Source organism: Mirounga leonina, unplaced genomic scaffold (genome assembly GCF_011800145.1).
Source record: "Mirounga leonina isolate KUSES-001 unplaced genomic scaffold, KU_Mleo_1.0 Mir_125, whole genome shotgun sequence".
Classification (NCBI taxonomy): domain Eukaryota; kingdom Metazoa; phylum Chordata; class Mammalia; order Carnivora; family Phocidae; genus Mirounga; species Mirounga leonina.
Window position 1 is genome coordinate 23,170,890 of NW_023270305.1, and position 144,179 is coordinate 23,315,068.

The 144,179-nt window shown below is 40.4% G+C and overlaps 2 protein-coding genes across 7 annotated transcripts in view; one reads left to right on the forward strand and one right to left on the reverse strand.

The window, feature by feature from the left end:
• Window positions 1–31,392: 31,392 nt before the first annotated feature.
• Window positions 31,393–111,077, forward strand: RMDN2 (regulator of microtubule dynamics 2). Of its 6 annotated transcripts, XM_035000937.1 has the most exons (12): window positions 31,658–32,244; window positions 33,187–33,304; window positions 38,726–39,193; window positions 65,021–65,195; window positions 66,236–66,338; window positions 74,628–74,688; window positions 82,141–82,216; window positions 83,092–83,169; window positions 88,155–88,253; window positions 97,415–97,468; window positions 97,999–98,079; window positions 108,139–111,077. In XM_035000937.1, the coding sequence occupies exons 2-12, from the start codon at window positions 33,276–33,278 to the stop codon at window positions 108,190–108,192; spliced, it is 1,278 nt and encodes a 425-aa protein (XP_034856828.1). In that variant the 5' UTR covers window positions 31,658–32,244; window positions 33,187–33,275; the 3' UTR covers window positions 108,193–111,077. The 6 variants fall into 6 exon arrangements, with proteins under 6 accessions (XP_034856825.1, XP_034856826.1, XP_034856828.1 ...); XM_035000934.1 differs by lacking the exons at window positions 31,658–32,244; window positions 33,187–33,304 and adding an exon at window positions 31,393–31,569; XM_035000935.1 differs by lacking the exons at window positions 31,658–32,244; window positions 33,187–33,304; window positions 108,139–111,077 and adding exons at window positions 31,393–31,569; window positions 102,838–103,257.
• Window positions 111,078–139,165: 28,088 nt separating this feature from the next.
• LOC118007783 (cytochrome P450 1B1) overlaps window positions 139,166–144,179 on the reverse strand; it is an 8,471-nt gene continuing 3,457 nt past the window's right edge. The window contains exon 3 of the mRNA XM_035000940.1: window positions 139,166–142,922. Within this exon, the coding sequence (XP_034856831.1) occupies window positions 142,334–142,922 (589 nt within the window). The 3' untranslated portion in view covers window positions 139,166–142,333. The remainder of the gene's footprint in view (window positions 142,923–144,179) is intronic.

The window sequence follows — 144,179 nt, forward strand, 5'->3', positions numbered from 1 at the left end:
ATAGGAATGTTTTTCCCTTTATTCTTAGAAAGCATTCCTTCCGGGTTGCTTTGTTTCAGTCCTGAGCAGGCAGCTACGCTTCCCCAGAACAGAGGGAATCTTCATGAGCAGGTGTTGCAATCAAATAAAATTTACAACAAAAGACACTCTGGCGGATAGTCACAATATAGATACTTGCCTGCACAGTGATTAGCTAGAAATGCTAAGCGGCGATTCTCATAAATGACTGTAATTAGTAATCCTTTAACACAGCTAAACCAGCTCGAACTGTCTCTTCTTAGCAGGTCTCTAGAATCTATAAATAGAATATAGGAAGCGTTCCTTCGACATTATGTGCAGCCTGATTCTCCCTCAGAGAGCTCCCTTCCTTTCCTCTTTCTCACCCACCCCCACCCCGCAACTCCCTTTCTCCCTCCTCCCTCAACCCATCCCTCTCCTGCGGACAGTCCAGCCCAGAAACGACTTTCACTATCATTTTCTCTCTTTCTCTTTAAAAGAGAAAACATTTGCATCTCACCCTCCTCCCCACCACCAAATGCTGGAGTTCCATATGTCTCCGGTGTCCTTTGTCAGGGAAAAAGCTGTTTTCCTCCTTCTGTGTAGGGGGAAAAACCCAGTTCTACCTACTAATGTTTCTTCCTTGTGTGTCTCCTTGACTTTAACACAGAGAACATTTCTGGTCACCAAATGTGTGAAGGTTTTTCCCCCACACCAAACAATTTGTGACATCAGCTGAGTGTCGTCCTACAATGTAACTCAGTTCTGATACTCTCTACCTACAAATGTGGTTTCTAGCCATATCAGGCTAGACTGGCTTGCTTTTGCTTTTGGAGCTAGGGGAGGAGGAACAGGCCAGAAGAGGGGGCCAGGAGCATCTCCCACCAAAAGGAGGAATGGTAACAACTAGACTGTTTAATCGTTAGGATTGCCAACACTTTCAATATAGTATCTGATACTCAGTTAACGCATGTTAATGGAAGGCCACCTCTCTGCAGTCACTGTTCCGGACTCGGGGGCTGTAGAGAGGAAAGGGCAAAGTCCCTGACCTAGTGAGGCTTCTATTCTAGCAGAAGAGATAGGCAATAGACAAATAAACATAGAGTAGAAAGCCAACTAATGCAAGAGATATCTGTCATCCTTTTTTGGCCACCTAGAATCTGAAACTCCATCTTATATCGGGACATACTGTACTTTGTGGAATCCTGGGATGCAGAGCCCATGGCCCACTACATAGAAAGAGAAATCTCCAGATGGTAGTTTGACCAGCCTCCCTTGTAGAATGAGCCAAGACCCATGGTCAAGGCTTGGCCAATCAGACATACCAGCCCATACCTTGGGTCAGGAGCCAGGGATTCAAGGACACAGGGCCTGCAGAAAATCCTTGCGGCTGGTGGCCAGCGTCTGCAGTAGGAGGAAGGTTGTAGTGGGTACAGCAGAGCTGGGGTCTGGGACAGTGGCCTTGGTGACATGCCCTTTGGCAGCAGGGCAATAGGGTTCTCACCAAGCGGTGTGATTTACGCATTGCTCTTGGCTATGAACCACTCAGCCTTCCTATCCGTTCCTTGATCTTCTGTCTGTTAACAAATGCCTCTTCTCCTTCAACTAGCTTTCACCTAAGGACAGGTAACTCCTAACGCAGGGAGTCATAAGTACAGTGACAAAAAACAAAGGCAGATGAGGGCCTGGAGAGTGATGGGAAGCTATTTTACTTAGGGGTCAAATGAGCCTCTCTCTGCACTTTTTTTTGAAAGATTTTATTTATTTATTTATTTATTTGACAGAGACACAGCAAGAGAGGGAACACAAGCAGGGAGAGTGGGAGAGGGAGAAGCAGGCCTCCTGCCGAGCAGGGAGCCCGATGCATGTGGGGCAGGGAGCCCAATGCATGCGGCGCAGGGACCCCGATGCAGGGCTCGATCCCAGGACCCTGGGATCGTGACCTGAGCCGAAGGCAGACGCTTAACGACTGAGCCACCCAGGCACCCCACCTCTCTCTGCACTTTTAAGACAAAGCCATGCGAAGAACTGGGGAAAGAGAACCCCAGACAGAGAACAACAGTGCAAAGTTTAGGCAGTAACAAGGCTGTGAGTCTGAGGAATACCAAGAAGGTCAGCGTGGCTAGAACAGAGATATGAGCTGAAGTCAGAAGGCCACACGGGGGCCAGAGCTGGTGAAGCTGGCTACGCCATGCACGGAGTTTAAATTTTATTCCATGTGTGAGGGAGCCCCTGATAGTTGCGAGCAAGGGGTGACATGTTCTGGTGGTTAAAAAGATCAGTCTGTCTGCCCTACAGAGAATTGTCTATAGGAGGACAAGAATGGAAGCAGAAAGACAGAGACTGTTGAGGTGGTCCAGGAGCGAGGTGGTGTGGCTCGGTCTCCTTCAAGCCTAGGGTGTTCGAGGGTGGTGGGACAAGGTCAGAAAAGGGAGACATTTTGAAGGTGGAGGTGACAGGCCTGTGGATTAGATACAGACTATGAAGGAAAGAGAGGAGTCAAGGATGACTGCAAGGTTTTGGGACTGAGCCACTTACTGAGGTGGGGAAGATTATGAGAAAGGCCAGCTGGAGCACAGGGAGGGTGGGAACAAGAGTTCAGCTTTGTGTTCTGTAATGTCATGTGTAATGCTGCGTGGTCTCTTTAATTCTGGATGAACTATAGTTCCATTTCACGAGTCCCCTGTTGTTCATCATTTGGGTTGTTTCCAGAATTTTCCCCATATCAAAATTCGGTTCTAGCAAAGCTTTTTATAATGAGTATGATTATACTTCTAGAAGTGAAATTTCTGGGTCAAAGGATGGCTTAAGGTTTTTGATACATACTATCAAATTGTCCTCAGGAAAATCACAGCTAGTTACATTCTACCAGCCACATATAAGTATGCCCGTTCCTTCACATCTTATCAATGCTGACAATATTTTAGAAAAAGGTTATAATTTGACAAGGCATAAATCACATTTTACTGTTTTAATTTGTACTTCTTTGATGGCTAATGAGGCCAAACATTTTTAATAGACTTATTGATTACTTCTTCTTTTATGAATCATTTGCCCTTTGCCATCTTTAATTGGAATTCTACTTTTTTTCTTTTTTTGTAAGAGCTGTTTATATATTAGAGATAGGAAAATTTGATTTGTCATTTACTTGGAAACTGTTTTCCTGATTTGTCATTTGCTTTTAAATGTAGTTTATGTTTAATTTTCAAAATGTACATGTCACATCTCTTTGAGAAGTTGATTCTGAGGTATTTTATATTTGAAATGAATTATGCCATATATGGCATCTTTGTCATTATATTTTGAATTTTTAAAACTAGTGCAAGGTATTAATATATGCATATTTATTTTCTGACTGCCTCTTACCTGATAGCTCTTTCATATTATTTTCTTTTAGATTCTCTTTGGTTTGCAGTATTGACAATCATATCACCTACAAATAATAATTTTCATCCTCTTTCCTTCTAGCCTCTCCCCTCATTTTATTTAATTGGCTAGAACCTCCTCATCATTGTCAAAATAGCATCAAGATGGCTGCCTCCTTCCATTCTTTCCGACCTTTAACACGAAGGCCCCTGTTTTTTCACTATTGTACATGGTGTCAACTATTGGGTCTACATTAAGGTTCTGTTTCTCATTACAGGTAGTCTTCTAAAAAAGAGAGGGCTCAGCTTTAGATCCAGTTAGTGCGGAACACCTAGTAGGCACCCTGGTGGGACGCAGAGTCAGCAGTTAGCTGTAAGACTCTGGATTCCTCAGGACACAGAAAGAACTGATGGCCAGGAAACTCAGTGTGCTAATCCCAAGGTGAGTGCGGCTGTCGCCCTCAGGACAGGTCTGGGGGACCCGCAGGGAAGAGATGACAAAGAGGAAGTGGGTCCAGCAAGGGGACTTCGAGAAAACAGGAAGAAAACCCAGACTGCGGGATCCCAGAAGCCGAGAAAAGAAAAAGATTCACAACGACGCTAGGGGATTTCGAGGGATGCTCGTAACCAGCCCATAAAGGGGCCGAGGCTCAGAGAGCCTGGGCCACTCTGTTTCGGGGCTCGTTTCAGAGGCCCTGACTCCGGAACATGCTTCCGTCTGCACGGGGCAGGCAGCAGGGCGGCCACACACCATGCCCGCCCCCTTTCTCTCTGAAAAGAGCCTTTGTAACTTCTTTAAGAAGGAAACACCTCCGTCAGGGGAGGAACATTATTTGCTTCCTGTTAGAGCAGACTCTTACATAGGATCAAGTTCCATGCCAGCCCCATGCCCACAGGGAGCAATGAAGGAAAGAGGGGGAAGGGGCCCTCTGGGGGGTGGGTGGTTTAGCAGGAAAGGTTCTGGAAAGATCAGAGCATAGGGGGCTGGAGGCCCCCAAACCCAGCCTCTCTCAACCAGAAATTCTCCCCTTTCCCCCCACCAGTCCGAACTCTTGAAAAGCCTGAGAAGTGTCATAAACGCTTAGTGGGCGCTTAGTGGGTGGGTTCGTTTGACCCTTAGATGCCTGCCAGCCCTTTCCAGGGAAGTCAAAGCCGATCAGTCTTTCACACCTTCGGCAGCTCTTCACTGAGCACCTACTTTGTGCTGGGCCCTGTGCCAGGCATGAGGACACAGCAGGACAAAAGACAGACTCATGTCACATCCCCCAGGGACCTTCGGGTCTAGTGGGAGGAAATAACCACAGAAACAGCTCTCTAATCACAAATTCTGGAAGGCTCTAGGGAATATTCCCTGGGGTGGGGAGTAAGATGGAGACCAGGCAGGGAGTCCTGTCTGAGGAAGTGATAGAATCTGTAAGAGCAAGAAGAATCTGCCCCCTGTGCTTTTAGAAGCCAGCCAGACACTGTTTGGCCTTGGCCAGGACGCTTTATGTCCCCAAAGCCCAGATCAAATAGTGGGGGATGGAGATGGGGCACTTGCTCCTGGCAGGAATTGAGAAGCTGAATCTAGCTGCCTGGAGTCCCTGGTGTGGAGGATGTTTCTTTCTAGGGAAAGCAGCTTGAGGCCCAGGAACCAGTGCCAGGAGACACGCAGGGCTCCTGAAGCAGAAATGATAATACCTACCATCATCCACAGATATTTGTGAACCTTTTGTTAAAAGAAGAACAGAGGGGGAGCACCTGGGTGGCTCAGTCGGTTAAGCATCTGACTCTCGATTTCGGCTCAGGTTGTGATCTCAGCGTCACTGAGATGGAGGCCCCCATCATGCTCTCTTGTGCGCTCTCGCAAATAAATAAAAAAATCTTAAAAAAAAAAAAAAGGAACAAAGGGTACTATGGTAATTTTATTTTTAATGTTTTGAGGAACCTCCATACTATTTTCCATAACGGCTGCACTAATTTACATCCCTCCCAGCTGTGCACATGGGGTCTCTTTTCTCCACATCCTTGCCAACACTTGCTATCTTTTCTCTTTTTGATAATAGCTACGCTGACAGGTGTGACATGATATCTTCTTGTGGTTTTTATTTGCATTTCTCTGATGATTAAAGACGCCGAGAACCTGTTAGTGATTTGAATTTCTTCTTTCGAGAAGTGTCTATTTTTTTTATATGTCAAAGATGTTTCAATAAGCTATTAAAAAAAAAAAGGAGAAGAGCAGAGGGAATGTCTACACGTCTTGTGAAAGTCAAGGGAGAAATCCCACATAGGCTTCTGTAGGGCTATGATCTTTTCTGCAGCTGAAGTAGACCCCGGCTTAGCCTGTATCCCACAAACGTGCATCCCAGGGACACACACACCTGCAGATGGGAAAGACAGTGAAAATGGGGAGGAAAGTAGGCTACACCAATGAACTGATATCCTTTGGATTCAGAGTTCTTTTATTTAATTTTCTGGATAGCTGAATATTAACCTAAACATTCCATTTACGGTTGAAAATACCTTAGTCCCTCATCTTCCATGAATCTAATACACTGAAGGTTACTAAATTGTTCATGGACCAATAAGGAAATTGAAGACTCAAGTCTTATTCTGAATTTCGGTGTCACTGTGTGAAGGTTGTGCCTGTAGGAGGTTGGGTTGAATGCATGGAAAATATCAATGAAGGCTTATTTGGATATTGGACATGATCATTCTTAAGGCGTTTACTGGCTTCTATCCAGGCAACTGTCCTGTGAATTAAGTAAGAAATATTTCAGTTTTCAAGATGAGGAAATTTATGTCCCAAAACGTTAACGTGCCTGAGGGTCATATAATTAAATTGTCTTGTTTTGTTTTTCATCTTGACCACTGTATTCCTCTGTACTGTCTTCAGCACTCTGGAAGTCATATAAATATATATACATTTATATATATATATATTTTAACTGCATTCATAGTTATCTTAATATTCATGTCTCCCTAAAATTATGGTGCAGAAAATAAAATCTGACAAGTAACTCCAAGTTTATTGTTTGTCTGGATAATTAAATTTTACTATATTCTGTTTTAATCCTGTTAATGAAATTTTGCAAGTAGCCGAGATTTCCCCTAGAGTTCCAAATTAAACACACATGGATCACATATACATCTAGCTCAGTTACATGGCAGTTCCAAATTCTTAATTTCAACCTTGCGTTGGAATGAAAATCTTCCTTTTTTTTTTATATATGTCTTTCAGGTTTTGTTTGTTGTTTGTTTTGTTTTAATGGCTAAGGGGGTTGGTGTATGGCCACTTCTTGGTCTCGTTTGACAATCATCAGCGCCATCTACTGTCAAGAAATAAAATCACAAAGCATTGCAACAACTTGTCCACAAAAATTAGGGGTTCCGTAGTACGGGAAAGACAATTTTGTACCCCTGGCGACTTAACTAATATAAATTCTGGTACACACATTTTTATTTCAGATCATGAATTCCTTAAGCAACTTACAGAAAGAACCAGATGAAATTGAAATATAATTACTTGTGTAATGCTTAAGAGGACTAACTTTGGAAGAGGAAAAAATGGGCTCTCAGCTAAACCACTTAGTAGATATATGGCTACCTTTACCCTCAGATTTTCTTTTTCTTTTCTTTTTTTTATTTTATTTTTTTAATTTATTTATTTGAGAGAGAGAGAATGAGAGAGAGCACATGAGAGGGGGGAGGGTCAGAGGGAGAAGCAGACTCCCCGCCGAGCAGGGAGCCCGATGCGGGACTCGATCCCGGGACTCCAGGATCATGACCTGAGCTGAAGGCAGTCGCTTAACCAACTGAGCCACCCAGGAGCCCCAACCCTCAGATTTTCATCTATAAAATATGAATAATTATAAGGCCCTTCTGTTGATTAAATGATGTATGTAAAACTTACCCCAGAGCTAGCGGAAGAAGGTAGCTTTGTTCTGACATTTACTGAACACACGCTAAGTATCAGATTGTGCGAGGAATTCTCAGCAATTCCATGAGAGGGAGAGCTTCTGAGATAGCAGACACCATACCCAGGATTATACAGCTAAGTGAGAACCAGGTTTAAACCCAATTTTTCATCTGGTTCCGAAGCTGTTCTCATACATGTCAACTCACAAAACATGGCTCTGAATTCCCTTCTGATATATTTCTGTGGAGGTTCACTCTAGGGGCCATCATGTATTGATACGGGCCCCATGCTTTGGGGTCTGACGCATGTATCTCGTCGCATAGATGTGCCAAGTTCACCTGACCGTGCTATACATACGTATATTTAAGAAAGTAATTTCAGGGGGTGCCTGGGTGGCTCAGATGGTTAATCAACGGCCTAAGGCTCAGGGTCATGATCCCGGGGTCCTCAGATCGAGCCCCACATCCGGTTCCCTGCTCAGTGGGGAGTCTGCTTCTCCCTCTCCCTGGGCCTCTCCCCTTGCTTGTGCTCTCTTTGCCTCTCTCTCTCTCTCTCTCTCTCTCAAATGAATAAATAAAATCTTTTTAAAAAGAAAGAAATTTCAGGAAGACTCTTAGAGAGTCTGACATGTAACCCTGACCATAACGAAGGATGAAAAGGATGATAAGCATGCAGGTGTACGTGTCCTTGTAGCATTTTACACAGACCTCTCTGTTACTATTATCTTACTGTGTCATCAAAGTTTTTTTTTACAGAACTTCCTTCTTCCTGGGATAGAATTCCTCAAGGGCAGAACTCACACGGATAGAATTCCTCAAGGGCAGAACTCACGCTCGTTAAATGAATGAATGGATGGATGAAAAATGGTAACATATTATTTCTCCCAGGACAAAGAGATGATGCCTCCACAAGGTCTTTGAGGACAAAGCCCTTACGTTCTACCCCCTCCAGCAACAGCGATCGTTCAGTTTATCGGCTTGAACTGAGTTGTCCTTACTGACAAACCCCAGTAAAGTGCCATTCCCCCTTTTTGATAACGAAGTCCAGAGAGACTTTCTTTTCATTCAAATGTCTTCTGTAGGGAAAGTGAGAGGATTTTACTGAGATTCAAACATACCAACAATTAGAAACTGATAAAATGCATATATGAATCACAAAACGGTGTTGCTAAAGTTGTTTTTAAACCTAAGGGTGTTCTGCCACTCGTGTGTTAAAAAAGAAGTAACCTACCACCCGGAACCGCTTTGAGGACTGAGTGAGCTGACACGCACAGAGCACCTGGGACAGTGCTTACTCGCTTGGTCCTTTCACCTACAACAAGTACATTTCCTGAGCTCCTCCTATGTGCCTGATAGACAGCCGTTTTGGGCACTGCTGGTAGAAAGTAAACAAAACAGATAAAGTCCTCCCCTCATGAAGCTGACATGTGAGTTGGGGAGAAGGGGGCAGGGGGCAGGGAGGATGGCAAGCAGGGATTCTGACTAATAAGCAAATGAATAGCGCTATGGAACAAAGCCAAGGGGACAGGAAAGCGGCGTGCTGGGAAGGTTTGGTTCAGGTAGAAGAGCCACTGAGGGCCTCTCGGAGCTGTGACACTTGAGCCAAGAGCTGATGAAGTGAGAGAGCGCAGCACGACGATATCTGGGGAAAAGCATTTCAGAGAGGACAGGAAGATGAAGGCTCCCCTGGGATGGCAGTATGCCAGGCTCAGTAAACGCCAGGAGGCGTTCCTTCACACCTTTGCTTCCACACCTGAGCCCTTTGGTTTTCCTGATGTGGCTCCCGTGATCCCATTGATTTAAGGTGCGTAAGTATTGGCCATGTCTGTGTAGGGACACCATCGACACAGACCTGGCCCTCGTGGTGTAGCCTCCAAGGCTATAGAGAAAAGTGGCCAAGGTGAAGTTCTCTGTGGCAAGACCCTTCCTGCTTCGTGATTATGTGATGTTGTAAAGGATGACTGGGCTTCCAGGCTAGACCTCAGGACCCTACTTAACGTCTAAGGTGGGTGAAATGTGGGGCGTTTGTAATAGAATCCAGTGGAAAACAACTCTGTTAGCAGTGCATAACACAAGGTTCTAAATTCCATTTCAGCTCTGATGGTCTATAATTCTATGATATATAAAAGGAGCAAAGGGAAAATTCATTACCTGTACTGAGGGTTGGGTGAGTCTTTGTGGGTTGACCTGGAGACCCACAAACACTTACAACATTCTCTCTACAGAAAAAGGAGTTCTGGGTTTCAAATGCTAGGCTCACAGACATTCCACACACAGACCATTCATGAATCGGAGACTCCCCCCGGGGTGGGTGAGAGCGTCCCTGGTGGCAATGGGCAGGAAGAGGTTCAAGAACAAAGCCCAGAACCACGGCAGCTGCAGCATTAGGGGGAAACACTCCTTACGACAGAGACCCCAGATATAAAGTCCTCGGAAGGCAGCCAGCCACAGCGTGACGTGGTCACTGGTGTCACCACGGAAGGCCAGCAAAACGGGGTCTGCAGAGTACACGGCAAAAACTCTGGCCAACTGACGGGGCTCTGTACAGAAGTCTGAAAATGATGCTGTGCTTCTCTCTCTACGTTTTGGGGGTACGTGTCCTTTTTCCCTGGACAGCCTGAGGTAGCATCTGTCTCTAGGATTAAGATTGTTACAGCAGAAACACAAAGTGGGGAAAAATCTGATATTTTGAATAATAGCTTTTGTTACTCAAAATAGGATTTTATAGCAACACACTAAGCTTAAAACCCAGGCTTAATTCAGAGAGAGAGAGAAAGTTGTTCCACATTCTTTTATCTCCTTCTTTGACATGTGAAAACCCGTATAGACCATAAAAGTCCACATAGGAAATAAAAAAGAGGTGAAAGTCTTTGCCTGTAGACCCAGGCACCGGTAGGAAAGGGAAAGAAGCTGATCGATTAGGTTAGACAAGCTTCTTCATACTCGCTTGGTACCAAGAAGCTTGCACCAGTGACGGTGAATCAGTTCACTGCTTTATTCATCAGGATAATCTTCAAAATCCTTAAAAATTTGGCTGAACTACGCAACGTGCTTACTGATACAGTAAAAACGGAATGACATTGAGGCCAGTATGTTCAGTCCAAATCATTCTCTTTCTTATGTGTTTATATGGAGGCTGGTCCATACCAAAAACAACTGTTTCTTGATGAGGTATGATGGTGGTCGAGGGGAAAAACTCTATCGACTCCGGAATGTTTGAAATGTGACAGGAGCTCATAATGTTTCTGCAAGGTAAGAAACCACATTAGTTAGTCCCAGCTTTTGTAGATGTGAACTGGACAGCCAACTTGCTTATTTGTTTGACGTCCTCAGTATTTTTAACAATCGTAGCACTTCCATGCAAAGAAGGAAGACAGCAAGTTCTTCAATGTTAGATAAGATCGAAGGGCACATGCACAAGTTAGGAGCTTTGGATCACAGTTTCTTCGTACTGTGGTGACAATAATTATAAGTGAGGTAGATGATGATCCTGATATGGCCCGCCAAAGAAAAGCTAACACACTTTATGTGTTCGGTAGAATGTTTTGAATTTTTCCACCGAGAAGAGGTTCATACATAGGAAATCCATGGATATGGACTCCATTTCTGTCATCAAAGAGCTTTTAATTATTCCACAGTTATGAAGAAAGAAAATACTAGAATTTTTTCATTTTTAATTAAATGTATTCTTATTTAATATTCAAAATATCAGTTGAAGGTACATATAATTCATAAATAAATATACATATACTGGGGATATGCGCTCCAACAGTTTTTGCTGATTGGGCTGTACATTCCATAACGTTTGGAGTCCACTGGATTACAAGATAAAAATATCAGGATATTTTAGCTTGATGCAATTAAAGATTTGATTTCTTTACTTCCCCCTTGTACTGATTCCTTGTGGTTATATCCTGCCACAGATGTGTATCTATATAGAAAGAGAATGCTGAAGATACAGACCAAATATTTCTAGACCAGTGAGTGACCATGATTTCTTACACTGAGGTAGTAAAGTGCTTTCTGATTATGATTTAGTTTGCCATGTAGCTTAACGACAGGGACAATAGGTAAAGAGTCCAGTCCATTGAAAACCCAGTTGCTGACATTTTGCTGTTTACTCCAGTCTCCTGACGCCAGTCTCCAACCTGTGTTAATCTCTCAGAGCTGGAGGAATCAAGCCTTCCTTGCGGGGATCCTGGAATGAGGTGACCTGTCCATGAGCGATGCATGATCTGCCAGCCCCTAAAGGCCTTCTTTTAAATGAGTGGTTTCCAAACTGTGCTCCCACGGCCCTGCCCTCCCCCGATATTCTCCATCCTACCCCCCCCCCCCCACACACAGACAGTTCTGCCTTAATCTATTGCATATTTTCAGCTTTGGCATAAGGTTTGCTCCTAAGAAAAGTTGGAAAACTACTGCCTTACCCACCTGCTATATCATTTGTATCTGCTCTCAGTGCTGAGTTCCCTGGTTTCACCTAATTCCACCTGTGAATCTACAGACACATCTTTTCTTCAAGGAGCATGTCTTTGCCAGGCTCCATTTGTTTGTCTTCATTTCAGACTGGGGCTCCCTGCTGTGGGTGCTCCTGACCGAATGCTCCTCCCCTCTCCAGGCTCAGCTCCTTAGGAATTCCTGGACGCCCTCAGACAACACCACTGTCTACTCCCACCTGTAGCCTCCCTAAAGCCAGAGGCTCTCTGGTCCTCTGAAGCTCCTGTAGAATCTAGCCCACTCTACCCAGTAGCTGCTTCCCGAAGTTGTGTTGATGTGAATTACTGATGAAGGAACAAGAGGAAGTGTCAGGAAATCAAATCAAAGGCACCAGTAACAAGACTTTAATTGATTAAAGGGTTGTCCCAGCATAGCATCTGTTTTCTGGTTGCCACAGAAACCAGGCGCTCTGCAGTCCTCCATGTTTTGAAGTCCAGAAGATTGAGGACAATTGGCTGGAGAGAATGTAGCAAAAAGACCATTGCTGGGAAAGTGACCTGGCCTAGTTACTCAATTTGCTCATGGGTGAAGCCAAGGGGACGGACTAGATGATATCTCAATCCCTGGACTGGTATTCAGCCTGTGTGTCCCTGCAAGAGTATTCCAGGCCTTAACTGAAATACTTTCCTACTGGTGGGTAGATGGCTGCTCGCATACTTCCCTGAAGGGCTCCCCTGCCACCTCACTGTCCAGACCCTTCTGTCCTTTCTCATTCCTCCTGGATCTCCCAGATATGGCAACAAAGGGGACTGACTCAGCAGGGGACTGCCAGACCCAACCCAGCCCTGTAGACTTGGTAAGTCCCTGCCATGCCCACCCTGCTCAGGCCCCTGCCGTAATCAGCAATCCAACCTCCTTGAGTCCACAGTGGAATATGGAGGTGACCCTCCTCGGAGGGTTTGGCTGGTTGCGAAGATAAAGACTTGCTGAGGCCTGAAATTTCCCAGCTGGCTGCCCAGACTGTGTCTCCATCTCTGCACCGGTATGCTGCTCAGGCAAGGCCTGGGAAAGCAGGAAAAGGCACGAGCCACAGGGACAGGCTTGCAGTCTGCAGCCGAGGAGAGGCGAACACATCTGAGCTGGACAATCCATGGCTCAGTGGGGTGTTCCTCTCTGAGGGCTGAGTTTAAGCTGCTTGCTCACAGTTGACCCAGGCCGTGGCCAATGCATTGCAAACTCAAGGCTACGACTGGAGATAAAGGAAAGGTTTGTATCAAAATTCAAGCTGCAGGAAGGGATTTGAAGCTCAAGTCCACAGAAATGTACCTGAAGACTCAGAGAATTAACTGGATCCACTTTTCCTTCCTTTTACATCCTCTTTGGTACTTGTACTGATGGCTGAACCCTGGCTTGATATCTTAGTGTTGTACAGTGCTTAGCAGTCTGCACGGGACTCTCAGGGGCACAACTGTATTCACTTCTCACAACAACCACACACTGGGCAGTAATGATTATTACTCACTTTACAAACAAGGAAACCAAAGAATCTCAGAGAGTTGCAATTACCTGCCCGCACTCCCTCTGAAGTCAGACCCTCAGACTTTAAATCCAATGTTTCCTATTATATTATGTTGTTTCTTAAAGTCCTTTGAACAAAGACAGGGCCCTCTTTTGTTTGACTTAGTGGGAAGCAGCCCTGTGAAGCTTAGTGATGTCTGTTCATTTCTTTCTTTTTTTTTAAGATTTTTATTTATTTATTTGTCAGAGAGAGAGAGAACAAGCACAAGCAGGGGAAGTAGCCAGCAGAGGGAGAAGCAGACTCCCTGCTGAGCAGGGAGCCTGGTGTGGGACTCGAACCCAGGACCCTAGGATCATGACCTAAGCCGAGAGCAGATGCTTAATGCACTGGGCCACCCAGGCGTCCCTGTCTGTTCCTTTCTGAGACAGCTAGATGAGGTGGAGTTTGCAAGGAAATGTAAGACAGAGTCTCAGGCGCTTGCTGTCTTGTCAGTAAAATGATACATAGACGCGTGAAACGCCTAATAAAACATACAGGAACCCATCCTTCTTTTGTTGTAAGAACTTACTGATTTCTCAACAGGTAAGTACAGTTCATTGCAATGTTGCCTTTTCAACAGCAAGTGAAATAAACACAAAACCCAGCAGTAGAAAATTCACTCGTTGGATGTATACCCATAAGCAAGGAGAAAGAATAGGATGACAGATTTAGTTCACGGGGAAGATTTCCCAGGAGTTGGAAAGAATGCAGAAGAACAGCGCACTCTGATGGAAGCCCGCTGGGAGAGGCGACAAATTCGGGCGATGCAAGTTTGCTCAGCCTGCTAAGGGAAGGAATTAGGAAAAGCCTTCAGGCATTCTCACATTTGTCCTCACTTGTCTGGGTTTTCTGTGTGGATTTTCCTCTGTGGAAGAAGAGACTGAGTAACTTTTCATGTAGTTTCCTGGTTTTATGACTGCTTTGCCTGCCATATGTGTCAGGAGGTGAAGACATTTCTGTTCTTTCCGCGGCTGGCAGGTGAATTCCTCTTCTCGGGAGGCCCATCCTCGTTGGGGAAATACTCAATGGGGCCACTCAGAGCAGATCAGTCTGGGGCGGGTTTGGGGGGGGACTGGTGCTGAGGCCACGAGGCCACTGGGGATGGGCGGGCAGTGCAAGGAGAAGGGGTTGTCTGCTCCCCATGGAGGGAGGGAGGTAGAGTTAGGAAGTGGGGGTGGAGAAGGAGAAGAGAAGATATAGGAGATGTCAGGGTGTGGGGTGTGGCATCCGATGACCCCTTTGACTCCTCCCAGACACTATTAACTTCTAGAGATAATTGAATAGAAGGACTAGTTACAGAAGTCTCCAAGGGTCTGAGTTTCCACGTTGAGGGGGAGACAAAACAGAGCACCATTTGTGAATGTAGGAGCTCAGCCTAAATCCCCAAGGCACAGCTGGTCCTAGCTGACAGCTGGGTTCCATAGTTCATCCCTTTAAGACATTTTTTTTTTTAAATATCTAAACCAGTACCCATTGTGTGCCTTGCTTGTGTTCAAATTTGGGCTGAGCCAGTACCAGGTATCTTTTTGGTTCTCCTCAACTCAAGGCACCATGATTCTTTTTATGCTCTAAATTGTAGTTTCTGAAACTCTGGTCTTTGAAGGCCCTCCAGGTGGTCTGTGGTTGCCCAAATGCAATGAGTAGGTTTTGCTCGAAGAGTATTTTCTGCTAGAGATTTGGACTCTCCATAAAAAGGGTACAGAAATAGTTATTTGATGATTATAACCACAAAGACGGTCACATGCTAAGCAGACACTTCAAATGGCGTGGTTGTGGTGGGGGCGGTGTGTGTGTGTGTGTGTGTGTGTGTGTGTGTTCCGTGGTTGCAAGCAGAAGTTTCGAGGTGGGTGGTCCAAGGGATTCTTACAATGTGGTTCATAGTCTAAAATCTCACTTGGGATGAAGTGAAGCCAGACACTTATAAGACACCAAGAAATCAAACCACTTTGTTTGAGAATCTTTAAAATCGGTATTTGAAACTGATACTTCAATTGAAAAAATATCTTGACCCTAGACCTTTGTGATTTCATTTCTGACCATAATGGAGGGATCTCTTGGCCACATAACCCTCATATCCAATTTTATTTCTAGTAGTATAAGTAGCTATTCAGCTCTGAAGTTTAGTGCTGAGCCGTATTTTAGGGGATGGTTTGGGAAGATAGTGGCTAGAAATCCATCCTTAGAAAAGGTCTTTTCAAAACCTTCATTAATCTTTATCATCATACCTATCTTCTAACTTCATTAAAAAAAAATAGTATTCTACCCAGGGGTTCAAAACCATGGCACGAATGCAGACCATTCCGAGAGCAAGAATTGGTGGCAGTAGAATTTTATTTAATCCCCAGATCATAAAAAGCAGACGTAGCTACAAGGATGACGAAAGAAAAAATGTGGAGGACACCTTCAACAAAACGAGGTGAAAAGGAAGTCCCAGGATTCCATACATTCAGGATATGGCTGGGTGTGCCAAAATGTGAGACAGCAGCAGGGCTTGAGAGAGGAAAGAAACATGGGACAGATCTATGAGCCAGAGGATCTATAAATTACCAGACTAACACAGCCCTGAAAGAAGACAGCCATGCTAGGAGAACCTCGGTGAGCAAATTGAAAATCATCCAGTAAAAAAGGCTCCAGTCGGTAAGATGGCGGCTGGGCTGTGCGGCCGTGGTGGTCTGGATCACAACCCCGCAGACACACCCATGTTCTAGTTCCTGGAACCTGCGAATGTGTTTCCTTACATGGCGAGAGGGACTTAGTAAATGTAATTAAGCTAAGGGTCTTGAGATGGGGAGGTTATCCCAGGGTATCCAGGTGGGCACAATATAATCACAAGGGTCCTTATAGGAGGAAGGCAGGAGGATCACAGAAAGGAGATAAGACAACAGAAACAGAGGTTGGAGTGACACATTTTGAAGATGGAGGAAGGGACCACAAGCCAAGAATGCAGGTCACCTCTGGAGGCTAGAAAAGGTAAGGAAGTAGACTCTCCCTTAGAGTCTCCAGAGGGAGTGGGGCACCACCAATACCTTGATTTTAACCATGTGGAACATATTTTGGATTTCTGACCTCAAGAATTGCAAGCTACTAAGCTTGCATTGTTAGCCACCAAGTTTAGCAGTAATAGAAAACTAATACAGTAGAAACCACATCTCCCAGAATCCCCTTTCCTGTGTGTCCTGGTTAGAGCTGGCCAAAAGACAAACTTGGACAAGATGTGGGAAGTGGGAGTAAGCAAAGCAAGAGCCATTTCTCTCTGACAGTCTTTTTGATAAGGTGCCCTGTAGGGTCCATCCAGGTAGGCCTCTCTCCCCTGCACTAGGTGTCTAGCTCTTCCAGACGACAGGAAGAGCCATCGCAGCCCCAGGCCCCCCATCATATGCTCGGCTGCGAACCCACAGAGGCCATAGCTACATGGAGGCGAGAGCTTCCTAGAGATCCCCCCTACGAGTTTCCCTTCATGGCCCTACTTCAGCATGTACATCTGGCTTTTCAGATTCCATTGCATTCTCCTACCTATCCCGTAAGGCCAGAGCCTTGAGAGGACTAGTTCAATAATGCTGGTGTTTCTCTAAGTGATTCTACCATTTCTTCTGCAATGAATGGGTTTTTCTATTGTCCCACAACCTCAACAACACTTAATACAGGCTGATTCATTTTGAACAATCCATAAGCTATGTGCTGATATCTCCTTGTGGCGTTACTTTGCATTTCTCTGATAACTAATGAGGTTGGGCATCTTTCCGTATTTTTAGCGGCCTTCTGGATCCCCTTGTTTCTGAAGCACGTCTGACTTTTGCCCATTTTTCTACCAGGTTGTCTCCCCTTTCCTTACTGATTCATGATTCTTTGTATACTCTGGATATTAGCTTTATCAGTACTCTGTATTACAAACATCTTATCCCAGGATGTGGCTTGCCTTTTCACTATCTTTAAAGATTTATCAGTCTTTTTTTATTTTTTATGGTTAGTGCTTATTATGCATACTAAAACCCAGCAATTCTACTTCTGGATGTATGCCCTAGAAAAACTCTTGCACAATTCTCCAGGTACAGGAATATTCACAGAAATGTAGAGGGAGAAACGTAGAAGCTCTGTAAGTGTCCATCAAGAGAGGAGTTGGGGGGTGCCTGGCTGGCTGTCAGTAGAGCATGTGACTCTTGATCTGGGGGTCGTGAGTTTGAGCCCCACACTAGGGGTAGGGTTTACTTGAACAAAAACAAGAAACAGAGAGGCAATGAATCCAGGTGGGCATGTCCCTACATAGCAATGAACTACAAACCCATGTGTCCATATGGATTTGTCTCAAAAAACTACAGTTAACTGAAAAAAAAAAATGATTTTATTAAAAATTCAAAATCAGCCCATTATTATTTGGGGATTAAAAAGAATACCAGAAACCCAGAGGTGTCAAGCTCTAAAGAGAAGGAAGGGGACGATTCCTACAAACCTCAGGATCATGGTTACCTCTGGAGGGAGGGGATGCGAGGTGAGACCTGCACGCAGGGGCTTCTAAGGGGCTGGCGACACTCTACGTTTCAACCTAGCAGGTGTGGGCACAGCTCTTCCCTTTATTCTTCTTCGTTGAAATGAACATATGTTTTAGATAGTCATTGTTACGTGATCTATTTTCTCAATAAAACATTTGAACAGGTACGATGCTCCGACAATCATATTTGTCGTCCTGGGTTAAGGTCGCTGAAGATGAGAAGATTCAGAATAGTTGTGGAGCTGTCTCATCAGCTGTGGAGCTGTCTCATCAGAGTCAGGCGGGCCGGGGGTTAAAACTACAGTCTGCCAGCCTACCCCCCACCTCCCTACCCCCCTGCTACTGAATCAGAATGTCCCGCGGAGGTTTGGGAGCACCCAGTCCCCCGCCTTACTCAGCCTCAGGAGTGGCTCCCTACTGCCCTCTCGTGGCCAGTTTTCCCAACCAAACTGAGCAGAGTAAACCAGCCCAGATGGGCAAGAGTGCAGACTTGTCTTGGGATCAGTGGTCTGTCCAGGCTTGGTGGCAGCTCTAAGGACTTGTACAATTGAACTAGATGCCAAAACACAGTATCTAGGGCCCACCAGATTGTCTAGTATTTCTATCTGAAGTCCTAGTGCTCTAGCCCGGCTTACTTGCCTATAACGTAATCCATGCTCCTCCTGACAGAGATGATCTCATGGACCCAAAGACCCCACCTACCTGCTCCAGACCCTCTTGCAGCTTGGTTCTCCCTGCCCGTGGAGATGCCCGACTCTGTATCCTGCCTCCCCACCTGGTCTCACCATCTGCACACACCTGCCCAAATTACTGGGTCTCCTTTTCTGCCTGAACAAACATCTGGTCTAACTAGACCCCTCCCTGATCCTGGGCTCTCCTGCACCATTCTCTCCTGCCCTTTGGCTTCCACAAGGCCAGAGCTATTAAGAGGGTAAGAATCAAAAGCTGCAGAGAAATGCAGCCCTGAGGCAGATGAATGCTCTGAGGCTGCTTAAACACCCTCAGTGTCTTGCTACTTCGCCTTCCCCCATCCTTCTCTTCCTCAGTCGGTCAGAGTTTCTGATTCCTGATGTAAAGCTTGGAACAGGCAGGTTCATTCAGAAACATCACAGAATTGGTGTCACTCAAAGGAAGAGCCTGGACCAGACCCCAGGGGCAGAATCCAAGTATGTAGGGTCCCCGCTCACTTTGCCCCATCTCTGTCCCCAGATTAGACCCCGTTAGGATCCTGAGTTTGCTGTACATGGTCATCGACCCCTCTTGAGTGAATAAGTTCTTGCTTCACCCCCAGGAGCCAATAGCCTGCCCAATGGAAGGTGGTATAATATAATAATTAAAAACGAATTTAGAATAGGAATTGGATTATAATCTCTGCCTGCTTATATGCTTGGTAGTCTTAGGACATTGTTTTAACATTTCTAAACCTCAATTTCCTCCCCTGTTTAATGAGGATTATATTTAACTCGAGTTTGTTGTGATTATCGAATGAGAGCATGAAAAAAATGCTTATCACATTTCGTACACATGGAAGTACGTAAAAAATATATTTGTTATTATTTATTATGAAGTCCAGGGCCTGTTAGGACTCAATGGGCTGTATCTTAGGGGCAGAGTCGTTTGGAGTCCTCGGAAGCATCCATTGCCCAAAGACTCCTCTTGCAACGGCCTGGAAAAGGGTCCAGTGTGACTCCATCCCTCCTGTTTTCTCCAAACCCCGTCAGGGCCCTGGCCCAGCAGCTGGATTCGAACCCTCAGCCCAGGGATCACCCACCCTTCCTGTCCGTCAGTCAGGTAGGCCACAGACCTGCTCCATCAGGAGAGGGAGCCCTCCTTCTGTGTGCTCTCCCTCTGGCCTGCTCCCTCCCCTTCTGGCCTTTGCCTCACCAACACTTTGACCAGATACAGTTTTCCCCACATCCATCTGTTGTCACTCAGAGTCTGGGGACTGAGGCTTCCCGGTCTAGAGAACACTGTGCTTCCTAATCCGGTGTCGCATCGTTACAAGCTTCAGATGCAACAGTTGACTCCCTCAAAGCAGCTCTTCAAAGCACCCCAGGGGAACAAAACGGACAAAGAAGCAAAAAACATGTGATGTGCTTGATAACGCTCAGCTGTGAAGCCCTCTGCGTGCGCCCACGTCTGCACGCCCAGCCGACCTCGGCTCCGACCCTCCACCCCGCCTTGCTCACTCAGTGCTCTCTTCCTCCTGCCCTCCCAGCCAAATCTCTGGCGTGAGGAGCACGGAGCCTCCTTGGGCTGCTCCTACTTGAAGGTGGCAGTCCAGGCCTGTGAGATGGCCCGTTCCTAGGGATGGCGGAATTGACCAGAACGCACACCCGAAGCAGCCTCCGCCTGGCTCACTGGGGATATTTCCTTAAGTCATCCCTCTGTTCTCTAGGACACAGAGCCTGGCATGTTACTGAGAACACCGTGAGCACACTCGCCTTGCTTCTAACCACAAAATAGACTCCCTGTTCGTTGTTAGACCTAGAGGACACCGGAACCCTCCTGGCAACTATGTGACCTGAGTTATGGGCCCAGCTCTGCACTTACCGGCTAGGTGACCCTGCTAAGTTACTTTCCCCTCTCTGGGTTCATCTGACAGATGAAGGGGGTGGGCTGGATGATCTCAGCGGCCTCTTCCAGCTCTGATGGGTCACCAGCAGGTTCACCAAGGCACAAGGTAGTCCCACCTGCTCTTTCTGGAGCACCGTCCTTCTGCGACGCTCCAGGCATCCGGACGGAGGGGTCTGTCTGCTTTGGTGCTCCATACGACGTCAAGGCTAGGGCCTTGACTCACCGATGACATCGATCCTTTAGGTGACTTGCTTAAAGCCACAAAGTAAGTCGATGTCAGAGCAGAACAGCCTCTCAGCTCTCCCTCCCACCCTTATTCCACCAAGCCGGCCCAAGATGATGGACACCACTGCCACTACCACCCCCAGAAAACTTCCTCCTAGCTCTACATCCATGCAAAAACTCCTTTCTAACTTAAATTTTAACCTTCAGGATGGTGTGTTATTTAACATAGATGATCACCATGCAAAACTCTTCCTTTAACCTGCATGAAAGAACATTTAGAAAGTGTGAAACTATAGGGCGCCTGGGTGGCTCAGTCGTTGGGCGTCTGCCTTCGGCTCAGGTCATGATCCCAGGGTCCTGGGATCGAGCCCCGCATCGGGCTCCCTGCTCCGCAGGGAAGCCTGCTTCTCCCTCTCCCACTCGCCCTGCTTGTGTTCCTGCTCTCGCTGTCTCTCTCTCTGTCAAATAAATAAAAAAAAAAAAAAAAAAGAAATTGTGAAACTATATCCATCAGCTTTTTCTTTCCATGCTTTGTCTTTTAAAACACAAAAACTTCAGTTTCAATACACAGCCCCCACGCCACTCGGGGCCTGGCGGGTGCTGATTCGTGGGGAGACTCGGTATTTGTTTCAGAAGCTGAATGCTTTATAGGCACAGCTCCCTGGCACAAAACCCCACCCTGACTCAGCGGAGGATTGAATCCCCACAGACCAGTCAGGCTCCCGGGAGGAAAACCACTGAAAGCAAACATTTTTTTTTCCCCAAGGCAACATTATCTTATCTCTGACTTTGTTCCCTTATCTAAGAAGAGAGGATCGAATTCTTCCTGCTTTCCCAGGGCAGTGCTTGCGCTGTTGGAAGCAAGGCTGATTTCTAATTTCCCTCTATGATAATCACAACTGGCACGCAACTGTATTAAGAGAAAGCAGCGATTTGGAAAATCTCATGGTCAGGAAGTCTCTCTTTAGATATCTGTGCTTTATTGTGTCACCATTATTTTTATGAATAGGCTGGCTTGTCCCAGAAAGTTCTGCGACCCCACCCAGGTAGGAGAGTGGGCAAGAGTTTCTGAAACCCCTAGGGATGGAGGTGGGGAGCAGAGTGCTGGGAGGGCCAGAGAGCAGAAAAAGCTTATGGTTGGGACCCAAAAGAAACAAAATGCTAGACCTTGAAACCAAAGGCCAGGGACACCAGCAGCTGAAGGCAGAGCCTAAACCCAAGGACGGAGTGGAGGTAGGGGTTGGGGCTGGGGGGGGGGGGGGGGGGGGGCAGAAACAAGCTCCCTGGCATGAGAAGCGAATGGCCACACTGGCAAGGTGCCAGGATGATACATGAGCCTCCCCAAGAGCTTAGCGCACCCTCAGGGAGAAGGAGAGAAGGTGCATCATGGTGGAAGATTCCCAGACTTAAAATCTAGAAGTAGCTGAGTTACCTTGAGTAGGTGGTTTTGATCTCTTCCATTGCAATGCTAGCCAGGATGGAAAGATCCTCCACTGAGTTCAATTACAGATTAGTAGAGCAAGTGACATTTCTGCATGTTTGAATCTTACAACTGAAAGTCTTATCTGCTCTATAGCAATATTTTGTTTTACTAAAGGATGTCATCTGTATAAGAATGCACTGACTCCCTAACTCCCACACAGTTTGTGAAGGTAAAAGCCAGAATCTTTTTTCTCTTTTTTTAAAGTGCCATTAGACATGGAGCACCTCAAATGTTTCATGTCCAACAGGAAATTTGTTTATATGGGTACAGAGGAAAAACAGCAAAAGCTGGTTTTGTATGAATACAGATGTGATTTATACAAAACACAGCTCCTTCTTGACCTGCTATATTTTTAGACCTCTGTTAATTATGTTTTTGGCAACATAATATGTTGGAACACATTCTCCTTTTCCATACAGGCATTGCTCCTTCAAGTGCGAAAGCACGTTAGCAGGAGAGCAGGCTCATGATCAGGCGCCCTGTTCCCTAAAGAGAGTTAATTGGCCAGCATTACTCTCAGGAGAGAGGAAATATCTGGGCCTGAGCTATTCTAATACGAAGCCAGGTTTAGAAATCTGACTCACTTGTATTGAAACATCTAAAGAGAGACACCAGATCTGTTCATGAAGCAATTTTGTTTGCTCACCCACAAGTCTCTTTGCACAATAGCCTCCCTATTCTGGCTGTTTGACAGAGTCTACCTGCTACAGCAGAGGCGCAAATGACAGTTACTTGTTTTTTTAAAACAGCTCCCTTTCACGATGGCATGGGTATGAGCAGCTATGGCCATGGAGACGTAAGGAATATCTGGGGGAAATTTTCCTTAATCATAAAAAGAAAGAGATGCAGGAGGATAGTCTCCTTCTTCCCTCCTGCCTTTAGAAGCACTTGTGAGAGGGTATGATTCCTGGAGCTGTGGCAGCCATCTTGCTACATGAGGATGCAGGCCTAGGATGAATGTCAATATGCTGTGGGTTGCAGCCTGGAAATATGGGAAGTGTCTGGCTCCTAATGATACTGTTGAGATGCTGACTCAATCAGGCCTCCAGACTTTTTGAGATGTGAGATAAGAAAAACCTTACATGTTTAAGACACGTCAAGTTGGTTTTCTATTACTTGCAGCCAAGCAGTAATTAAAAGTCATAGGAAAGAGAACTAATTTCCATAAGCTGTGAAAATAGAATAAAAATATTTTAGTTTGTGCTCTAATTTTCCTGCTGTGATTCTCTGGATTTAGTGTTAGAGTCCTCTTCCCTTTCCCCTCCATCCCATTCTCCAGAGGTAAATGCTTCATTCTCTCTGGGGGTCCACAAGCCTGACTCCCAGCTCCCCTGTCCTCTCAGTACCAACCCCCTCAGTGCCTTGCGTCCCATTCTGGATCTGTTCCTGGTAGAGGTTTCTCCAGAGCTCTGTTTGCAGTGCTTTTAGATGGCTCTTGCATAGTACCATGACAGACCAAATAAATGACTTCCTTCTTATCCTGGATATTTGGATATTGTAAACACACATGAGCACAGAGTGGAGAGCTTCTCTACTATTTTTTGTGACCCCGTCACCACGTAGATTTTCATTCTTTGTTTTCTTCTTCCTTCCACAACTCTTAAAGATATTCCCTGTGTATTCCCTTTAATGATCTAATTGATGATCTCAAAAAGTAGTCTAATAAGTGCCTTAAACCATACTGTACAGGATAAACAAAAAGTACCAAGAGGCATAGTCCCTTCGAGTTGGAATCTTGAGAATGGTAACAAATGTGGGCCATTTTTTTTATCCTTTCTTATCTTTGTGCTCCCTCTCTCTTTCTCTTTTTCTCACTCACAGGAGAAATTGCGAGAAGAACCTCTAATGAAGCACTCGATTTCCCAAATCTGAATTTCATTTGGTTTCTTTTGCATAAAATACCAAAAATAAATAAAGAACAGATTTAACAGTGGTTCCTCCAGTATAAGGTTGCCTGACCTCATTTTTACTTTAGAAATTCAGCAGATCACCATCCCTACTGCTACAAGCAAAGTTTCTCAAAGTGTGGTCCGTGCGACATCAAGTCAGAATAATATTGTGAAATGCAAATTTCTGGGCCCCATCTCAGAGCTAAGAATCTGAAGTCTTTGTGGTCAGAGAATCTATAAAATAAGCAAGCAACCCAGATGATGTATATGCACATAAATATCCCAATCTTTCAGTTTACCATTTTAATTATAAATGCTACCTAAAAGATTTAGTGGGCTTTGCAAAGCAGAAACCAGTGACAGTAAACCTTATTGAAGTATATGCATATTTAGAAAGAATTACAAACACTGGGTAGTATAATTCTGATGAGAAAAGTAGTTTGATAAACAGAGTGAGCTTTAGGCAAAATTTAGGTCTCTGAGGTGAGGTCAAAAAATTCCATTTAATTTTGGAAACTTGAGTTCTCCTTTCTCAGCTTCCCTCCAATTCCATATTCCATGACCAAATGGGCCTTTCTCTTCTGTAACCTACCTTACCTGGCATTAACCAATTAAAAAAAATTTTTTTAAACAGTCACGTAGGCTGGTTACGTATGTGTAAACTTGTCAAAACTTCAGGTTGAAAAGTAAAGAATTCAGATGCCAAGGCATTTTAACTTATCCATCGATCTATTTATTCATTCAAGATATGTATTAGTGAATGTCAAGTATTGAGGATAGAAAACAAATAAGACATGGCCCATGCTTTTAAGAAAAATTATCTAAACTTAGAAATTAAGAACTCATATCACATTCGTTTGATGTTTGGGCATTGCTTAACAAGCCTGCCCGCGGAGTATTTAATTCTTTAGAAAAATGTACGTGTGTTTGACTGGCTACTCACTGTTAATTAAGGGCTTAGATTCCATGATGTGACATGTAACTTCTAGATCTACCAGCACCTGGTGGGGGCGGGGGCCGGGGGGGAGGGAAGCCATGAATATGTTAAACATCCTACAACAAATAATTCTCTAGTGCCAAAAGTCAAAGTCGACAGGACTGAAGTTGGAAAACCCTGTTCCAAAGAGCTTCAAAGGCGATAATTTGGGAAATCAGGAGACCTTTGTCCCCTTCGTGAGAGCAGTTTGAGTGGTTTCTGCCCTGGGCTGATAAATGGTTGGGGAAGCAGGAAGCGAAGTCTTTCAGTGGGAAATTTTCTCTTACAGTTTCTGGTAGTGTCTGGTGTGAGATAAGGGAGAAACACCAGAGGGGAGGCAGGGTTAAGAAGTTTTTTTAGGAAGGATAATTGGTGGTAGTATTTAAAAATATTTGGATCAATTGAAATTTTCATTTTCCTTTAGACATTTGATGCCTTTGAAGCCCTAACCTAAGCCACGGTGGCAATGATGCCATGTTGTTGAAAGATCTTTACAGTTTTTACACATTAAAAAGGGGAGAAAATAATGCTACTTATTTTTGGTCATGTCTTCACAATCGCAAATATTTAGCAAAGGAAAAGAAGTGCCTTTATGTTGAAAGTTGGATTCTCATAATTAATTATTTTTTTTGAAATTACTGTCGCCCTATAAAGTTGTATTGCATTTTTCTATGTGAATATCTACAGGATTAAAATTAGTTTAACAGTCTTTCATTTATTAAATACAGACACCCCTTGAGTTATACTTCTTACACCATGAGTGACTAGCCAGTCATTACATCTAGAAGAAAAGTTCCTCCCAGTGTCCTTCTGTTTGAGAAATGGGAGTTTGCCATTACAGAGAGAGAGAGAGAAAGAGAGAGTAAATGTCATTACTATTGGAATTGTCTTTTATTATTATTATTATCATTATTTTTAAGGAGCATGGAACAGTTGTTTTGCCTCAGTTGAGAAATCAAAGAGCCCCGTGGCTGAACGGATAGTTCTTTCCTTGCTAGAAAACTCAGCAGAGGCTGTGGTTGGAGGTAGGATGAATTTTTTTTTTTTTTAATTAGTTGGTAATCAGATACCATAGCTGGAAGATGGGGTCTCTCTTTTCATTGGACAGCTATTAGCTGCTGCAACCAGCTGGGATAAGTCCACTTTTTTTTTTCCCTAAGTGGAAACGGCTAAGGCCAAAGCTATATAGATAGGTGATATCCTGAAATCAACAGTTCTGAGTGAGAATTCAGCTGAAACATATAGTATGTTTTCGTATAGATTATGAAGGATTTTATGGGGTTACCTAGAAAACAAATCACAATTTATAGCATGATTTTCATAAGATATATTCCAAGTTCCAAACAAACTATAATTATTTTGGATCCTAATACCTCTGGGTTAGTCACTTGCTTTATGAGGCAAGCTTTCTTCTAAAATCATTACAGTGGTGAGTTTCAATTTTCTTCTTTTTCTAGATTCACTTTTCTATGTGTCTTAAGTGTAATGATGGGAGTCTAAAGTTTATAAAATGGAAAAAGTTGTAACAATGGTTGGTGAATTAATGTGTCTCTGTTGGGGCACAAGAGGGGATTCTTCCTATAGATTTATTTGCATACAAGAGGCTGTCTCTACTGAACAATTTTTTGAAAGAGATCTGCTCCGAAGGAGAAAATAACTTGTCTTTATGTAGTCTGAGGATAGTGGGTCTGGGAAACTGCTAACCTAAATTTTCCCCAGCAGAACCTTTTACAAAATTGAGTTACTACCCAAGTTCAAAATGAAATCTTTTGTTCTACTTATGTATAATTGAAACTATCCTGGTATTTTACCTAATTTGTACATACATGTATTGTAACAATATTTTGCCTAACTGATGAACATTTGACTTTATTTTGAACTGCCACAAGGAAACTGACCTTGGCTTGTGAAGTTGACATACAAATCATCAAGAATGTCCCTGAACATTTTCTCTCAAGATGAAGAAAACATGCAGAAGGGAGGGGCAAGATTCCTCTTTACTCTGAATCTGTTGAGTTCCATTTTCAAGTTTATCCAAGGCTGTGCTTTGAACAGGCTGTCTACAGGAAACCAGAGTAAGAATGTGACTTAAAAAGCCTTCTGCAATTACTGAAGAAATTTCATTCCTATCTTCAAGTGTCCCAGAAAAACTGCTGATCATCAAGCAAGGTTGGTATCAATCAGGCAAAGTATATGCCTTTCTGAAAATGACTGTTTCTTCACTGAACAAAAACTTAATTTTTCTAGCCAAACAGGAAGTTTCTAATAAGAATTCCATATTTCAATGATGTCATCATATTTTTAATAAATGGTTTCAACATTGGATTGCTAAGTAGTATTACATAAATATTGTTGCTAATTTTTCTTTCCTATGTATTTTTCTAAAACACCATTTAAGTTTTATTCAGCACAGGAATACTGGATCAACTATTGTATTGTATTTAAGTGATTAATAGCTTATTCACTAATTACTTACTCTTGTGGAAACAGTTAATAAACTTACTCTTATGCCTTTTCCAAAGAAAGCATTTTTCCCTCGGAAGGTCCAATTTAGTCATAGTAATCTCAGAGTAATTTCATAATTTGGGGGGGTAATTTTCTTATGTTCTGGGGGTCCCCTAAAAGTAAAAATGCCCCCCAAACACCGCACTTGCATTAGACACAGTATTACTTTTCCTCTTTTCCCCAAGTCTATTCCTAGCCTAACCTGAACATGCTAGATCCACCATAATTCTGTATGTACCCTGTGGCTTAAAGATAATGGTTAACCCCTCGAGAGACGCTCCCCATGGGGTAGAGTACTCTGATCTGGATATTCAGGCCCTCTTGTAAGAGGAGCAGTCAAGGCTGAACCCCATTATTAACTGACTTGGGAGATGCAGACAGGACAATATCACCTGCAGACTTCTGGGATGTGCTTATGAGAGGTGTTCTGATGAGCCTCCTTCGAATGTTCTATCACGCATCAGGATGGCCGGCCTCACAGGGTGTGGTTGAGAGGAAAAGCTCGCAGACAAAGCTAGGTTTGATTATTGCCTCTAAAACTGACTATGTGACTGGGGCCAAGTTTCTTCACCTCGGCAAGCGTCCGCTTCCCTACCCGAAACATTACTTGTCTCGCTGGACTGCTGGGACAATGGAATAAGAGGATTCACATCTGAAGAAGGAAGCAGGAATGGAGTGTAAGACGCAATCAGTACTTTTGCTGTGGCCGTTGTTGCTGTTGGCTCTCCTCTGGTCTCCAGGTCTGATTTGGGAAACTTGGAGCTTCAGTTGTGCTGACTGGCTCCTCCATGTTGCTCTTTGTGCAGCCAGCCATGGACCCCTCTCTCTCTTCATGGTGGGTGTGTTCTTAATTTTAAAATAATGTCTTCAGTTATTTAGCAACAAAATACTTCCTTGACTCCGGCCTGGAGAAGAAGGTAGGTGTTGCTGTTTTGAGGTAGGAGTTGGTGGTGACATGGTGGCACTTACTATATTTACAGCTCAACCTACAGTTCACAGAAATTCAGGTTGTAAATTAGAACACTCCAAGAGCAAAAATATAATAGATTGGAATGTAAATGGCAATATCTGACCATCACCAATTCCTGAGCCTTAAAGTAAAATCCAGATGAAATTTCTAGAACAAAATAAGAGTATAGCTTCTCAAGGAAATGGAGACAAAACCCTTGATTGCCTTCTAACTAAACAGTTTCTTTGCCTTTAATGGTCTGTTCCCTGAGTAAGTTGATAGGTGATAAAAAGATTTGGAAATAATTATACAAGGAAATATAAGAATAGTTAACTATAGAGTAGATTGATAACTGTTACAGGGCTAAAACCAACTTGGTCATTCAGTTGCTTCCTGGAAACAAAACCACTTAGATAAAACCCAAGAAATGAAAAAATAAAACAAAACAAAACAAAAAAAACCCTGATAAACCCATAACACATGCTTTACCACAGGAAGGACTACAAAGTTCTTAATGCTTTTCTCTTGACTATACATATTACTTTCAAAACATTTTTTTTCAAAATATTTATTTAACATTGAGTATGTGCACTGTGCCACGCACTGAGGATACCAAGCTAGATACATCCTTGCCTTGAAGAGGGTCCCAATCTCAAAGACCCGATAGTCACTGACCAAGCAGTAATAACACAATGTACAAGAGAGAGGCGTCTGCAAGGCAGCAGGGAGGGGTTTTGTGTTTGTTTAATCATTATCTTTCCACAAAAGTTTTGATGGGGGCATGGATGGATACATCTTTTGGGGAGGAGAGTACAGAGTAGCTTCTCAAGGGAAGCAGATGAAACTGGATGAATTGGTTTTTGACAAGCGGTAAACAGTAGGGCATTCTAGGCACAGAGAGCAGCCTGAAGAGCTTATGGCTTATGGAAAGATGATAAGGCAGTTTGGCTATAGCTGAAGTATAGGATGATGCCTAGTAGGGAAAAGCGGGAGAAGCAGGTGAGGACAAATTGTGAAGGGCCAGATCATTGTAGCACTGTGCTAGTTGTGTTGGAGAAAAGTGTCTTAATCAGTTCCAGCTGCCATAACAAATTCCCATAGGCTGGGGGGCTTAAATGACACTTATTTCTCACAGCCCTGGAGGCTGGAAATCCAAGATCGTGGTGCCAGGGTAGTTGGGTTCTGGTAAGAGTCCTTCTCCAGGTTGCAGACAGCTGGCTTCTCACTGTATCCTCACATGGTAGAAAAAGACAGCTCTGGCCTCTTAGTCTTCTTATAAGAGCAATAATCCTATTCCCAGGGCTCCAACCTTGTAACCAAATTATCTGCTAAAGGCCCTGCCTCCAAATTGCATCACTTTGGGGATTAGGGTTTAAGTATATGAACTTTGGAGGAACACAAACATTTGTCTATGGCAAACAGAAACTTTGAAACTCCTAATGGTTGTTTTCCACGCCCCCCCTTTAGTAGTTCCTTTGATGCTACACTCGAGCAAGGGTGGGGGAGTCATTTCTTCTTTTTTAGGTTAGCCCTACAACAGTACCTGGCAAGGGTTGCTCCTCTCTGGGCTGTTTAGTTTTAACTTTACCAAACGTCAATGGCTACCACTATCTCAGTTTCTACCTCTCAGATAATTTTTACTGAGCAAGGAACAGAATCAACAATACTGGCAGCAGGGAGAGGGACCGATGTTATGTAGGCGTACAGGAGTCCAGCTATCTTACCCTACTTCCTGGACTTGAAGAACAAGTCAGTACCAGCTGCCATCTTCCTTTTGGAGCAAAGAGTTGGTAAGGCCTTGTTCTTAGCTCACACTCCCTATTTTTATTGAGGATCTCTTCTGTGCTGTGCACTGAGGACATAGCAGTGAACAACTCAGTGGGCTGCTTCTGGAAAAGCTTTAATCGCAAGGTGCTTTAAGCTTTTTAAGCATTATAGAAGAGACAGTATCCAAATCATATTTGTATCCAAATCTTATTTAAAAAAACAAAAACAAAAAACCCTATGATCACCCTGCATAACACGTTTACAGTAGATTGTATCCTGGTCAAACAAAACAAATATTAGCATTATATTGTAATATCCTTGCAAACCGTAAAATAAGAGTCAAAGTGGTTTTTGGAATGGGGTGCTCTTCTAGCTAGTTTCAAATCTTAGAAGTGTTAGCCTGCTGTCTTCCAAAATATAACTTTGTTTTAATAAAATGACTGTCGCTATGGCTAGGCTTAATTCTTTAATGCAGCTTGCTTAAAACTCAAAAAACACCTTATAGTCTCAAGGATCCTATAGAATCCCCATCAGCAAATAGCATTGTATAGATGATAAAATAAGCTTTTTAATTTTTCGTAGAGCAAGATTTTTTTTTTTTTTTTTGATAAATAGGAGTGATCCGTTTTTAATCCCATTCAGTACATTGGTGGGGAATTCAGTAATCAAGACTAAGTTCTCTGCAAGCCTAAATGTAAAGCTCAAAGTGGGGGCAATACAGAAAGAGTGTTTTTGTTTGGCAGAGTTTGTTTTCATCGTACAACCCACAGAAAAGTGAAGTTGGGTGAAATCTCTTATGTTAGGGATCTGAGAAGCCTGTGGTTTTCAGCTAAAAGCAACTCAGAATGGTGGGGGTATGAAGAGGTTGGGGATTTTAGTCATTAAGATGGAACCTGAGTTGAAGTTAAGAAACGTGGTTTCGGACACGATTACTTATTAGTGTAAGACGTCTGCGCTACCCTGTAATGCAGATCAAACTTCAAGGTTGTGCCTAGGAGGGCAAACAAAGAAGGGTATACAGGGCGAGGGGTGAGTTTGGACGCGGGAGCGAGCCAGGGGCAGGCGGGTTTGGGGAGCTGCAGTGATGGGACGAACGCGCTGGGCCGGGCGCCCGGGGGAGACGGGCTTGGAGGGACGGCGGCAGCCCGGCAACAATATGCGGTGCGGGCCGAAGCGCCGGCGGAGCGCGTTCTCCTTCTGGAAAAGGTGCGCCGGGCGCCGGCCCGGGTCTGTCGAACCCCCGCGGGAAGAGGCGGGAGCCGTAGGGCGAGCGGCCGCGGGCTCCTCCCCCGGCGCCTCCGCTCTCTGGGTCAGGACGCGGCGGGCCGCGGGGCCGAAGGTGGGGACCCGCGGGCTCCGGGCTGCTGTCCGCCGTCCGCCGCTCCGCTCCCGGCCGCCCGGCCGCAGGTCCCGGGTCCCCGTCCTCCGACCGCGGAGAGGCCCGCGCGGCGAACTCAGGTGCGTGCGGAGGTGGGCACTGGGCGGCTCGGCGGGCAGAGGCCCGACGCGCCCGGGGTGCGGAGGGCTGAGGCGGCACTTCCGGCGGCCGCCGCGGCACTTCCGGGTCCCGCGGGCGTTCCCGCCGCCAACTCCCTGCGAGGCGTCCTTCCGCCGGCCGGCGCCGCGTCGCGCCCTCGCGGTGGCAGAGTCGGCTGGCGGGGGCTTTCCCCTCCCAGGGCAGCCCTGTCGAGCCGGCATCTGGAAGCTTCAGTCCTGGAGCTCGCAGGTGTTCCCACGCAGGCCGCCCGCCGTGGGTGCTTGGGGAGCTGGCGGTGTGCTGCCGGCCCGGCGGCTCCCTGCAGACCCGAGGAGTTGCAGCCGGAGACACTGGGTCGCCTCATAGCCTCCGCTCCTGGGTCTTACCTTTCAGCCTCCGGCGAACATTTCCGTTGTGTTGTGTTTTGCTCTGACTCCGATCCTCTACCTATTTTACTACAAAAGGAAGGCCAAATTTTCAGTGCCACAAATATTTGCAAATAAGGCAAACACCAGCGAGCCCTGGGTTTAAAAGAAATTATTAAACAGGGAAAATAGTGAGAACCTGATGAAATAGGAGTATTAGAATTCACTTAGAAAGTACTAGGCTATCCAGGTCGCCGTGAGGAATCTGATTGCCAGTTCAAGGTCTCAGAGGTAATCCTTTGGGAAACAAACCGCAGGCCTGCGTGTAACCCATGATGTTCCTTTCCCCTTCTTGCAAAATTTTTCATACATCTTCCAAGTACCGGAGTTACATTTTTATGTGCTTCCCCCTAGGATTCTGCCGATGAGTTAAATGAATATATATATGCTAGATATTGCTGAAAACATTGTAATTTGATAAAGCACAATTTCCATTTCTAAAAATTAATTTTAACGTAGAAATTTCTTTAGCGTTAACATTTTGGTGATTTATTACTTCAGTAGGATTCTTGGTTCTCATCTGCAAGTAATTATGTATTACCCATTAATTTTAGATGCCAATATTTTTTATTAAAATAATGTCTCATTTTCTATCATTACTAGCATCTTACAAACCAAACTTGTAAGGGGAATAATACTTAACATTTGATTATCTAGTCAATATATTTTTTAATTACCGTTTTTATATTAAAGTAGAGTGTACACTAATTCGATAATTAAACATATAAAAGTTACATAGAAAATGTAATATAACCTTTGAAATTATACTGCAGGTAAGCAAGTATTCTGATTTATTACTTTGCTAGCTACTTTTTTTTTTTTTTTAAGATTTATGTATTTTTAGAGAGAGTGAGTGCAGGGGACAGGGGCAGAGGGGAAAGGGAGAGGGAGAGTCTTAAGGCTCCAAGGTAAGTCTGAGGAGGGGCTCGATCTCACTACCCTGAGCTCATGACCTGAGCAGAAACCAAGAGTCTGGCACCTAACCAACTGCGCCACCCAGGTGCCCCTGCTAGTTACTATTTTTAATGAGTGGCATTTTTCAGATTGGTGGCTTAGAAGCAGGTGTATTTTATACTGATATAAAATTGAAACATAGCTTGCTCTATTAGTCTCTAATTGTGGTTATTCAAAAGCAATACCTGCTCCACTGATTGATTGTTGTTTTTCCCCCAGTTGATTTTTATAGTTCTGAAATCCTGAACATCTCTGCCCAGTTCAGCATCCTCCTTCGTATCCTTATGGATGCTTTCTGAATCTTCCTCATGCAGCAGTACATCCAGGAGTTATCAGGGTAACAGTTTTCTTGTCCTAGTCAGATGGCCCCTTGACAGCTGTATGCCTCAGTTTGCTTACCTGCAATAGAGATAATAACAGGACCTGCCTCCAAGAGATAATTTGGAATCGGTATAATTCCTAAAGAAAAGGTCAAACAAAAATTCATGCTCCTGGCCACCTATTTATACCTGGGACAGTCTCAGGGATAAGATCACCTTCCTAGGTAGATTTTGACTTCAATTTATTTACTTGATTAAATGAAAATAATTTCAAACTAGGCTATGTTTTTTCATGTAAAGTTCAAGGAAGGCCCAGCAGGAATGAGCCAAGAAAGCAATCAGAATAGGAAGATTTCTTTTAATAGACCTCCGGATCAGCATATGAACATTCTGCATTAATCTTTTTATTGACAAAAAGCCAAGAAGATCAAGTTTGATGCATGGTTATTAGATGTAATGCAAATGGAAGTCATGGGCACGTAATGACTTTTCTTAATATCTGTTGCCTTTTTGCAATAATCTTTCAAAATAATTTAGTTTGGTGATAAATTTTTTGTGCGTGGAAATAAGTATACAGCTAATAATAATTACCCACAACTTCAGCTGCACTGATCCCAATCTACTGCTGGCCTGTCTCCTGTTTGGGATAGGCGAGGACAAATGGTTAGACTTACAGTTCCGTTCTACCAATTAGGTAAAAATGCTTTTTGCTTAAAAAAAATTAATTCCAGGCAAACTTCCCTGAGGTCAGGCAGGCCAGATTAAGCGCACAGCCTTTCTCCTAGAATCTTTGGCTTTAGAAGAAGGGATTCTTAATTCTCTTGGATATAATATTCACCAACATCTGAGGTAATTTCTGGAAAGTTACTATTTTAAAATCATTAGTCCTCTTTTACACTGAGACCTGTAATGAAATGGAGCATCCAAATAGGATCCTCCCTGCATTCAATGCATATCCTCTATTATATTACTTAAGGAATCTGAGAAGACATTCTCTTAGGCAGACTTCTTGGAAATAGTCTTCTTATTCACTCTCCCATGTGGCACCATTTGAAACACCACATTTAGTTGCTCATTTAGAGTATAAGAAACAATGACTTGCTCAAGTATGTGAGATCATGGGATAGAGACCATAGGAAGGTACGTTTCAGGTATGCAACTGAATTCAGAATTCGCATCTTTCCAGTGCTCCTTCCCCTGTTCTCAAGCTCAGCTGTTTATTTTGTTTCCTAGTTCACTTGGAACAATGAAGCACCCACAGAGAACTTTCATAAGCTCCCACTGTCACATCTACCCACCTTCCTGAATCTGCTCATATAATCTGCCTTTTCTTTCATTCCTATGAATGAACGGTTTGTGTTTCCATCAAAGGTCAACGTCTGTGCCTGGGTACTGCAGACCATCCGTCCCTCTGCCTTCTCAAGGTTACTGCTGCAGTGATTCTCTGATCTTTTACTTCATCATTTTATCTTCCTTTTAAAAAAAAAATTGGATCTTGTCCATGCCCAAATAGAAATGCTATTATTTCTCCATCTTTTTGGCACCATTTTCCAATATAGTCATGACATTTCTTCTCTCCTTACTTGCTGTTTGCCCGTTTGTTCTTTTTTCTCCCTCTTCTGACTTCTTTTGGACTAATTGAGTATCTTTACTATTACATTTTTATCTCCACTCTTGGCTTATTATTTATACCTTTATGGAGTTTTTTAAACTGTTCTTGTTTGTTTAGTGTTTGCCCTTGGATTTACAATTGTACATCTTTAACTTACTATTATGACACTGCATTATAATCCAAGACCCTTAAAACAGTATGTCCTATTTTATCCCCTCCCATACTTTGGGCTATTGTTGGCCTCATTTTTTACTTCTACATATGTTATAAGCCCCATAGTTGGTTAATATCATTTTTGCTATAATAAGCGAATGTTTTATAAAGAAATCTTAAAGTGAGGAAAATGACTTTTCATATTCACCCTCGTATTTGCCACTACTGATGTAATTCATCTTCTCTGTAGATTCAGGTTTCTATCTGTTATCATTTTCCTTCTGCCTGAAGAACCTCTGTTAGCATTTCTTGTAATGTGTGTCTGATGGCAATGAATTCTCTCAACTTTTCTTTGTCTAAAAAAGTCTTTGTTTGGGATGCCTGGGTGGCTCAGTCATTAAGTGTCTGCCTTGGACTCAGGTCATGATCCCAGGGTCCTGGGATCGAGTCCGGCATTGGGCTCCTTGCTCAGCCAGGAGTCTGCTTCTCCCTCCGCCTGCTTGTGAGCTCTCTCTCTCTCTGACAAATAAATAAATAAAATCTTTAAAAAAAAATAACCACTTTAAAAAGTTTTTGTTTTACCCTCATTTTTGGAAACTATTTCACTGGGTATAGAAATGTAAGTTGACAGTTTCTTCCAGTACTTTAAAGATGACACTCCATTGTTTTTTTTGCCTGAATAGTTTCTAAGGTGATTTGCTGAAACAATGTGCGCTGTAATCTTACCCTTTTTTCTCTGTACACATGATGTCATTTTTCCCCACTGACTACTTTTAAGATTCCTTCTTTATCACTGGTTTTCAGTGTTTTTGTCTAATTTGGAAATTTTTTGGCCATTTTTCTTTCAAATACTTTGTATACCCCTTTTTCGTCCCTATAACTTGAACTATATATGTTTTAGACTGCTCGATATTGCCATAGGCTGTGCTGGTTTTTCATTTTTTTGTTTCTTAGTCTTAATATGTGTGTGTGGTGTATGTATATACACATATTTTTTAATTTAAAAAAAATTTTTTAAATTTAAAATTTAAAAAATTTTTTCATTTCTGTGTTTCATTTTATATGGTGTCTTAGTCCATTGGAGCTGCTGTAACAAAATACCATAGACCGGGTGGCAACAGAAGATTTATTACAGAACAACAGAAATTTATATATCACAGTTCTAAAGCTGGGAAATCCAAGATCAAGGCACTGACAGATTCGTTGTCTTATGAAGGCCAATTGGTTCATAGACGGCACCCTCTCCTTATAACTTTACAGAGTGGAAGGATGGAGGGGTATCTGGGGGTTCTGTTTTATGAGTGCCCTCATCTCATTTATGAAGACTCTGCCTCCTGAAGGCCCCACCTCCTAATACTATTACCATGGGAATTAAGATTTCAACATATGGATCTAGAGGAGACACAAACATTTAGTCTGTAGTAGATGGTTTCTGTTGCTTTGTCTTTGGGTTTGCTGACTTTTTTCTCCAGAATGCTTTTTCTTCTATTAATCTCATTCAATAAAATTTTATTTCAGATATTTTATTTTTCATCTCCAAAAGTTCTATTTGGTTCTGCTTAATACCTTCTATTTCTCTCCTCATCATGTTGATGTTTTTCTTTAACATATTTTTAATATTTATATTAAATAGTGAACATATTTGTAATAGTTGTTTTAACATCCTGTCTGCTAATTACATCATCTCTGTCATTTTCCTGCTTCTTTATGTATTGAGTAATTTTTGATTGGATGATCAACATTGCGATTTTATGTCATTGCATTCTGAATGTTTTCAGTTCCTTTAAAGAGTTTTGGACTTTCTCTTGGATGCAGTTAAATTATTTGTGAATTAGTTTGATCCTTTGGAGGCTCGTTTTTAATCTGTTTTAGAGCAAGTCTAAATAAATCTTAACTCTAGGATTAATTAGGCCTCATTTCCAAGGCATCACCCTTCTGACATCCCTACTGAAAGTCTCAGATATTTGGTAAACACTCTCTAGTCTGGCTGGTGGGAATTTGTGTAATCTTTAGGAATAGTTAGGTTTATAGCTTCCTGGAAATTGTTCATTTGCCTGGCCTGATGGGGTTTGACTGGTATTCAGTTAAAGATTTAAGGAGACTCCTATGCATATTTCTAGAGCTCTTTCTCTACATACTTTCCACATCTTCAGTACTGTGCCACACGAATTCTAGGTCCTTCAGTTTCTCTGAACTCTGTTCTCTGTTCAGCTCAATAGACTACCAGGCTTTGTTTGGTTTTCCCCTTCCCGTGCCATAGTCCAGAAATGCCTCCAATTAAAAACCCAGGGAGATCATAGGACTTCCTTCATTTGTTTCCTTTTTCTTGGGGATCATGGGGAGCAGTGCTATATCAGTCTGCTCCTTGAGAAAGTGTCAAGAAAAACAAACCAGAAATTTCATGAATTTAAATTCCTATAACAGACAGTTTACCATTATTTGTAACATTTCTCTCAAATTGCTAACAAAATTTAATAAGGGTGTTTGCAAACTACTGGATATTGATGGTAAGATAATTTGGGGAACTTCAAAGTCTGTAAAGAAGCCTCACTATATTTTATTCTAAACACAGATGTTTATTATAGTACTAACATACTTATTGCCATTTTAAAATTTTGGAAGGAAAAGGACTTTATATTATTATAAATATTATATTTATATTATTATATTTTATATACTTATTTATATATTTAATATTATATATTTGTATATAATATTATATATGTTTATTTAATAATATATTATGAATTATACTATTGTTTTCCATTAATGGTCTTCTGATTTTAAGAACAGAGATAAACAATAAAACTTGTGAAGATGGGATATACCAAAGAAAAATTATGGTGCATTTAGTCAGAGTAGCTGAGTTTATGTGGAATTAGGCAGGCTAACGCTTGAGCCTTGAATGTAAAACAGTGAAAGTTCAGATGGAGAGAAGAGTCAAAGAAAGGACATTTTTGCTACTTTAAAAAAGAGGAAAATTTGAAAGAAAATAAAAACATTAAGACCTCAGACAGAAATAGAAATGTAAAGAGCAGAGGCATTCTGGGTCAAAAGGAGAAAGGAGATGAAGCCTGCATGTGTTAGCATTTTTGCTCTGCGTGCTGAAAAAAAAAAGAGATGAGGTGGGTTATAAACTTGCCAGAGCTCTCTGATATATTTTATATTCCAAATCCTTGGGCTTTTAAAATGTTTATTACTCTAAGTATATGTGTGAACTGGGTACTAAGAAAAAGCTCCTTGGACTTAAAGATTGGATAAGACTCAGAAATCAGCATACTAATTTTATACAGATAAAGGGTGCAAACACAGTTAAGCACAATTTGAATTCTCAAATAGCTTTTTTTTTTCAGAAATGTATAATGATGCTTTTACCAATATACATCATACTCTTTAAAAATTCAGAACAGTCATGTAGAATACAAATTCTGAATTAAAATTGAAACTTTACACTGGACTTCAGTGATATCCTTAAAGTAAATCTTTCGATGGGGCCACATACATTTTAGGGGTAAATATATTATACTTATTTATAAATTTTAGTTTATGATTTATCGTGTGTGTGTGTGTCTATGATGTAGACTTGACTTCTCTTGATTGAGAAAGCTTTAATATTTTTGTCTTGGGCGAAGACAGAAACAACATTCATTTACATTTATGCTTTCAATTTTAGAAACAAAACCCAAGAAATGCCTCATTCTACAAACAAAGAACTGATACTTGGTATCATGGTGGGAACTACTGGAATCAGCTTGCTTCTTTTGTGGTACCACAAGGTTCGTAAATCAAGGACAACATTGAATTTACCTAACTTTCTTTCTCTGGGTAATAAGTTTGATTCTGTGACTTTTCAAGATGAAATGTGTAATGGTCAAGGAACAGCTGCAATCTTTCAAGGAAGGCAGCTTCAGATATTGGAGAAGTTAAACGAATTACTGACAAATATGGAAGAACTCAAAGAGGAAATCAGAGTTCTTAAAGAAACGATTCCAAAGCTGGAGGAATATATACAAGGTGAACTTGGAGGGAGGATAACTGTTCATAAGATAAGTCCTCAGCACAGAGCTAGAAAAAGAAGGCTTGCCACAGTTCAAAGTTCTGGAACAAGCAATAGTTCAGAGGAAGCAGAAAGTGAAGGAGGGTAAGTTTCTTGATGATGTTCCCATGCTGAATTGATTATTTATCTCATTATTGCTATTATTTAGATACCTTCATTATACATTTCCAGTTATGAATTTTGCTGCGAATAAGATTAAAAAAAGAAATGATTTTTTGGCTTACATCATAATTAAAACTATATTCAATAGTGGTCTGTATTTAAGATAGTTTAGACTGCAATGACAAAAAGAATATAAGTGACTTACTAGCACCAGGTGCCATCATGTGAGTAATAAAAAAGTCATTAATTGTTTGCCAAAATGTGTAACCTATTTTTATATGTGGCCATGGTGTCACCCCTTATATAAGAACTGTACAAGAAGTGCTCTCAGCTAGAACTTTCTGTGATGAAGGAAAAGGTCTAAATCTATGCTGCCAGTACGGTAGCCATTAGCCACCTTAGCCATTAAGCACCTGAAATGTAGCTAGTGCAAATGAGAAACTGAATTCTTAATCTTATTTAATTGTAATTAATTGTAATTAATTTAAATAGACATGGGACTAGTGGCTTACGGAATTGGGCAGTGAAGACCTAAAAAGATTTGAGAAGGTACAAGTGATTCAGTTTCATCCTCACCATCCTCAGTGGTAAACCTTTGGATTCTAAAACCAAGAACATAAAAAATATTCTTTTAGAAGAAAAGCAAATGATTTATGAGTTTAAAAAAACCTGTGCCCAGCTAGTGTTTCTGAGGTGTAAAATAGGCAAGTAAATAAAGAATCACTAGAGGTTCTTTAGGGCAGGGACACTATGTTTATTTTGTTATATTCTTAACACCTTGCTCTTGTACCTAGCACAGAGTAGATGCCAATAAATATTTCATGAATGAATGAGTGTTCTGCTAAATCACCATGGAATTGGGAGAAGAGAGGGGAAGGGAGAAGAGAGGAAACAAAGGGTAGGGATAAAAGTGTGATTTCATAGATAAAGAAATGTAAATGGTGGAGCAAGTCTTTGATATCATGCTAGGACTGGAATTACTTAGCATTTTTATATATGAACTGGAGACATAACCCTATGAAAAATCTTTCAGATAGGGAAGAGCCACAAGTGGTAGATCTAGATAACAGGAAGATTTTAAACATTTGTGTTCCTGAACAGTGACAAGTTGTAGACTGATTTTAAAATTGGCAGTGGAGTCTTTAAAAGGAATTGAAAAGAGTTCTAAATATTCCAGAACTGTAAATCTGAAAAGGCCCTGTAAATTATTAAGGGTATAGGGAACAACAGCTTTGTACTCTAATGAGGACAAAGATCCCAACACAACATTGGACATCGATGAGTTATTGAAGACCAGCAATGGTTATCATACCTTTATGTAAATCTAGGGCATTTCCTCATGAGGAATCCTGTGTGCAACTTTGGCAAGCACATCTTCAAAAGGACATAATGGATCTTAAGGACTAGCCAGAGAAGATCCCCTAGACTGGGAGGAGAGACGGCAGTCCCGGTAAAGGAGTGGAGGCCAAAAGGCTGAATATGCCCTTCATCTAAAAAGACCCAGGTTAGATTGAGCACAGGCTTGTTCAAGAACTTCTAAAATTCTAGGAAGAGAGGCAACCTTTCATAAGTTTAAGATAAGTTTGGGACAATCAGAGAAAGACAATTATCATATGGTTTCACTCATATGTGGAATACAAGAAATAGCGCAAAGGACAATCAGGGAAGGGAGGGAAAACTGAATGGGAAGAAATCAGAGAGGGAACCAAACCATGAGAGACTCTTAACCACAGGAAACAAAACTGAGGGTTGCTGGAGGGGAGGCGGGTAGAGGGATGGGGTAACCGGGTGATGGGCATTAAGGAGACCCCGTGATGTGATGAGCACTGGGTGTTATATGCAACTGATGAATTATTGAATACTACATCTGAAACTAATGATGTACTATATGTTGGCTAATTGAAATTAAAATTTAAAAAAAGGTAAGTTTGGACAAATGAAAACAAGGTAACTGTGGGACTTAATTAACTTCAAGTAATGGTATAGGTATTCACTGTTTATGTGAGTTCAAGAAGGATTTGTGAAATTTCTAAGTAAGAGTCACAGATGGCTAATAAAAACTTTAAGACTGATGTCAGGTAAGACATTCCCTCTTCTTGCTCGATCCTGGGTGCTTTTGTTAGCAGTAGAATACTAGGATAGAGGCAAGGGAGCCCTAATGACTTGGACTAGATTACAGTGAATGGCCCTTAACACAGCAGAGGGAAACTTTTTCCTGTTTAGCTATACTTCAATAAAATAAACAAAACAAGCAAACAGACACTTAATGTGGATTTTTTTTGAGAGAGGAATAAGATACAGAAAGATTTAATACCTCTTTCTAAATAAAAAACCTAGAGACAAAGTTTTTAAATAAATAATGTACTTTTTAAAAACAAGGTCTCGGGGCACCTGGGTGGCTCAGTTGGTTAAGCGTCTGCCTTCGGCTCAGGTCATGATCCTGGAGTCCCGGGATCGAGTCCCGCATCGGGCTCCCTGCTCGGCGGGGAGTCTGCTTCTCCCTCTGACCCTCCCCCTTCTCATGCTCTCTCTATCTCATTCTCTCTCTCAAATAAATAAATAAAATCTTTTTAAAAAAAATAAATAAAAACAAGGTCTCTATAAAGTATATTTGTGTAAATTTTAGATTGCCTGTCCTGATGAACCTCCCAGGGGACAGAAATGACTGGTCATGGTAAGATACAGTCCTAGCCCCATTAACATATTTAAGTTGAGATGTATACATCTTAGTGTCCTTGACAGCAAAATTAAAACATCAAATGATAATTGTGTGTTCCATATGTAAAGTTTATCTTTTACCAAAGGTTCCTGGAGCTTTTGACTTCTTTTAGTAAAAAAGGTGCCAGTCACAATTTGCTGACACTGTTCTTTTTACACAAAAAGAGGGAAGAAATGAATTATATCCTTAGATGGTATCCAAACCTTGAGTGGGTCGATCAGTAGAACGCGTTTTCTGCCAACAGTATGTTCTGCATGCCTGTCTTCATACACAGCATCATTGTGGACATAGGGATTTATGCCTTTTTTGGACTTAGCTAATTTCATCTACTTCATGGTGGAGGTGATGGTGCCAGAGGCTCAAATTCTCATAATGTGGCCATCAGAGGGCCTGTCAAGTTTTTCCTTTTCCTTCTTAGCACTAGCGAGAACATCTTGGAAGGCATCTGTGCTTCTTGGTAATATTATGTTTTGACGGATTTTGTTTTTGTCCCTGCTCCAAGACTTGGAGTCAGCCACTGCCTTGGCAGCGCTGGTTCCTTTCAGGGACAAATAGTACTAGACAGTAGCAGCTGGGTGTGCAGACACATACTGTCTGTGGGCAGGATGATACCAGAGCTTGTTTGGGCCCATTTAGGGTCAGGGTAAAGAAAAATAGTTTTAAATATTTTCCACATCATGAGTTCACATTGGTGTTTTCAGCTTAAACAGAAGTCCTTCCTTATTTCTGAAAACTTTTTAGCTTGTTTTCCTTTTCAAGCTGCTCACTGCTCTTTTTTCTGCCAACTTTTATCTCTATTGCTCTATCGAACCATGGGTTTAAAAAGTTATTTAAATCACAATGTTATGTGGAGGTGCCTCAAAAAATTAAAAATAGAGCTACCCTATGACCCAGCAATTGCACTCCTGGGTATTTACCCCAAAGACACAGATGTAGTGAAAAGAAGGGCCATATGCACCCCAATGTTCATAGCAGCAACGTCCGCAATAGCCAAACTGTGGAAAGAGCCGAGATGCCCTTCCACAGATGAATGGATAAAGAAGATGTGGTCCATATATACAATGGAATATTACTCAGCCATCAGAAAGGATGAATACCCAACTTTGACATCAACATGGATGGGACTGGAGGAGATTATGCTAAGTGAAATAAGTCAAGCAGAGAAAGTCAATTATCATATGGTTTCACTTATTTGTGGAACATAAGGAATAGCATGAAGGGACATGAGAAGGAAGGGAAAAATGAAGGGGGGGAATTGGAGGGAGAGATGAACCATGAGAGACTATGGACTCTGAGAAACAAACTGAGGGTGTTAGAGGGGATGGGGGTGGGAGGATGGGTTAGCCCGGTGATGGGTATTAAGGAGGGCACGTACTGCATGGAGCACTGGGTGTTATATGAAAACAATGAAGCGTGGATCACTACATCAAAAACTAATGATGTATGGTGACTAACATAACATAATAAAATTTGAAAAAAAATTTAAAAAATCACAATGTTATGTAAAGCTTTAGAAAGCTCTCTTTCAAAAGATCCATCTTGTTCCACTTTAGATTAAAGTAATATCCCATAATAAATTCATAGTTCTTCGTTTTAAGTGAGCTTTATGAAGAATAGATGTGTTTCAGGAAGCTTGGGTGGCTCAGTCTGTTAAGCGGCTGCCTTCAGTTCAGGTCATGATCTTGGGGTTCTGGGATCGAGCCCCGCATCGGGCTCCCTGCTCTGTGGGGAGCCTGCTTCTCCCCCTCCCTCTGCCCCTCTCCCTGGCTTGTGCTCACTCTCTCTCTCTCTCTCTCAAATAAATAAAGTCTTAAAAAAAAAAGGACTAGATGTGTTTCAAAATGAAACATTTTTATTAGATAAATCAGGGTTGTATAAAAATCCTACAGGCCTTCTTTCTTTTTTTCTTGACGTAGGTATTTTCCTTTTAGTGTTAAGTTCATATGATAGCTTCAGATAGTATCAACAGACACACGATTATTTGAAAAGAAAAACCCCACAAATCTACCTCCAAAAGAACACCAAGCTATAATACAAGCCACAGTACCTAGTACCTTAGATATTACTCTACAAATAATAGAGGATGGTGATGCCGGCAAGACCACAGGCAGAAACGGGCTTTTTGAGATTTTATTTAAAACTACTTAAATTTTCAGGGCGCCTGATGGCACAGTCAGTTAAGCATCCAACTCTTGATTTCAGCTCAGCTTATGATCTTGGGGTTGTGAGATCGAGCCTTGCCTTGGGCTCTATGCTCAGCGGGGAGTCTGCTTGGGATTCTCTCTCTCCCTCTCCTTCTGCCCCTCCCCTGCTCGCTCATTTGTGCTCTCTCTCAAATAAATAAATAAATAAATCTTTTTAAAAATCCTTGAATTTTCATTTCATGAGCCAAAATGTAGTCTTTGCTTTTTGTTCATTTGCATTTTTTATTCTCACTATTATTTACTTCTGCCAAGTCAGTTTTACTGTTGGACTTCAATTTCTCAAGCCTTTGAAAGACAAATTCAGATATTCATGATGTACTTCTGTATTCTTTCATGTTGTAGAAGAGCACATTTGCACACAAAAAAAGTTTTCTGTTTATGATTTTTAAAAATAAAACCTTACCACATAAATGAAATCCTTTTTGTAGTCCTTTCTCTTGGAGGTAACCATTATCTTAAAGTTGGCACAGATTCTTCCTTTGAAAGTTTGAATGTTTCTCCTATATGTGTGTGATTATATCAACAATGAATAAATGGTGCTTGGTTCTTAAAATTTACATAAATGGCATTATATGGTATATAACATTTTGTAACTTGCTTTTGCATCAAATGTTTCTTTAAGATTTTTCCAGGTTGACATATATAAATTTATTTCATTCTTTTCAGTTGCTATTTTGCATTCCATTGTATGAAATGCCTTAATTTATTTCCCTATGGATGGATGTTTATTTAGGTCACCATCTTTTGGTTCTTCTAAACAATGCTTTATTGAACACCTTCATATTTCTTTAGGCACATGTGGAATAATTTCAAAGTTTACACTTAGAAGTGGATGCTGAGTTATAGATCAAATATAGTGTTATGATATATTACTAAACTATTCCTCAGAGTGTGCCAGTATATGAGAATTCTTATTTTCCCATACAAATTTGTATAGTTAGACTTTTTAATTTTAGGCAACCTGATGGAGATGAAGTAGTAACTAATCATTATTTCCGTTTGCAATTCCCCCGAACACTAATAAGATTGGGCATCTCATCATAGTTTATTTGTATTTTGGTCTTCTCATCTATGAATTTCTTTTAAAAATGAAATAATAAAGGAAGGTAACACTAACAGTTGGTGTCCTCTTTATTGATTCCCTGAGAGTGTCCATTAAACCATGTAACAGAACGTTAAAGAGAGATACTGTGTTCTAATTTTAACCAGAGTCCCAAAGGCCAAGAACAGAGTGATAAGGGCCAGGTCCCCTTGCATTCTAGACCCTCCTGGGCAGAACTTGCCAAAAGATGGAAGCCATTGCCAGTGTGAGCATTCACCCACCAGTAGCCTGTGAAAGGAAGCATTTCTTCTGGGAAAGTCGTTCCTGTGCCGGGCATCCCACCAGTATGTGTATGATGCTGAATGCTGTAGGAACAGATGCCATTGCTCAGGCAGAATGTGTCGCACGGGAAGAGCGACAAGGTAGAGTGCAGAGCCTCTTGGCACGAGCACCGAGGGAGAGGGCAGAAGTGGGATAGCATGCCTTTGGTGTTCTATCTAAAAAGTCATTGCCAGACCCAAATTTATCTAGGTATTCTCCTGTGTTGTCGTCTCAGAGTTTTACAGTTTTGCGTTTTATATTTAGGTCTGTGTTCCATTTGGAGTTAATGTTTGTGAAGCGTGGAAGGTCTGCATGACTGACCACTCTTTGTCTAGGCCATATGTCAGGATTGTGGGGAGAAACCCTGAGGAATGAGGTGATGTTCCCCTCCAGGACCAACAGCACATTTAGCAGATTTGCTTCTTGGGCTAAGTGTAGTGGGTTCCCTAAGCTCAGCGTTCCTTTCTTTGTAACACAAATCAGTGCAAATGCAGGAGTCTCCAGGCCCTCTGCGTTGCCCTTGTGGGACCTGGGGTCTGGGAGAACCAGCACAAATATGCCAGTGATCATACTGCTGGATTTGCTGTGCATAATAAAGTCCTCTTCTTCTGACCCAAGAACCATGTGTGAGACATTAACTGATTAAGGTATTAGCTTATATGTAGGGTAAAATCAGATCACCAAACTGACAATTAAATGATGAAAATGAGAGAGCATTAGGCCTTCAAAAACTAATTTGTTCAGAGGTTTCCCTAAGAAGATTGTTAGGAATGGAACAAAATCAGAAGGTGGTAGCAGGGTATTTAGGATATCGAGAAGTAAAAACGTTTATATTTGAGGCAGTGTTTTATGTCATCACTGGCTTGACACACATACCTGTTATATGGATAGGGCTTCAAGTTGGTTTGGAAAAGGAGACGACAATATTTCTTTTCTGATAACTCTATTACCCTTGTCTTTAAATGGATATAAGTTGTTTCAAGGAGTTAGAAACAGTAACACAGCAGATCTCTGTAATCTGTGCATCTGGCCCACATGATCAGATGGCATGCTTTACTGCCAACATAGATAAAGCTTATCTCATTCTGGGGAGCAATGATGTTGGCTATTTCGGTTTGTTGGTTTGTTTTTTTTTCCTTCTCCACATATCTTTGGACCAAAGTCTGTAATGGTGACTTTTCCATATCACTGGAGGGTATAAAAACCCGGGGTGAAGAGTGTTCATGTGAAAGTAGAATGAATTAGTAAGCCAGGGGTGTGTTGGGCGGCCAGTGAGAGAGACAGTCCCAAGCAAAAGATCGTGCAGATATTATATATGTTACTGCCTTCATCCTGTTTTCTCGTCCCTTGATTTATTGGCTGACACCTTGAACAAGGTGAAGTCAGAATACACATTCCCCCGTCACGTGAATTGCGGCTTTTCAGAAAGGCAAGCCACAGAACAGTTTTATCCAAACCTGATGTCATAAGATTCTAGAGTCTGCTGTCATCACATTCTGTGTTATTGCCATGTTAATTCCACACGCAGCTTGAGTGTTCAGTCTTCTGACCTGTTCCACCTACACAGGGCATTTTATGGCTTAAGGATGATGACTTAGGAAGGAAGGGAGAGATTTACTTTGGATTAAATTCAATATGGGAAAATGCTTAAGGTAAGCCTTTAAAAAGAAAAGAAGAACCCCCCACTGTTCCATATGTTTCATGTGCTAAAGAACATTGACATGTTCATGAACCCAGCTTTAATGCTTCCTTTAGTTGCCCACAATAACTGAGTATGAGGACTACCTGGATGTTTATCTGAAGTATTCTCTCCAGAGAGGTCCTACTTCATCCATGGTTAATATTTTAAAATGTATTAGTCAACAGGGCATACATTTGTTCTACTTATCTCCTTTAAATATAGTAGTTTGAGAGTCTCAAACAGATACTATGATTTACTATTTTTAAAAGAGGAAGCCCTCTCCTCTCCTTCAGGGGATATTTTGTTCTTGTGCCTTGTCATATGTTTCCCCTGGTTTCATCTGATCTTCCCAAGGTTTAATAGATTGGGCAGGTACTGTGTAGGTAGAGATAATCTTTCAGACTTGGGCATTTTGGGAGGATACATCTATGTGACCATCAATTCCACTGCCATAATTCTCTCATTCCCTATTGTTTCCATATTGATAAAGTGGATATTACTCTCCAGGAGGCTTGGCAGGTCTCCACCTCTGCTCCCTATTTTTTTTTCCTCATTTGACACTTTTCTCACTCTAGCCGCAGCAAACAGGACCAGAACGTGCAACCAAATTATCCTGCAGATCCAGTTACTTCAGACCCCCTGCAGCATGGAGCCTCTTCTTTCACTCATCGAACTCGATCTCTTGATCCTAAAAGAGCTCATCTGTCTGTAATATGTAGTGTCAGTTCACGTAGTGAAAGTAAAAATTTATCTTCTTCATCAAATTTATCTACTCACTCATATTTCTCTGGAAGAAGACATTATTTACTTGCTAAACTTCAGAAAAGCTGTATTTTCCCCAACCATCAACACAGTAGAGCTAACTTTGATTCTCAAGAACAAGGAATCTTCAGTGATTTAAAATCAGACCATCTTGGCCTTCGATTCCAAAGTTTTTTCTCTGCCCCTAAACTAAGTATAATTTCCTGTTACGAGAAAGCTAGTTTTTTTGATCTTCAATCAAGTGGTCGTAGCATCTGCGTTCATCATAATACAGATGAAATTGAAAGGGTTTGTAAAAACTCAAGTATTACTGGTGCTGAAAAATATCTAAGCTCTTGTTCTCCTGAATATAACATTACACATTTTATGAGTTTTGGAACAAAAGCTAATCCTTCAACCTATCCACACACCGTTGGTGGAAACACCTGTCAACACAGCACAGCAACCTTAGTTTCTCGTCCAGCTGTTCTTTCCTATACCTGTCAACAAAACGAAACAGCCACCGATATTGAAGAAAGAGGCCAATCAAGGAAAGTTACCCTTCATCCTGTTCTCAAAGTCACCATACAGATCATTCTCCACCTGTGGTTCAGCAGCATCCCTCTCAAAGAGTAACTTCCCCTGTTTTCTGTAATGTTGGATTTTCACTTTATAAAAAAATGCTAGTCACTTTATCCCACCTCAAAAGGACATTTCTTTAGATTCCTTTGGAGATGAAAACATTGCTATTCCATCTTATGATGAAGACACATCTTCATCCAAAGCAATTCCTAAAATAAGGTCGCCTCAGACTTTCCACTCTCTTAGAAGGGTAGCTCAAATCAGGAAATTTTTCCACAAGGCACACTCTGTAGAAATCACAGCTCAGCTCTCCTAGAAGTCTCCCATCTCACTAAGCTTCACTGCCTTTTCAGAAAAAAAGACCTCCACATTGCAGTCTAAATTTAACTTTAATTGCTATGTTTTTTTTGGAAAGATAGCTTATTGACATTATTGGAATTTGGAAGTCAAAGGTTATTAATCTTTTTCAGGCTTTTAACAGATTGACTGCTGACAGTTGACCAGCCTCAGATTTCTGGATGATTATTATAATATTTCTGTGGTCTGAAAAATACCATCAAGCATTGATATATAAGTCTTCTGGATGTATGACATTCTCTGAGAGTTTTAACATCTTCTTTTATCCTACTCTAGTCATTACAGACAGTATTCCTACCTATGTTACCTATAGAGTTATACTTAGCAATTTACAAATTTTCATTTGTATCAGCCTTGTTTAGCTTCATTTCTCATGCCAGATAGCCTGGGGACAGATGATACTTTTACTAATACAAGGATCAAATTATAAGTAAAAAATATTGTAATAGAAATATAGAGAATATATTGAAACCAGGTATTTTAACTAAATAATTTTAATACACATTTGTGTGTGCATGTCTGAGACTTCAGAGAACTCTGAGATCAGAGGTAATAAATGCGTATATTAGTCTTTATTTTTCAAAGTGAATATTTTTTAGATTTTTTTCCAAAATTTTCACTTAAAAATATTTTTAAATAAAAATTCTATTTTAGAGCGCCTGGGTGGCTCAGTTGGTTAAGCGACTGCCTTCGGCTCAGGTCATGATCCCCGGAGTCCTGGGATTGAGTCCCACATTGGGCTCCTGGCTCAGTGGGGAGCCTTCTTCTCCCTCTGACCCTCTCTCCTCTCATGCTATTTCTCTCTCTCTCTCAAATAAATAAATCTTTAAAAAATTTTTTATTTTAAAAAGTATCTCCCAAAACTTTATTCTTGAGTATCTTTCAATTTTTTCCCACTATATTAAAGTCTATAGATATATTTATCAGAATAACTAATGAATGAAAAAATGCATATAGACAACTAAAAATACTTGTTAGAATATAGTCTTTGTAGAGGAAAGAAATTGGCATTATGTTCAGTTATTTATCATGATAAAATGCCTCCTAAACCTGTATCATTGGGCTAAGATATTACTTTTACTTTTGTGTTTTTCTCCAAGTTTTAGCATGTATCTTAAAAAGCTTTTTTTCTACTTTGTTTTTTTAAATTGTGGTAAAATATACATCACATAAAATTTACTGTCTTAACCATTTTTAAGTTTAGTGACATTAAGTACATTCATATTGTTTTGCAACCATTATCACCATTTTTCTCCAGAACTTTTTTCCTCTTCCAAACTGAATTCTGGACCCATTAAAATCACTCCACACTCCCCCCATTCCCCCCAGCCTCTGGCAGCCACTTTTCTACTTTCTGTCTGTGTGAATTTGATTCCTCTAGGCACCTTAAAGAAGTGGAATTATGTCTTTTTGTAACGGCTGTTTCACTCAGCGTAACATTCTCAAGGTTCATCTATGTTATAGCATGTGTCAGAGTTTCTTTTTTAAGGTTGAACAGTATTTGTATGTATAGACCACATTTTACTTATTCATTCATCTGTTGATGGACACTTTTGCTGCTTCTACCTTTTAGCTATTGTGAATAATGCTATGAACATGGGTGTACAAATATCTCTTCAAGACCCTGTTTTCAATTCTTTTGATTGTATATCCAGAAATGGAATTACTGAATTGTATGGCAATTCTATTTTTAATTTTTTTTGAGGTACTGCCTTATTTTTTCCATAGCAGCTGCACTATTTTATGTTCCTCCAAGAGTTCATAAGGATTCCAGTTTCTCCACATCAATGCCAACATTTGTTCTTTTCTGTTTTTTGACAGTAACCATCCCAGTTGGTACAAGGTGGTTTCCCATTGTGGTTTGCATTTCCCTAATGTTTAGTGACACTGAGCATTTTTTCATGTGCTTATTGGCCTTTTGTATATCTTCTTCGGAAAAATGTCTATTCAAGTCCTTTGCCCATTTTTTAACTGGGTTGTTTGCTTTTTGTTGTTGAGTTGTAGGAGTTCTTTATATATCTCGGGTATTAACCCTTTACCAGATATATGATTTACAAATCTTTTCTCCCATCATGTGGGCTGCCTTTCACTCTATTGATTATGTCCTTTGATGCACAAAATTTCATTTTAATTTTGATATCTAATTTATCTAATTTTGGTGTCTAGTTTACCTATTTTGCTTCTGTTGCCTGTGCTTTTGTTGTCATATCCAAGAAATCATTACCAAACACAATGTCATGAAGCTATTCCCCTATGCTTTATTCTAAGAGTTAGAGTTTTAGGTTTTACATTTAGTAAATGATCCATTTTGAGTTAATTTTTGATTTTTGCATAGAGAGAGTCCAATGTCATTCTTTTGCTTATGAATATCCAGTTTTCCCAGCACCATTTGTTGAAGAGACTACCCTTTCTCCATTGACTGGTCTTGGCACCCCTGTCAAAAATCATTTGACCCTATATGTGAAAGTTTATTTCTGGGCTTTCTATTCTATTCCATTGATGTATATGTCTGACTTTATGTTAGTCCACATTATTTTGATTACTGTAGCTTTGTAATAAGTTTTAAAATCAGGAAGTGTGAGACCTCCAACTTTATTCTTTTTTCAAGGTTGTTTTGTCTATTCAGGGTCCCTTGAGATTTCACATGAATTTTAAGATGAATTTTTCTATCTTTACAAAAAACATTGTTGGGATTTTAAGAGGGATTGTACTGACTCTATCAATTGCTTTGGGTAGTACTGACACCTTAACAATATTAGTCTCCATATCTATGGCATGGAGTTTCCGATTGTGTCTTCTTTAATTTTTTTCAGCAATGTTTTATAGTTTTAAGTATACAAATCTTTCATCTCCTTTGTTAAGTTTACTCCTAAGTATTTTATTCTTTTTGATGCTATTATAGTCATTTTTTATTTGCTTTCTAAATTGCTTCTTGTTAATGTATAGAAACACGTCTGATTTTTGCAAGTTGATTTATATTCTGAAACTTTGCTGAATTTGTTTATTAATTCTTACAGTGTGTGTGTGTGTGTAAAATCTTTAGGATTTTCTACATTTAAGATCATGTCATCGGGCGCCTGGGTGGCTCAGTCATTAAGCATCTGCCTTCAGCTCAGGTCATGATCCCAGGGTCCTGGGATCGAGTCCCGCATCGGGCTCCCTGCTCGGCAGGGAGTCTGCTTCTCCCTCTCCCACTCCCCCTGCTTGTGTTCCCTCTCTTGCTGTGTCTCTCTCAAATAAATAAAATCTTTAAAAAAAAAAAAAGATCATGTCATCTGCTAAGAGATAATTTTATTTCTTCCTTTCTGATTTAGGTGTCTTTTATTTCTTTTTCTTGCCTAATTGCTCTGGCTAGGACTCCTAGTACTGTACTGAATAGTAGTGGCAAAAGCAGACACTCGTGTCTCATCCCTGATGTGAGAGGAAAAGCTTTCAGTCTTTCATCATTGAGTATGATGTTAGCTATGGGCTTCTCATATATGGCCTATATTATGTTGAGGTAGTTTCCTTCTATTGCTAGTTTTTTACACATTTTTTTTAAGTAGGCTCCACACCCAGCATGGAGCCCAGCATGGAGACCAACATGGAGCTTGAACGCACAACCCTGAGATCAAGACCCAAACTGAGACCAAGAGTCAGATGCTCAATCTACTGAGCCATGCAGGGACCCCAGTTTGTTACACATTTTCATCATGAAAGGGTGTTGAATATTGTCAAGTGCTTTTTTCTCCACCAATTGAGATGGTCATTTGGGTTTTTTCCCTCCTTAATTCTGTTAATGTGGTGTATCACATTGATTTTCATATGTTGGACCATCCTTGCATTCCACTTGGTCATGGTGTATAATTGCTTTCAAATCCTGTTTGCTAGTATTTCTTTCAGAGTTTTTGTATCAATATTCATCAAAGACGTTGGTCTAGTTTTCTCTTATAGTGTATTTGTACAGCTTTGGGATCAGGGTAATAATGGCCTAATAGAATGAGTTAGGAAATGTTCCTTTCTCTTCAATTTTTTGGGGAGTTTGAGGAATACTGGTTAATTCCTTAAATGTTTGGTGGAATTCACCAGTGAAGCTATGTGGTCCTCGGCTTTCTTTTGTTAGGAGGTTTTTGATTACTGATTTAGTCTCCTTACTAGTTAGATCTGTTCAGATTTTCTGTTTTTTCCTAATTCAGTCTTGGTAGGTTGTATGTTTCTAGGAATTTGTTCATTTCATCTTGGTTATCCAATTTGTTGGCATATTATCCTTCATTGTACTCTTATAACCCTTTTAATTTCTGTAAAATGGATAGTGATATTCCTCTTTCATTTCTGTTTTTAGTTACTTGATTTTCTGTCCTTTTTTCTTAGTCTAGCTAAAGGTTTGTCAATTTTATTGATCTTTTTGAAGAACCAACTCTTGGTTTCATTGATTTTCTTTCTTTTTTTTTTTAATTCTCTATTTTCATTTCTGCTTTAATCTTTTTATTTCCTTTCTTTTTCTAGCTTTGGGTTTAGTTTGCTCTTCTTTTTCTAGTTTCTTAAACTATATATTTAGGTTGTTGATTTGATATCTTTTTAAAGATAGCATTTACAACTATAAATTTCCCTTTACCACTGCTTTCACTGCATCCTGTACATTTTGGTATACTCTGTTTTACTTTCTTTTGATTCAAGGTATTTTCTAATTTTCCTTGTGATTTATTCTTTGACTCATTTGTTAAGTGTGTTATTTAATTTCCACATATTTATGATTTTCTAGTTTTCCTTCTGCCATTGATTTATACTTTCATTTCATTGCAATCAGAAAAGATGCTTTGTATGATTTTAATCCTTTAAAATTCATGAAGACTTGCTTTGTGATGTAATAATATATAATGTATGCTGGGGAATGTTCCATGTTCACTTGAGAAGAATGTGTATTCTTCTATTGTTGAGTGGAGTATTCTGCATATGTTAAGTCAAATTGGTCTATAATGATATTCAAGTCCTCTGTTTGCTTATTGATCTTCTATCTGGTTGTTCTATCCATTATTAAAAGTGAGATATTGAAGTCTCCTACTATTATTATGTTACTGCTTGTTTCTCCCTTCAATTCTGTCAATGTTGGCTTCAAATATTTAGAACCTCTAATGTTTAGTGCATATATGTTTATTATCGTTAACATACTCATGGTGAATTGAATCTTTTATAATTATATAATGTCCTTCTTTGTTCTCTTGTAAGTTTTTGACTTAAAGTCATTTTGTTTGAGGCTAGTATAGCCAACATTATTATTTAGATGAAGCATCTTTTTCATCTTTTTACTTTCAATTCAGATGTGTCTTCAGTTCTAAAGTGAATCTCTTATAGATAGCATAGAGTTGATCCTGACTTTTTAAATTTATTCTACTAACCTGTGCTTTTTTGATTGGAAAATTTAATCCATTTACATTTAAATAATTAGTAATTTAAATGAGTTACCAAAAACTACTACTAATTTATTTTGTTTTTTTAAAGATTTATTTGTTTATTTGAGAGAGCGAAAGTATGACTGGGGAGAGGGACAAGGGAAAAGAATCTCTAGCAGAACCCTCCCCCAGCCCCCCCACCACAGAGCATGGAGCCCAACATGGGGCTGGATCTTACAACCCTAAGATCATGACCTGAGCTGAAATCAAGAGTCAGATGCTTAACTGACTGAGCCACGCAGGCACCCCCAAATAATTACTAATTTAAATTTATTAATAGAGAATAACTCACTATTGCCATTCTATTTGTTTTCTATGTCTTATGGGTTTTTGGCCTTCATTTCCTCTGTTACTGCCTTCTTTGTATTTACTTGATTTTTTGTAATGACATATTTTGATTTACTTCTCAGTTCCTTTGGTGTGTATTCTGTAGATATTTTCTTTGTGTTTACCATGGGCATTGCATATAACATCCTAAGGTTATAGCAATCTATTTTAAACTGATACCAGCATAATTTCAATTGCATGCAAAAACTTCTTTAACAGCTCCACCCATCATTTAGTTACTGATGTCACAAATTATATCTTTATATATTAGGTAGCCATAAACAGATTTATCATTATTTTATGCTTTTCTCTTTTAATACTATAAAAGAATAAAAAGTGGAGTTATGAACCAGAATTACAATAATGCTGGTATTTATATTTATCCATGTATTTAGTTATGTCAGAAAACTTTATCTTTTCATATGGCTTCAAGTTGCTGCTAATGTCCTTTCATTTCAACTTGAGGACTCTATCATTTCTTGTGGAACAGATCTAGAAGTAAAGAACCCCCTCAGCTTTTGTTTATCTGGGAATGTCTTAATTTCTCCCTTATTTTTGAAGGACAGTTTTTGCTGGATATAGAATTCTTGGTTGACAGTTTTTTTTTTCTTTCAGCACTTCAAATATATTATCCCACTGCCTTCAGGCCAGAAGATTTCTGCTGAGAAATCCATTGATAATCCTACAGGAGATCCCTTATATGTAATGAATAGTTATTCTCTTGCTGCCTTCAAGATTTTTAAGATTTGCCTTTAAGTCTCTACAGTTTGAGGATGTGTCTTAGTGTGGATTTCTTTGAATTTATCCTAGTTGGAATTCACTGAGCTTCTTACATTTGTATATTCATATCTTTCCTCAAATTTGGGGAGTTTTTGGTCATTATTCCCCAAAATAAGCTCTCTATCCCTTTCTCTCTTCTTCTGGTATTCTAATAATATGTATATTGGTCTGGTTTATGTTATTCCACAAAGTTTCTTAGGCTCTGTTCACTTTTCTTCATTTCTTTTTTTTTTTTTAACTTTTCAGATTCAAGAATTTAAAATAATCTGTCTTCAAATTTGCTGATCCTTTATTCTGCTTGTTTGAGTATGTTGTTGATTCCCTCTAGTGAATTTTCCAAGTTACTTATTTTTTCAGCTCCAAAATTTGTTTGATTTTAAAAAATAGTTTCTAGCTCTTTGTTGGTATTCTCATTTTGTTCATATATTCTTTTCCTGATTTCCTTTTGTTCTCTCTTCCATGTTTTCCTTTAGCTCTTTGAGTACACTTACAACAATTTTTGTTTTAAAATTGTTTTAAGTCTACAGCCTGTATTTCTTTAGAGTCAGGTTCTGGAAATGTATTTTGTTTATTTAAATAGTCCATTTTACCCTGTTTCTTTGTATTGTTTGTGATCTTTTGTTGCACATTTTGGGGTGGCTGGGTGGCTCAGTCGGTTAAGTGTCTGACTCTTGATCTCAGCTCAGGTCTTGATTTTGGGGTCATGAGGTCAAGCCCTACATTGAGCTCCATGCTGGGCATTAGCCTACTTAAAAAAAGAAAAGAAAATTACACATTTGAAAAAACAGCCATATATCCTCCCTTTGTAGATTGGCTCCATGCAGTGGAAGACCCTCACTAATTAGCCCAGTGTGAGGGCTTAAGGATTTCTCAGGTCTTTTCTAGGCACTAGTTTTCCCTGGGCCCGTGTGTGTGTGTTTTCCCCTAATTATCCCATATAGCTGACTGTTTTTAAATATCTTAATTTCAGTGATCTTACCGCTGTTCTTAGATGTCTCATTGGATGTCTCATTGTATTCCTCTCCCCATAATCTCTTGCACAAAGGCACCCAGGAGTTTGCAGTCCCCCTCTAATTCTCACATGCCACAGTGCCTGCCACTGCTTTCAGTGACCTTCAACCTGATGTCCAAACGATACCTTCATTTCTGTCTGACCTCTGAGGCAAGCAAAACAGAAAACAGTCTCTCAGGAAGCCATTAGACATGCCAGAACATTGCAAATAAGATCCACTCTTTCCCTTCTGTCCCAAGGGAGGAGCTGGGAATTGCAAACTTCTCATCAATACTATATGATGCCAGGGAGGGGTGAGGCAAGGGTGAACAAATACAGCATGAAGTTTCCTACCATTTTGAGTATGTTTTTTTCTTGATTTGGCATTCACTTGGTTGCTACAAATCCTTGACTAGCTTCTAAATCTCCCATGAAGCTGTTTCATTCTGTCTATTGTCCATCTAGTGTTTCCATGTGGGAATGAGGGCCTATAGCTTCCTCTCCACCATCTTGCTGACATCAGTCTCTCTTGGCATGTATATTTTGAAAAGAAAAAAAAAAAGTTGGGGGAAGTGATGTATTGGATAAGGCTGAGCAAAAGGAACTGAATCAGGGTGCCTGATACGGCGAGATGGCACAGTACTGTAACCAGGCATGTTTTTGCCTGTTCTGATGGAACTCACTATGGATTGACTTTTGTAAATACACTACTTTATTTTCGTAGAAAATAATGTCATTTTCTCTTTAAATAGTGCAATGATACCTTCAGAGATGCTATTGTTGCTATTGAAGCAAGTAATTGATTATGCAGAAGAAATGAAGGGATAGGGGAAATGGCATAGTTCTTATTCAAATTGGGAGCAGAAAATAGGGCCAGAAAAGTACATGAAGTTGCAAATGTTTGTAAGTAAATTTGACATTTTAGAAAGGTGAATCTCTCCAGACCTGCTAAAAGAGTGTTGGAAAATTCTGTTTGACATCAGATAATCTATGAATTGCCTTTTTTTTTTTTTTTTGCCCCTGTACAAATCTCTGCTTTAACCCAAAATTAATACATATGTTTGATTTTCCCGTGCCTATTTAGATATGCCCTATTTATAAAATTTGCTTTTAAAACTTCCTTATAATTTTTGATAAATGTCCAGTTATAAGTAGAAGATTCCTGTCCAAAGTAGGAAAACAGTTTCCCCACACTTGAGTGTTTCTAAATGTGGGGAAGAGACTGGCTTAATGTTCTCTTTTGTTTTATTGGCCAGTTTGTCTATTGTTAATGTCAATACCACTCTGACTTCTTATAGCTTTATCCTTTATGCTATAGTCCTGATAGCTATTATTTAGAAGTGTCTTTGCTCTTCTTGCACTTGCTCTTCCATATTAATTTTAGAGTCAGATAAGTTCCATAGGAAAAACCATTGTGGTTTTGGCTGGAACTGCATTAAAGTATAGTTAAATTTGGGGCCATGTGAAATTGGTTTAATGTTAAGTTTTTCTATCCATGGATATAGTATCTTTGTCCATTTATTTAGATATTCTTTAATGTCCTCAAATAATATTTTTAAATTTTCTATAAAAACGTAAAAAAAAAAAAAAAACTATGGGGAATTTTTTCCCTAGGTACTGTGTATTTTTCCTATAAATGTTACATTTTATGAAATTACATTCTCTAGGGTTTCCTGGGTGGCTCAGTCAGTTAAGCAGCTGCTTTCAGCTCAGGTCATGATCCCAGAGTCCTTGGATCAAGCCGCGGGTCGGGCTCCCTGCTTGGCAGGGAGCCTGCTTCTCCCTCTACTGCTGATCCTTGTGTGCTCGCTCTCTCTCTCTGACAAATAAATAAATAAAACCTTTAAAAAAAGAAAAAGAAATTACATTCTCTAACTTGTTTTATAGATATAAGGACATGATTGATTTTCAAAAACTGATCATAAGTATTGATTAGCTTTATTTACTTATCTGTAAATTTTGATAGGATTTTTATTCTATTGCATAAACTTCAAATAAAAATAGTTCTATTTCTTCTTTCCCAATTCTTATAATTTTTGTTTTCTTTTAATATTGTGCTAACCTGTAGTACATTGTTGAATAGAAGCAATAATATTCAACATCCCTTTCTATTTCTTATTTTAAGGAGAATGCTTCTAATTTTTCATCATTAAGTGTGAAATGTATTATAGTTTTGTCATATAACCTTGTGTTCAGAAGTCCCCTTCTACTCCTTGTTCATGGGTTTGCTATTTCTTTGTCCTAAAATGGAGCTGAATTTATTGAGAAAAAATCTGTAATCACTGAAATGATCATGTATTGTTCTCATTCTATCTGTTGTGCTAAAGAAATGTTCTAATGTTAAACTGTGCTTGTAATTCCTGGGAGAAATCCAGTTTAGTTATGATGCATTCTTTCATGTTTGTTACAGTTTTTTGATATTTTTGATGTCTGTGATATCTTTCGTTGATATTTTTACATCTATATTTACGTGTGAAATTGGTCTATATTGTTCATTTCTTATACTATCCTTATTTGATTTTGGTGTCAGTTTTACCAGCTTCAAAAAATGAGCTGAGGGGTATTCCCTCTATTTGAATTTCTTGGAAGAATTTGGGTAAATCTAATTCTTTGGATATTTGGTAAAGCCTGAGAGAAACTGACTGTCTCTAGATCTCTCTCTCTCTCTCTCTCTCTCTGTCTCTCTCTCTTCGTGTGTGTGTGTTTTGAAATGGATATACAGATTCTGGTTTAATTTATTTAATGGCTATAGGAATATTCACATTTTTGTTCTTTTTTCTTATAAAAATAAAGTCTTTATTGATATATTCTTCATATGCTGTATAATTCATCCCTTTAAAGTGTACAGTTTGGTGGGGTTTAGTTTATTCACAGAGTTCGTTGTATAGCCATCACCGCTATCTAATTTCCAAACACTTTCATCACTCAAAAAAAGGCCATGTACCCTGTATCCACTCATTCTCTATCTCTCCGCATCCCCAGGCCATGTCAACCATTATTCTTACTTTCTGTTTCCATGGCTTTGCTTATCCTGTACATTTCATGAAGTGGAATCTTAAAATATGTGGCCTTTCACTAAGCATAATGTGTTCAAGGTCCATTCATGTTGTATCATCCAACAGTACTTCATTCCTTTGTATTACCAAATAACATTCCATTGTTTACTCATTTTGCTTACCCATTCATCAGATGAAGAGCATTTGGGTCATTTTCATTTTTTGGCTATTTTGAATAAAGTTCCTATGTACATTCCTATACAGGTTATTGTGTGGACATAGGTTTTTCAGTTCTTTTGGATGTGTACTTAGAAGTGTAATTGCTGAGTCATATGATAACTCTATGTTAAACATTTTGAGGAACTACTGAATTGTTTTCCAAATTAGATGCACCATTTTATCCCATTAGCAATGTAGGAGGGTTCCAGTTTTTCCACATCTTTGTCAACGGTTGTTATTGTCTCTTTTATTTTAGCCATCCTATAAGGTGTGAAATGATAATTCATTGTGGTTATGATTTGCATTTCACTAATGACTAATATTGAGCATCTCTTCATGTGTTCTTTGGCCATTTGTCATCATCTTTTGATGAAATATCTATTAACTCCTTTCTTCCATTTTTAAATTGAATTATTTGTCTTTTTATTATTGAGTTGTAAATCCATCTGTATACTTGTTAGATATACATCAGTATATTTGTCAGTATACTTGTTAGATATATGTCAGTATATTTGATTTGTAAGTATTTTCTTCCATTTTTGAATTATCTTTTCATTTTCTTGATGAAGAAAATTTCCTTTAAGCACAAAAGTTTAAAATTTTGTAAAATCTATTTTATCTATTTTTTCTTTTGTCACCTGTGCTAGACCATTGCCTAGTCCATGATCACAAATGTTTACTCCTGTGTTTTCTTCTAAGAGTTTTATAATTTTAGCTCTTACATTTAGGGTTTTGATCCATTTTGAGTTAATGTTTATATATGGTGTGAGGTAAAGACCCACCTTCATTCTTATGCATGTGGATATCTATTTGGCCCAGAACCATTTGTTGAAAATAAAATTGTAATCCTCCACTAAGTTGTCTTGGTATTCTTGTCAAAACAAATTGACCATAAACATAAAGGTTTATTTCTGGACTCTAAATTCTTAATAGGTCCTTAATCCCTATTCCATATGTCTATCATCCTTATGCCAGTACTGTCTTTTTTTTTTTTTTTTAAGATTTACTTATTTATTTGACAGAGAGAGACATAGCGAGAGCAGGAACACAAGCAGGGGGAATGGGAGAGGGAGAAGCAGGCTTCCCGCCGAGCAGGGAGCCCGATGTGGGACTCGATCCCAGGACCCTGGGATCATGACCTGAGCCGAAGGCAGACGCTTAACGACTGAGCCACCCAGGCGCCCAGTACTGTCTTGACTATTGTGGCTTTATAGTAAATTTTGAAATCTGGAAGTGTGAATTCTGTAACTTTTTTCCTCTTTTACAACATTATTTTGGCTGTATTGGGTCCCTTGCATTTCCACATGAAATTTAGGATCAGCTTGTCAATTTCTGGGGGAAAATGTTGTCAGCAGAGATTTAATAGAAATTACTTTGAATCTGTAGATAAATTGGGAGAATGCTGCCATCATAATAACTAAATCTTCTGATTCATGCGCGTGAAACTTCATGTACTTAGATCCTATTCTTTAATTTCAGCAATGTTTGATAGTTTACAGTATATAAGTCTTGCACATATTTTGTTAAATTCAATCCTAAGAATTTTATTCTTTTTTTTTTTAAAGATATTATTTATTTATTTGACAGAGAGAGACACAGCGAGAGAGGGAACACAAGTAGGGGAAGTGGGAGAAGCAGGCTTCCCGCAGAGCAGGGAGCCTGATGTGGGGCTCGATCCTAGGACCCTGGGATCATGACCTGAGCCGAAGGCAGATGCTTAACGACTGAGCCACCCAGATGTCCCAAATTTTATTCTTTTTTAAAAAGAGTATTTATTTATTAGAGAAAGGGAGAAAGGGAGAGCGAGAGAAAGGGCATGCACATGAGTGGGAGAGGGGCAGAGGGAGAGAATCTCAAGTAGACTCCCTGTTGAGCGCAGAACCTGACCCGGGGCTTGATCTCACCACCTATGAGATCATGACCTGAGCCAAAATCATGAGTCTGACACCCAAATGACTAAGCCAGCCAGGTGCCCCAGAATTTTATTTTTTTTAATAATATTGTAAGTGAAATTGTTTTCTTCATTTCATCTTTGGATTGTTCATTAATAGATGTATAGAAATACAATTTACTTTTATAAGTTGATCTTGTATTTTGCAATCTTGTTGAACTTGTTTATTAGTTCTAATAGCTTTTTATGGATTTATTAGGATTTTATATGAACAAGATGATGTCAAATGTGATTAGAGATAATTTTACTTCTTTCCAATCTGGGTACTTTTTATTTCATTTTCTGGACTAATTGATTGGCTTTTCCTTGAGCAGTTTTAGCCAATTATATTTTTCTAGGTGGTTGTCTTTCAAAGTTTAAATTTATTAGCATAAAATTGTTCATCATAGTCTGTTATTTAAATCTATGCTCTGTCTTTAGTAACAATGGTTCTTTGTTTCATTCCTGATGCTGTTAATAATGACTTCTGCTTTTCTTTCTTACATTCTCTTATGTATGAGATATATCTTTTTAAAATTCTTTTTAAACTTTATGACATACAGAGTACATGTGGAAAAGCATACAAATAACAAGTACACAGATGGATTTTCAAACTGAATACAATGGTAAAGTCAGCACCCAGATTTAGAGACAGAATATTATTAGTACCTCAGATATTCCCAACATGCTGTTATCCAGTCACTCCCTGGCACCAAGAGGATAACCCATCTTGATTTCCAAATGCATACATTAGTTAAAATTATGTTTCTACTTTATCTAAATGAAATAATACACTACATACTCCTTTGTGTCTAGCTTCTCTCAGTTGATATTAGCTTGTGATATTCATCCATTTTGTTGTGTGTGGTTGAAGGCCATTTATCCTCACTACTAACTACTCTTCCACTGTGTTAATATACCACAATATGTAAGCTTCCTATTCCTTTTTTTTTTTTAATTTTATTATGTTATGTTAGTCACCATACAACACATCATTAGTTTTTGATGTGGAAACTTCCTATTCCTAATAGGCATTTGGTACTTTCCAATTATAGACTATTATGATTGGATAAATATCTGTACACATTTCTTTTGTGTATATACCTAGGAGTGAAATGACTAGATCCGTAGAGTATGTGTATGCCAGCTTAGGATATATTGCCAAACATATTTCCAAAGTGGTTGTTCTAATTTATGCTCCCATCAGCTATATATAAGAGCTCCATTGGCTCCACATCCTCACCAACTTTTGGTATTTTTTGTCTTTTCATTTTAGCCATTCTAGTGGGCATGTAGATGGAAATGTTTCAATTATTTTTAACTTTGGAAGTTTTCTCACCTACTTTTTAGTGGTGATTTCTGACTTAGTTGCATTGTGAACAGAGAATATGTTCTACACCACAGATTGCTACCATTTGTGGCTTGCTTTGTGGCCTTGTGTATGTGGCTGTTTTCATAGATATGTCATAGATACGACATTGTTTTCCAGGGGCTCAATGTCTAGTTCTATATATGTTAGTTGGATTTGAGCTTGTTAATTTTGGCATTTAAATTGTATCTTTACCTTTTCTTACACTTTATCAATTACTTAGAATGTTGTGTTAAAAATCTCCCATTCTGATAGTAGATTCAATTTCTCTTTGTATATGTTAATTTTTGTTTTCTGTGTATCTGAGACTTGTGTTTTTAGATGCATAGAAGTCTAAAACTGCTCTTTGTTTATCATAAATTGAACCATTTAGTGTTGGTGTCCCTCTTTAAATTTAATGCTTTTTGCTCTAAAGAATATTATGTCTGATGTTAAACTAGTTACTTCCTTTTGTTTATCATTTTTTTATTATATCTCAGGTATGTAGAATTGGATTAAAAACTACTTTTAGCTCTTACAAACTCTAAGGACTGGTCCATGCATGTGCCACTTTTATTCATTTAGCTAGTTATTATGAATAATGTAAAAGCATCCATGAAACTACCTCCTAAAACAAAGGATAGGACCTAGACAAGAATCCTCATCAAACCATTTGGCTCCCCTGCCTTCCCTCATCTGAAGGTAACGGTTACCCTGAGTGTATAATCTATATTGTTCATTCCTTCCTTTTTTAATAATATCATTTTATTGCAGGTGTGTGTATATTCCTTAAGATGCACATTTAATTTTGATTGTTTTTATGGAAAAGGGATTGTGTTGTATATAGTTTTAAGAGCTTATTTTTCCACTTAATAATAAGTTTGTTAAGTTTCCTTCATGTTTTGCACATCACTGTATTTCTTTCATTTTGACTGTTGTATAATATTCATTCACTCTTTGGTGGGCATTTAGGTTGTTTCCTGGTGTTTGCTATTTGAAAGTACTGCTGTCCCTATTATACATATCTTTTTTTGCACATATGCAAGAGACCGGGTTACTGGGTCCTAGGGCATGTGGAAGTTCACTATTAAAAGATAACTCCAAAGTGCTTTCCCAACTGGGTTCACCAGTTTGGATTCACATCAGATCCTGTGGATTAACTTCATCCCCAGCATTTGGTATTGTCAGACTTTTTACATAATATCTCTCTGTGGTCTTTATTTGTATTTCTGTAATTGCTAGTGAACATTGAACATCTTTTCTTATGTTTATTGACTATATGTATTTTCTCATTTGAGAAACCCTATTTATATCTCTCAAGCATATTTCTATTGAGTTCACCGCGTCTTTTGTTACCTAATTTTAGGAAAGCATTTATGTGTTCTTGACATCAATGTTCTCCATGTGGGTGTGTTGCAAAACATCCATTCCTGGTTTTTAATTTGTGTTCTTATATTTTTGAAATTGTCTTTTGATTAGCAGCAGTTTTTCATTTTAATATAGTTAAACTGATTAGTCATTCATAATTAATCATTTATAGTTAATGCTTTCCTATCTTGGTTAAGAAAATTTTTTGCTCCTGGATGCCTGGGTGGCTCAGTCTGTTAAGCGTCTGCCTTCGGCTCAGGTCATGATCCCAGAGTCCTGGGATCGAGCCCCGCATCGGGCTTCTTGCTCTGCAGGGAGCCTGCTTCTCCCTCTGCTTGTGCTCTGTCTCTCTCTCTCTGACAAATAAAAAAATAGAATCTGAAAAAAGAAAAATTTTTCTCCAAAGACTGAAAGATATTCACCTATAGTTTCTACTTAGAGTTTAGAAAATTATTTTTAACACTTAATTCCTTTTATCATCCAGAGATATTTTTATATTATTATATGATAGAGATTCAATTTCATTGTTTTCCATAGGAATAGCCATTTTTTTTCCTGGCCATTCCCTTACTTTCCCAGTGATCTGACAGGCCAACTCCATCATGCACCACAGCTCCATATATATACAGATCTGCTTCTGGCCTCTTATTTCATCAGTCACTTATCTGTTCTTGTATTCATAGCATACTGGCTTGTATTTTAAAAGAATCACTCTGCCTATTATAATATAACTTTCAAGAGATTTGATCATTATTTATTATTTCTGAATTTTAGGTATATTACAGCTAATACTGACACAGAAGAACAGAGTTTTCCAGTCCCTAAGGCATTTAACACACACATAGAGGAATTAAATTTAGATGTCCTTCTTCAGAAGGCTGATAATTTACGTATGAATGAATGTAGCAAAACGGAGAGTTTTGAACTACTTTGTGATCACAAAGAAAAGGTAAGAGATATGAGACAATAATGTTTGTATAGTTTTAATTTTTAATTTAATCTCCTGTCCTATTCATGTTATGACTGTAACATTGTGTTACAGTTTACACAAGCTAAATGGTTGATGCAAATTTTTCTATAATCTAACTGAAACTTTTAAAAAGTAAATTATAAGAGTTTATTAGGCTCTAAGATCATGAAAATGAGAACCAGAGGTATGATTATACACATCTATTTTTATTTGATTATTAATTTGCCATATTTGATATGTACTTTATAACAAAGAATAAGACCTACTGCTTCTGTTGGGGCAGGAAAAGCTACATTTTAAGTTTACTGTCTTAGAGTTATTAGAATAACAGCCATCAGTTTCAATGTGTTTCTACCAATGGTCATTTTTCAACATTTAACGTTGGGCTGAATTGAGAAAGCCCATCCCTCCCACTACTACCACCAAAGAGAAAGAAAGAAAGAAGGAAAGAAAGGAAGGAAGGAAAAGAAGGGAAGATAAGGAAGGAAGGGAGGGAGGGAGGGAGGGAGAAAGTTCTCAGTATCCCAAAGAGCAATCAATCTTTCTTTCCTATGAGCAATTTAAGTCTTAAATCCTTTGTCTGAGGATTTAGCAACTCCAAACACAAGGATTATGATTATATTTGTAGGTAAAAAATGTGACTGCTCTTTTGAGTATATGTGATCTTTAATGCTCACTGAGGCATTATAATGAAGGTAAGTAACTTAGAAAGGAAAATAAAAAGAGGATACTATAATCCAGGGAAAACTCGCAGATTCTGGCCTATCAGTTCTCTCTTATATGTTGGTGTAGAGCTAATGTCTGGGTAACACTCCTTAGTTTTAAGATCTAAATGTAACACTATATTAAATCACATTTTGTAGCCATGAGTATTTGAATTTAAAATGTATGCACATGAATAGATTCAGTCATCCATAAATATCAGTTCACCTGCCTAATTTTTTAAAAGTTGCAGTGGAAAGCATTTATAGTCTGGTCAAGTTACTGAGTTAATCTAATATATTGTTCTATCTTTTCAGTTTAGAGATGAAATAGAGTTTATTTGGCGGTTAGTTCGTGCTTACGGAGACATGTATGAGCTATCTACTAACGCACAAGAAAAGAAACATTATGCTAATATCGGTAAGTATTTTGTAAAGATTGATTATCCTCAAGTGACAATCTATCCTCAAGAGACAGGCATTATCTATAACAACCCATTAATGAATTTTAATTAAAGTATCTTAGCTAAAACCAATATGTTTAATCCATTTTAATATATCCTAGTACTGAAAAATATACATAGTCTAAGGACAGAAAGGGTTTTTTAGGACTAAAGTATATATTCTTTAAAAATGTTTGAGCATATTAGAATAAGCAACTGGGGCACCTGCGTGGCTCAGTCGGTTAAGCGTCTGCCTTCGGCTCAGGTCATGATCCCAGGGTCCTGGGATCGAGCCCCATATTGGGCTCCCTGCTCGACAGGAAGCCTGCTTCTCCCTCTCCCACTCCCCCCTGCTTGTGATCCCTCTCTCGCTGTCTCTCTCTCTGTCAAATAAATAAATAAAATCTTTAAAAAGAAAGAAAGAAAGAATAAGCAACTGAAAAACTCAAATTTCAGATATTAAAGTTTATAAAATCACAGACAGACAAAACATTCAGAGGTAATATTTGAGGAGCAAAAGAGGCAGAGGATAGTTGTCTTCAGCACAATTAAAATAACCCTCCCTGATTCCTGTAAGCTAGAACTTCAGGTGCCACAGAGAAATAGCTACTCAGGGTTCAATGCTTTTTTTCAAAATCCATCTTGATAAAACAAGATTAGCCTTGAGTCAGTCCTCATTTATGCTAAGGGATACAGCATATGGTGGTTTATTATACTGTCCTCTATACTTTTTTGCATATTTTTGAAATTTTCCATAGTAACAACAAAAGTATAACAGCTGGAATGTCAAATCTTTTATATATATCTCACCTTGACTCTCACTGAATATCAAAACCCTTTCTTGCAAAAAGCCCCGTAGCTGCCATTTCTCTGAGCTTCAGCATAGTAATCTGACATCAAAACTTCTTTAATTCTTCTTTTATTCCAAACCTCCTCTTTTCCAAGCTTTCTTTCTCTAAGATAGCATAAGGAAGAAACAGCAAAACATAATGATACCACAGACCTCATTCCAGTCTTGTTCACTGTCATTTTTATTTCCAAGAAGGTAGTATCTCCAAACTCCTTGTAATTACATTCCTTCCACTTGTCGATTTCCTTGCCCAGTGACTTTTGCACAAAGAGAAAAAACTGATTTATGTTTGTATCTACTGAGAAAATCACAGGATATCTATGTAAACTGTTTCAACATTCATCCATATTACTTTTATTTCCCATAGACATCATGGGCATCAGGGCTCCTCCTGTGTGTGATAGGAGGTAGAAATGATAACAAAATCACATGTTCTGGGGTGCCTGGGTGGCTCAGTCGTTAAGCGTCTTCCTTTGGCTCAGGTCATGATTCCAGGGTCCTGGGATCGAGCCACGCATCGGGCTCCCTGCTCGGCAGGAAGCCTGCTTCTCCCTCTCCCACTCCCCCTGCTTGTGTTCCCTATCTCACTGTCTCTCTCTCTGTCAAATAAATAAATAAAAATCTTTAAAAAAAAAAAAAATCACATGTTCTCAGCCTCTACACAAGCTGATGGCTTTGTGGGGAAGCAGTATTATTGAAATAACCATACATATAAAGAAACAGACGGAAATCCATTGTGAGGAAGGAAGAATATGGGACATTAAGGGTGATAACACCAAGGATTTGAAGGCAGGGGCTGGGGGCTGATGAAGAGAAGGCTTTCCTGGGGAAGTAAGAGTCTCACAGAGGTGAAATTACTGGGGATCTCTATTTTTAAATGGAGTAGAATTGTAATTGAGTTAATGTATGAGGTGGTAAAAATGGAAAAAGAAATAGGCTGGAGGAAATTGGCAGACAAAAATGGAGCGTAGATTGGAATAGGATCTATTTAAAAAAGAGAAACGTTTAAGATGTCAAGAAAAAGGAGTGAAAGCCTCAGAAGCATTCATTCATATATTGAAATATATTTAAAAAGAATTATTTTTCCTCTCTATTTAAGAAATATTTATTTGAAATTACCGTGTCCAGGAACAATGTTAAAATGAGGGGTGGAGGGAAGGAGAGAAGGGAGAGAGGAGGGAGGTGAAGGTGATTAAGACAATTCTACACCAAGGAACTTGCTAGAAAGATCAACATAGAGACAGCCCATCATACCTCAGGGTTCCGGTAGTAAGTGCTTGGGAAAGGTGATGACAAAAATAGGTTCGAGCTGAGCCCAGTGTTGGAGGACACTGGAACTCAGCATGAGGGAGGAGGAAGTGCGAAATATTATTCCCCATAATAGCATACTTAAAATTCTTTAAAAAAAAAAAAGAGTGGGGGGGTGGCACCTGGGTGGTTCAGTCAGTTAAGCATCTGCCTTTGGCTCAGGTCATGATCTCAGGGTCCTGGAATCGAGTCCTGCATCAGGCTCCCTGCTCAGCAGGGAGCCTGCTTCTCCCTCTCCCTCTGCCTGCCACTCTGCCTACTTGTGCTTTCTCCCTGTCATTTAAATAAATAAAATCTTTAAAAAATAATAAAACTAAAAAATAAAATTGTTATGCCAGGGGAAGAAGATGTGATCGCTGAGGAGTGCAGAATTCTTTCAGGGTACTCATGCTGGGGTGGAGCATTATGCAGCACATCTTTCGAAGTACTCTGATCTTAATTTGTATTCCAAATAAAATATGAATCCTATATCTAAAGGAACATTATTATACTTTCCAGAATTAAATGATCAATACAAGTGCCTCAAATAGACCACAAAGTACAGTGTTGTAAAGGAAACAGCTTTCCTTTCAGACTTCTGGTGCATGGGTGAGGCTGCATGCTCCCCAGCTTCCTTTTATAGTCTCAGGGTAATGGACTCTCTGTTTTAGGCTCAAGAGTGTGCACCCAAAGCTATTTTTGTTCATTTGGCCAAGTAGCTAAAATATTGATTTTGTTTCTTATATTTAAATGTATGTTTAAAATTATGTTTTTCAATCATTTATTTAAAGATTACTCTTTTAATATATGTGTACGATAAAATGTCAGTTAGTATTAAAACACTTCACTTTTTTTTGTTATCTTATTAATAGGCTCTATGAGCTAATTTATTTATTTATTTTTAAATTTTATGTTATTATGTTATGTTAATCACCACACAGTACATCATTAGTTTTTGATGTAGTGTTCCATGATTCATTGTTTGCATATGACACCCAGTGTTCCATTCAGTACGTGCCCTCTTTAATACCCATCACCAGGCTAACCCATCCCCCCACCCCCCTCCCCTCTAGAACCCTCAGTTTGTTTCTCAGAGTCCATTGTCTCTCATGGTTTTCTCCTCCTCCGATTCCCCCCCTTCATTTTTCCCTTCCTACTATCTTATTTTTTTTTAACATATAATGTATTATTTGTTTCAGAGGTACAGGTCTGTGATTGATCAGTCTTACACAATTCACAGCGCTCACCATAGTACATACCCTCCCCAGTGTCCATCACCCAGCCATCCCATCCCTCCCACCCCCCATCACTCCAGCAACCCTCAGTTTATTTCCTGAGATTAAGAACTCCTCATATCAGTGAAATCATATGATACATGTCTTTCTCTGATTGACTTGTTTCGCTTAGCATAATACCCTCTAGTTCCATCCACATCATTGCAAATGGAAAGATTTCAGGGTTTTTTGATGGCTGCATAATATTCCATTGTATATATATACCACATCTTCTTTATGCATTCATCTGTTGATGGACATCTTGGCTCTTTCCACAGTTTGGCTATTGTGGACATTGCTGCTATAAACATTGGGGTGCACCTTCGGATCACTACATTTGTATCTTTGCAGTAAATACCCAGTAGAGCAATTGCTGGGTTGTAGGGTAGCTCTATTTTCAACTTTTTGAGGAACCTCCATATTGTTTTCCAGAGTGGCTGCACCAGCTTGCATTCCCACCAACAGTGTAGGAGGGTTCCCCCTTCTCCACATCCTCGCCAACATCTGTCATTTCCTGAGTTGTTAATTTTAGCCATTCTGACTGGTCTGAGGTAGTATCTCATTGAGGTTTTGATTTGGATTTCCCTGATGCCGAGCAATGTTGAGCACTTTTTCATGTGTCTGTTGGCCATTTGGATGTCTTCTTTGGAAAAATGTCTGTTCATGTCTTCTGCCCATTTCTTGATTGTGTTATTTGTTCTGTGGGGGTTGAGTTTGATAAGTTCTTTATAGATTTTGGATACTAGCCCTTTATCTGACATGTCATTTGCAAATATCTTCTCCCATTCTGGCAGTTGTCTTTTGGTTTTGTTGACTGTTTCCTTTGCTGTGCAAAAGCTTTTTATCTTGATGGAGTCCCAATAGTTCATTTTTGCCCTTGCTTCCCTTGCCTTTGGCGATGTTTCTAGGAAGAAGTTGCTGCGGCTGAGGTCAAAGAGGTTGCTGCCTGTGTTCTCCTCTAGGATTTTGATGGATTCCTGTCTCACATTTAGGTCTTTCATCCATTTTGAGTCTACTTTTGTGTGTGGTGTAAGGAAATGGCCCAGTTTTATTCTTCTGCATGTGGCTGTCCAATTTTCCCAACACCATTTGTTGAAGAGACTGTCTTTTTTCCATTGGACATTCTTTCCTGCTTTGTCGAAGATTAGTTGACCATAGAGTTGAGGGTCTATTTCTGGGCTCTCTGTTCTGTTCCATTGATCTATGTGTCTGTTTTTGTGCCAATACCATACTGTTTTGATGATTACAGCTTTGTAATAGAGCTTGAAGTCCGGAATTGTGATGCCACCAGCTTTACTTTTCTTTTTCAACATTCTTCTGGCTATTTGGGGTCGTTTCTGGTTCCATACAAATTTTAGGATTATTTGTTCCATTTCTTTGAAAAAAGTGGATGGTATTTTGATAAGGATTGCATTAAATGTGTAGATTGCTCTAGGTAGCGTTGACATCTTCACAATATTTGTTCTTCCAATCCATGAGCATGAAACGTTTTTCCATTTCTTTGTGTCTTCCTCAATTTCTTTCATGAGTATTCTATAGTTTCTGAGTACAGATTCTTTGCCTCTTTGGTTAGATTTATTCCTAGGTATCTTATGGTTTTGGGTGCAATTGTAAATGGGATCGACTCTTTAATTTCTCTTTCTTCTGTCTTGTTGTTGGTGTATAGAAATGCAACTGATTTCCGTGCATTGATTTTATATCCTGCCACTTTACTGAATTCCTGTATGAGTTCCAGCAGTTTTGAGGTGGAGTCTTTTGGGTTTTCCACATAAAGTATCATATCGTCAGCAAAGAGTGAGAGTTTGACTTCTCCTTTGCCAATTCGGATGCCTTTGATTTCTTTTTGTTGTCCGATTGCTGTGGCTAGGACTTCTAATACTATGTTGAATAGCAGTGGTGATAGTGGACATCCCTGCCGTGTTCCTGACCTTAGGAGAAAAGCTGTTTTTCCCCCATTGAGAATGATATTTGCTGTGGGTTTTTCATAGATGGCTTTTATGATGTTGAGGTATGTACCCTCTATCCCTACACTGTGAAGAGTTTTAATCAAGAAAGGATGCTGTACTTTGTCAAATGCCTTTTCTGCATCTACTGAGAGGATCATATGGTTCTTGTTCTTTCTTTTATTAATGTATCACATTGATTGATTTACAGATGTTGAACCAACCTTGCAGCCCAGGGATAAATCCCACTTGGTCATGGTGAATAATCCTTTTAATGTACTGTTGGATCCTATTGGCTAGTATTTTGGTGAGAATTTTCACATCCATGTTCATCAGGGATATTGGCCTGTAATTCTCCTTTTTGATGGGGTCTTTGTCTGGTTTTGGGATCAAGGTAATGCTGGCCTCATAAAATGAGTTTGGAAGTTTTCCTTCCATTTCCATTTTTTGGAACAGTTTCAGAAGAATAGGTATTAATTCTTCTTTAAATGGTATTTGGTAGAATATCCCTGGGAAGGCATCTGGCCCTGGGCTCTTGTTTGTTGGGAGATGTTTATTACTGCTTCAATTTCCTTAGTGGTTATGGGTCTGTTCAGGTTTTCTGTTTCTTCCTGGTTCAGTTTTGGTAGTTTATACATCTCTAGGAATGCATCCATTTCTTCCAGATTATCTAATTGGTTGGCATATAGTTGCTCATAATATGTTCTTATAATTATTTGTATTTCTTTGGTGTTGGTTGTGATCTCTCCTCTTTCATTCATGATTTTATTTATTTGGGTCGTTTCTCTTTTCTTTTTGATAAGTCTGGCCAGGGGTTTATCAATCTTATTAATTCTTTCAAAGAACCAGCTCCTGGTTTTGTTGATCTGTTCTACTGTTCTTTTGGTTTCTATTTCATTGATTTCTGCTCTGATCTTTATTATTTCTCTTCTCCTGCTGGGTTTAGGCTTTATTTGCTGTTCTTTCTCCAGCTCCTTAGGTGTAGGGTTAGGTTGTGTTTTTGAGACCTTTCTTGTTTCTTGAGAAAGGCTTGTATTGCTATATACTTTCCTCTTAGGACTGCCTTTGCTGCAAAGATTTTGTAGCAGTTGTGTTTTCATTTTCATTTGTGTCCATGATTTTTTTCAATTCTTCTTGAATTTCTTGGTTGACCCATTCATTCTTTAGTAGGATGCTCTTTAGCCTCCATGTATTTGAGTTCTTTCCGACTTTCCTCTTGTGATTGAGTTCTAGTTTCAAAGCATTTTGGTCCGAAAATATGCAGGGAATGATCCCAATCTTTTGATACTGGTTGAGACCTGATTTGTGACCTAGGATGTGATCTATTCTGGAGAATGTTCCATGGGCACTAGAGAAGAATGTGTATTCTGTTGCTTTGTGATGGAATATTCTGAATAGACCTGTGAAGTCCATTTGGTCCAGTGTGTCATTTAAAGCCTTTATTTCCTTGTTGATCTTTTGCTTAGATGATCTGTCCATTTCAGTGAGGGGGGTGTTAAAGTCCCCTACTATTATTGTATTGTTGGTGGTGTGTTTCTTTGATTTTGTTATTAATTGGCTTATATAATTGGCTGCTCCCATGTTAGGGGCATAGATATTTACAATTGTTAGATCTACTTTAAGTATGATGTAGTGTCCTTCCTCATCTCTTATTGTAGTCTTTGGTTTAAAATCTAATTTGTCTGATAGAAGGATTGCCACCCCAGCTTTCTTTTGATGTCCATTAGCATGGTAAATTGTTTTCCACCCCCTCACTTTCAATCTGGAGGTGTCTTTGGGTCTAGAATGAGTCTCTTGCAGACAGCATATCAATGGGTCTTATTTTTTTATCCAATCTGATACCCTGTGTCTTTTTGGGGGGCATTTAGCCCATTTACATTCAGGGTCAATATTGAAAGATATGAATTTAGTGCCATAAAACACTTCACTTTAATTTTTTCCAGTTTAGGTAGATTTCTACACAGGATGGTTCTCTTAATGGATAGAGCTATAAAATACAGAGTGTTCTGCTGTAACAAATTCACAAATAGAATAATTTTAGAATAAAAGATCCTTATTTATAAAGATTATCTCATCCACTTATTTAGAAGAACATTTTGCAGATCACTGGATATTCTCTTCAAGGCAACAACAACAAAAATGTGGAGCAGGGTAAAAGGAGATGGTATAAGACAAAGCAGCCCATTTTTGAAAAAGATTTTCATAATGTTGCTCAGTTTTGTTGCAAGCATTTTGACTTTTCAGGCCAATAGACAAACCTATCCAAAGTAATTATGACCTTATGAAAAGTTATCCTAAAACTAAGGGAAATGATTTGGGACGATTATTTATGTACAGAGCCTGTTCATTGTTGTGCATGATTAGGTAGGCACTTCTCTGGGAAGCCTTCTCTTTAGATGGACTTAGTTACTCTGTTCTCTGCCTTGCTCTCTCTTTCTTCATCTCGCTTTTAGTTTTTGCATGCATTTTGTTTGCTTCTATACCTCCTTTCTACTGAAATGTGAACCCTTGGAAGTCAAAAACTGTCTTAATTTGACTTTTTATTCCTAGAGGTTATGATGTGGCACTTAGAAGGCACACAGTAAATGTTGGTTAATTACAGAACAGTCTTTATTAATGCTTTCAAATAACGATTGAATGACTTTTCCTGCACTTGGTTACATCATTTAATCCAGTGAGCTTAAAACTTGAGCATACATCAGAATCTCTAGAGGCTAGTTAAAACAGATTGTTGAGCCCAGACTTTGTTAGGAAATGGGTCTCCCTTGTAGCCCCATATTTGCTTTTCTAACAAGTTCCCAGGTGATGCTTCTGCTTTGGGGACCATATTTTGGGAACCACTGACTTAATTCAGTAATTCACCTCCCACCAACTCGCATGAAGGTACTAAATGTAAGAACATTTGTCTTTCAGGAAAAACGTTAGGGGAAAGAGCGATCACTACAGCACCCACAAATGGACATTGTCATCTGTGGTAAGTACATAGAACTTACGCAGTCTTTTAAAATTCTCATATACCTCTATATAAGTTACAATTGATTTTTAAGGTATAATTGACTCATTTTACCTGTCACATTCACTGAAAAATCTATTTAGTAGATAGCACAGTAACTGTTCTTATTCTTATGTATTTTGTAGTATGTACATTTTAAATACATTCACTGAAAATTTCATAAGTGAATCTACCAAGTGCAGCACCTTTGAACATGATAAATTCTAATTAAATATAATTTAACGTTTTGTTTGGAAACAACTACTGAAGTGATATCATGTTCCTAAATGAAATGTTGGAAGAATGCTTCAAAGAATAAAAGCATGTCACTCATTTCTTATACCTTAGTGAGTCCATGTGTACAAATTCTACAGGTCAAAGAGAAGCCACTTTTAATATAAGAAATATAATATAAGAAAGCTCAAAGGGAATTTAATTTGTGGGGTAGGTGAATATCCTTGGGGAAACGAAATTATTCTTGAATATGTTTTGTTTTAGATCCTTTGTATATTTAAAATTATAAAACACAAATAAGAAGAAATATATTGTTTTATTTATCTTTTTTAAAAGATTTTATTTATTTATTCATGAGAGAGAGAGAGAGAGAGGCAGAGGGAGAAGCAGACTTCCCGCAGAGCGGGGAGCCCGATGCGGGACTCGATCCCAGGACTCCAGGATCATGACCTGAGCCGAAGGCAGACGCTTAACCATCTGAGCCACCTAGGCGCCCGAAATATATTGTTTTAAATTAACACTCTGTGGTTGCATTTTTTTTAAAGATTTTATTTATTTATTTATTTATTTAAGAGAGAAAAAGAACATGAGCCGGGTGAGGGGCAGAGGGAGAAGCAGACTCCCCACTGAGCAGGAAGCCCAGTGCGGGGATCATCACAACCTGAGCCAAAAGCAGACACAACCAGCCGAGCCACCCAGGCGCCCCTGTGGTTGCATTTTTATATCTTTTAGTTCCTTACAGCAATACTGCTACTTCAGGTGCTAGGAAGATAACAATAATAAGTTAATTTGTGACCCTTCTCTCAGACCTAGGCTTCCAAAAATCTACCTCTCTTCGGGATTATTTTTATTCTTCTGGAGCACTTTTAGGCAAAAGTCTCTCTCAAAATGGCTCCCTTTCTGCAGGTCCGCATTTGCCCCATAGGAAATTCATTTTCATTCCACCAGCTAACTCTGAAATGCAAACGATTTTCCCAAAGCAGACCTGTTTCTTTACTCTGCCACCAGCAGGAGGAGCTCCACTCACACGCTCATCTTAAAGCTTCTCTGGTTCGGAGTCCCATAAGGGACACGGGCCAAAATAATCAAGTCTTTTGATCTGCCCTCACTTGGCTTAAGATGAGGCGCAAACCTCCCTCCTGCCCCGTCCCATGAGAAGGTGGGAGGTAGAACCCACAGTCCCCTAACAATGCTATCCACAGGAATCCTTTACTTTCCCTTCTATAGCCTGGAGAAGGGTGAAGGGCTGAGCCTGGCAGAACCTATGAATCATTTCCTTAGCATGTCATGTACTGGCAATAGAGCATCTTGCTTTAGGAATGGGAGCACCTAATAAAGTATTGTTCTATGCCCCTGGTACCTCTGCCACAACTCTAGGAGAAAGGCAGTTTTGCAGTTAACATCCTGGTACATATCTTTAAGATCATTTTCCCAGGATGCAAGGGTCTTGGCTATTATTTATATAGCCAAATATACCTTCCCATCTAATTTGCACATTAGTATTAATAAATTAACATATGTATGCATTAAGGTACTTCTGTTCTTCCACTTTTAGTCGTAACTAATGAATTTGTGCTGATAAGCCACACGCTCTTCATCTCCTTTGATGCTGGAGCTGTTTGGGAGCTGGTTGGCCAGGTTTCGATGCAGAAAGAACCCCCAAGCCCTACTCTTTTTTTTTTTTTTTTAATTAAAACATAGGCTTTATATTTTCATCACAAAGATGGCTGATATTATTAATTTTCAACAGCTATCCAGGAAGAACAACAGTTTATATGCTGTTTCAGTGAGCTATTGTCACAATAATGCTGAATGGTGCATATGGTTTTAAACCACAGTCATCTATCCTTCGGGATGTGCATGGCTTGCACAGCCCTGCTGTACACCTCTCAGCCTCTTTCTGAGATGAGCCACCTGGATGGGGCATGTTCTTCTTTTTTTTTTTAATTTTTTTATTCTTATATTATCCCCATACATTGCATCATTAGTTTTAGATGTAGTGTTCCATGATTCATTGTTTGTGCATAACACCCAGTGCTCCATGCAGAATGTGCCCTCCTCAATACCCATCACCAGGCTAACCCATCCTCCCACCCCCCTCCCCTCTAGAACCCTCAGTTTGTTTTTCAGAGTCCATCATCTCTCATGGTTCGTCTACCCCTCCGATTTCCCCCCCTTCATTCTTCCCCTCCTGCTACCTTCTTCTTCTTCTTTTTTTTTTTTCTTAACATATATTGCATTATTTGTTTCAGAGATACAGATCTGTGATTCAACAGTCTTGCACAATTCATAGCGCTTACCAGAGCACATACCCTCCCCAGTGTCTATCACCCAGTCACCCCATCCCTCCCACCCCACCCCCCACTCCAGCAACCCTCAGTTTGTTTCCTGCGATTAAGAATTCCTCATAGGGGCGCCTGGGTGGCTCAGTTGGTTAAGCGACTGCCTTCGGCTCAGGTCATGATCCTGGAGTCCCTGGATCGAGTCCCGCATCGGGCTCCCTGCTCGGTGGGGAGCCTGCTTCTGCCTCTGACCCTCCTCCCTCTCATGTGCTCTCTCTTTCTCATTCTCTCTGTCTCAAATAAATAAATAAAATCTTTAAAAAAAAAAAAAAGAATTCCTCATATCAGTGAGGTCATATGATACATGTCTTTCTCTGTTTGACTTATTTCGCTCAACATAATACTCTCCAGTTCCACCCACATCGTTGCAAATGGCAAGATCTCATTCCTTTTGATGGCTGCATAATATTCCATTGTATATATATACCACATCTTCTTTATCCATTCATCTGTCGATGGACATCTCGGCTCTTTCCACAGTTTGGCTATTGTGGACATTGCTGCTATAAACATCGGGGTGCACGTACCCTTTCAGATCCCTACTTTTGTATCTTTGGGGTAAATACCCAGTAGTGCAATTGCTGGATCATATCCCCAAGCCCTACTCTTAACTCTGAGCTCCTCCTCCTCCTCCACATCCTCCCCCTCCCACTGCATTGCTCTTCCTCTGTTGTCCTCTTCCTTGTCCCATACATAGATCTGCATCCATGAAGAATCACATTTAAAATGTACAGTGGATTTCAATCCTTAGTTTGAGGGCATTTATCTGTGTAAGCTTCAAATTTTCATAGAGGAACAATGTTGTGTCTTCTCTGGGGGCTTCATAAGTACCTTGAAATCTATCTTGTAAGAAGAAATTATACATAACTCTGCCCTAGTAGGCTACCCAGTCTGTCGTACGCTAGTCTGGCTACTTTTCATTTGTTCATCTTCTTTCACTTTTTGTTGTGAATGGATTGCCTTGTTTACAACTATGGTATTTGACTCCAAGTTTAAATCTTACATATACACACACACACACACACACACACAGTAATGATCTGTGTTGCACATGATATCTTATTCAGTATCAGTTTTAAACTAAAAAAGAATGTTAAAATCTATTCAGTTGATAAAATTTAACAAATTCAAATGTCAATTTATCTTAGTTCTTAGAATGTATTATAATGTATGTAGTGAATACAAGAGTTTTCATTCAGTTACATAGGAGAGGTTTAGGGTCATGATAAAAGAGAAATTAAAACTTTGACTTGAGAAGCAGTGGTTAAAATTTAGCTTAACTGATTCCATGATTAATTGTAGTAAAATATCATTTAAAAATCTTTTTCAGGATGTTAAGACATATTCTCATTCATTCAGCACAAATGACAAACTACAGTCCGGGGCCAACTGCCTATTTTTGTAGTTTTATTGGTGCCCAGCCACACCTGTGCATTTGTGTATAGCAATGAGGTTGAATAGTTGCGACCTTGACTATCTGACCCCAAAGCTTAAAATGTTTGCTACAAATTCTGTTGTTTTTGTTGTACCCAGCCTAAAATACTTCTAGAACCAAGAGAGTAAAGTCACTGTGGATTTACAGTTTGTTAGCACAATAGGCCTGACCTTAATTACAAATAATGTCCTACATATTTGTTGTGCTCTACTGTTCACAAATTATATCCACATGCCTTACAGCACATGAGTCACAGAACAACCTGTTTCCATTTTATAGATAAGGTAGTGTGTCTAGGGGGCGTATGGGGGGAATATGCTGATTGGTATGCAAGAGTCACACAATAAATAGAAAAACAAAAACCAGATCTTTTATTCTTACTCAGTATTTTTTCTATTACATTATTTTTCCACTGCTTTCCCACAGTATAAATAGCATTTGTGCTGAATCAGAAGTATGCAGGGAAACTAACGGGGTTATTTTAGTAATTGTTAAAACAAGAATGTTGGTCATTTATTAAAGATATATTCAATATCAATGCAAAGAAAATCAGAATTTTTGTCAAAGCCTGTATGGTGAGAATGACCTCTAGGTGGAGGTAATAAACCATATTGTGAATTAACATTCTTCAGAGTTCCGGTCCACTTGAGATGGTTCACAAAATAAAATTTTAAATTACATGTTTAAAGATGAACAGCATAAAAGAACAAAAACACAGAGATACACAGAGACATAAGTGGAACTGATCGCCAGAAAAGAAGTGATGATGCTTTGAGAAAAAGTGGTCAGATGAACTTTGAACTTAGGCTATGTAGGAAGATAGACAATATTTTAGACTTTAAAGAAACAGACTTCAAGGGGTGCCTGGGTGGCTCAGTCGGTTAAGCATCGATTCTTGATCTCAGCTCAGAAAAAAAAAGAAAAGAAAGAAACAGACTTCAAAAAAGATTATGAAAAGCATTAAGACTGATTATTTATAAGGGAAATACTCATATTTCATATAATGGTATTCATAAGTCCTAGGGGTTTTTTTTCCCTTTTGTCCTCACTCGGAGTAGCTTAAAGAGAGTTTGCTGACAGAGCAGTGTCTGTGCCTAATGCTGCGCACGAAGTCATTCTGACGCTGACGTTTAGCGTCAGTAGATAATGGATCCCACCACTCCAGATCAGTGAACATACATTATTTTCTTTTGATTCCAGCACAGATATTTGAGTTGTTCTATAAATCTCTGGATTAGAAAGTTCAAATAGATCCTTCAGATTTTTCTAAAAATGTGACATGATTTGGTTTTTATTTCTTTGCCAGCATGTAGAGTAGGGAAATTGAGCTAGTATATCTGGATTTAAGCAAGGCATTCATGTAAGTTTACCAATAACATTCTTGTGGACAAGATGTAAAAATGTGGGCAAGCCTCTGGGTTACCGACATAGAGAGAAGGGTTCAAGCCTCAGCTATTCAACAGAATAACTGTTGGCAACATCATTGTCAAGCTGGAGGTGATTCTAGGGTTTCAGATCTGTATCTTAGACACTAGAGTGTTCCATAATTTTGTCAGTGGGTAAAGATATAATAGGTATGTTTATAAAAGTTGCAAGTAACACAGAACTAGGAGGAAGAGGATGTATGACGAATGACAATAATAATTCAAAAGATTTTCACATGTGTGAATTAATAGGGATAAATGTGGAAGGAGGGATGGAGAGAGAAGTGTCAACATTTAACTTAGGGAAAAACAGACAAGAATTTGAATAAAGCATGGAGTTTAGTTAATAATAATGTACTACTATTGGTACATTGTAAAAATTATGTATCAGTATTGTTTGACAGTATTGGTACACTTGTGATAAATGTACTCTAGTAATGTAAGATGTAAACAGTAGGGAAAACCCAATATGGGTATATATATGGGAACTCTCTGTAACATCTTTGCAATCTCAGGCTATTTTAAAATAAAAGCTTATTTTTTTTTAAAAGTGGCCTAAGGTTTTAAGTCCAAATGCGTCAGAAAATGATAATGCCCATAACAAAAATGGGAGAACTTGGGGAAGTAGTTGTATGGAATTTTGCTCCACTTTCTGGAACTCCCCGGGAGGAATGATAGAACAAAATGCCAGAGAGCATTTCAAAAGAACATGGTGAGGCTGGAGGTGACGATAGCAGTTTTACAAGGAAACTCATGAGTCTTTTTCCAGTCATCTTTTCCTACATGCTCGATCTCTGGGGGGTGCAGAGATGTATGTGTAATGTAGTCTGATTATGGAATTTGTGAATAGTAGTATCTCCTAATCTAGTTAAGTTCTCAGATCACTTTTGATAGGTTGGTTTAGTCATCATTCTTGTTTGTACTCTAGCAGATTTGGTTGATTATATAGAAACTGTAAAATTCAGAGGTCAAACTAGTCATAACTGAAAAGTGACTGTTTTATTGGTTGTCGTAAGTTGTGTGAATTATGTGATCTTTTGTGTTCAGGAAGGGTCTTACTGTTCCAAATTAAGAAAATCGTTCACTTCATTTTTGTACTTGAAAGTTATGCTTATCTACAGAAATGATTGAGATAAATACCCAAAATTACATCTTTCATTTCAGTTATGACAATGCAAGTAAAAATTAATACTTACTCTTGAAATATTTAGGTAAATGAATATTTTGTCTCAGACAGAAACACTCTGAAATACTCTGGAGATTTTGCACAGACAGAAACATTCTAGATATAAAAAGTAATATATCCCCAGATTTTGGAGTGAGCAAATTGCTGAACAAATATTGCACTCAATTTATGTCAGATAATTATTGATGTAACTTTTGTATTCCCCGTGGGGGGGGGGGGAGTAAACAATTAATGGGATGCGCTATTCTAATATGCAGTGTTTCCAAGGAAAGATTGAAGGTCATGGGGAATTTTTCGGGAAAGTATATTCTGAAATTACCTTTGACATTGTTTTAGTCATGATATTTATTTTTGTTTTCAGATGACGTTAAGGGAGGCTGTGAAATTTTTCTTTTTCTTTTTATTGAGGAGGAACAGGGATATCATGATACAATATATTTTTCAATTTATTACTTGTGTGACTAGACTTTTTCAGAGAGCCTCTTTGTGACTTTGCTGTTGATGATGGTGATAGCAGAAGCTCATATTTCTTGGAACTCACTATGTGCCAGGTAGTAGTCTAAACACTTATGTGTTTTGGGTGTTTTGCCCTCACGACATACATATGAGATAGATGGTGTTAGTCTCCCCAGTTATAGGTGAGGAAACTGGCCTCATGTTCATGTCAGATGTTTTTTATTTTTAGGGCCCTTGCATCTATATGACTACTTCTCTCAAATATTAATGAATGCTTTAGAGATATTTTTTAAATGTTACATTTGGTGGTATTTGATTAAAAGTTCACACGCTATCCACTGTTTTTACCCTTTTCAGGTATGCGGTTTTGTGTGGCTATGTATCTGAGTTTGAGGGCTTACAAAACAAAATCAACTATGGACATCGCTTCAAGGTATTTCTTGATATTAAAAATATTTTAATGTAGCTGTATGTTCCCTTAAAAGATATAAATCAAATTATTCAATGAATTAATCTTAAGGAATTTATCTTTTTTATTTAAATGAAGTGACAGTTTTTTCATCATACTGTGTGAAAAAGAATGAAACTATATGGGAGATTGAGGATTATTATTATTCTGGATCTTGACAGAAGTCACATAGTAGATGAGTATTACTTTTTCAAAGACTGAGGATTAGTCTTTTGGTCATGAACTCACCAACATCATCAACATGACTGGAACTAATTAGTTAACACTTCTTGCATATTGATTTGGTGGGAGGAATAGAATCCAATCTAAGACTTAAACTTAACATGATAAGTGAATAAAATAAATAATGTATATGTACATCATTTATAATGTACCTCTAGCTTTGATAGCTCAATATAAATGGTCAGAGTTTGCCTTCCAGCTCCCTATAACAATTATAATAATGTCAGGGGAATAGATTCCTCCACCACCTAGCTCTGCTATTCTTTCCCCCGTTATATCCCCATCACTTGATATTTGCAAACATGCTTCCTAATAGTAAGTATTAGCTAGGCAAGGCATGGGAAGACAAAAATGTCACTCGGATGTTTTCTATTTTTATAGTGACATTTGCCTTTAAATTATCCATAGTTTAATTAAATCATAGTCACAATCTGGTTCTACTTGTGAGCAGTCATTCCTGATAATTGAATTATTGATAAGACTTACTTGTATTAATGATAGGGATTGAGGAGGAGAACCAAACAACAGTGTAAAGCCCCTTTGAACTTACTAGGCATACTTCCATTCAATGCTGCCTGGAATCTGAGTGATGGTATTTGTTTTGGATTTTTTTTCAGGAACATCTAGATAAAGCAATCCAATTTTTACCTGAAGAACCCTTTTTGTATTACCTCAAAGGAAGATACTGTTATACTGTGAGTTGAATGTTTTGATCTATAAATCTTGTTTAAATATACTATGATTACAGGATATATTTCCAATGAACACTTATTCTTTAAGTGTTTTACCTAGTGCCTACTGTAGGGAAAATGATAAAATCAGTACATATTTTATGAGTTTATGATTGATTTGTTTATATACTGTGTTACATACAGTATATGATTTTATATATATGTGTGTGTGTGTATGTGTGTGTGTGTGTATATACACACACATATATATCTGTATTTTTCGCCTGACCACCTCTCTGTTTCCCCTGGCAGCAATCACATGTCCCCTCTGTGCTCTCAGTTGGTGATCAGCCACCTACACACATGTGTACTACTCTTTGTCTTGTGAGAGGACTTTTTCATTTATCAGAGCATGTTGAGCATAAATTATGTGCCCACTGTTCTTGTCTTCAAAGAACTGAGTTTAGAAAGACACATGAAACATATAGAAATAAATCAAGGCAGCTAGCTAGTCTAAGATCCAGTGTCTTAAATGACGTTAGTTTATAGAGAATTAACAGAATGTGAAAATCTATCTTAAGAGATGCATGAAAAATTATTCTGAAGAGAAATGCTATTTCTGAATGAAAAAATTAGCATAAGCAAAAGAAGAAGCTTTTTAATTGAAGTTTGAGGATTAAGAATGGAGAAGGAAGCTCTTTTATTGAACACCTGCTATGTATCAACTGTGTGTCAAATCCTTAAAACATCCCTGTAAGCAGTTTTTATTATGCCAGTTTTAAATATTAGGAATCTGAGTCTTCATTAAGGTAGAAGACCCCTCAAGCTTAAAAACCATTGACCCAACCTCACATGAGTCTGGGGCTTGAATGTACATTATTTGTTTAGGCTTAAAAGAAATAAATCTGGAAAGACCACATCTACATGGAGGTTAAATAACATGCTACTAAACAGTGAATGGATCAACCAAGAAATCAAAGAAGAAATAAAAAAACACATGGAGACAAATGAAAATGAAAACACAATAATCCAAAATCTTTGAGATGCAGCAGAAGTGATTCTAAGAGGGAAGTGTATAGCAACACAGGCCTACCTCCAGAAACAAGAAAAATCTCAAACAACCTAAGCTTACACCTAAAAGAGCTAGAAAAAAGAAGAACAAAACCCAAATACAGCAGAAGGAAGGAAATAATGATTAGAGCAGAAATAAATGATATTGAGACTAAAAAAAAAATAGAATGGATCAATGATATCAGGATTGGTTCTTTGAACAGATAAACAAAATTGATAAATCTCTAGCTAGACTCATCCAAAAAAAAAAAAAAAAAGGACTCAAATAAACAAAATCAGAAACAAAAAAAGGAGAAATAACAACTGACCCCACAGAAAAAGGATTATAAGAGAATATTGTGAAAAATTATATGCCAACAACTGGACAACCTAGAAGAAATGGATAAATTCCTAGAAACATAAAACTTACTGAAACTGAAACAGGAAGAAATAGAAAATTTGAACGGACCAATTACCAGCAATGAAATTGAATCAGTAATCAAAAAACTCCCAACAAAAAAAGTCCAGATGTCTTCACAGGTGAATTCTATCATATATTTAAAGAAGAGCTAATACCTGTTCTTCTCAAACTTTTCTAAAAAATAGCACAGGAAGGAAAACCGAATTCATTCTAATAGGTAAGCATTATCCTGATTCCAAAACCAGTTAAAGACACAACAACAAAAAAGAAGTACAGGCCAATATCTCTGATGAACATAGATGCAGAAATCCTCAACAAAATATTAGCAAGACAAATCCAACAATACATTCAAAAAATCATATTCACCATGATCAGTGGGATTTATTCCTGGAATGCAAGGGTGGTTCAGCATTTGCAAATCAATCAGTGTGATACATCACATTATTAAGAGAAAGGATAAAAACCATATGATCATTTCAATAGATGCAGAAAAAGCATTTGACAGAGTACAATATCCATTCATGATAAAAACCCTCAACAAAGTTGGTTTAGAGGGAACATACCTCAACATAATAAAGGCCTTATATGAAAAATCCACAGCTAATGTTTTATACTCAATGGTGAAAAACAGAGCTTTTCCCCTAAGATCAGGAACAAGACAGGGATGCCCATTCTCACTACTTTTATTCAACAAAGTACTGTAAGTCCTAGCCACAGCAATCAGATAACAGGAAGAAATAAAAGGTTTCCAAATTGGTAAGGAAGAAGTAAAAAATTTCACTATTCACAGATGAGATGATACTATATATAGAAAACCCTAAGGACTCCACCAAAAAACTACTAGCACTCATAAATGAATTCAGTAAGATCACAGGATACAAAATCCCCATGTATAGAAATCTGTTGCATTTCTAAAAAGCAGAAAGAGATATTAAGAAAACAATCCCATTTATAATCACAAAAATAATAAAATACCTAAGAATAAACTTAACCAAAGAGGTAAAAAGACCTGTACTCTGAAAACTATAAAAAATTGATGAAAGAAATTAAAGATGACCCAAAGAAATAGGAAGACATTCCATGCTTATGGATTGAAAGAACAAATACTGTCAAACTGTCTATACTACCCAAAGCAATCTATAGACTTAATGCAATCCCTAGCAAAGTACCAACAGCATTTTTCACAGAACTAGAACAAACAATCCTAAAATTTGTATGGAACCACCCAAATAGCCAAAGCAATCTTGAAAAAGGAAACCAAGATTGGCAGTATCACAATTCCAGGTTTCAAGTTATATTACAAAGCTGTATTAAACAAAACAGTATGTTACTCACACAAAAATAGATGCATAGATCAATAGAACAGAATAGAAAGCCCAGAAGCAAACCCACAATTACTTGGTCAATTAATCTTCGACAAAGGGAGACAAGAATATACAATGGGAAAAAGAGTCTCTTCAACAAATGATATTGGGAAAACTGAACAGCTACATGCAAAAGAATGAAACTGGACCACTTTCTTACATCATATACCACAAAAACTCAAAATGGACTAAAGACCTAAATATGAGGCCTGAAACCATAAAAATCCTAGCAGGGAGCACAGATAGTAATTTCTCTGACATTGGCCATAACAATATCTTTCTAGATGTGTCTCCTGAGGCAAAGAAAACAGAAGCAAAAATAAACTATTGGATCTACATCAAAATAAAAAGTTTCTGCATAGGGAAGGAACCAACCAACAAAACTAAAAGACAACCTACTGAATGGGGAAGGTATAGATAGGAAATAACATATCCAATAAAGGGCTCATGTCTAAAATACATAAAGAACTGATACAACCCAACACTCAAAACCAAATAATCCAATTTAAAATGGGCAGAAGACATGAACAGACATGTCTCCAAAGAAGAAATACAGATGGCCAGGGCACCTGGCTGGCTCAGTCATTAAGCATCTGCCTTCAGCTCAGATCATGGTCCCAGGGTCCTGGGATCAAGCCCCACAATGGGCTCCCTGTGCAGTGGGGAGCCTGCTTCTCCCTCTCCCACTCCCCCTGCTTGTGCTCCTGCTCTCACTATCTCTGTCTGTCAAATAAATAAATAAAATCTTAAAAAAAAAAAAGAGAGAGATACAGATGGCCAACAGACACATTTGGAAAGATGCTCAACATCACTCATCATCATGGAAATACAAATCAAAATCACAATGGGATATCTCGTCTCTCATTGTGAGATACCTCACATCTATTAGAATGGCTAATATCAAAAACACAAGAAATAACAAGTGTTGGCGAGGATGTAGAGAAATAGGTGCCCTCATGCACTATTGGTGGGAATGCAAACTGGTGCAGACACTGAAGATAGTACAGAGGTTCCTCAAAAAATTAAAAATAGAACTACCCTATGATCTAGTAATTGCACTACTCAGTACCCAAAGAATACAAAAACTTTAATTCAAAGGGATACATGCACCTCAATGTTTATTGTAACATATTTTCAATAGCCAAATTATGGAAGCAACCTAAGTGTCCATCAATAGATGAATAGATAAAGAAGTGGTATATTATACCACATAATGGAATATTATTCAACCATAAAAAAGAATGAAATTTTGCGATTTGCAGCAACATGGACCTAGACTATAATGCTAAGCGAAATAAGTTAGTCAGAGAAAGACGAATACCATATGATTTCACTCATATGTGGAATTTAAGAAACAAAACAAATGAACAAGGGAACTAAAAAGAGACAAACCAAAAAGCAGACTCTTAACTACAGAGAACAAATAGATGGTTATCAGAAGTGAGGTGGGTGAAATAGATGAAGGGGATGAAGAGTACACTTCTATTGTAGAGCACTGAGTAATATATGGAATTGTTGAATCACTATATCGTACACCTGAAAAGAATAAAACACTGTATGTTAACTATACTGGAATTAAAATGGGGGATAAAAGGAAGCAAAAAATAAATGATAATATGAAATTTAATTTTGGTGGTTGCTGGTTAAAAAAATTTTCTCCTGGATTGTAAATATGTATACTGGGCCCTCACTCTATACTCCCTCTGGGTTAAGAATCCTTCTTCTATTTACACTTCTGAGATGCTGTGTTCTGGGTCAGGTTGGCAGGAAGGAAGCAAAGTTGGGGTCTCCTCCACTCTGTGCAAAGAAACTCTGTGCAAAGAAATACTGTGTGGTCATCTCAGAATCTTGAATCACATAAACAAACAGGATCAGCATTATTCCCCATCCCTTTCTCTGATTGAACACAAATCTTATCATGAGTATTTCAGATTGATTTGGTAACCAGTGCTTTTAGAGCTCATAGTTTATTAGAACTATAAAAAAAGGAAGGTAAAATATTAATACCATAAAGATGACCTCTGTCATGTATATTATGTATGGATATGTTTATATTTATATATTCTATGCATATACATACATATACACCTACACACACACGTCTAATTGAGGAGAGATGATTCTTTCAAAAGGGGAACCACTTTCTAAGAATGATGTCGCCTCCATGTTTGCAGGTCTCAAAACTGAGCTGGATTGAGAAAAAAATGGCTGCTACTCTGTTTGGAAAAATACCATCCTCAACTGTAGAAGAAGCTTTGCAAAATTTCCTTAAGGTATATTTTGTCTGTCTGTTATTTTAGTATCTAACTGGCTACTACCTGCACCAATCCCTCCTACCCTTCTCCGTGTGTAGATCTCTAACACAAGCCCCGGGTTGAATCCTAGTTTTGGCGTGTCCAGACTGCTTCCCCGAGCAGCTAGTTATGCCCTAGGTCCCATGTGCACAGCCCTTGCTACCAAATCCAAGAGCAGCTCTCCAGGTTGTGTGAGTATGTGCAAAAGCATTCATGCCCTGATTATTAGACTTGTTCCCCAGTAGTCCCAATTAGCCTAATATAGAAGCAGTTTGATCTTGAAGAACTAAAAGATACCAAAAGGGAGAGTTATATTTTAAAAGCCATTCCATAAGTTGCAGACAGTTCTATGGAACATGGGGCATCAGACCAAACCAGTATTTTCATTCCTATCTTAAAATGTATAATTGCTAGGCTAATAAAACTCTAAACAGTAATAATGTATGTGTGCATATAATCAACTTCCTGATGGGCTAATCTCTTTATCTTTCTCTGGAAGCAATTATAGAATCTTATAGACACTAAGATGTCTTTTCTGTAACAATATAGACAAAATCAGGCTCTAAACTGTATTGTCCAACATATTATACATGCTCATACTTTTTTGTTGTATCTCAGGGTTTGATTTTGTAGAACTAAGAGGGAATTTAAAGAACATATATTCTAAGAGCGGAAATAGGTTTCATTGCACTTTCCATTTCTGAACAAATGAATGGTTAGCAGCTACCTACAATGCCCTGTGGAAAAAATAATTGTTCTGAGATCAAGCATGAGCCCAGTGGAAAAGATTGCAGGATGTAAAAGCACAGGGGCCAGACATGTCTTATTTTTTATTTAACGTGATCTTTTTTATTTTATAAAAAGGAAATCAAGACCTCAGGAACTTAATTTTTTCTAGTGTCACACAATGGCAGACCGAAGATATGCATGTAGTCCAAGACTGTATCATCACCATTTCATCACCTTTTATCTACCACTGAGAATTAGTTCTTTCATTTTACATTTTATAAGAATATAGATCATGGTATATTTAAGATAGTTCATAGATGGTGCTAAGCTAATTAGGAAAAATGTCATTTGGACTTGAAACTCATTTCTTCATAGTATCAAAGTTATAAATGGGAGCTCAGGTTTTCAGGATGTTACACAGAAGTTCTTAAGGTGCTAATGTACCTGAAATATTAGCCAGATAAGATAAAAAATGATCAGAGGCCCAGTATTGTAGAGGTAAGGATTGCAACCTCTAGAACCAGACCACCTGGTTAAATCTCAGTTCTGCTGCTTACCAACTGATTAACATTGCACAAGTTTCTGTTTTTTTAATTTAATTTTATTATGTTATCTTAATAACACCCAGTGCTCCATTCAGTACATGCCCTCCTTAATACCCATCACCAGGCTAACCCATCCCCCCACCCCCGCCCCTCTAAAACCCTCGTTTATTTCTCAGAAATCCATAGTCTCTCATAGTTCGTCTCCCCCTCTGATTCCCCCCCTTCATTTTTCCCTTCCTACTGTCTTCTTTTTTTTTTTTTAACATATAATGTATTATTTGTTTCAGAGGTACAGGTCTGTGATTCATCAGTCTTACACAATTCACAGTGCTCACCATAGCACATACCCTCCCCAATGTCCATCACCCAGCCACCCCATCCCTCCCATCCCCCACCACTCTAGTAACCCTCAGTTTGTTTCCTGAGATTAAGAATTCCTCATATCAGTGAGATCATATGATACTTGTCTTTCTCTGATTCACTTGTTTCACTTAGCATAATACCCTCTAGTTCCATCCACATCGTTGCAAATGGCAAGATTTCATTTTCTGTTTTTTTGATGGCTGCATAATATCCCATTGTATATATATACCACATCTTCTTTATCCATTCATCTGTTGATGGACATCTTGGCTCTTTCCACAGTTTGGCTATTGTGGACATTGCTGCTATAAACATTGGGGTGCACGTACCCCTTCAGATCACTACATTTGTATCTTTGGGGTAAATACCCAGTAGAGCAATTGCTGGGTCATAGGGTAGCTCTATTTTCAACTTTTTGAGGAACCTCCATATTGTTTTCCAGAGTGGCTGTCATTTCCTGACTTGTTAATTTTAGCCATTCTAACTGACCTCATTGAGGTTTTGATTTGGATTTCCCTGATGCCGAGCAATGTTGAGCACTTTTTCATGTGTCTGTTGGCCATTTGGATGTCTTCTTTGGAAAAATGTCTGTTCATGTCTTCTGCCCATTTCTTGATTGTGTTATTTGTTCTGTGGGGGTTGAGTTTGATAAGTTCTTTATAGATTTTGGATACTAGCCCTTTATCTGACATGTCATTTGCAAATATCTTCTCCCATTCTGGCAGTTGTCTTTTGGTTTTGTTGACTGTTTCCTTTGCTGTGCAAAAGCTTTTTATCTTGATGGAGTCCCAATAGTTCATTTTTGCCCTTGCTTCCCTTGCCTTTGGCGATGTTTCTAGGAAGAAGTTGTTGCGGCTGAGGTCAAAGAGGTTGCTGCCTGTGTTCTCCTCTAGGATTTTGATGGATTCCTGTCTCACATTTAGGTCTTTCATCCATTTTGAGTCTACTTTTGTGTGTGGTGTAAGGAAATGGCCCAGTTTTATTCTTCTGCATGTGGCTGTCCAATTTTCCCAACACCATTTGTTGAAGAGACTGTCTTTTTTCCATTGGACATTCTTTCCTGCTTTGTCGAAGATTAGTTGACCATAGAGTTGAGGGTCCATTTCTGAGCTCTCTGTTCTGTTCCATTGATCTATGTGTCTGTTTTTGTGCCGATACCATACTGTTTTGATGATTACAGCTTTGTAATAGAGCTTGAAGTCCAGAATTGTGATGCCACCAGCTTTGCTTTTCTTTTTCAACATTCTTCTGGCTATTTGGGGTCGTTTCTGGTTCCATACAAATTTTAGGATTATTTGTTCCATTTCTTTGAAAAAAGTGGATGGTATTTTGATAAGGATTGCATTAAATGTGTAGATTGCTCTAGGTAGCGTTGACATCTTCACAGTATTTGTTCTTCCAGTTCCATGAGCATAGAACATTTTTCCATTTCTTTGTGTCTCCCTCAATTTCTTTCATGAGTATTCTATAGTTTTCTGAGTACAGATTCTTTGCCTCTTTGGTTAGATTTATTCCTAGGTATCTTATGGTTTTGGGTGCAATTGTAAATGGGATCGACTCCTTAATTTCTCTTTCTTGTGTCTTGTTGTTGGTGTATAGAAATGCAACTGATTTCCGTGCATTGATTTTATATCCTGCCACTTTACTGAATTCCTGTATGAGTTCCAGCAGTTTTGGGGTGGAGTCTTTTGGGTTTTCCACGTAAAGTATCATATCATCTGCAAAGAGTGAGAGTTTGACTTCTCCTTTGCCAATTCGGATGCCTTTGATTTCTTTTTGTTGTCCGATTGCTGTGGCTAGGACTTCTAATACTATGTTGAATAGCAGTGGTGATAGTGGACATCCCTGCCGTGTTCCTGACCTTAGGAGAAAAGCTCTGTTTTTCCCCCATTGAGAATGATATTTGCTGTGGGTTTTTCATAGATGGCTTTTATGATACTGAGGTATGTACCCTCTATCCCTACAGTGTGAAGAGTTTTAATCAAGAAAGGATGCTGTACTTTGTCAAATGCTTTTTCTGCATCTACTGAGAGGATCATATGGTTCTTGTTCTTTCTTTAATTAATGTATCACATTGATTGATTTACAGATGTTGAACCAACCTTGCAGCCCAGGAATAAATCCCACTTGGTCATGGTGAATAATCCTTTTAATGTACTGTTGGATCCTATTGGCTAGTATTTTGGTGAGAATTTTCACATCCATGTTCATCAGGGATATTGGTCTGTAATTCTCCTTTTTGATGGGGTCTTTGTCTGGTTTTGGGATCAAGGTAATGCTGGCCTCATAAAATGAGTTTGGAAGTTTTCCTTCCATTTCCATTTTTTGGAACAGTTTCAGAAGAATAGGTATTAATTCTTCTTTAAATGGTATTTGGTAGAATATCCCTGGGAAGGCATCTGGCCCTGGGCTCTTGTTTGTTGGGAGATGTTTGATTACTGCTTCAATTTCCTTAGTGGTTATGGGTCTGATCAGGTTTTCTATTTCTTCCTGGTTCAGTTTTGGTAGTTTATACATCTCTAGGAATGCATCCATTTCTTCCAGATTATCTAATTGGCTGGCATATAGTTGCTCATAATATGTTCTTATAATTGTTTGTATTTCTTTGGTGTTGTTTGTGATCTCTCCTCTTTCATTCATGATTTTATTTATTTGGGTCATTTTTCTTTTTGATAAGTCTGGCCAGGGGGTTATCAATCTAATTAATTCTTTCAGAGAACCAGCTCCTAGTTTTGTTGATCTGTTCTACTGTTCTTTTGGTATCTATTTCATTGATTTCTACTTTGATCTTTATTATTTCTCTTCTCCTGCTGGGTTTAGGCTTTATTTGCTGTTCTTTCTCCAGCTCCTTTAGGTGTAGGGTTAGGTTGTGTATTTGAGACCTTTCTTGTTTCTTGAGAAAGGCTTATATTGCTATATACTTTCCTCTTAGGACCACCTTTGCTGCATCCCAAAGATTTTGAACAGTTGTGTTTTCATTTTCATTTGTTTCCATGAATTTTTTAAATTTTTCTTTAATTTCCTGGTTGACTCATTCATTCTTTAGTAGGATGCTCTTTAGCCTCCATGTATTTGAGTTCTTTCCAAATTTCTTCTTGTGATTGAGTTCTAGTTTCAAAGCATTTTGGTCCGGAAATATGCAGGGAATGATCCCAATCTTTTGATACAGGTTGAGACCTGATTTGTGACCTAGACTGTGATCTATTCTGGAGAATGTTCCACGGGCACTAGAGAAGAATGTGTATTCTGTTGCTTTGGGTTGGAATGTTCTGAATATACCTGTGAAGTCCATTTGGTCCAGTATGTCATTTGAAGCCTTTATTTCCTTGTTGATCTTTTGCTTAGATGATTTGTCCATTTCAGTGAGGCGGGGTGTTAAAGCGTTGGACAGGACAAGTTTCTTAACCTCTCTCTCAATTTAATCAATGACATGGAGATAATAGTACCTGACTCATAGTGTTGTCAAGATTCAATAAGTTAATACAAGGAAATTGCTTAGTGAGTGCCCATCACCTAGTAAGCTCAATAAAAGTTCACAGAATTTTAACTCCATTAAATTGTAAACATGCTGGCAAACCATCTTGGGGACCTCTCCATTCAGCATGACTTAGATTCTGTCTGAAAATGCATTTTGTGGTGTTTGTTGAGGGAGTGAGAAGGCATCAAGAAAGCCTCCCCCTGTACTGACTGCCACAGCTAAGAGTCCTTAGGAGCCCAGGGTGCTAAGGGCGAAGGCTGGGGAGTACGTAAGAAAACTGGGAGGTGGAGGGGAAGGAACTTGGCTCCCACACTCAAGGGGAGTCTGCAACCCTTGGTCCCAGCAGGAGGTTGTGGTTTTGGACCCGACTCCTGTCTCCAACTCTTTCCCTCCAAAGAGTGTTCACAGGGGCCAGGAATGTGTCCCCAGGCCATCCAGCTCAGTTCTGTAGTGATCCAGAGCACTGGCTTTAGAATCAGTTTGAGACCTGAGCCTTTTCCTGTCTATATGACCTAGCCATGTTTCTTTATTTCTCCTAATCTTAAATTCTTCATCTGTAAAGCAGGCATAATAATACCTACTTTATATGGTTTTTGTGAAGATACATAAAATAATACATGTAATTTTCTTAGCCCAGGGCCTAGCACATAAAGTACTCTAACTAAAAGTAAATGTTAGCTGCTATTATTTTGCTCTTATAACTGGTGAAATCTGATCCTCCACAGCATCACAGCATCTGGGAATGTGGTTTTAGACAGGAGTCATCTGTGAATCCCCTGTGGGAATTCTTTCAAACTATTGTATGCTTCCCACCTCATCCAAAATTCTGGCATGATTCCCTCCGGCAATGGTTCTCAACTTTGGGTATACATTAGCATCATCTGGAGAGCTTTAAAAAATGCCAGCCCTGGCCACCACCCAGACTAATTATTTCAGAATCTTTAAATATATTAAGGTATAGTTTATATACAATAAAATGCACCCATTTTAAGGATACAGTTCACTGAAGTTTGACAAATTTATATACTCATGTAACCACCACCATTTTAAGATATAGAACATTTCCATCACCCTCAAGAGTTATCTTTGCCCCTTTGCTGTCAATTTCCCTCACCTTCTGCCCCTGGCAACCACTGATCTGCTTTCTGTCACTATAGATTAGTTTAGCCTATTCTATAATTTTATATAAATGGGATCATAGAGCTTGTATTTTGTGTGTATCTGGCTTCCTTTGCTCAATGCAATGTTTTGAGATTCACTCATTTTATTGGTGTATCAGCAGTTCCTTTTTACTGCCTAGTAATATTCCATTTCATGGATATACCGCAGTCTACTTATGCATTTGCCTATTGGTAGACATTAGAGTTGTGTCCAGTGGGCTGTTGGAGTTATTATGAATAAAGCTTCTATGAACATTCATATGCAAGCTTTTATGTAGACATGTTGTAAATTTTCTTCGGTAAGTTACCTGGGAATGGACTTGGGTCATAAGGGAAGTATTTTAAAAGCTTGATCAGCATTTTTAAAGCTCTCAAAGCTCTTCCTGTGCAGCCAATGGCATGGTAGAGATCCCAGTGCCTTGAGTGTGTGTAGAAGGATAACAGGTGTAGCAGTGTTGGGAGATCGGTGGCCCTGGTGTCCCCCCACTGTTTGCAACATATGATCCCTGGATCCCCCTTAGTGGTTTTACCACCTGCAGAGCCTTCATCTATGTCCTGATATGATGGAGGGCTGCTGCTTGAGGTTATGAGATGTTCTTAAAACAATGCTAATTTATTCAGTAATGTTTATTAAGCACATACCTGGTAACACAATGTCAAATACAGGGAATACAGAAATGGTCAACACAGCTCCTGCCTCCAGGGAACTTGTACAGCCATGACCAAGTTAACAACTACAATATTCTCCACCCTATATTATTATAGAGTGTTCTAAGAGCCTAGCTAGAAACTGCTGCCTAACTAGAACATTCTACTGAGCAACACTACCTTCCTTGTTATTCAGGTAAGCCCTTTGGTAAAAAGTCAGAATCTGCTCCATTTTAGGAAGTTGGTATTGTGAGTAGCCTATGTTCCTTTGGCTTCTTCTTTTTTTTAACCATGAGCACAAAAGGAGATATTCTAATTTATAGTTATTATAGTTAATTAAATATAAGTGCTAAGGTGTGTATGCAGAATTAAAATGCCAACTTTAAAAAAATAAGAGGCTGCTTGTGCTCAGCAAGTTCTCCAGACAGGATTTGAAAAGAACTGGGCAACTGTTGGACATAGAAGAAGGTACAATTGAACAAAGTTTAATTGAGGTCTTCCTTATTAGAGTGATTTGAGAAATGCACTTAGTAGACTGAAAGAGTTGAGATGGAAATAACTGGACAAGAGAGAAGCAACAGAACCAGAATCCATCAGCACTGTGGATGGCTCTCTAGGCTTTTCAAGGCTCTGGCTAGGACTGGACTTGACAATGTCCTTCCATCTGTTGGCAGCCTTGCAGTCTCACTAACAGGTTCTTGGCCAGATCCACACAGTGTTCATCTATTTGGTCCTAAAGAGTTACACCCAATCTGGCTCCCCAGCCCAAGAGACTTTCTTCTCCTCCTCCTCCTAGGACCTTTGCCTTTGGATTTTATAGAGAGTAAATGTCCTTTACCAAAGATGTGCACTCCTCAGCACAGGAGTGCCTAGGTCTTAGATTTCCCTCCATTAGTATCCATCTTTAAAATGTATGTATCCTTTTACTCAGCAATTCAACTTCTAGGAATCTCTTCTACAGACATAATCACACGTGCACAAGCATATAGGAGCAAATATATTCATCAGCCATTATTAGTAAGAGTAAAAAAATGTCTAATAGAGAATTCTTAATTTAATTATGGCATCTGTGCAGTATGAAATACAGCTCTTAAGAACAATGAGGTAGATCTGTGTATGCTGACGCAAAAATGTATCTGTGGTGTGTTGTGGGAAAAAAAGTTTTGGACCAATATGTAGAAATGGTCCCATATTAATTTTTTTTTCAAAAGCGAATTTTTTTTATTTGTGTATACTTGTTAAAGGTCTGGTGGGATGCATGTCAAACCATTGATCATGCTTACCCCTGGAGAATGAGATTGAAATCGAAAATAAAATTAGAACAAAGAAACTATCACTTTTTAATTTTGGAAATGTCCGTATTATTTGTACCTTGTAAAATAAACATATCTTTGTAAATTTTTTAAAGTAACCTTCTCTTGGGTTCTGCATCTCTCTGGGTTGGGTTCTGGAGTCAGACTGGGAGCTTATATTTGCATAGGCCCTTACAACTGCAGAAGATGACTCTGACAGAAGATTGACTTAGGTTCTAAGAAGTGCTTTCTAGTAGCAATGCCAGATGCCTGAAAAAAATTCTTATTCACCAGAGATATAGAAAGGGAACTGATGCATAAGAGTTTAGTAGATGAGGAGTAAAGTGCCTGCATAATACCCACTTATTAAAATCTGCAAGTAGGTCTGCTACTTGGAGTGGTTGTTTCACGGGTCAGTATTTGCTTTAAAAACACTTGATGCAATGGACTTCGGATATGATTCAATTCATGGGATGTGTTGAAATCCTAAGAAATTAAATATTAATGCAATGGAGGATGCTTTTCATGGGATACCAGTCATCCTCTCCTCATTTCCTAAATAGATTGTGAATTGGATAGGACTTGTCCTGGGAGATGTATTACCAATTGTTTTTGTTCTTGAAAGGAAAAAAAGAGAAAGGATAGGTTGTACAAAGGAATCCCGAAATCTCAAAGCATCGCATTGTTTCGTAAGCTTTATGAACATAATAATAACTTGATTTTAATAGATAATCTCAAAAGTTCTATTTCCACTCAGAGGATACTTGAACGGATAAAATGATTCTGATGTAACACAATCAACCTAAATTTTTAGGACAATTTGGTTAGTATTTGATTTATTGAAATATGTCCTCTTTATTGGTGGTGGTGGTGGTTGTTTTAATATTGTCCCATTATTCTCTTTTCTGTTTTCTCTTAAAATCAGGTTGAAGAACTACACCCTGGTTTTTCTAAGTCCAATTACTTGTTCTTGGCCAAGGTGAGGAAGACCACTGTTTTGGGTTGTTGTTTTTTTTTTAATATTTTATTTATTGGGGCGCCTGGGTGGCTCAGATGGTGGAGCACCTGCCTTCGGTTCAGGTCGTGATCTCCAGGTCTTGGGATTGAGCCCCATGTCAGGCTCCCAGCTTAGCGGGGAGCCTGCTTCTCCCTCTCCTTCTGCCTCTCCCCCTGCTTGTACGCTCTCTCTGTCTCTCTCTCAAATGAATAAATAAAATCTTTAAAAATATATAATTTTTATGTATTTTTTGAGAGAAAGAGAGAGAGTACAAGCGGGGTGAGGGGCAGAGGGAGAGAGAGAATCTCAAGCAGACTCTGCACTGAGCGGGGAGCCCTACTTGGGGCTCGATCCCGTGACCCTGAGATCATGATTTGAGCTGAAACCAAGAGTCAGACGCTTAACCAACTGAGCCACCCAGGCACCCCAGGAAGACCACTGTTTTAAGATCACTTTGAGTCCATTACATAAAAATGTGCTTGCCTTTCATATTGACTATTTTTCATTTCTAGTGTTACATCGATCTTGAACAAACAGATGACGCTATGAAGTTTTGTAATTTGGCAGTGTTGCTTCCTTGTGTTACCAAAGAGGTAAGTCCCAACAGTGACAATGAGGGCTGTTATTTTATTAGTCCTTTTCTGGCTTCAAAGATAGCTTAGAAACGTCTGGATTTTTCTTCCATACTAAAACTTTGGATTTAACATGTAGTATGAAGTTTTTAAAATTGCTTCAGGTAACCCTTCACCAGCAGACTCCCTGTATCTTTCAGGGACACACAAATCATGGGCTAGCAGTTAAAACATCCTAATGCTTGTTAAGGGATTAGGCTAAACCCCGCTGGGGGAAGGAAGGAGGGCAGCCTAATTCTGGGGAGCTGATGATGATGAAGCTGTGATAGGCAGCAGACAAGTAAGCAGGCTGCCCACCTTGGAGCGAGAGAACTGTCCACGTGGCTGCGATCTTCAGGCCTAGCTCGCAGCAGGGGAGGGCTATCCTCTAGCAGGAAGAAGATTAAAAATAACGTATTAGCATTTTCTCAGTCTTTGAACACCTACCACTAATAAAGAAGAAACTATCGCATTGCTTCTTGCCCTTTTGTTCACTAATTCAGGGTTCTGGAAGTACTCTGTTTTAGGAATTTCAGAGTTAACAGTCCAGCCTACGTTCCTGTGAGCTATATATTGGTATTGTGGGAACAAAAGAAAATAGATAAATGTTTTCCTTCTCCCTTCTCATACCACCAAACATTAGCATCCTCTGAATCACAGCTAAAAGAAATGCCTCAAGGGGCGCCTACGTGGCTCAGTCAGTTAAGCGTCTGACTCTTGATCTCAGCTCAGGTCTTGATCTCAGGGTCGTGAGTTCAAGCCCCACGTTGGGCTCTGCACTGGGTATGGAGCCTACATTTAAAAAAAGAAAAAGAAAACAAATGCTGCCTCAGAAATAAGAATCCCTCTTCTTCTCTGTTGGAGCAACACTGGCTCCGATGTTTGTGATCTCAAATATAAGCATGTAAGGCATGCCCACAGCCCTCTAGAATAGCCCACAGCCCCTCTATAGCCTAGAATATAAGTTATATATCCAAATAACTATAGGTCAGGGTGGAAAGCCTGAAGTGCTAAGAGAGGTACAAATAATTGGTTATGGAAATAGTGAAGATGGAAATTATTTTCACCTAGAAGAGATTAAGTAGCATCAGAGGTGGGTTTTGATGACATGGAGGTGTGAGTGAAGCACATCACAGATCATGAACAAAGGCGCGGTGGTGGAAAAGCGAAGATTTGTGTGCTTGGAGGGAAGGGGGTGTTCAGGACAGTCATGGGAAATATGGATGATGGAGAAGGGGAACAAGACCTTCCTGGAGCTTCAGGGTTCGGGAGGGCCGTGTCTGTAGACAGGGCTGGCCAGCCTCCCCCGGGCCTTCCCAACAACTGCCAGCACTAGGTCTCGGATGGCTTCTAGATGTGGGCTTTCCTATGAGGTTGGTTGTCCTTCTCCCTCAGATCCCTCGGTGGGTTCCGTTGGTCAGTTCTGAGCTCAACAGCACAGACTCAGTAGCAGCACTTCCCCACGGAAGACACTTGATGTAATTTTGGGGGCAGAAAAACAGATTTTGTACCTCTGGCTGCCTGCTCCATATCGGTCATGGGGACCCTACCATCTTTCCCATCTCTCCTGAACGATGTCACTTAGGTTACATGCAGTCATCTTAAACTGAGTATCTATGTATTCTTATTAGAATTTGAGATTAGACTACAGTATGATAATGAAGTTTAATACCTGGTGTGACATGCGAACATTTGGGCATGGAATTTAGTGCTCTCACACAAGGGCTAAATATCGATGACCCCCAAGGTTTGGTCCTTGGTCCCTAAATCTCCCCTCTCCTCTCCCCTTTCCTCCTCCCTACCCCACAAGCCTGTTGTCCATGACTTCAAATGCTATCTCCCTGCCGGGAGTCCTCAAATTTATATCTTTAGACCTCCCTTCTGAGCTCTAGACCTGATTGTCCACCTTCCCATGTGCCATCTCTACCTGGATGTTTCAGAGACATCTCAAGCTTAACTCGTCATCAGGCCTTTGGATCTGTTCCTCTCCATCTTCCCATCTACTAAACAGCACGTTCATTCATCAATTAGGAACGCTGGGAATCATCCTTGACCCCTCCTTCTACCTCGGCCCCCAACCCAGACACCCACCCAGCCCCCAAGTTCTCAGAATTCCTCTTCTAAAACATGCCATGAGCCACCCAACGGACCTCTCGTTCCGCTGCCACCACTCCAAACAGGAAACCACCCGAGTTCACCCAAACTGTGCTGTGGGAGCCTCCCACTGGCCCCACAGCTTTCTTCCTCCCTCCAGGTCATTCTTGGCTCTCCATAGCAACTGAGGCAACAGATTAAACAAACCTCAATCTGTCCCTCCCCCTACTTGAAAGTCCTAAGTATGTAGCATGTCCTTCACGGCTCTGATGCATGTTCTCCAATCTCCTCACCTCTGCACCATGCTCTTCCCTGCCTCACACCATCAGGCCCTGTTGTTGCCTCTTCTGGAAACACTCCCACCCAAGCCCTCCAGCCCCTTCACCACCTCTATTCCCACTCACCCTTTAAGCCTCACCACAAATGTCATTTCCTTAGGAAAGACTTCCTTGATGCTCCCAGGCAAGAAAGTACTTTGTGCTTTTCCTTCAAGTCATTGAGCAGGGCTGTGGTTGCCTCGTTATGTGTGTGATTGTTCCACAAGAATCTCGGCTAGGTGGGTCTCATCCATACCTCTATTCCTAGTGCCAGGTGCCATGCCTGGCATATAATAAGCACTCATGAGTCCTGGTAGGAAGAATCAGAAGACTAATAGCACGCAAATAAAAATACTAGTGCTAATAGTGCTAATAAGTAGGACTGGATATGAATGTAACTAAGAGAGCTGGGCCCTGTGGAAATACTTATGTAATAAGCAAAATAGCATTAATGAATATTTCCCATGTTACTTTTTTTTTTTTCCAGTGATGTTTCCATTCGTATTTTCTAGGAGGTTTGGTTTTGTTTTGTTTTTTTCAAGGAATTAAATGTACTGTCAGGAATATCTCCATTTCTTTTTCAGTTAGCAAATAAGCTGAGGAGAGTAATCTGTAGTACCCCTTATCTCTGTAAGGTTTTCCTGATGGAAATATGCCTCATTAGTGATTCTGCTGACCCGTCTATTAATTTCCAAAATGTCCAGCAGAGCCACTCATTACAGTGACGGCCACCAGGCCATTGGCACGCTCTCCCTCACGTGAACTTGCCTGACCTGTGTAACTGCTTCCTGGCCATTTTGTCACTTGTGACCTGTCTTCCGTCCCTTTCAGGGAGTACTAACTCATCACACTGCACTCAATATTGGGAATGTCAGCCCTTGGGCTCTAGGGCCCAGATTCATGCATGTGAGCAGCTTTATATTCCCAGAACTTGAAACTACAGTATTTTATTATTCATGTGGACTTTTCTTGACCCCAGGGAGGTAATCTCAGGTCCTGAGAAACATTCTGTTTTTAAAAAAAACACAAAACCAAACCAGGATTCCTATGTCTAAGGCAGTGTGAGAATGCTTGATGAATGAAGTCATGACCACACAGCAGCCTGGGAGTTCTTTGCCTGGAGGAAGGGTCCAAGTGACTGACCTGGACTAGGCTGCAAGCGCTCCGGGCGCGAAGTAGTATGTAGTATTGTGTGTTATGACGAGGGGTGCGCTGGTCTGGTAAAGAAACAGACTGTTCTTAAACGGTTGTAATATTTTGAAGTGACATGAATTGCTCTTCTAAGACAAAGTCTTATAGGACAGTAAATAAAATATATGAGAAACAACTCCAGGAAGAAGAGGACACCAGAAGCGCTCAAAGTAAAGATGACTGTGTCCCAGCTCACAAGTTCTTGGAAGTTACCTGTTGTTTAAAATCCTGGGCTGTACCTCCATGCTGTTACATAGATTAAGAATCATCCCTCTCATTAGTCACCACGCTTAGCAATAAAATCCTAAGCCTGCTTTTAATTTTCTGTCTTAATTAAGACCTCATATTTGATTTTCTTCATTAAGAGATTGGTTTTTATAAAATAAGTTTATAAAATAGAATTAGTCTACAGATGTTCACCCTGCCTTCCTGTTAAGGGAACACAACAGCTCAGAGTGATGCATGGGTTACTTACTGAAAGCCAGCAATGTTGTTCAGCATCTCATTTTTTAGAAATTCTGATTTACCTATTTATTTCTGGTTTGGATTTATTTCTTATAGATTAACTCATCCGTGCCATCCATGCCTGGAGAATTCATTCTTCCTGGTACATTTTAAAAGAAAGTAATAAGGCCACTAAAGGATAGACAGACTTTGCTCACTCTGAACAGACATTTTCATGAGCTTCCGGGTGGGGGTGCTACTCTGTTTACAACTCCCTATTTCTACCCTTTTGGCTCTTCTCTTATGTTTTTTGGCATTCCAAAATATATTATTCGTTCAGCTTTCTTGATATATAATGGCCTTGGTTGTATTTTTTAAGTTGATCTTGAAAAACACCTTAAAGAGATTTCTTAGACCTCCTTTTAATAATTTTCTTAAAGTAACTGATGACACAACATTGGTTTGGAATCAGTCATTCTTAAGCAGTACCCAGTCTAGTCAAGTTGATGTTTGATAATCATTACCCAAATGCCAGCAGTATAACAATGTAATATAAGTAGATCTCTCTCTTACTTATCCAAAGTCTTCAGCAGAGAGTATTGATATATTTTCCCATATGTGCTTCTTTCTTGTGGCACTTGTAATCTCTCCCTGGCATGATAGTTATTTGTGACATGTCTTCTGTCCCTTTCAGGGAGCTCTAAGCTCATCACACTGAACTTGTTATTGAGAGTGTCAGCCCTTGGGCTCTGGGGCCTAGATTCATGCATGTGAACAACTTTACATTCCCGGAATTTGAAACTACAGTGTTTTACGGAGAGAAAGTGTGCTGTCTCAGCAGAAAGGTTTGGATAGTTTGAATCTGGGGAAGAAAGGAATAACCTGAACTCAAAACCATAACCCGAGTCCTCAGCAGACGACGTTTACACAAATATGGCCAATATATCGAGTGCTTGAAACATAATGAAGACCTCAGAATTAATCAGATAGCTGTGCAGTTGACATGCTATGAAGGAAAAAACTTAACATGCAGGCGAGTATCACACCATGTGAATATAACTCATGTGGCAAAGTCTTCAATTGGAGATTATCACTGAAGGGTCAGCATAGAATTCATATGTAGAAAAATGAATTGCTGGATGGATGTAGGCAGACGTTTAGCAGCCTCTCCTCTCCCCCTTAGTAGCAGAGATTTCACACTGGAGAGGAGCTCTTTGACTATAATGAGAATGGGGAAATAGCCACAGCTCAGCTGACTCAGTCTGTGGTACTGGAGAGAACCCCTACAAATGTAATGAATGTGGCAAACTCTTCAGCCAGAGAGCTAACTTTTGTTTATATGAGAGAATTCACACAGGAGAAGAACCCTTTGCCTGTAATCAGTGTGGAAATGCCTCCAGTACCAACTTATCCTTTAAACAGCATGAGTGAATTCACACTGCAGAGAAACTACATGAATGTCATCTATGTGGTAAAGCCCTTAGCTGATGCTCTAAGCTTAGCCATCATGAGAACACATACTGGAGAGAAACCCTATACATGTAATGAATGTAGAAGAACTTTCAGCCTCAGAGCTGAGGCTTAGCCTTCAGCCAAAGCTCAAGCCTTGGAAGGCACAGAACACTGAGCAAAACAAGAAGGAGAACAGCAAGTCTTTACCAGGAGGAGGAAGCCATTTGAGAAATAACAGATAATTCATGTTAGAGAAGCAATTCAATGAAGTAAATAGGAGAAACCCTTTCCTCACAGAGTAGCATTCCAGGACATGTGAGGATTCTCACTGTATTAAACACTCAGTATCGTGAATGAAGGAAAGTCTTCAGTGACCACACATACCTTAGTCAGCCTTCAAGTTCTCACACTGGGGAGTCCCTCAGCCTTCAATCCAAGTAGAAATGCCTTTAACTGCAGTTTATATAAGAAAACTCAGACTGGAGAACAAAACTATCAAGAACCCTTAGAATACAATTCAACATATAATTTAGACTTTTGGCAAATGACATGGCACTGAAAATAATGTAGTGTAAAAATGCAGAACTGTAACGCATTCTTGGAAATGTAGAATGCAGAATTTGGTAAAACATAATAGGCAGTAAGATAATCCCTCCTCAGCGGATTAATAAAAGTCGTTGATAAAAAATCTGATACATTGGTATTTGTCTTCAAAAAATCATGAAACGTTATGCTGAGTAATCAGGCCATTTTCCCTTTGTTACATCACTGTTGAAAGCTGATCAGTTTCTATTCTTTATGCAGCTCTAAATGTATTTACAAAGACTGTTCAATCAGAAAACAACTTTTAATGTAACTGAAAAGTGTAGAACACAAAATAATGTGTTCTAGTGATTATATTAGTGTTGAAATATGTATCTACATGGCAAAGGTGAATGGAAACATGGACAAACAAACACTATGTGATTCAGATATCTCAGGTATGTGAGTGGTATACATGCCCTACTTTATAAGACACTAAAAACAAACAAAGGCTTGAAATAGAAAAATATGCCTAAAAGGATTGAATCAAATGTCCAATACGGCTGAAATGTTGAGTCCTAGAGGGAGAAAAGAGATGAAAGCCTTGTATACCTTTTTCTTAAAGGCAAGGGGAAACTCTTACAGGGTCTTAAGCAACAAGTAACACAATGAGATTTGGGGGAGGGCACACTAGCTACCATGTGGAGACTGACTTGGCTTGGAGGGGAATAGAACTGGAAGAAGGAGTACCATTTAGGTAACTCCTGCAATAACACAGACATGAGCCAGTGACCCAGACTAAGATGATGACAGTGAGGAGTGAAAGGAGAGCACAGATTTAACAGATTTGTGGATGGTAGTCTCTACAAGACTTAGACATTGAATTTCCAGGAGATAAAGGACTCAAGAATGAGATCTCGGTTTCCGGCTTTAGAAACTGTCCAGGATAGAGGGAAGTACCCTTTAAGGATCCAGGGAACATTGGAGAACCAGATTTGGTAGAGAAGGTGAGTTCAGTTATGAACGTTTTGAGTTTGTGTCTGTTAGGTTTTCCAATCCATAAAGTGATTATATATTTGTCAAATAACTGATGTCTGAAGCCACAAGATGGCAGAGACCACCCAGTAAAGTGAGAGTATTTGAAAGCCAGTGGGCCAAGGATCAACTCTGAGAAACCCCAACATAAGGGAAGGGGAGGAGGAAAAGGAAGCTACAGGTGAGATGGAAAGAAGTGGCCACAGGAGACGGGGCCTCAGAAGCCAAAGGATGGTGGGAGTGGTCACCTTGGTCAGACACTCTGGAGAAGTCAGGATGGAATGAGCTGAATTGCATGATGTCTGTGTTACTGGTGATCTTCACCCAGACTGTTTTAGTGGAGCAAGAGAAGCAGAGACAGTGCAGAGCACCAGAGGTGAGAAAATGCAGTCAGTGCATGTCGGCGCCCTTCCAGTAATTTGGTGGGGAAGAGAGGAGAGAGGTCAGGTGGCAATTAAAGTGGTGCTGGAGTTGAGAAATAATGTTTTTTTAGATGGGAAATGGGGAAGCATACTTAAATGATGAGAAAGGGCCAGCAAAGAAGACCCGGTTCGAGAAAGACTGGGGAGAGAGGAGATAATTGATAAAATAAGGTCCTGAGGAAGTCAGAAAGGGATCTAGAGCACATCATGGTCCTCTTTTTTTTTTTTTGTCGTGGGCTCAATAGAAAACTTGATGGGTTTGTAGACTTGTGGGTTCGTAGAGAACCAGGGCAGCTGCCACAGAGGGAGAAAGGGTTTTGATCTTTTGCTAAGAGGGTAGTTGGATGTAGAACCTAATGTGGGTTGAAAATAAGTCAAAGCAGGAGAACGCTGATAGAGAACAATAAGGAAAAAATCACTTAATAAACCTGTAGAAGTTGAAAAATTGGTGTGATTGGATAAATGACCCAAAAAGATAGGCAGTTGTGTTCAGAGAGCAGGCTGCCTGTTTCAGAGGTAGAGTAGTTCTAGGTCATGACGCAGCCCAGGGTGTGCTCACGGGGGTGGTGGGGAAGGACATCGGAGATGAGGAGACCAACTCCTGGGATGCTGGGATCCACGGGCCATGGGGCAAGGATGTCCCAACAGTGATGGCAGACGGTGTGGAGAGTGACCCAGGTGCCGAAGTCATAAAAAAATAAACGTAAAAGGAGAGTGACCAGGAGTTTAACAGCTAGAAGAAATGGTAGAGGGCAATTATCTTCTACCATTGGCTCCAACCCCTCCACCAGTAATATCCCTCATCCTCTCCTCTTCCCCCCAAAATATATTCTCTCAGCAAATGCATTACCGGTTATGCAAAAGTGACTTCAAAACAAGTCTACTAGCAGGAGTGCTAGGAAGCTATGTAGAAATGTCTGAGAAAAAGGGGGTAAGTGGGAGGTTGAGTCAAGGAGGAGAATTCATAGGAGGGCAGTATTGGGGGGAATACCAAAGAGGATTGATGGTGTAAAGGATGTATATTTTGGATGATAATAGAGGAAAGCATAATTGGAGGTGGTGGTTTTAGCTGGCTTTTTGGGCTAAAAAGCCCTGCCAGTGCCCTCTATACATAAAAACATAAATAAGTAGAATACTTGGATGGAAGCCCTGGGAAAGAGGTGAAATGGGAGGCGTGTGGTGTGAGTGTGTGAGTGTGAGTGTGTGGGTGTGCACATTTGCTGCCAGTCGAATTGGGGTGGAGGTTAGAGGAACTCTTCTTTGTGGTGCATGAGTATAAATATCGCTATGCTGTGATCTTAATTTTGAATCTTTCATTATGGCTTATGCATTTTCATTTCTTTAGGCATCTAATTGAAATAATTCTCTCATTGATGTCATTGTTCTGTAAGAAATTGATTCCTAGAAATTGATGGGAAATGTTACTGTATGTTCTAGCATTAAGCCACTAATAGTAGACATCATCCATTTCGGGACTTCTAGGTGCCAGGCACTCAGCTAGCCATGGGGTTACGAAGATAAACATGGATTACAGCTTATTTTGTATAAGTTCTTTTAAATAATACATTAATACCCTAAATTCATTAATCACATTTTCTCACAACCTTCAAAAAATATTGATTTGATAGAAGTAGACATCCTACTGACCAGACACTACATTATGATTAAAACTATTGAAGAGCTTCCAGGTTTAAAAAAAAAAAATCTAATAGCTACTTCCAAATATTACTTTGTTCATTTTTCCTCATCTGTTTATTTTCATTTGTTACATCCCTTAAATTCTTTCTGATTAGGTACTTAATACATATTTGGGGTTTTGTTTTGTTTTTTTAAGATTTTATTTATTTGAGAGAGAGAGAGAGCACGAGCAGGTGGGAAAGGCAGAGGGAGAAACAGATTCCCTGCCGAGCATGGAGTCCGATGGAGGACTCCATCCCAGGACCCGAGATCATGACCTGAGCTTAACCAACTGAGCCACCCAGGCACCTCTCAATAAATGTTTGTTAAATGCAAAAGTGTAGAGGAGTACCCTGCCATCTGAATTTATCGCCACTGTTTCTAACCACCACACTTGTTTTAAAGAAATAACAATACATGTGCAGTACTAGAGAACATATTACATGGTTTTTCATCTTAAATATAAACTACTTGATAAAGTCAGTAATGAAAAGTATATTTGCTAGTCTGGATCATGCAGTGGAATCTCAGATTTCTTCAAATCCTGCTGCTAGGGCTGGGACTTCTTCCACATGGTACAGTTGAAGAAGAAAACAATGTTAACCATTAACACACTAGTGAGATCGAATGTGTCCACTTACACGAAAGGCTTTCTTCTCCCTGTCTTCCCACCACTCCAGACCTGGTGGGGGAAACCCTGGAAATAGCTCTCCACATGACACGTATTCTCAGAGATCTGAATCATGCCTGGATCTAAGAAATGTGTAATTTCTTTGTAATGGTCCTTCAGAGAGTATCGCCTCACTCCACCAAAGATTGCTTCAAAGTACCCAGAGTAGCAGGATCAATGTGTGAAATTTCATTGTGTACTTATATTTTCTTTATAGGATAAAGATGCACAGAAAGAAGTGAAAAAAATAAGCACTTCCTTGAAGAGGTAAATAGAAGAACTTACTCTTCAGCAAATCAGATGTGGTCTACTAAACTTTAATCCAAGTTGTGTTTTTTTATTATCCTTTTTTCTTCTTTGACGTAAGGGTAGTATGCTCAGATTTGAAGGTAAAACCACATTTCTGCAGAGTGCATTCCAATAGTAGCATGACAAAACTAATCATGTTGTTGGCAGAAATCAAGTTCCCATAATGTCAGTACAAAATTATCTTTAAACATGTATGATTTATATTTTTCCTATCAATTAGCTACAGTCTTCAGAGTATTTCTTTAAATAAAATATTTAAATCAATTCAATAAAGTAAACTGCTTCAATGGAGACTTTACAAAACAAAATTTCATTAATGTGGATAAAAAAAGGGAAAAACGGGCAGAGGTCATGAACAAGTTGTTGACAGAAGAGGAAAAACGAAAGAGTAAACACATGGTAACTAGTAATCGGAAATGTGAATAAAATTACAGTAAGATACTGTTTTGTCATCAAATTAGCAAGGATTTTTTTCTTTCAAGAGATATTCAGTGCTGGTAATGATGCCCACAAGTTGGAACATTCTCAACCACAGCTGGTGAGAGGGTATTTTGACACAAACATTTGGTAAAATGTGTCCTGAGCCTTAAAAATGTATTAATTCTTGAATCTTGTAATGTCATTTCAGGGGAATAGTCCTAAGGAGAAAAGGACAATTATTTATGCACAAATGTTTATAACAGCATTATTTATTATAGCAGAACACTATGTCCAACAATAAAAAAGCAGTTAACCATATTAGAATCTAACCATATTAAAATATAACTACAACAGGATATTATTTTGGCATTGAAAAAATTACCGAAATTGTGCAATGCACAAAGCATCTTAAGTGCAAGTACAAGGCAAAGTAGTGTATACATATCATCTCAGCTATATGAAAATGTGTGCAGAAAAACATCAATTGGAAAGACACTAATCTGGTAGCAGTTCATATTTCTGTGGAGTTGTGTTTTATTTCTTCTATTTCCCAATTTTTAATAAACTAAAAGGATTTTTTTCATTGAACTTAGCTAGCAGTGATCTGTAAAGATTCCTCACTACACTTTAACCAGCCTCATCCTGGAAATCAGATCAAAACTTGAAATTCCTTCATGCTATCCCAAATATACGCATGCATTTATACACTCAAGATTTCAAGCCCTGGCCTAGAGATGCCATTTAATCAAACTGAGCTAGTTCCTCTCTCTTTTACACTGACCCATGGAGATACCTGAATCGGTTTGACTGATTCTTGTCCAAACTCTGACACCTGGTCTAATGTTGACAGCGCTGGCTGGAAGGGACAGGAGTCTGGCAGTTTCCTGCACAGATAAGCGGTGTCCACAGGCTATAGGATGCCTCTGGCTCTCTCTGAACAGCTCCAAGAATGTGCCAGTTGAGACAGGTGATTGTCACTAACAGCAAATGAGAGAATCAACCACGTTGTGGGAGCAGCTCATTCCAGCAGAGAGCAGTGCAAAGACTTCTGCTAGGAATTATGAGGGACATCTAACCGATCTCCGTTTGTTTTAACAAAATTCCTCTTTGGTCCCTGGAGTCAATATGTTACAATGGGAGTGTAACACTCCCAAAAGTTACTTGAACCTTTAAAGCATTAGGAATTGCTGGCACATTTGACAATTTCTCCAGTAGGATGTTAGCAGAGGAAATCTCCCTCCCCATCATGGTTATACTGGGTCCCCTTCAAATGAACATTAAAGCCCGGCTGTCTAGGTCACAATGGAACAGTCTCCACATTAAATCTGCCCCCTTTTAAAAGCTGAGTATTTTTCTCAGATGGCAGCACTATTTGTAGTTTGGTATACTTACTCCAGGGAATTTCCCACAAAGTGAGTCATGTGAACTGACTGTAGCTTGCTTTCTATGGTTGCTTCACTCGCCATTTGTGCTATTGATTTGGGAGAAGACACTATGTCTCCAGAGCACTTCCGAAACGATCCTGCGGGGTCTCTAAGGCCAAGCCAGTGGTGCGCCGTCCACCACAACAAAATACACCAACTCCTAACCTTTCAAGAGACTTGCCGCACAGCTTTGAAAAGGGGAGGTTCTGATCCAGAACTTCAAATATATTCAATTTCAGAAGATAATAAACTGCATGTTAAAATTTCTCATAAAACGTTAAAGAAGTCAGCGTTCTGCTAAAATTTTAGCAATCGTCCTATCAATGTAATTTGCAAGCTTAGTTATCTTTCTTACTAAATAACGAATGACCTTCGCTGGAACATGAAAAACTCCATTGTGCCTAACAGTGGTCCAAAAGCCTTTCATGTGATAATATGGGTATAATTTTGAATTATAAAAAGCAGTGTTAACAGCTGGATGGGACCGTGGAGACAGTCTTCTAGACCAGCCTTCTCATTTTCCCCCGGAAACAGTCTAAGCTCTGATGCGTAAACCACATGGAAGGGGTCAGGGAGCTGGGGACTGGGGACTGGCCGAGCCAGGACCGGGTTCCAACTCGGAATCTCGTGCCTTCTGCCCTCTTCTCTGAGCCCAGGGCTTTTTATGTTCAACTGATTGAAGCCCAGCATGTCTGTTGTAGATTAGGGGCTCTGGGAACAGTAATACTGCTTGGCATTAACCCGTGGTTCTGCCTGTTTTAAGTGCTTTACCTACATCAACTCACTTAAATGTCACAGTGGCCCGAGAAGAAGGAACTTTTGTTTCACTCTATTTACAGACAGGGCAGCTAAAGCAGGAGATATTAAATACGATATGGAGCACAGCATGAGATTTGAACTTGGGCAGTCTGCTCCAGTCCGTGCTGTAGTCTGAACCACCGTGCAATCCTGCCAGCAAATGGGGGGTCAAGGGGATGTGGGGTTAAAAGACAAAAGGTAGAAGGAGAGAAGGGGGAAAAGGACAGGAAAGGAAGAAAGGGTTTATTAAGAAAGGAATGGTAGAGAGAGATGGTAAGGAAAGAAGGAAAAGAAGAGAACAAAGGCAAAGAAAAATCTTTCCTTGTATTTTTTGGATATTGATACCCATTTTCTGGTTTCACATATATTTCCAACAACCTGTTGTGTATCTCGCCTTATATTAAGTCTGTTTTCATATTCCCCCCTTCTTTCCCAAGATAAGGAAGCAAGAAAAAAGGAGGTGGTGAAACCTGCTTTCAATGACTCGCTCCTCTCGATCTGTGTGGCGGGAGAGCCTCAGGAGAAACTTTATGACCTATTGTTGGGCAGTTAACAAGAATATTTCATGTCACAGTTAAAGACAAGGTCACATTTTATAACCAAGTATCATTAATATCTTGATGCTCCATGACTTTTGCAGCTCCCAAACCAGGATTTTGCTCTAGGTGCCCGAAGTCACATCATTAAGTTCTAAAAATAGCTTTACTGAGGTGTAATTGGCATACCAAAATGCACATATTTAAGGTGGATACTTGATGTGTTTTGAGATATATATAGATATAGATACAGATATATAAATATATCCCTGAAACCATCATCACAAGATAACGGACATTTCCATCACCCCAAAAGTTTCTTCACACCCTTTGCAACCCCTCCCTCCTGACTCTCCCTGTACCTCCCATCCCCAAACAACCGCTGACCTGCCTTCTTGTCATCATAGATTGCGTTTTCTGGACTTTTATATAATTGGGATTGTACATTATGTTTTCTCTTTTTTTGTCTGATTTCTTTCACTCAACAAAATTATTTTTGAGATTCATTCATCTCGTCATGTATACTAAGAGTTCGTTCCTTTTTATTGCTGGGGGTATTTTATTACATGGATATACCAGAGTTGTTTCTCTCCCTTCACCTGTTGATGAACATTTGGGGAGTTTCCAGTATTTGATTATTACAAACAAATCTATGAATATTCATATAAATTCTTTAAATGGACATATGCTTTCATTTCCCTTGGATAAATACGTAGGAATAGAATGTCTGAATCATGTGATCTATGTTTAGCATTTTATTTTTTTATTTTTTTAGCTCTCAAGTTATTTTATTTATTTTTTACTTTTTTATAATTTTTTTTATCGTGTTATGTTAGTCACCATACAAAACATCATTAGTTTTTGATGTAGTGATCCACGATTCATTGTTTTCATATAACACCTTGTGCTCCAAGCAATACGTGCCCTCCTTAATAACCCATCACCGGGCTCACATATCCCCCCACTCTCCTCCCCTCTAAAACCCTCAGTTTGATTCCTGGAGTCCGTAGTCTCTCATGGTTCATCTCCCTCTCTGATTTCCCCCCTTCATCTTCCCTTCCTTCTCCTAATGTCCTCCATGCTATTCCTTACGTTCCACAGATCAGTGAAACCATATGATAATTGTCTTTCTCTGTTTGACTTATTTCACTTAGCATAATCCCCTCCAGTTCCATCCATGTCAGTGCAAATGGTGGGTATTCATCCTTTCTGATGGCTGAGTAATATTCCGTTGCATGTATGGACCACATCTTCTTTATCCATTCATCTGTTGAAGGGCATCTCGGCTCCTTCCACAGTTTGGCTATTGTGGACATTGTTGCTATGAACATTGGGGTGCAGGTGACCCTTCTTTTCTGCATCTGTATCTTTGGGGTAAATACCCAGTAGTGCAATTGCTGGGTCATAGGGTAGCTCTATTTTTAACATCTTGAGGAACCTCCATACTGTTTTTCAGAGTGGCTGCACCAACTTGCATTCCCACCAGCAGTGTAAGAGGGTTCCCCTTTCTCCACATCCTCTCAGACATTTGTTGTTTCTTGCCTTGTCAATTTTTGCTGTTCTAACTGGTGTAAGGTGGTATCTCGATGTGGCTTTGATTTGAATTTCCCTGATGGCTAATGATGTTTAGCATTTTAAAAAACAGTCAAACTGTTTTCCAAAGTGGTTATCCCATTTTATATTCCCACCAGCTATGAATGAGAGTTCCACTTCCTGCACCTTTTTTTTTTTAATTTTATTTTTATTTATTTGAGAGAGACAATGAGACAGAGAGCATGAGAGGGAGGAGGGTCAGAGGGAGAAGCAGACTCCCCGCTGATCAGGGAGCCCGATGCGGGACTTGATCCCGGGACTCCAAGATCATGACCTGAGCCGAAGGCAGTCGCTTAATCAACTGAGCCACCCAGGCGCCCCTCCTGCACCTTCTTAACAACATTTGGTATCGTCATTCTCCAAAATTTTAGCTACTGTTCTGTGTGTAGAGATATCTAATTGGGGTTTTAGTTTGCATTTCCCTAATGGCAAATTACATTGAGCATATTTTCATGTGCTTATTTGCCATTCGTATATCTTTGGTGAAGTATTTTTCAAAATTTTTGTCCATTAATTGAGATACTAGTTTTCTTTTTTATTGAATTTTGAGAGTTCTTTATATATTCTGTATGATAGAAGTCCTTTATTAGATAGGTAATTTGCCAATGTTTTCTCTCTGTCTGTGGCTTTTAATTTCCTTAACAGTGTCTTTGACAGGACAAAAGTTTTTCATTTTGATGAATCAATTTATACTTTCATGTATATTGTTTTTGGTGGTGTATCTAAAGATCCTTGCTTAATCTGAGGTCATAAAAATTCTCTCCTGTATTTTCTTCTAAAAATTTTATACCTAGGGTTTTACATTTAAGCCTGTGGTCCATTCTGGGTTAATTTTTGTATATGGCATGAGGTAGGGATTGAAGTTCATTCATTGTGTATGTGGATACACAATTGTTCTAGCACCATCTGTTGAAAAGACTTGTTCCCCCACTGAGTTGCCTTTGCACCTTTGTCAAAAATCAGTTTTCCATATATGTATGGTTTCTATTTTGTTCCATCGATCTATTCATTAGTATTACCGCCAACACCACACTGTTGATTACTGTACTTTTATATTATCTTGAAATCAGATATTGTTATTCCTTCAGCTTTGTTTCTTCTCAAACTTGATTTGGCTATTCTAGCTTCTTTGCATTTCCATCTGAATTTTAGAATCAGTTTTTTAATTTCTAAAAAAAAAATCTAGCTAGAATTTTGATTGGCATTTTGTTGACCAGTTTGTCTCCTCAACTCAAGGAGATTGTGGGACTCCTCTCAGGCTCCCCTTATGTGCATTGTTGCCTGGAAACTCTCTCAAGGCAGTAACCCCGGGGAATTGTAGGGCTCACCTTGTTTGTTACAGTCTCAGGAATTACTGTCCTTTCTTTCCCACTGTCCAGTATCTTGAAAACCATTGATTCATACATTTCGTCCATGTTTTGGATTTTGAAGAACAGAAATTGTAACTTCAGGGACTTGTCATTCTGGAGCACTTTCTAATCCTCTAAACCATTATTTTGTATACAACAAACTCAAACATATTAAATTGCTTTTTAAAACAAGTTTCTATAATGTTCAAATATATCCATTCTATAATATAAGACAAGTTGAACAATTGTACTATGAAATTAATTATTTAATTAGACTTTGGTTACAACTCAGATAATTTGTTTTTAAACAGCATTCTTAAGCGTTGGCAAATAAAGTTTGCATATGAAGAATTAAATTATACCTTTCTTCCTTCTTCAATACTTTACATTTACACAACCCAGTGAATTTAAATTTGGGAAATTTGACTGGGGAAAAGAATCTGCTAAAAATTATAAGTAGAAACAGCATTAGGAATTATTAATGTCACTTAGCCGTGCTGTTCACAGAGCCCTAAGTGGGCAGCCACTTCCTGTCAGGTGGACTAGTCGCACCGTGGTGTGTATGAAATTCATCTGGAGCCCAAAGTTGGCTGTCCTAATTTTTAAAAGGTCCCAGTCAGGGGCACCTGGGTGGCTCAGTCGGTTAAGTGTTCAACTCTTGATTTCGGCTCAGGTCATGATCTCAGGGTCCTGCAATCAAGCCCCGCATTGCGGACATCTCTCTCCCCACTCCAGGCCTGGCTCAAGTGACAGAAACTCCACCATAAAACCTTCCTGATCCACATAACTAGATGTGCTCTCTCCTTCCTCAAAATAGCAAGGCACTTTTTGTGTCCTTTGTGAGCCTGACCAGCCATCAGATCTTCAGCAAGGCGAGGACAAGAACCAGGTATTCATCACTTTTGTATGCTCTGTCTAGCCATATGCACTCAATTAACATGTGTTCAACTAAATCAAACAACTCAAGGGGCACCTGGGTGGCTCAGATGGTTAAGCGTCTGCCTTCAGCTCAGGTCATGATTCCAGGGTCCTGGGATCGAGCCCCACATTGGGCTCCTGGCTCAGCGAGGAGCCTGCTTCTCCCTCTCCCTCTCTGTCTCTCTCCCTGCTCATGCTTTCTCTCTCTCTCTCTCTCTGTATCTCTGTGTCTCAAATGAATAAATAAAATCTTTAATAAATAAATAAATAAATAAATAAATAAATAAATAAATAAATAAAACAACTCAAGAAACACAAAAGCACTTCACAGCTCCTACAGTTCCTAAAAGAGAAAATTAAGGGTCCTTTCTACCCTCGGAGATGATGTGGGAGCGAGCAGAAGGAAGGAGGGGCAAGCAGGGCAGGAAATGGAGCCACCCTGCAGCTCAGGGGCTAAGCCTGAGGCAGTAAGCTCGAGGCAATGCCAAGATCAGCCCTTGACTTCAAATTCCTAGTACTCTCTTTCTCCCCTAAAAACAACACAGACACGTGGACGTTCCATTTTATTTTTTACTACTGCCTGCATTGAATGGAATATGGACCATATACTAGACTTAATCATTGTGGCATTTCTAGGACCCAGTTGTTGTTTTTTTCTTTTTGAAATTTTAATTCATATTCCATTTCCAGGCTTCAGTTTGTAGTCTCTTGGTTTAGTAATAAAGTAACTCCTGCCGTCCCCCAGTGTGGAACTTAAAACAATCTAGAGAGGTGACAGAGGACTGTTCCTGACAACCTAGTGACAGTGAGCACTGCTCTTGGAGGACACCTAGCCCTTGAGCTTGCTGCTAACAGATTGGAAAATTTTAAAATGAGATGATTTTTATTGCTTTAGGGACCAGTCCTCCTGCATGTACATCTAGTGATAACACATATACTATGTTTATAACATTGTAAAAGTTGTCTTTTAAATGCAAAAAAGTCTCTGCTTTATATTCATATCAAACTTCCGCTTTTTCAAAGTGCTAGCACCAGATGTAACATTTCAGTGCAAACTTATTACTTGCTGAAATTGGGAAGGACATGGTGCCATCTTAACTTGCCTGTGAGGGAACTGGAACGAGGTTAGATTTGCTGGAGGTCACATACCTAGCTCATGAGAGAGTGGAGCCTGGACCCAGTGAGGGAGGAAATCATATTCAGATCCATACAATCAGCCTTAAACCATTTTAGATTTATTGTACTTAGGAACTCTTTCTTTTTCCTTTGTTTTTATTTACCTAAAAAGTGCCTATAGCAGTCTCCTTTATTTGTAAAAACAAAGACTTCTGGAAGTTCGTGTAATTGTTAACTTAGCCAACGACACACAAGTATCTCCCACAGTGGGGGAAATGGTTCATTGGAAAGGAAAACAGTAATTAAGGTGGGCTTTGGATAGGATTTGGATGTCCATAGAATATAAATTCATGGGAATGTCCTGGAAAGGTGCCTTACTCTATTTAGGGAACAATTTGCGTACATCTGGTTGTGGTAATTTCTCTACAAGATGCTGCTCACAGTCACACTTTGTTTCCGGTTTAATTTCAGTGTAATTATGTGAATCATCACTGTTCCACAACTATAATTTACATTTCAGAACAGACTTAGTGGAGATTATGATCTGTCTCACAGTTGCAAATCTCCCCTCCCCAAATCTAGACTGTTCCAATGTGGCTCACTGAGTTGGCTGAGAAGCTTGGGGGTGAGGGGAAGTTTATTTGGATTTTCCCAAACTCAGCCATGTATTATGTACAGCCGGTATCTTTACAAAGAGGATAACTTGCTGGGGGTGCAGACGCAAAAGCTGCCCACCTCCTTCTGACCTCCCACCTTGTCTCAGACCGGAAATGCTCTCCAAGCAGGGACCCTCTTCAAGATGCACAGGGCCCCCGAAGAATGCTCTTCCGAACCACAGTTAGCTAGACTCCCAACTTAAGTTTCTTGTCCAAGGGAGGAGCCAGTGAACTGAGTTGGGTCTCAAAAGCAGCATCCAACCAAGCAGACTGTGCACCGTGCCTGCCAGGCTCTGACTCAGCCTCCACCCTTGAACAGCACTGTAGCAGATGTGGGGCCGAGCTGCTCACTGTCCATCACCCCCAGGCATTTCTCACAAGTGAGTGTGACCTCTCACTGGTACCCCTGTCCTGAAAGCCCATTCATCAGAGGAGGGGCCTCCTCCTTCTCTTCTTACATCAGCGTCATTGAGGTATACATTACATACAACCAAATGCATTCATTTTAAGTGTCAAGTGTGATGCATCAGGACGAATTCATACACCAGTTTAAGCCCTACCACATTCGAGATATAAAATAGGTGCATCTCTCCAGAAAGTTCCCTTGGGTCCCTTCCCACTCCATCTCTGGCCCGCACCCCGGTCTCAGGCAACCGCAACCACTTTCTGGTGCTATAGGTTAATTGTTTTTGAGCATATCACATAAATGGAATCATTCCTTCTCTGAGCACATTTTTGAGATCCATCCACGTTATTTGGTGTATCAGTAGTTCATCCCATTGTGTGGCTGTGTAATACTGCATAACCCGAATGTCATAAATCGCTTATCAGTTCACCTATTCGGGATTGTTTGCAGTTTGGGGCTATTATGAATGAAGCTGATGTGAACATTCATATACTAGTCTTTCAAGGACATGTTTTTATTTGGAAGGAGGAGGCAAAAACCTAGGCATGAAGTTGTCGCATGTTCGATTTATGAAAAACTGCCACACTGCTTTTCCAAGGGCAGCGCCATTTTGCATTGTCCTCAGAAATGAAGGAGAGTTCCAGTTGTTGCACATCCTCACCAACACTTGGCACAGTCAGCCTGTCGTTAATTTTAGCCATTCTAACAGAAGTGTGGTGGCACTGCATTGTGGTTTTAATTTGCACTTTGCTGACTAATGACTGAGCATCTTTTCATGGGCTCATTGGGTATCTTTCTTCCTTGCCTCGCTCTGACTAGCAGATGGCACTAAACTCAATAATCCTACAGCCAAAAACATCCTTCTCACCTGCTGGTAGGTTTCACTTTTTCCTTCTTGCCCTAACACTGACAGCACATAAGGAAGCTGACAGGAGCTCTGATTTGCCTCCCATCCCGGGACGAGGTCATAAAAACAGACCTTCAGAAACCCCACGGAAATAAAGGTGAGCAGCCAGATTGAGCCTGTGACATTGGAACAAAGTTGGGAGAAGGAAGATGAATTTACGTCCCTCTTCCCCCCTTTGCTCCACTATACTTACAGGAACCCCCACTGATACAATCCTGACAACCAGTCATGAGTTTTCTGACCTCTTGTAACACAGTCCACGCTTCTGATTTCGTTATTCAATTCTGTATTTTTTAAAAGATTTTATTTATTTATTTGAGAGAGAGCAAAAGCGAGAGAGAGCACAGAGGGAGAAGGAGAAGCAGACTCACCGCAGAGCAGAGAGCTTGATGCGGGGCCCGATCCCAGGACCCAGCTCAGGTCATGAGCTGAAGGCAGATGCTTAACCGACTGAGCCACCCAGGTGCCCCACAATTCTGAATTTCTTTGAAATGTTATTGAATCCGTATGCACATGTAGTCACTCCTTAAATAGATTAAAAGGCACTCCATTTTATCTTGCTTTTGTGTTCCCATGGTGCTCAATGAGTACTTTTAAAGTTGAATTAAATTTGCAATTTTCAACATATATGTTTATTTTATATATATATATACACACATATATAAACATGTATGTATATGTAAATGTATATATTTAGAGAGAGAGAGAGGAAAAGGGAAGGAGAGAGAGAAAAGAAGGAAGAGAGGGAGGGAGGGAGGGACATGGAGAGAAGGAAGGAGACTGAGATTGAACTTACTCTAGATTATAGAGTATTCATTCTATGTGGACCCAAACTTTTTATCTCCAGGACTTGACAAGATTCCTCCCCCAACTCCCTACTCTTGTTGACAATGTAAAACAAACCACAGTTAGCCTGGGAATTATCTTTATGGAATAAATCAGCATATTGTTTTGAGTTTTTGCACTGCATGTATTAATTTAAAAAGAACACGTCTTGGTTCAGTAAAAATTTGCAGAAAGCCAGACATCCTATAAAAAGAATTTGTTGTTTCAGATGTTTATCCCTCTAACCATCTTTTTCTTTTTTATGACTACAAAGAACACTTGTGTTTCTTTACTTGTCAGTAATCATCTACTCAAGAAGACTTCTGGCAGTGGCCCCGACAGGAAGTCTCACTGTGCTGAAGCAATGAGTCTTTATGAGGTCTGGTTCCTTCCCATCCTTTGAGTGGTCTTCCCATAGATATGTCACCACCTTGCCTCTGCCAGAAAGAGCGTCTTTCAACCAGGACACTCTGTTTGTCCAAGGCATGCTTCAGAGTAGCAGGACCCAGGCTACATAGGCCCACCCTCCATCCCTCCTCTGTCATATTATGGTGCCTCCACGATGGGGGGTGTGGCTGGGGAAACCCAGCATGTCGCTGCTTCCCTGAAACTATCTGATGTAGAGGAAGACATTCAGAGGGCCATAGAAATCAGACTTTTTCAGAGGTGAGCTAAGACCTTCCAATGATTGATGCTTAGTTAGCCAATCTTCCATCAACTAATAAGATAACCAGTATCCATAACGATGAACCTAAAGCATTCAAGATCCTCAAGTGCCTTCTGCATTTAAAAAAAAAAAAAAGGCTAAACTATATGTGGTAAATGTTAATATTTTAATATAAGTAATTTTACTGCAATCTTGTAAGCCCATTGGTGTCCAAACTTTTTTGATTGCATGCTTGATTCAATCAGTTTTTAAAAGTTGGCATCCCCCAACATATTTACATTCATTTATTTATAAATTACAAATATTAAAACTCTATTAAAATATTCAGGATAAAACATACACACATAGAACTTTTCAAAGTATAGGATAGCCTCCTTTCTTGATTAAAAAAGAAATTCTTTAAAAAAAAGAAATAAAAAGATACTTTCTTAAAATGATAAAAGATATTTATTTGAGTCTATCATGCTACTAATTTAGAATTTAGAAACATTTGTACTGAAGTCAGGGATAAGACAGGATGATATCATTACTATTATTTAATATTATTCTGGAGGCACTAGCTCTAATTTTTGAAGATTTTATTTATCGGGGCTCCTGAGTGGCTCAGTCAGTTAAGCAGCTGCCTTTGGCTTGGGTCATGATCCCAGGGTCCTGAGATGGAGCCCCATACTGGGCTCCCTGCTCAGCAGGGGGCCTGCTTCTCCCTCTGTCCCTCCCTCCCCCAGCTTGGTCTCTCTCTCTCTCTCTGTCCCTCATTCTCTCTCAAATAAATAAATTAATCAATTAATTAATTTAGAGAACATGAGCAGGAGATGGGCAGAGGGAGAGAGACAGAGAATCTCAAGCAGACTCCAGGCTGAGTACAGAGCCCCATGTGGGGCTTGATCTCACCACCCCAAGATCATGACCTGAGCAGAAATCAAGAGTTGGACACTTAGCCAACTGAGCCACCCAGGCGCCCTGGTACTAGCTCTAATTTAAAAAGGCAAGTAAATTACAGAGTCCATTTGGAAGTAATATATTAACAGAGTATAATAAATATCTTATTTATGTAGGTAAATCAAACTATATACACAAAAACCTGAGAAATAGCTGCAAAACTATTTTCAAACATAAGAGAGTTTACTAAGACAGTGCGGTGTGTAGAGATCAAGAGCCAGGTCGGAGATGTAATGGAAGGTGAGACATTATCTACCACAACCACAAGACCGAGTCAAATCTCTAGGAGTCAACGTAAGAACTGTGCCTGATACACAGCAGAAATCTAAGGGCCTCAAGGGGGTGAACAAGTAGAAAGACCTACTATATTTTGACTAAGAAGACAGCATCCTGAAGTTCCCAAAGCTTCCTCAGTTAATCTACAGATTTAGCGTAATTCCCATTAAAATGCCAACAAGATTCTTTTTGTATCCTAAGATTCAAATAGAAAAACAACAGCAAGAATAATTGTGGAGACTCTGAAAAGACAAGGAAGGAAGGGCAAGCATACCAACCCGATAAGAAAAAATGTAGTATGAAGCTCTAAGAATTAAAGCAGTATTGCATGGAGCCCTGGGTGTTATGCACAAACAATGAATCATGGAACACTACATCAAAAACTAATGATGTAATGTATGGGCTGTGAGCTCCTTGCTGGGCCTGTCTCTGCAGATACTCGCTCAACAACAGGCACTGACCGCATTCTTACATGTGGGCAACGTCAGGGACACGACAGGGTTATGGGGATAAAAAGCAACATGGAAGCATCTCGGGAAGTTGTGAATAGCCCGTAGAAGCTCTGTCTCGGCAGGAGGGAAAAAATATAAATATAAATATGTAGATTAACATAACAATAAAAAGATTTTTTTTTAAAAGCAGTATTGTGAGTGAATAGCTGAACTGCTCAGGGAAGCAGAATAGAGAGGCTGTAAGTACACCCAGATCACATGCCAGTGTGATAGAGGATCAAGAGGGCACGTCAATGGGCGCCTGGGTGGCTCAGGTCATGATCCTGGAGTCCCGGGATCGAGTCCCACATCGGGCTCCCTGCTCAGCAGGGAGTCTGCTTCTCCCTCTGCCCTCTTCCCTCTCATGCTCTCTGTCTCTCATTGTCTCTCTCGCAAATAAATAAAAAATCTTAAAATTAAAAAAAAAAAAAAGAGGGCACGTCAAATAGCTTAGGCAGTAAAGGAGCCCTTGGAAGAAAAAGAGGGTGGGAAAGATGGATGAGACTGTAAACTTGTTTCCCAGCAGGAGGCAGCGGCATCCTGAGACCAGTCCCCCCGTGGCACGGTTGTTCACTCTGGGCATTGCCCATGTCATAGGGATCCTCCCATTCCAAGCACACAGGACGCAGTAACTGCTCCCTGAGGTCCGGACGCTCGTTAGCCCTGAACACCACAGCCGGGGAAAGTATGCCAGCCAGGAAGGAATTCAAGGCTCAGAGGCAATGAGGACAAGTGGAAAAAGAGCCTCGCTGGGCGCACACCCAGGGGACCCTTGCTGACGGGCCCAACTTGAGGATTAAAAAAAGAGGTGCCTGTGATGGAGAATTGCGGAGATCTCATCACAGGGAGATTGAGGTGTCACCCAGGAGCATCCATCCCCTGCAGGACAGTCTCACCAGGAGGCTTACTAGGAGCACAGCTCAGTGTGCTCAGCAAGCCAAGAACGTGTTGTTGGGGATACTTCTTCCTGCTGTGCCCAGCTCATAGGCTTCCCCCAAGAAGGGCACGAAATGACAAATGTGAGTGCACTTTGCAAACTCTGGTCAGAGGGAAGTGTTCCCTTTGTGCTGAGCCTTGCTTGTAACAAGCATGCCCCTCACCGTTGTCACCTTTCCTGTCCCAAGGAGCCATGGGCTTTGTAGACCCAGCAAGAATCCAGATACTCTCCCTCCGAAGGAAGGTTGGGAGCCACAGAATAATCAGCACCCTGTCCAAAGGCAGGGCCCCGGGAGGAGCGTTCCCCACCCCCCGCCCCCCGGGAGCGTCCTGCTTCATTTGCCTTCATCTTGGCAGGCAGCAAGGTCTCTTAAGGAACTTGATGAAAGACACAGAGCTCCGGCCTGAGCAGGGGAGCCGCGAGACTTTCCTGGACGCGGAGCCAACATCAAAGTTCTCTTCTTCTGTGCTGACATGTGTAACTCTTTAGCCGGTCTGATAACACATACAGAGACAGACTCTCAGGTTCCTGCAGGGAGAAATCAGAGCCAGGATGTGCCGGACTGAGCTGGCAGATATGCCAAAAATCCACGGTGCTGATGGCCACGGCCGCCTCGGGGGTCCTGGTGTCTCCATGATCTCTTTCCAGAGAGAGAGGGTAGGAAAGGGAGTGCAGAGCAAAGAACTTGGGGAAATGTGCCATTTTATCCCTGGAGTTCATTTATTTTCCATAAATTGAGGCTTCCAGGGAAAGGTGGCATGATATAAAAGAGAAACAAATACTGCATTCAGAATTGGATTCAGGTCCAGACCCGCTCTTGCTCCGTGTGCAAAGTTGCACCAGTGACTTAAGCTCCATGAGCCTTCATTTCCTCATCCCTAAAACGGTGCTAAAAATTCCTACGATGCAAGATTTTGTGAGAAAGATTGAGTAAACGCAAGTAAAATAATTGGCATAGGGACATGGAGAGGATTTCTCAGCTTCCCTCCTGCCGGGACAGAGCTTCTGCGGGCTATTCACAGCTTTCCGAGATGTTTCCATGTTGCTTTTTATCCCCATAACCCTGTCGTGTCCCTGACATTGCCCACACGTAAGAATGCGGTCAGTGCCTGTTGTTGAGCGAGTATCTGCAGAGACAGGCCCGGCAAGGAGCTCACAGCCCAGAAGCCCAGAGGAAGGGCCTGGCGGCATCCACGGACTCGGTGCAAGTCCTGGGGGAAGACAGCCCGTTGCTGCCAAGACTGTGCAGCGCGCACACTCGCTGGGGAATCCGTGTTGGTGTCCTTGACTTAACTGGGTCTCAAAATGAGTTCAGAATCCTGGTGAGTCTTTCCTGGACCCACATATTTTGTTCGATCATCCTTTCAGGTTCCCATTGGCTGCTGAGAGCTTGAAAGTAACTCAAGGCCGGAAACCCCCAAATGGCTCACTGCGTGAAATGCTTTACCCACTCCGGCTCTTGTCCTTCTCCCCCACAAGGTCATTATGCCCATTTTATTTATTTTGTGATAAAACACAGGCCCCCCAAGGCAAAATAACAGACCTCCCGCAGGCCTGAGCGGGGAGTCACATCCAATGCGGCCAGAAAGAGAGGTGAGGGAATGAGAATTTCAAGAAAAGATTAAATGAAATACTTTGGAGTGTTTTGTAAGCCTGTAGAGCTCGGGAGCCTGGTAGTTTTGACTTCGCTTGCAAGTCTGGCGTCCAGGACGCTGGCTGTCTTCCGTCCCTTGTCTCATCTCTCTTCTCCTTCGTTCCCTTGTTTCCATTTTTTTCCCCGCAGTTAGACCACGGAAGGCACTTACTGGCTCCGCTGAGCCAGTGGAAATCTCCCGATCCCCGAGGGAGGCCTTCAGGGACTTTCCACGGAGGGCCTCAGCCTGGCCTTGCGGGGAGCCCTGCGCGGAGGCGGCCTGGTCCGCGGGTGGGCAGGGAGCCTGTGGGCAAGGCCGCCGCTAGCTGCCAGTCTCTCTGAACCAGGCACTTTGGCCTTCCTTCCCTTGGGGTGTTTTTGGTTTTTCCCAACAATCACATAAGCCGAGTGTTCTGTGTAACTGGTTCAGTTATCTTGGTACATGGGGGAAGGAGCCAAGGAGAAAACTGATACTCCGTGTTGTGTAAGCTGTTTTCTGGGAAATTCAGCACTGTCTCCTGCGTGGCTCAGGGCTACAGCCCCTCGTCTGCAGCCTGCGCATTCGGGGCCGTGGCTGGTGGCTTCCTTCCATCTTCCTGCGCTGTGGTGCAAGCGCAAACCTTCAGTCTTTGTACCCACAGCTTCTAGAATGAAACCTGCCACACAGCAGGCACCCGGCAAAAGTCTTTTGAAATCAAAAGGGAACGTGGGTTGATGACACTGGGGGCTTCTTGGAACCCCACAGGGTTGAGACTAACAGGTAGACCTCGGACAAGTAGAGGCAGATACTTTGGTCTCACCAGACCCGATTGTGGAGTCCGTATCTGAGGACCGTGCGTCATGTCTCAGCATCGCCCATGCCAGCCCTGCCCTGAGAAGTTCTGCCCCTCTCAGCACCAGGAGGGTCAGGCCTGTGTTTCCGGTTCGGCTATGTCCCCTAGAAGCCAAGCAGGGTTTTTTTGCACCCAACCTTGATTTGAAATGTTTAAATGATGATGAAAATACAGTAATGATTTTTTTTTAAGCAACGGTTAAAAGCCAGATGCTATTCAGCATTACATATATATACGTTAATTCATATATATATATATTTTCTAATGCATATGATTGTCGTAGAAAACTCAGTCTTCATTTTAGGATTGTCCTTTAGGGTTTTAGTCATCTGGGCTTGTTCTCATTTTACAAGTGCAAAATCTATTGTCCAGAGAGGCTAACGAACTTGTCTAAGGTCATAAAACTAGTGAGTCACAAAATGTGATTCTAATTCAGAACTGTCTGGTTCCTAAATCCATAGATCGGCCATGGCGTCGATGGCAGGTGACATGCAGTCTGTAAAGTTTTTCCTGAGCATCCCCAGGCACTCCTGTTTTTTTACTTCTTCCTTGGAAGCCGTGACTTCCTTTACTTGAGGGATACGGTCCCTCCAATGTCACCCCCCTGCCCCTCTGCTACGTCCGTCATTTCTGTGTTGATGAAAACGTTCCCCCTCCCTTTCACTCCTCTTATTACCAGAAGGCCCCACCTCCACTCACAGAGGAATTAGGTTTACAGACAGATGAGGGAAGACCCCTCTTCCTCCCTTGCCACAAAACCACCCATTGTCTAAGTCTGGACCGTGTGTTTCCTAAGGGGTCAGGAAGGACAGCAGGGAAAGATGCCGGGCTGGGCCTGCCCTCCCAAGGCCCTAATGTCTCCTGTTTCACCCCCTGCCCCCAGATGCCAAGGATCAGGCCTTGCTGTGAGGATTCAATGAGACAAGGAATGGGAACACGCCCAGCACCATGTCCAACAAACCCACAGCAAGCCCTTCTCACCCCCCGCCCACTTCCCGGCAGCCCCTCCTCTCCCCAGGCTGTCCCCCCACCATCATCCTACCAGGGGGCTCCCTGCGCTTCCAGCACAATCCACAGGCATGTCCCAGGCAGGTGTAAACCCTTGCCCTCCAGCACCCAGTGGACCAGCAGTAATCGGCGTGTTCAAGTTGGGGTGAGGGCCAATGTGGGCTGGGAAAACAGAGAAATTCCAAAGGCAAGTTGTGGAAAGACTGAGGACGTAATCTTTCTTCACATATGAGTGATTTGTATGCGAGTGAGTGTGTATGCGTGTGTGTGTGCGTGTGTGTGTGTGTGTATGTGACTCAGGGGGAGGAATTTAAATTTGAGATCTTATTCCTCCATTTTACACATGAGGGGATGGCTACTTAAAGAGGTTAACTTGCACAAATTCACACATTTCTACAAACTGACAGAGACTAGATTTGAACCCAAGGTTTGATGAAAGCGCTTAGCCCCGATTACATGGACTCCACGTCCCTGGCCCAGCATCCCCATGTGCTGTGCATCCCACGTTCTGCTGCCTTCTCAGGGACTTCGCCCCTACAACAGGCTCCTTTCTGTCCTGCCTCATCCTCTAGTCTCACTGTAGGACCACTGTGGCCAGCATACACACCTGCCTAAGCATTACCTACTTTGACAAAATGTGTCCCTTGACCGTACGTCTCCTTCCACACGTCCCCACTTACAGCCCCAATTTCTCTGATTCTCCTCTCGTGTTTGTGAAAAGGCAAGCAACATCACCAGTCCATTATATTGTTTTCAGATCTCAGATGTTCTCGTGGAGTCTTTAACAGTCCATAGGCCTCTGCCCTGGCTGACTGGGATGCAGTCTAGTCTTTAATTGGGCAGAACAGATGCCCTGGATATTCCACCATGGTTCAATTTCTAAGAGAGCTCCTGGTCACCTCATTATGAACTTGGAAACAAGAGAAAACATGACCCTGCATGAAGGCCACATGTATTTCTTAAAGTAAGATCAGAGGACCATTCACTACATGGCTCTGAGTGATGACCATAACCTCCTCATCTACTATATTGGTATAATAACATGTTGTTCTATTGAATTATTGTGATTTGTGTTATTATCTATAGGATCTATGTAGGCAAAAAACCAGGATCTCAGGCTCACTCTGAGAGCAAGCTGCTCCTTGAAAGACATGAGTTTAAGAAATTGAAATCAGTTCTTATTTAATTTTGGAAGATTATGCCTAGGATTGTTATTTATGGTTTCCCCCCAACATGCTTAATAGAAGCAACATAATTTGAAGTCAAATAGCAATTCTTAATCTGAGTCTAGCTTCCTGACTGTGAGAGAGATTCGCCCAACTTCAAAACTCAAGTTGGACAACCCTCCCACCCCCAACACCGTGGCTGATGCCTAAGTATCAGAAAGAAATGAGAGAGGGCAGCAGCATCCAAACAAGGCTCATGGGTAATCCTGTGCTTTTGTGAATCTTCCACCTAGAAAAATTACCTGGAAAGTATCATAAAGGGCTTGTTATTTTTAAGGGCCAGAATCGGAGATGGAGAAAGGGAGAGCAAGTTAGAACATGGCCTCGTGGGGCAGGCTACGCCCCAGGGAGTGAGCCTCTTCAGGAAAGACATCCCCAAGCCCGGTGACAAGGATTAAGATGTCCTTCAGGGCATGAAACCTCATTAGCTCAGGCTTCACCAATCTGGAATTTATGTAATTAGACCAAGTCTGGTTTGATGTTTATCTTTGAGTTGCCAACCCCTTTCTTCAAGGTCATGCAGAGTCATAGCAAAACCAAATTGCCAGGGGAGTGTTGAAGATATAATTGACCCCTGGCAGTCAGGTGGGATGTGTCTGGAGGTGTTTGTGAATGGCAACAGAGTTTTACATGCCCTCTGTACCATGCAGTCAAGTGGAAATGGAAATTCTGAGTGACCTTCATATTCTTAACAATTCTCCATAGGCACTGATGAACCCGCCTAAGGATCCTTCTTTGTTTGATGACTTCTCTGTCTTTTTATTGTCATCACCAGCAGTCGTTGTTTGTCCTGGGGACATGTTCTACAAACTTTTTTTCTTAATCAGTTCCCAAGAATTACAGGACCCTGAGGTCAAGTAGAAAATGTTAATGCTATTTTGACATGGGCAGGTGGGCAGTGGACTGGGTTGACCAGCTAATGGATTCACTCCCATCCTCCAGCCTTGCTGGCCATGGCATTCAAATCTGTGCCTCCGAAAAATCACTGTATGGAACAGATCCTCGGTCACTAACTCCACGATTGCCAAATCCATAAATGTCAAGGCTCTTTGTAGAACAAAGCACTGGTTCTAAATCCCAGTTGTGTATTTTAATCACTGTGAGATTGAAAGTCATTTATTCATAAAAATAAAGTACCAACAAGTACAAATAATAATGTCCCTTAAAAATAAATGGCTCGGTTAAGCAATCAACTCTTGATTTTGGCTCAAGTCATGATCTCAAGGCCGTGAGATTGAGTCCCACATTGGGCTCCAAGCTGAGCGTGGATCCTGCTTGGGATTCTCTCTCTCCCCCTGCCCCTCCCTGGCATGCTCTAAATAAATAAATAAATAAATAAATAAAGCAGTTGATTTAAAATTATTCCTATAATAATATAACTTTCTCACTTGAATCATGATATGCTTTTTTGAGTGAGAGAATGAATAGTGCTTTCCAAATACAATTGCCAGAGACACACAGTCTGTCTTACCTAAGACCAAACAGCCCACAGGTGGCTGTTACTGGCGTATTGTTAACAGCTGGATATCTCAGCACTATTAGCTAAAATGTCCTGGGCCGTGTGGGAGGTTTCATGGGAGTGCCAAGTGCGTACACAATGTCGACCCCATGTGCCAGTTGAAGAGAGAGTACAGGCTGTTTCCAGGGGCTCCAAGACGAGCTATTTATTTATCCACAGATGCATGAAAAATCAAATTAAAAGTCAGTCTCATCTCATCCCTGCAATGGTTCCCAAATAGCATGTTACTAAGTATACAAGCAAGGCCCCACTCTATCTGGATTATCACTTACCCCCAAGCACGTCAGATTCATTCATCCAGCAGGTATTTACTGAGCACGTACGAGGGGCCAACACCGTCGCAAGCACTGGAGACCCAGCAGGGAACCAGGCAGACCACCAGGACCTTCCACACCTCAGCGCCTATCCAGGACCTTTTCAGCCCCCTTTCCCAGTATCTTGTCTCTCTGGTCAACCCTAAGCATCTTTCGAGGCCCAGTTCACATGGAACCTCCTCGGCAGAGCCAGTCCCAACCCTCATCTCCCCACGTTCCTTGGGGGAATTGGGTCTTTTCTGATCTTTATTCCCCCCTGGCACTTCATCCGGAACTGTTGCTGCGTCCATCCCACTGTGTTCGGGGTGCTCGAGTGTGTCTCCTTGAACAGAGAATAAACACCACTGAATCAGGAAATGTGTTTGTTTTTATAGTAGTTTTCTCTTATAACAAAATCTAACAGTGCTTAACAATTCTTAGAAGCATAAGTTGTGGGGCGCCTGGGTGGCTCAGTCATTGAGTGTCTGCCTTCGGCTCAGGTTGTGATCCCAAGGTCCTGGGATCAAGCCCCACATTGGGCTTCCTGCTCTGCGGGGAGCCTGCTTCTCCCTCTCCCACTCCTCCTGCTTGTGTTCCATTTCTGGCTGTGTCTCTCTGTCAAATAAATAAATTTAATTTAATTTTAAAAAGATCTTAAAAAAAAAGAAGCATAAATTGGATGTGAATAAATGATCTGAATGGACATAAAATTATACTTGATTTACTCCACTCTGCATGGAAGATCCTATGAGAGTTGCTCAAAAACACGCTTCAGAGTGTCCCCTGTGACCATGTAAGAGGAAGAATTTTCGTTTATTTGATTGGTTCAATTATCTCAGGCTATGCATAGTAATTGTGAAGGGCACTTTTTCAGATGATATAAACCTACAGAAACCAAATCGTTCGGGGAAGAGGAAAATAATTGAGCAAGAACTTCAAGTCCTGACGCCACGATCTGGTTTTTTTTTATTTTGTTTCAGTAATGTTACCACACTGGGTGGGTCTGAATGTTGCCTGAAGTGACTGCTATGTTCTCTAGTCTGTCATTCAATGCCTACATTTTCAAACAATCTGGAATATTGCCTTGGTAAAAAAAAAAATGCCTGTCACCCATTTCTGCTCCTGAATACCCTCATCTGGGGTGTTGGCTTTGTGGACTCATGTCTACCTGCGAAGCAACCTCAGCCTCCCAGAGCTGAGCCAGAGCCCAGGACAATTCAAGACAGAGGGGAAAATGGTGCACGGGGAAGTGTCCTGTCAAACATAATGTGCTTGAGGACCATGAAGAAGTTATTATCAATACTCGCTGGTGCCTCCAGAAGTGGATGGTACAGACCAGGACTGGCACCCTTTTTCTGTTAGGGCCAGAGAGTAAATATTGTCGGCTTTTCGGGCCCCGTGGTCCGTGTCACAACTTCTCAACTCTGCCTCTGGGGAAGGAAAGCAATCATAGACAAAAAGCAAATAAATGGATGTCATTGGGTCCCAACATAACTTAACTTACGCATACGGAATTTTGAGTTTCATGAAATGTTCATGTGTCCCTAAATACTATTCTTCTTTTTTTTTTTTTAAAGATTTTATTTATTTATTTGAGAGAGAGAATGAGAGACAGAGAGCACGAGAGGGAAGAGGATCAGAGGGAGAAGCAGACCCCCCGCCGAGCAGGGAGCCCGATGTGGGACTCGATCCCGAGACTCCAGGATCATGACCTGAGCTGAAGGCAGTCGCTTAACCAACTGAGCCACCCAGGTGCCCCTAAATACTATTCTTCTTTTGATATTTGCCAACCGTTAAAAAATGTAGAAACGAGTCAGAGCTCACAAGCTGGAAAAAAATAAGCCATGGGCCGGATTTGGTCCGTGGGCTGTGGTTTGCTGACCTCTGGTGCGAACCACAGAAGGTGGCATCTATCTAGATGGCCAGTGGCCCACGGAGCCCCTGAGGCTGTCTCCGTGGTGTCAGAAGAAGCACTCCGCAAGTATTCAAATCGTAGTAGCGGCCTTGGAGAGCTAGAGCAGCGCTTCCAGATTTAATTGATTTCTGTGGAAATAATTGTGCTCCTCACATGCCCTCTTCCTTTGCCCTGAGTTTATTTTCCCGCTGAGAGTGTGGGGTCCTCCACCTGTGAGTGAGGTCCGGACGAATGCGAGTGAGCACCTACGGGCTCAGGGGAGAGGGTAAATGAGCCCAGGCGGAGAATCTCAGATATCCGAAAAATCACATTCGATCACTCATCAACCTGCAGTAGAGCTCTTTAGGTCAAGACTTCAAGCTTTGTCCCACAAGGGGAAGCGGCATTAGGAGAAGAGTCTCCCTGCATTGCCGCTCCCAGGCAGAGGGGAAGCATCGGAGAAGGAACCATTCAAGTGTTGTCAGTCCCAGCCCTGTGCAAGCAGAGGACGTCAGCACCGGAAGTCTTTGTTTCCAGGGGACTCAAAGGGGAGGGAGAGGTAAAAGCAGAACGCCAAAGCCTTGGGAACTGTCACTGTTAATCTCCTGGTGTGGAGCTAACTTTCCCATCAGGTTATGACTGTATACAGGCCCTCTCCTCTAATTACCTCAAGGTGTTGAGTCCTGTGCTTTCACACTGAAGTAATGGGCAGTTTTCTGTTTCAGATCCACCTCCTCCAAGAAGTCTTCCTTGATTTCTTACCCGAATTGGAAAATATAAATCTCTCCTTCCTTCAAATTCCTGCAGTCCTTTATCTATATCTACCTCAAGGCTTTTGATACATATCTTTTCACATTATATTTATCTTCAGACCCACTTGCTGAAAGAAGCAAGTTCTCTGAATTCAACCCGTGTAGCATGCATTTCTTTTCATGGTGCCTTACTCCAAGTAGACACTAAATAGATAGCTACCACTTGGATAAAAGAAAAAAAAAAATCCAATACATGGACAAACTGATTCATCTACAGCAGTGCTGTCCAATAGAACTTTCTGCTGTGATGGAAGTGTTTTATATCTGTGCTGTCCATGGCAGGAGCCACGAGCCACACGTGGCTACGGAGCACCTGAAATATGGCTAGTATAACTGAGGAGCTGAACTGTAACTTTTTCAATCTTAGATATTTTAGATTTAAATAGGCACATGTGACTAATGGCTATCTTATTGGACAGCACAGGTCTATACGACAACAATTAACTAATTGTGTGTGTGTGTGTGTGAGAGAGAGAGAATGGGTTATTTCGGGCAGTGATCAGATCACACAGATGTTGTGTAGAAAACCTAGCGGGATAATTGGATATTCTACTTCCCAAGCAATATTAAGATGTCCATTCTTACATTCTGTGGAGTGAGGTCCATTAGAGACAGACAATAAACTATAAACAAGATGGAAAGGTTAGGCTTATGTTATATTAGCAGGAAATACGTGCTATGAAATAGGAAAAAAGGAACACAGAAAATGTAAAGTAAGATAAGGTGAGCTGAGAGTGTCTGGCCGGTGGTCAAAGTAGGTAGGCTTCATCAAGAAGGTGAGGTCTGGGGCACCTGGGGCTCCGTCGGTTAAGGGTCTGCCTTTGGCTAGGGTCATGTGATGGTCCCAGGGTCCTGGGATCAAGCCCTGCATCAGGCTCCCTGCTCAGTGGGGAGCCTGCTTCTCCCTCTGCCTGCCGCTCCCCCTGCTTGTGTTTTCACTCACACACACTCTCTCTCTCTTTCTCTGACAAATAAATAAATAAAATCTTTAAAAAAAAAAAAAAAAGTGAGGTCTGAGCTCAGACTAGAGGGAGGGCCGGAGGAGAAGGTTGGGCAAAGAAAGTGATAAAGGAGCTGAACTCCACAGAGCCCAGTGGCAGCTCTGGATCATGGACTGAACCCCCTGCCACATGGTCACAGAGAAAATGAGCCTGGTGGGGCCCTGAGGAGGGAGGACAGTTTTGGGTGGGTTTTGTTAACAAAGCCTTGATAGGTATTTCCAGAACCATCTTGTGAAGTTAAAAAAGAAAACTAAGTGGCAAGCAGGCTTGCTCCACTTTTTACCACAATGAGTTTCTGGAAACCACGTTGGAAAACACAACAGTAAAAAACCAACCTTATTCTTCCACCTCTTCGTCCAGCCTGTGTTTCCCCACTTTTTCCCTCAATGTCAATGCCAAGTGCTGGGAAAGCAGCGCGCCAACTGGATCTGCTCGGAGGCTATGGGAACTGCAGAAGCAGAGTCAAGTTAAAATGATGATTGCTGAAAAGGGAAGTAGGAGAGCCGAGGTGCCCCGTGGCCCCCTGGAGTGGGGCAGCAGTGAAATGTGGGGGGCGGGGGGGGGTGGCGAGCACCCGAGGAGGCGTCAGAAGGCCCAGCACAGAGCCTGCCAGCCCCAAGGGAGCTGTGTAACACTCTCAGAGCTGGGTGTGACCCGCGCTCTGGTGTCCCAGCGCCTGGACAACAGCCAGAGCTGAGTGATACAACAGCAAAGCAAGGCCCACAAAGAAAGCCTCGCCACGCGCAGTACGATACGGGGGATGGGAGACCCAAGACACAGTAACCTCAGACTGCTTGCTCTTCTCCGCAAGCCCACGGAAATCAGGGTGGAAATCCTTTTCAATCAGATACAATAAAAGTTTCATTCAAGGGCCAGAGATAGTCTGAAATATTCCAGAAGAAAATCCCTTAAGTGTTCTGAAGAATCAATTTGAAATCCTTTGCTGCTCGTAAAGTTGCAGAATCTGCAGGCCATTTTAATTTGTACTTTTCAAGTTTCAAGTACGTTGTCAAGTCCATTAGCGCCAACATCCGTATGTACACAGAGGGCCGACTCGCTGGTGGTTCTCCAGGAGTTGCTTCCGCGCTCCCCAGGGAACAGGATCGGGAATGAGTTTGGGAGTCAGAGGCAGGAAACGGTCTGGACCATATCGATGCCATGCGGCAAAACCAAAAGCCAAAGCTGATTAAGGGCTTGCCTACAACATCTGTCACTGGGCGTGCTGAAGTGATTTTATTTCAGACTGTGGCCTGTGACTCATTAGTGACCATAGAATCAATTTAATGGTTGTAACCAGCTTTTTTTTTTTGTAACTAATTTATTGTCTGAAAACTCAGTGCAGGTTATTTCCTTCACAAAGGGTGGGAGGAAGAGGATGCTTGTCCTTAATTCTACTCCTTGCCACCTCCTTCCAAAAGGCTACTCCTTCTAGACTCCCCCAACACGCACACGCATGCACATACACACACTCCACTCTGTTTCATTGTCTTTAGAGCACCAGGGCACTTACTACTAACTGAAGTCTTCTTTCTTTTCTCTCTCCATGTCCACTCCACTAGAATATCAGCTCCAAGAGCTCAGAGCCGGGTATCTTCCTCACTGTTCTATTGCCAGTGCCCAGGACGGTGCCTGCCACACAGTAGGTGCTCAGTTAACACTCACAGCATGCATTTAAATTGCACCAAGTGGCAGGTTCCAACTCACGACTTTTAGCTGCTGTTGTTCATTGCAAACGCTGGTGTCCAACTTTCCGGTTCTGCTCTGAGGGCCTGCTACCACCCGTTCCCCTCAGCCTACAAGGACTCAACGCAGGTGACGCTGGTTCACACCCCTGGACTTGACCTTCTTTGTTCAGTGCTTCTCTGTCTTCCAGCAGCTTCTGTCCTGTCTGCCTGCCAACCTCCATTCAGCTTCACTGAAGCTCATTTGCACCAACTCTCCTTCAAAACTATTTTTCAGCCTATTTTAATGTACAGTTTTATAAATTTTAACACATGTATAGATCTGTGTAACTATATTGCCACAGTCAGAAACCCCCCCAAACTCCAAAATGTTCTGCAGTCACAGCCTCCGTCCACCCCTAACCCTTGGCAACCAGGGATCCACTCTCCATCGCTTTATTTTTGTCTTTTTGAGACCATCACAAAGCTGGATTCATACAGTATATAACCGTTGGAGGATGGCTTCTTTGGCTCACTGGTGTTCCCTCGAGATTCCTCCAAGCTGGTGCATAGATGGGCTGAGTTCATTGCTTTTTTATTGCTGGGTGTCACCCCTCTGCGTGGATGTACCAAGATTTGTTCAGCCAATCACCTGTGAAGCACACTAGGTTGTTTCCAGTTTGGGGTGATTATAAATAAAGCTGCTATAGATATTAATGTAAAGCTTTTATGTGAGTGAATTTTCATTTCCCTAGGATAAATATCGAGGAGTGGGATGGCTGCATCACACCGTACCATTTTGCACTCCCCACCAGCAAAGTTTGAAAGCCCTAGCATCTTCACATTATCTCTAGCACTTATTATGATGAGGTGTTTGTTTCTGAATTTAGCCTCTATCAAAGGTTTGTGGTGGTATCTCATTACGGTGTATTTTTAATGAAAAATAATAAAGTAGATTTGAAAACAGATCACATCACAGAAAACAATGGTGAATGCGATGTTTTTAAAGATTTTACTTATTTATTTGACATCGAGACAGAAAGAGAGAGAGAGAGAGCACAAGCAGGGGGAGCGGCAGGCAAAGGGAGAGGGAGAAGCAGGCTTCCAGCGGAGCAGGGAGCCCGATGCAGGACTCGATTCCAGGACCCTGGGATCATGCACTGAGCCGAAGGCAGACGCTTAACCCACTGAGCCACCCTGGTAAATTTTATTTTTATATAAGTATGTGAGTACAGTCACACACATAGGTACATACTAAGTCATAATGCAAAATATATTTTATACTGCGGATTATGGTAAAAAAATGTTTGAAAGCCACAGTTCATACCACAGAAGGCAGACCCAGGATTGGCATTTCTGCTTGCTTCAGAGTGAGTTAGAACCTCAAAACCTTAACTAAGCTCCACATTATGGCAGGGAGAAGAAACCGAGGTCAGACTTCAAGGGCACAGATTGGGAATGCAGTCAGGAAAGATGGTGTCATCAGCGCTGAGAAGCAGGTTTAATAGAACTCACTCCTTTGTTCATTCATAACTGTATATGCAAACCATCATTCAGTAACAAGCTGTTGGCACCCGGGGCCTGCTTTAATGATTGTACCGTCGAAGAGAGATGTGATAGAACTACAGATGTATCTACAGGACGTATTGAAAAATGAGGGTAGATGGTTCTTAAAAAAAAAAAAAAAAAGGCTATTTAATGCATTATACCTCCCTAAACGGTATATTGCATGTATAAAATAATGAGGTCATTTCCATGTGTTGGTGGGGACGTAGGTGTAGAGGGACCGTCGCGCGGCTGACGGGAATGTGTCTGGTTGCATCCTGGAGAACATGCTTACAGTCCCTAAATCACGTAGACACAAACTTGCTGACCTGACAGTTCTGATCGTGGGTATGGTGTCTATTACAAACTTCTCACAGGTCCACAAGGGAACATGTACAAAAATGTTCCTTGAAGCATTATTTGGGGACACATGAAATCGGAGGCCATTTGGGTGCCCATTCCCAAGACCTGGATAGAGAAAATGTGGTGGATGAATGCCCAGAAGCACAAGGCAGTGGGCAGAAGTCACGGGATTGGACAATATTGAAAGTATCGTACGAAGAGAAGACTAAGCAACAGGATGAGATATAGAGAGCACTTACATAAATTAAAACCACATGTATACAAAACAATAATGCAAATTTTGCTGGAACACACGCAAACAAAAAGTACCCATGAAGCACCAAGAGAGGGAGAGAAACAAAAATAGGCAGGTAGGAATAAAAAACAGAATTAAAAATTTTTAAGAGAGCCTAGATTTTCCAGGCTGGTGGAGTGACTCTTAGCTCTGACCTGAAGGGATCTCAGTGGCTGTTGGGTTTGTGCTGTTATATTGTGCAATTTGTACAATATTGTGTTATTTAGTATAATACTTACTTAGCTAGTTAGTTGATTTAGACTCTCATCACCTAGAGGGATCTCAAGTCATCCAATACTAGTTCCAGTAGCTCCAGGAAGCCGTTTTCAAAGGCAGGCTTCCCATCAACATGCCAATCTCCTTCATGCCTTGGTTTTGTACTCTCGCTGGTGGATGTTCTGTGTTTACCCTACTCAAGTTCGCTGAGAGCAGGAAACGTTCTGATTGGTCACATTAGCCAATATCCAGTGTGGTGTCCCCCTATCAGAGAGAATTCTTGCATCAGGCCACTTCACAGGCAACTGGTCCTACCTATGAATGGCCTTTGGCTCAGGCAAGGATCCTTAGCCCAAACAGATTATGGAAGTTTTAGGATTATAAAACAAAGCATGACCTTTCTCTCTTTTTCTTTCTTTTTCTTTCTTTCCTTTTTTTCTTTCCTTTTCTTCTTTCCTTCCTTCCTCTTCCTTTCTTTCTTCTTTCCTTCTTTTCTTTCTTTTCTTCTTCTTTCTCTCCCTCTCCTTCCCTCCCTGCCCCCCTCCCTCCCTCCCTTCTTTTCTTTCTTTTTAATAGGAAGTTTAAGGATGCTTTTCTCAGAAGAGAGGAGTGTTGTGAGTCTTCCTGGCACTTCACAATGTCAGTTACACCCCGATTGCCATGGGGAATGTGCCCTAGACAGAGGAGATGCGTGGTTGTGAAACCCAAGGATCAGAGGGATTGAAACAGACAGACTAGACTGTCCCCCCAAACACAGCCAGGTCGGAAGGTGACACTGCAGCACGAGGACAACAGGTTTTGGAGTCATGTCTGGGGACCATCCAGACACTGCCAAATACTCAGTGTAAGGACACGCTTCATTACTGCCCCCCACACAGAATTCTTGCGTGGTTATGCTTAGCGTGGTGATTCAAACATAATACGTGCTCAGTGCGCTCTGGTTGCGGGTCTTCCCCTCCTACCCGCCTCGTGTTGGGAGGTGTCGGTGTAGACCCCGCAGCCTGTGTGTGAGCATCAGCAGCTCCAAGCATCGGCGGTCGTTTGCCTGTAGCTTGCCCAAACCTACTTAAACCAGATTTTCTCCAGTCTTCCCCGTTCAAAATAATTGCTTCTCAATGTATTCTTTTCTTTTTCTTCCCTTCTCTGAGAATTATAGCTCGTAGGTCAGAACTGGAGAGCAGGGAGCGTGTGAGTCACTGAGGCGGAGGGAGGGAGTGTCAACAGCCCAACTTCTGCAGAAGAATGGACTGGCTTCAAGGTCAGAGAAATAACCTCTATGCGTTTGCAGCAATCATGCCTGTCTTCTGTCTAAAGCTACATCTATTTCCCACCCTGCACTCCAGCCTTATATTTTAGTGGATTGATTGGGTAGAATTCAACTCTCCTTGACATTTTTGCAAATGCCTGACCCCACTTAAAATTTTGTTAAAATTTCTCCTGTGGAAAAATGTATTTCACTCGTCCCAAAACTTTATGACCATTCTGAAGATCCTATGTTAGCACATTTGGAGAACAAGTGGGTTTTCTGTTAAACTAATTTATAGCCATACCTTTTAGTTGCTGCAATGATGTTGTCAAGGCAAGTCATCAATAACACTGTGTGCAATTTTACTTCCCAATTTCTTTTTCTGTTTTCATGGTAATGGGAGCTTCAGGCTGGACGAAATGAGAGCCCTTGGCACTCTACACCCTGTCATCTGGGCGGGTGGGGAGGAGAGAGCCTGGAGAGTCCCAGCAGCGGCCCTGGGAAGTCACATCTTTCACCCAGTAGAAAGGTCAGCAGGAAATATTTCCACAGAGTATGTGACAGAATGCTCTCCTCTATTCTATTTTTATTGGACATTAATTGCATTTATTAGTTAAGGCACATGTACCTTAAAAATGAATGAACGAATGTGTATCAACCAAATTGAAAACAAAAGCTTTCAAAACACACACACACACACACACACACACAAAAGCTTTCATGACAAAAGGAAACAAATGAATGAATGAAGTACTAAAAGAAAGGACTGGCGTGCTGCTGAGGGGTGAGAGCGCATCCTGCATTTTTTAGATGAAGCAAAAATAAAAGGTCGGGGTCTTAAAAGTCTCAGTCTAGTCAGTCTTTCAAAATTAAAAATCAACTCCCACTTTGCTAGGTGTTTGCCACTGAAATTTAACTTCTGTGTTGGTTCTCATAAACTCAAAGATATAGAGATCAGGAATTTGATAGGAAACTGAACGCTGAAAGCCTATTTAAAAAAAAAAAAAAGGAAGCAGCCTAAAATGTCAAATGACCAAATAAAATGTTTACAATGCAACATTTTAATTCAAGCACTTATAAGTAGTAGTTGAAATGAATGGATGCATGCTGAAAAAAATGTAGCATATTAGCCACAACATAAAGTAAAACTTTGTAACAAGATTATGAAAGTGATTTTTATTATTTTGGTAATGGTGTCCAGTTATAGGTAATTACAGATACAGAATGTTTTTAATCTGGTATATGAAATAGTAAAAGATACATGTTAATGCTGTGTCACCAAAACGTATTGCAGTTACAACTATATATGATGGTTGCTCTGTACATGTTAAAAGCAAACATGATAAAATACAAAAATAAGAAAAGGTTAAATAAAAAGTTATCGTTGAGCTATAAACATCTACTAAAGTACCACACAGTGTGTCATAGCTAAGAACATACAAATTCATATAAATGCTATGCACCTACTTGATCTAATATAGATCTAATAAGGGAATATTAAGGACATAATAGCATTTCACAGGTGAAGGCTAAGTTCTGAGACGTGAAAGCTTTCAGAGAAGAAAAAAAAAAAAGCTTTCAGGTAACCCACAAAACAAACCTGAGACATCTTTTTGTTTGGAAAAAAGTAATCTTCTTGCAAAGTCAAAGCTTCAGTATATAAAGGAAGCATTTAAGAAACAATATACTTTAACTATCATCATAACCTGGAGTAGATATTCTGACTACAATAGTGACCAGCAAATACATTCTTTCTCTGGAAGAAATAAAATAAGGTTTTCTGATTAAACCAGTAGCTGGATTATTGTAGCCTCCAAGTTTGGTTATTTGTATTTGTCTGTTTTGGGTTTTGCTTTCCTTCCTTTAACTAGATTATAAAATATAGAATAACCTAGTTGTATTTAAATAAGCCAGGCAGCCTCCAAGAGCCCACCTCACTTCCTATATAAGCACAGCTTCTCCATTGCCAGAAGTCCCAGACAAACTGAGCCTACATCCATACAAACAGATTCTAGCACATCTGGACTTGGTTGACTTAATGAGGCATCCAGATTGGTACATGATTACTCTTGGTACCACACATGTCTCAGAGTAAGTGGGCTAGGGCAGCCTAAAATTCCTGTCTCGGCCCTGCTTAGGGGTGGAGGGTAATCACGTTTTCGAAGACCTGGTGACAAAAAAAATTTAAATGTAGTGAGTAAGCCCGATTTCTATAGTTGGCTTTGGTGCCTTTAAAAATACTGACACAGTTCTACATCCTCAAGAGGTAGAGCTATGAGATCTTATTGACTAAAATTATACGAAATGTTTAATAAAAGAATTCCAAATTACAAAAGTGATCTTCTGTGTTGTAGATTTTTTTAAAGTCTGCTTGGGATTTAACGTTGGCCCACAAAACATTTTTCTAAATGTTCGTATTTCAAATTTTGTGCTTCAGATGAATTAATTTGGAATGAGTGGGGAAAAGCTTAACCATATTTCTTCCTTTTCCTCTCTTTTCTCACCACCCCTACGCACAGCCATCAGACACTCTTCCCTTTGTAATTTTGATTAAGAGAGTCCAAAAAGCTTAACAGAATGTAAGAAGCAGTAAGCTTTCAGGACATGGTACACCTTCCTCTGCAAGTTCACATGCAATGGAAGTTAAAGCTCCAACCTTTACTTTGAACTTTTGCCATCTTCCATCATGCATTTGTGTGTGTGTGTGTGTGTGTTTTAAGGTTTTCAGGCTCTTTACATAAATGGAACATATGTATTCCATTCAGGCTTCAGGTTTTCACAGTTACCAAAGTGACTGCTCACCGGGCCGGGCATCCTGAACAGCGCGCCCGATCTGAGGGGCTCCAATGGAACGTGATGCAATCCTCAAAACAGCCTCCTAACACTACCTTCTGACTCTGACTTTCCAAAACACAGACATGAACACTATTTTTTAAAAAATCATTTAAGAACCTAGGCCTATCATGATGGGAATCTCCCCCCTGGTTCTCTAATAAAGAGAACATCTAGATAATTCATTGCATTTTCCCCTACTCATCAGGCAGACACAGGTTAAATTTCTCTGCCTTGCCCAGGCTAATGGTCAGATTTCCAGTAACTTCAACTGGAACTCAACAATCAGAATGGCTTTAAAATCTAATTAAAATTTAAGCATGCCAAGAGTTTGGAATTGTAACATATTAACTACATCGATTTCACAAAAAGATTCTAGATTATGAATATAATTTTAGAAAATATGTTGTAAAGTAATAAGGAACACATCTTAGAGATCCAATTTTGAGACTTTTTAGTTCTCATTCAAGTTGCAGATGAGAGAATGGACTTCGCTTTACCTTGGTTTCCATCATGTTAAAATAGGATCATTTCATGTATTTGAGCCCAAATTGGTTGAACTGTACTTTTTGATTGGTCTTTCTTTTGGAAAAGTGTACATTATTCAAACTTTTCTTAACCAAAATAGCTAATACTATTTAATAATCTACTAACTAATACATATTGCTTATGAATAATTATATATGTAAATATATTGACTAGTATTTGGTGACTTTTTTAACCTATGAAACTTCCTGAAATCAGTGCATTATAATCATATACTGTAAAGCTTAGCTGGGCTGGTAAATCCTTTTTTTTTTTTTTTCTCATCATTGAAATTCTGTACTTTGGCAACAACAGAGGTATGATTTCGGCTTAGAATTTTTTTACAATTTAACAACTTACACTTTAAAATTCCTGATAAATCATTGAAGCCTACTATAATCACTGAATCAACCACACTATTAATTTCTTTATAAGCAAATGACTTTATGATTTATGCAAAAAAAAGAGAAAGCATATCACTAGGCAAAAAGACAAATCCATCCCTAGATACTACAGCCTCCCTAAACTATTTTTCACTGAAGAGGTGAGAAAGGAATTTCTGGTCTTTACCCTTTTCCCTTATCACCCTCAATCCCATGTCTTACACTGAACTTATTTGCCTTTGCATATTCAACAATATATTCTAAAACTTTGCTTACTACGATTTTCCTACGGGGCAGATTTCAGCAGCGGATCATCCATCTCGGACCCCACCCACGGAGGCATGGTCACTGAAACTCTTCTTCACTCGGTCATTTAATTCTTTGGCTCCAAAACCCTTCCACGAGCTCCTTCAGAGCCCAGCGCTCCTCTGAGCACATGTGTGAAGCGCATCATCTGCCGGTCAGTTGGTTTATGCTCACTCTAGAGGCTGAGAAAGTGGCGCCGAGGAGCTAGCAAAGTCTACTCCCCATCCCCCCGCCTTGAGTACTTCTAAAATTCAAGCTCGCTTCTTTGTGGCTTCTCACTGGCAGTCTTCCTCGGCTTGAAACTTTTGGACAGCACTATCGAGGAGCTCCATGGACTCTCTGAGAGTGACGTTGATTCGAAATGACTTGGGTTTAATGGTCAGACCGTAATTAAAATCCATCTTCGAGGGTTCGTCTGGATTGGCCTTGAAATTGCACTCGTGAGCCAGGATGGAAATGAAGAGAAACAGCTGCGTCTTGGAAAGCTCTTCCCCAATGCACCGCCGTTTGCCCACGGAAAAAATCATCACGCTGCTGGCCAGGTCCTTGTCGATGCAGCCGTCTTTGTCCAAGAACCGGCCCGGATCAAAGTCCTCTGGGTTAGGCCACTTCACTGGGTCATGATTCACAGACCACTGGTTAACAAAAACCACCGTGTCCTTGGGAATGTGGTAGCCCAAGACAGAGGTGCTGGTGGTGGTGGCGTGAGGAATGGTGACGGGCACGAAGCTGGAGAAGCGCATGGCTTCATAAAGAAAGGCCATGACGTAGGGCAGGTTGGGCTGGTCATCCAGGCAGGGTAGCCGGTCTCTACCCACGACTTGATCCAGTTCGGCCTGGACCCGAGCCTGCACTTCAGGATACCTGTTGGGTTGTTAACGCAGGAGAAAATAAGTGAGGAAAACGAATCCTTCTTTCGTCTAGAAAGCACATGACCATTTTAATTTCACCTTCTTTATCTGAATCAGTGGCTGAATTAACACTACCAGCCCCCCTAAAAGAAAAGAATCCCAAACAGCTTCCTAATTTCTCACTAAATTACAGGATGAATAAACTAATAGTTACATTTCCTGGAATAAGCCTCACCTGGCTAATGCTCTCTTTCCTTTCGTAAGTCAAAAACAGTCTTAAGTTTTCTAGCCTGAAAAAGCTCCTAACGGACAAAGCCAACTTCTCCATGAGCACAAGAACCCACAAAACTTTCCAGGGGCCCATGAAAATGTTTCCATTTCATTCAAAATCAAAAAAAAAAAAAAAAGAAGAAGAAGAAGAAGAACTATTAGGTCAAAGAAAATGTTTTAATATGTAATTTTAATATATTTATCTTTATTCCAATTAGTAATAAATGTCATTAAAAATCTCTTATGGGGTAAGCTGTCTATAGAGGCAAGAGCACCCAGGACCCACAAAGGTAAAAAAGCAGCCCCAAAAGTGGATCCTTTTTTTCTTTCATCTCCCAGGATAATTCTAGCACATACACTCCTCTCACTTCACACAAATTGGTATCCTGATAGATAAAGCTACACATCTTCTAAACATGAAAGGAAATTCCCAGCATTCAAGAGATGATGGTACAGGCTGTAATGCTTATTCACTGTTGGCAATACAAAAGTACTGTCTTTTTGGAAAACAAAATCTGAGTACAAAGCAAGATGCAGAAGGATAACTCCTCCCCACTCTTTTTAAACCCAGTAATCCATGCCTAGAAATGTATGTGCAGGAAACAACAGGTACAAAAATATATAACTACAACAACAGCTGAAATTTTAAAAATGCAATCAACACTATTAAAAGAAGTGATCAAAAATAATGGGGATATTATGACAAAAATACTAGGGAGCCATCAAAAATGACTAAAATAAAGTTTAAAAGACTTTTTCGTTTAGTTTAGTTTAAAAGGAATGTCCATTACAATAAGTGAAAACGTCAGAAGTTAAAAAAAAAAAGTAAAAAATTATTGCATCTCTGAAAAAAACTTAAACATGTATGGTATGAAATTATGGGTGATTTAAAAAACTGCTTCATGAACATCATACTTCAGGGGTCTGCAAACTTTTTCATGAAAGGCCAGATAGTAAATATTTTAGGCTTTGCTGACCAACCCCCCGTCACAACTATCCA

What these genes read in the sequence shown, in the direction of transcription:
- RMDN2 (XM_035000937.1), top strand. Translation starts at nt 33,276, where the DNA reads ATGCAGCAGTACATCCAGGAGTTATCAGG. An exon ending in TACATCCAGGAGTTATCAGG is followed by an intron (nt 33,305 to 38,725) that starts GTAACAGTTTTC and finishes TTTCAATTTTAG; the next exon opens with AAACAAAACCCAAGAAATGC. An exon ending in AAGGAAGATACTGTTATACT is followed by an intron (nt 83,170 to 88,154) that starts GTGAGTTGAATG and finishes CCATGTTTGCAG; the next exon opens with GTCTCAAAACTGAGCTGGAT.